Raw genomic sequence first — 126,770 nt, 5'->3', positions numbered from 1 at the left:
TGATGTGCAAAATCCCTACCAGCTTCTAGAAGAGATGGAAATTTATTTCATGGACAAATGCATGAAATAGGGGCTGGATGTAGGGTCAGCTCCCTTTCTATACATGCTGCCAATGCATTAGCAATGGGAATATATGAAGGCCATAGTGCAAGTGACTCTCTCACAATCAGACACCACATTTCTTGCTAGAGCCACACATCTTGGCAATGATAAAATCACTAACTTGAGGATGTTATTTGCTCAGATGCATAACTTGCATATGCTCCTGTCTCCATTTTGCTATACTTTATGGTATGAATTGCATTTTAAATAACTTAGTTAATTGTCTTCTAGGAGTAATTAAAATGAAATTATCGGCATTGTAAGCTGCATGCAGCACTTTCATTAAGACAGTAATTATGAGGGGAAGGGCTCTTAAACAGGGAGGGAAAGGAGCACTTTTTTTTTTTTTTAAATGCGTTGTGCGTGCATCTGAGAAAAATACCCCTCCTACAAGATTGTCTTTCCAGGCTGAATACTCCAGGACCAGAGCAATGGCTTTCTCTTTCAATTCTAAAGAAACCCAGCACTGAGGATGTTTTTATGAAGACTATCATAAGAATACAGAAAAGAAAACCCTTTGGGAAGAACCACACAACTGAAAAGAAGGGTGGCTGAAAAGGCCAAAATGTTTGACACTTGTGTGGTTATCAGTCCTCTCTAGTGTCAAAAGATGAATTTTCAGTCTAGCACAGGGTAAGAGTAGGGCAGAAAACTTCTGGCTATGTTGTATTGTTTCAGACCTGCTGATCTGGCTGAAATTCCTCTGGTTTCCAAAGGGATTAGCAGAAGCAATCTCAGCTCCATTCATGCTTATCTGTGACTATTCAGAGGCTGCTGTATGAAATGGGAGCACTTGTCTGACTCGACAGAGTAGGAGTCAACATGGCCTTGTCATGGCTTTTTGTTTTTGTCTTTCTGTATGGCAGTAGTTCTTTTAAGTGGAGAAGATACCATAAATATCATGCATCTGGAGCTTAAGAAGGTTTTGACATTGCCTCAGCTGACATTCTTGTTAGCAAACTAAGAAAATGTTGTCTACATTCAAGTAAAGACTGGGCACAAAGCTTTATTTAAAGACATAATAATTACCATGTACATCCCTAGGAGCTTCTGAGTGTAGTTCCACCGTGACCTGGGTCTAGCCTTACTCAGTATTTTAACTAGTAGCCTAGGTGATGGACTGAAATATATGCTTATTAATTCTGCAAGCCTTAGCGTGCTATGAGAGGCTGCAAGTGTGCTGCAGGATGGAATTACAAGTCAAATTGTTCTTGACAGATTGACTAAATGTTTTGAAAAATCCTGATCCTCTTTCGTGGGGACACTTAAACAGGAGTAATTAAATGTACAGCTGTGTAATGGGGAAAAGCCATGTAGAGCAGTTAGCCAAAGGTGCTCTAGTGGTCAGAGTGGATCACAAGCCTAGGAAGAGTCAACAGAGGTAGGCAAACATTGTATTGTGATGTATAGACAGCATTGGTGGCTGAGAGCGAGACAAAACCATCTTGCCTCTCTTTGAAACCCTGGTAAGGTTTCAGAGGACTGCTCTGGCTTTTGGGGCAGCAGAGTAACCGGAAGACTTTCAAACGTGGCCTCTGAGAAAACATGGAAAGAATGTCTGTCGTTCAGGACTAGAAAAGATGATGATGAATGAACTGTAAGACAATAAACTTTGAACACACAGAAGTTGCAAAAAGAAAAAATATGTCTTGTTTCAGGAGTCGTTGTCTCTAATGATGGTGGACAGGGAGAGTACAGATTTAGAATTAGCCATTAAGATAACCTCACGGGAAGGCTGCAGAGTGTCCAGAATTTGAGACCATGAATTTCAGGCTATGCAAAGGTTAAACATTAGTTCTCTGGTATCACGGATCCTATCTGGTATCACTGATCCTATCTCAGGACTGAGGGCATAGCGTCTTGATGACATCCTGAGATCCTTCCCTGCCATAGCAGCTGCAGCTATGTGTTTGGTCTCTGGTTCCAAGGGTCTTACTTCAGGGCAGCCAAGAAGCCAAGAAAAAAAAACGAAGAAAAAAAGAAGAAAAAAAGAAGAAAAAAAGAAAAAAAGAAAAAAAAAGATATTTCGCTTGCTTCAGACGAAATCAAGTCTGGAAACTCATCATTCTAATGCCATGCATCTTAAATGTGGCTTGCAGGCTCCTGAATCCATTTTCAGTCTTGGTATACAGCAAGTGTCAGGACTCGCTGCTCAGCTGAGGGGCTGAAGGTCTCAGGGCATTTGAGCGCTCTGTTGCTCAGACAAAACCCTGGATACCCAAGCACACCAGTGTCATCATGGGTTACACGCCAAGGAAACACATTCCCATCGCTATGTAGGCTTGACGAAAGGATCACCACAGGTTTCCAGTGACACTCTGCATGTATTCCTTGCCATCCATTGAAATCCAGTGTTTACATGGGACACTTTGACTAGAGTAAAGCAATATTTTTCCGACATCTGCCACATATGCCATGTCCAAGAGTGTTCTTTGGAAGAGAGAGCATTTGTATGTCAAAAGTTTGTTACCAGAGGAAACACCAGTAGATGGAGCACAAGACTAGACAGTGCTGCTCTTTGGTGCTGTAAAAACAATTAATATAATCACCCTTCACTCCACACAGCCTGTGATAATAGAGCTGGGGGCTGTAGGCCAGGAATGGCCACCAGCTCTGTCCCCAGCTGGAGGTTTCTTGCTGCCATGCTCCAGATGAGGGGTTATTTCTGCTTTGATATTTACGACCTCATTTCTTGTCTGACTTTATTAGTATTGCACTTTAGGCTTAGCTCATACGCTATTTCTGCTGTCATTATATCTATCCCCACAATTTTCTGTTTCTCGAGTGTTTAATACGTTACCACTTAGCAAAATGTTTTTGTAGCTTTTTGCAAGTCCCTGAGGAGTTTGCACTGTTTGACCACGTTCCACCACCACCAGCTCTGAAAATCACCTAGTTCTCTATGAATGTCAAACTCTAAAACTTCTAACTTAGCTTCATCAGCAAACTTCATGGACATATATTTATTTTTTGTGAAAGAGTTAGCAATGACTGTATGAAACTAGATTAGCTGTGAATCAATACCATTACCTGAGTGGTTGCCTTCCTCTCTTTATTAGCTATTTTCAGCTCTCATTAGATATTTGTAACCACCTCACATTTTCTGTCCTCCTTCCCATCTTATGTAGGTTCTCCCGAATGTCCAATCTAGCCAATGATTTTTTCTCCCAGGAAACTATCTGGTTAGCCTAGCACCATGTCGCTCTCTGTTCCTATTGCACTATATCCCATTTTTTACTCAGCACTATGTCTTTTACTGACACCTTCAACAATTTATCCAAAGCTACAGTGCAAGTTTTAGCAAAAATGGAAGTTTTAACTTGCTTGTCCGTCATTCTTCTATAAAACAGAACAACTAACATTTCTTTCTGCCACTCTTTATCTTAGTTTCCCAAGGCCAAATTGGCCTCCACTATTGTGCAATGCATAGTAAAGCCCTGATCTTGCTGACAATCACCCGAGCAGTGAGAAAACGCCATGTGTGAGACAGAGAAGGCAAAACACCACTCCAGGATACAACCCTGACCATTGCTTTTCATTCAGCTTTCAATCTTTTCCCTTCTGCTATTCTGACATTTTTCCTATAGTGCCAAATATGGGAAAAAGTCCCATATTTATCCCTCTAAAAATAATGTACAAGAGAGGGTACAGAAACAGAGCAAGGGTTAAAAAAAAAAAAAAATCCCTATCAGACAGAATAAAAGCAGCAGCATGGATAAAGCTGTAGTTTCCAGTATCAGTGCCTGCCAGCTTCAAGGACTCACTTCCCAGAATGACAAGCTGGGTGAAAGTTTATTGGAAGAGCAGCTTTGTGCAGAGGACAATGCAGAGCACATAGTCCCAAAGACAGATGTTATTTTCCATGGGCCTCTGCTCTTTGATGGCAAGTGTTTTCTTCATACTTTCCATTTTTTAAATAGCTTTGTAGAAATTAATGCTCTCCAAGTTCCTCACAAGAAAGAAATTACTTCATCAGAACAGCTGTGTTTGACTGAATATTAAGGGCCCATGTCCGCCACTTTCTATTATTTGCCTTATCTTTCATAAAACAAAGATTTTACCATATTGTATTTTTTTAATTAATCCAAAAACGCGATCACTTCTTTTTCAAATGTACATGAGCTACTATGACATAAAATGGTCATCTCTGTGGGACTTCTTCAAGATTGCCCTTTCAGTTTCACCTTTAGTATTAAGAATGCTCTAAAACAAACTTAACCCTGATATACACAAGGTCATTATTATACTACAAAGTGTGCTGCCTTCTTTAAGGGCTTCTCTAGGATCAGTGGATGGACTGTGATATTTTGGGGCAGACTGCTGCAATGTTTGGGTGTATGCAAGTTCTTTGGTGATTCTGTAATGGGTGTTATTTCACCATGCCACTTCTGCAGCACAGCTTTGCAATGCATTCATGTAAATCAGATTTTAGCAAAGGTTAATTGTTCCCATAACCATTGTTTCCTTTTGTGGGTTTGCCTTTAAACCTTTGACGTTCTCTTTATTGTACCTCTTGCTGTGCAAATTTCCTTGTTTTGTTTTGCTTCTCAAAGTAATTTTTAGTTGATTATTGTGTAGTTACAGAATTAGAGTAATAACATCTAATTGTACATCTGAAGCAAAAGCATGTAATTGTGGGAAACTAGATTCAATTTAAAGGAAGAAAACCCCTTCACCAGGGTTTCTCATGGTTTGCAGTGTGCATTTGCCAGGCAGTGTTGCTTTGATTGCATCTAACCTGCAATTAGCATGTGCAATTAAGACATAATGAATGTGTGCAATTGCATTATTTCAGTATGTAACAGTAGCAATATTTAGCAGTTACTGTACAAGATATAGTGCCTATAAGCTCAAATGACTCATCAGCATTTACCAATTATGCCATAAGAAGAAGGGCAGGCACGTGAGTGGGCCTTACGTATAACCAATTTCCAGGATGAGCACACTTTACTCTCCTGTTGATGGCCCACAGAAGTAGCCACCAGGGAAGAGAAGCTATGCAGATTTGGAGCTGTTGAAAACTGAGGACTAAAATGACACTTTTAGTGTACCATTGACTTTTCATAGAGCTCATGTGATATAAAAAGAGACAGCATACTTAGCCTTTAATATTTCTGAGTTGTTCTCCTCCTCTGCAGTTAACATTTCATATCAATTTCTTAAGTCTGATCATGCTACCAAAGGATTTAGAAATAAAAATTATTTGAGCATGACTTATTGCTATGATCTGTGTGTATGAGGAAGCCTTGGACACAGAACAGGTTTTTACACACTCTTACCTGGCATTCTAGAAATGCAACTCTCCTGTTCTACTAAGATTTTCTGAAAGCACATTTCTTGTCCTTTAAGGGTAAAATGATATTTGAAGAGCATCTTAATGCATCATTGAATGATACAAATGAAAATACATCTCAATTCAGTCTTACAGAAATAAAGATAAATCTGAATCTTCAGGCACGAGCCTTGAGTAGATAAACTGAGATGTTCTGAGTGCCAAACTGCTAGTATTGAAATGAAAGATCCCAGTGATAAAACTCAGGGCCCAATCCAGCAATGGTTTCCCTTTAAATCAGTCAGAGACAGAGGAACTAAAATCATACATAACCAGACTCTATTGATTAGTATTAATCTATCACAGAAAATCGTATTAGAAGCCCCGAGACCGGGACAGCTTGCTTTAGGCATGATGATTTGTGTATGTGATGTTGCGCACTGGATCCAGCACAAAATGCCCAAAGTTCTCACGAGATGCATCCACATAACTGACAGCAAAAACTACCTCAGCATCCCTTCTGTCTAAATATTTCCTCTCTTCCTAAAGCTCCATATTGAAAAAAGATTATTAAAAGTAGACGCAAGAAATTACAAACAGTGAATCTGCCAGTGGATCGGTTTCTACGCTGATTTATAGCTGCACTTCACCACTTTCAGAACTTGGCTTAGCATGCTGAGAAATGGCACTTCTTGTAACTAAGAGTTGGGAACTCATTAGCCAATCCCATATACTTAAATAGAAAAGAAAAGAAAAGAAAAAAAGGCAGCTATTTCTGCAAAAATAATTTAAGTTCTGCATTTGAAAGCAAGAGCAAGATGAATTGTGACACATTTTCATCCAAGATGTTTATTAAAGATGATATGGGCACAACACACAGATAAACCACATCCTGAAGCAGGGTTAAACTAGATTTCACATTTTAAAGCTATGCATGCAGCTTGCTGTTTCTCCATCTGGAGAGCTCATCGGTACCTTTTTTATACATATCCCTGCAGTTTTAAATCGACAAATGACAAACACAGCCTCTATTTATATGGGTATCATTTACTTCACTTTTTATTAAAATCATTAGCTACAAAATACACGTTTTGTACATACCAGTTCTAAATAAGCAACTATGAAAAAATTACAGTAGTCCTGAAATGAGACCACCATATCGTGCATGTTGGATGTGATAAAGGGTCAGAAACAATAGAAAATATATAGAGATCAGATAAGGTACTCACATCACACTGGAAGGCTAAACTACACCTTTGAAGACACCAGTCCACATGTTGGCCTGAGACACACTTTCTGCAAACATTGAAAAAGTTCTTTTTCTCTCATTTAAAAAAAGAACTACAGCCACTACAGTATCTGCACAGAGAAATGCACTAACAACATGAAGAGAAACAACACTTTTTTGACAGTAGTGCCATCAAAAAAACACCACAGGTCAAATTCTTAGCTGATGGAAGGTGACAGCTTCCCCTGAATCAAAAATTAAGTACTCACCAAGAATCTGGATCATAATCAAAAAATCCTGACACTATCATGTCTTTCACTTCAAGGACGAAAAAGAAAAGGAGGAGGGTTAGCAGTCCTATCCACCTCAAGAAGTAAAAGCCAAGTCATTGCATCCATTCAGCACCCCTTGCCACACTCTGCAACTGGCTGGGAGGCTAAATAAGCTTTATGGGCCCTGAATTTAGTTAAATGCTTTCCGAAATCATGATAACTGATAAACCCAGAAGCACAAGGTAATAAAAAAGCATTCTGCACATCTTACAGTGCAGAATCCAGGGGCCACATTCTGCCATTTATTTTCATGTTAATATCAACACAAGGTTTGGCTTGAAATGCAATGACTCCCTATAGTAGCACAAGAAAATTCACTTCCAGGACACTGTTAAAGACATCTGTCAAGTTCTGCAGATTTGATTCTTCCTCCTATCTACTGCTTTGATAGTGTGACCTCCTCGGTTATCATGACCTTGTTAAACTTTCTATACCATCATCCTGGAGACTGGAAGTAGGAATGTCACGCAATTTTGGATCCTAGTACAATGTAGGAACTGAAAACATAAAAGCATTGTGTTTAAAGACACTTTTCAGCAATACAGAAAATGTTATAGCAGAAAGGTTCGTATTGGTCAGTGTTACTTCGAATACAGGATAGGGAACAAACATTAAAACACTAAGGTAAGTAGGTGTTGATTACAGTGTGAAAGACAGTGTTATTTCCATTAATCTGCTGCAAGAACTTCACCCCAAGAAATACATTTCTGTCTTCACAAAATTCATCATTTTATAGCTAGAACGAAAACAAATCAAACGTATACTATAATTCTTAACATGAAGACAAAATTTAGAACATCATTTTGCATCTTAAGGTTGACCAGAAATACTTTGATAGTTCCCATCCTAAAAACAATCAGGCTTTCACTGATCACTGCCACCTTAATTTCAGTGCCAAAATACAAATTATACACTCATAACATAAAACCAAGTCATCTAAAATCTGTAGGCAAGTATAGACAGACAATGACAAATACATATTTTTCCTACATTCTTAACATATAGTCACCATGCTTAAAAATACACATCTTTCAGGTAAATACGCTTTTTTTTCCTCTGCTATAATTTTAAAGTGCATCTAAATCTGTTAAATAAATATTTATGCTTTAAAAATAGAGGAAGATGAACAACGGTTCCAAGATTGCAGGTAACTCCTGTTACCAAAGAGTTAAGTATTTCTAAGACACTTTTCCAATATTCTCAGCACTGCTGTACCACTGATGTTTTGTGTGGGCAATGTTGGCAAACACTGACCAGGCCTAATCATTTGACTTCACAGAATCACAAAATCATTTAGGTTGGAAGGGACCTTAGAAGGTCATCTAGTTCTACCTGCTAAAAGCAGGGTCAAGATTGACTACCTGGGGCTTTGTCCAGCCAGGCCCTGCAAACCTCCAAGGATGGTGACTGCACAACCCTGTTAGGCCCTTGTTCTATTGTCTGATGGTGCTCACAGTGGAAAATCCGGGCAACTCACCTAATTAGGGGCCTTGAGGAACTCCTTAAGTTCATGATTTCCAGTCTTACTGTAAATACCAAGTAGGCCTCTACCCCTAAACACATACCAAAATACAATATTGACAGAGTAGACAGAGTACTAACTAGCATTTTAAAGCTCAGTGAGCTAAATTCACTACTACCAGCAACTCAAGAGGAGTATTGCCTGTATATATCAGCGATCACTTTGAGCTACACTGTGCACAGGCACCCCATAAACAGCTGCCCTCCTTGGGACACAGACACCATTTTCAGAAGTGCTCCCCCTCAAGGAAACACTTCCCAGAATGGCGGTGGTGCTGCAAGCACTGGCCTGTCTCAGCCCCCATCAGCAAATACTTTTGTGTGAAGAGGTATTCTACCTGCAAAGCTCTGAACATCACTATGTTAAACAACAGTTTCCAACCTATATGTCAAGCTTTTTACTACCTTTCACAAAATAGCACCAGAATGCTGCTGCCATTCTCTGTCCATAAATATCACACATGAGCAGTGCCTGGTGCTGAAGAGCTACAGCTACAAGTCCTTAGCAAGCAGTTCAATTTCATCCAGCAAGAAGTCCATGTCCTCTCGACTCACTTGTGGGCTGATCACCACCTGGCGGAAGAAGTTGACTTTGCCCCGGTGAGGCTGGTACCCAAGCATCATGCTGCCTTTCTTCATCATTCTTTCTTTAATTATAGGAGCAACCTGAAAGCAGAGACAGAAAAGGCTTATTGTCACCCTCAGAAACACAGATTTGGACAGAAACTGTTTTTTGCTTTATGAAGCTTTTTTGAAGTGTCTGAGTTTTGCACCCCTTGCCTGCCTTCCAGTTGCCTGCCCCAAGAAACATTAAGTCTCAAACCTGAGGCAGACTGTGCACTGAGACCCTCAGGTTCTGGGACTCCCGAGGGAATCAGAGCAATATCTAAATCACTCAAAAGCCTACTGCTTGCGGCATTCATCTGCCACATGGGAAAGCTTGGGTTAAGGTTCCTAAGCCCTAGATTTAGAAAGGTTTGAACTCAGGCAGAACATCAGCTGCAGCCGGTTAAGGGTACGGTTTATCTCCTTGTGCTAACTAGGCTAAGCGTGATTACTTGTACTTCATGGCCCTTGTCCCGCCACATCTGCAAAGCAGCTCTCCCTAGAGGACACTCTCTGTTAAAACCCTGCGAACCTTGAGCTGCCAGAGAAGTCAGGGTGATGCAATATTAAGGGAGAAGTCCTGATCCTGGAGGTTAAGATTTCGTCTCTTAGATTTACGATGCAAGTAGCATTTGGCTACTCCGCTCTTGTATTGAACAGGATGAAATCTCATAGGTGTCTCAGTGCAGGACAAACCATAAGTAAGATTGGCAGAGTCAGGTCCTTATAGCTGAACACTTGATCTCATCCCAGCAGGGCTATTAACCTTGTCCAATTAATCTTGTGCTTAACTTTAAGCATGCGAGCAGTTCTTCTGTGTCCTCATGCTTGAAATAAGTCATAAGCTTAAATGCATTGCTGGATTAAGTACTCTGTTCCTTGGAAGACAGAATTCAACACACATAAGTATTTTGACAGAAGTAATATTTTAAAGACATGTTGCATTTTAATATATTACTAATAACACTAATGTATTTCAGAACCGTGCACTCCTTTGCAGCCTTTTGTGATGGTTTGACTTGGAACAAAGCAAATACGTGTATGACCTAACCTTGGTTTCTGCATTAATTTATTTCAGCTCTAAAAGTTAGCGCTGGAAACTACCACCTGATCTGCAAAAGAAAAATGATGATGCCAGCCTTGCCTTAATAGCTTTATTTTCACATGGCACATTTTAGTAGGCAACTCCCATACAGTTTGCTTAGATAGAAACACCTACAGTTTTCAACACTAACAGCCTAGCTTTTCCATATTTGCTCAGTGGTAGATGTTGAAATTACCATTGTTTCAAAATGTATATTGAATTCAGAGGAGGAATGTGTATGGTTCTAACTTAATTTGCCTCTCTGAATTTGGTTTATCTTTGTGACAAAGCTACGTGTTTTATTTAGTGTTTGTTTTTTAAACTATGAGAGTGATGGAGTAAGCATTCTAATTAAAGTCCAGAGTGTGACATCGGTATGAATTATACACCTGAGAGCAATGAATATCCTTTCAGAATGCAATCTGTAAACAGAAGTTTGTTTTTTGCATAATGCTGCAAGTAAAAATTGAGCAAAAAGTTATGAAAGTAGCTCTGATAAACATTTGAGAAACAAGAAGATAACAAGGACAGGAAGACTAAGAATTATAGCAGAAATGTTGGAGGCATACCGTGATACCTTCACTCACGTTCAACAGCACCTATTACCATAAAATCTAATGTAGAGCTCCGGGTGTGCCTCCTGCAAAAAGATCCTAATGAAAGCTAGCAACAAAATCACAGTTCTACTGTATACGTGCAACACGTGCATCATTTAGAAATAGAATTCATCAAATCTATCCCTATACCATGGAAAGAAAAACATCTCCCACCTGGGTTTCTGTCTGCTTGGCAAATGATTCAAGATTTCCTCAGTTTTGTTGTTCTATGGCTCAGAATCACATCAGACTAACCTCATTTAGCCCATACTCAAGCAAAAAGAAAAATGCACTGGAGTTCTGCTTGGATGGAGATGGCAGCTATTTTGCATGAGACAGCCTCCTTTGTCCTGAAAAGTATGTTTCTTGGCAAACGGTCCTCTCTATTTCAGATCAAATATTCCAAACTGTGTCCCAACAAATCACTGAATGCCGTACAGTACAGTGCTAGCACGAGGGCAAAATCTGGACTCCAATTGTTCTTGCACAAGTTGCCAGCAGTGGAGTCAAATGGAAAGACTCTTAGTTGGGATCACTCTTGGTTATTCATGCCAGTGTATGGACCTGCAACACACATTCTCTTAAACACCAAGTAAGTTTGGCATGATACATATTCTCCTACGTCTCCTGTGGTTTGCTGCGTTAAACCCTTTAACAGTGTATAAGGCTACTAAGAGCTCTACTCTTCCATTTTTATTCATGCCAGCTGTGGGCTGAGATTGCAACAATGCTGTGACAGTGCTCAGAAGACATCACACCAGCAGATACCGTACTGAGCACCTACCGATACAGAAAAAAACAAACACCTCCATCCCTGTCCTTGACAAGAACCCCCATGCGGCCTCTACTCAGGGAACAAAAGCAGTACAAGTGCAAGGGGAGAAGTGAATGCTTTTTAATATACTTTCTTAAGCTCTTCTTTAAGATTCAAATCCCTATGGCAACTTTTAGCCTTTATTGATGTTCTATCAAGAATTATTTCGGTTTTTTTTTTTGTATCATATTATTGATTCTCTTCATCTCAACACCCCGTGCTCCACAATCCATCATTCCAAAATGTGCAGCAGCAGAAATGGGGACCATGAAAGCAAACGGATTTAGAACTTTAGCAATAGAAGGTCTGTAAATATACTGCATTTCAGTAGGTCTTCTCACAGAAAGGAAAAGTAGGAAATCTCTTTCATTATCTCAGTCATTATCTCATTCATCCTCCATGCTAATGAAGTTGTGCTCTTAATATGTTTGAAGTGCATCCTTCCTTTTTTGAAGACAAAACAAACACTTCCTACTTATAAAGAAAACAAACCTAAGCTAAACTAAAAACTGTCTTGCAGGCTTTTGACAAGATTATTTTTGGAAAGGTTTTCCATCATGTATTTTGCATGTTCTATTTGCTAATGTGATGCAGTCAGTGTATCAAAACTATTATGGATCCTATCCACGGCAAACAGTAAGGAACAGAACATTTGCGCAAATGCTTGAGTACATGTCTCACAGAAAAGCCATTAAATGATGCATGGGATGCTAAGGCATGGACTTGAGGAGCACTTGGTATGACTGCTAACTGAAAGTTAAGGCAACTGCCGATTGGCAGCAGAAAAATCAGCCCTATAAGGAACTAATTACCTAGTGAGGAGTTCAATGAGTTCAATTCCCACTGAAGTCAATGAGAACTGAGGATGTTCAAATATCAGAAAGAGCTGCATAGCCCCATTCAGGATAAGTTCATAGGAAAGCAATTTAGTGAGAGCAAGATTGCTTCAACAGTCCAATTATTTTACTATGGAACTTACTTCATATTGTAAACCTAATTCTTTATGTTGCCCGTCAGTGGAACAGTCTCAGAATTTTAAGTGAAATGTATCCCGAAACCTAAGTTCTCTTCTCTCCTTCCCTCTCCTCACCACTGCCTTTCCACCATTGCCCTCCCCTGCCAGCCCACCCTGGAGATTATTATTTAAAATGCTCAATTCAGCACGTATTAGGTATCAGACTCACTAGGAAGGCAGGGAGGGAGTGCAGTGAGTGTAAGGCCCTCCTCCAGCAGAGCTGCACACATGGCACACAACTGGAGGCCCAGGGAATGGCTTTGCCTGGGGATTGATCCGCACATCACGGTCTCCCCATGCTGTAACAGAGGGGCTGTAACATCTCATGCCACCTGGATTCTTCCCTTACTTTTAATAGCAGAGGTTTTTAAAATTAGAGCAGCAATGACATAGGAGTTTAGATCCTTCTCCATTTAGCTGGGCAACGGGATAATCTTTTCTCCTACTCCCTGCCAGCACTCAGACACACTATAAACAACAGAAAATTTTAGCCTAAAATTTAAGCTGTTTCTGTCAAGAGCCTAGACTGCAGCTGACCATTATATACATTCATGTGAAAGATGACAATGTTCCTTCCCAGCGCATACACAGACACAGAGCTATGTGGTAAGTAGAAAGGGCCAACATGGACACTGCAGCTGGAGTATCGACATGCACGAGGAGGACCAGGAAAGTATCATGTTTCCCTCTCCATATCTCAAGTATCCCTGAGAAGAGGGGTTCTGCACAATCCTGCTACAGGCCAATACCTTAAAAACCACTGTGTTTCCCACAATTGACTCCTCAGTGGTAATTAATGGAGGTTTCTCTAACACTTGAGGAATTTCCACCAAGCTCAGGCCGTGACCGCATAACATGCTTCAGCAGCTATCAAGGACTGATTCATCAACAGAGTCGAGCACTTTCTCAGCAGGAAAAGCATACGCCTAGTGTCTCCAAGAGCTAGTTCCCAAGTCTGAATTCTTAAAATCCTTTTAGAGGACTTGATGGAACACCTATTTGAGATCATTTATTCTCCTACCAGATAGAAAGACCTCCAAAACCATTCTCAAAGTGGCCATGCTATGTAAACATGGCTCTTAAGATATGATAATTTCCTAGCACATGGATTTATTGCATCAAGTGAAATCTCCAGAGCAGCTCTGTTGTATAGGTGATACTCCTGCCCCACTACTCATGTCACAGTATAATGCTTTTGATTTTACCCACTGTAAGGTGCCTCCCGTGTGAATGTTTGTATTTAAAATTGATTTGTAAAAGTTTATTCTAACTTAAAAAAAAAAAAAAAACTTTTAAAATCACACAATCCCATTAACTTCTAAAATACATAGCCACTATTACCAGCATATGGTTTAATTCCTATATTTAGTCAAAACCAGCTTATGGTTTCTGGGGACAGAAAGGAGTAATGTATCTCTTTTGTTCATGAATTAAATCCACTGGGCCCTCAACCCCACCCGCACTAATGCTACTGGGAGTGGATAGCCAGATAAGATGTCCTAAGGAGAACAAGAATTTCCCAACAGATAGGCTAGCTCATTCATCTTGCTTAAATAAAGTAATACGCACATACTGGTTTTAATTAGCTTCTTATTCTTCTGCTCTAGTGTTGTCTCTGACAATTGCAATTAACAGATACCCTGACACGGCAAGGAAGCTCGGGTTCGACCTCTACAGAACAGCTTGCTGATAATGGAAGATTGTCCTACCTTGAGTATGAATTTCTTTCTCAAAGCCTTGCGTTAATCTGCAATGAATCTCTTTTTAGACCTAATCCAGTATTTTCAAACTGCCCCACCACAAATGATTTTCTATGCCGCTAACTGTACCTCCATTACCTGAACGCTACCAGCACTGCTGTAATTCTCAAGGACTCTGGCTGTGTTAGTCTAGTCATATCAGATGATAACATACCACAACAGCTTTCTAAAGTGTGGGTAACATTTTGTAAATTTTGTATTTTCCTTATTTACATACTAAGCCAACAGGAATGAGTTACAAATTGATAACAGTGCTAGCTAAAAGCAAATCCACTAAGCAATGAATTTGCAAAAATACATTGCTTGAAGGAAGAAAGATTGTCAATTTGACAACTAGCACAAATGAAAAAATAGCATTAGTCAGAAGAATACAGAAACCAGAGAAGTCTAAAGTAAAACAAAATTATTTTGAATAGTTGTTTCAAAACAATGTTTTCAATTAAAACTTAAATTAAATTGGAAATTGACCCATTTTTTATTGCAGGAAGTAGAAAAGGACTAAGGAAACTGAAACCAAGCAAACTGATTCATCTTAGTTCATCTGAAAACAAAAATTATTTCTGGTCAACTAAAACCAAGAATTCTATTAAGTTTCTTAATTCAGTGGCCAAACCAAAAAAATAAAAAATAAAATCCATTATTTGTACAGCCATAAATACTTGGGATGAAAAGTGCTGACAACACTTAACTGAAACGTCTGTAGAATTTCTGCCCCCCAGAAAAGACAGAAAGTATGAGAAAATCTGTGGGACTGCCTGTTCTGTCGGCAAAAATTGGCTGGGAATCTCATGTGAACAGCTTTTAGTAGTATAGCTGACTCTAATCTTGCTAGCCCAGCAAGTACTACAAAGTCAGAAAGTGTCTATAAAAACTAGTGTTAGTACTGGCGACTTCTATCAGCAACATTTTTCCGACAGCTCCCAGTTCCCCAAGCACCTATGCAAAGTAAAGCTGATGAGCTCCTCCAGCTCCTGGCAGCGGGGACTCAGTCACCAGACCCATTCTGCTCCTCCTGAAAATCATTTCAAAATTGCCGCAGACTCCAATGGAAGCAGAATGCAATTATCTAAATTTCCTCCTTATGCATCCGCTTCAGGTGGCAGTTTGCAAACAGCCTTCGGCCTTTACTAGAGAAAACCACACTTGCAATAAATCAATAACCTTTCTAGGGATCCACAAAAGCAGGCTAGACACTGTTGGAAGGACAGCAGCATATTCGCAGATCAAACTATTTTTCTTCCTCAAACACAGCCTTTAAGAAACTTTCCGAGGTACTGAATGCTGTGCTAGAAATTGGCAGAGGGCTGTAGCTAGAAGACAAAAAAAAAGTCACCCTTTTGACAAAATGGAAAGATCACATTCTCATGATTTCACAAAAATGGAAAACACATTTTGTGTTCTCGCCTCAATTCTTTCTTGCAATGGAAGACAAGTTTATGCAGAACAGTCTCTCTCATCCAACCACAAAAGTCCATTTTGGCCTCCCTAGAAGGGGCAAATTTGCATTTGGAGGTTCATGATTTTTACTTAAAAGGTGAATTATTGGCTATTCAAATTCTGATAAGTTATACTTCCTGCAAGAAATGATTCAGATTCATGTATATTCACAAGAGAACAACTGTTGTACAGTAATTGCAACCAAAAAGTAAACAAAACCCCAATTCAATTAAGCATTTGTGCACAACTTTAAACTTTTATATATGGCCTTCTAATTTCAGTGGATTTTCTCAACATTTTTCTTATCTCACTTAAACGATAATGAAGTGGTTGAAATAAGGGATACAGACTCAACAAATAGGATTGGTCCCTTCCCCTACCAGAGACTGTTTGGGTTGTCTTGGACAAATGACTCAATCTCTTTTGGGTAACATGCTTCTTCTTCCCTTCACAGGGGGCCTATAACCCTTCCGGGCAGTGAAGTCTCTGTGTGTTCATATATCTATTGTAATTGACCCTGATACCTCACGGGTGCTCTGTACACTAGTATGATATACATTAAGTAATTTTTGTGCCAAATAGGTCTCACAAGCATCTGTCACCGCATATCTGCTGCCCTTTTCAGTGTGTGCAGAAGATAACATTGATACCAATGATACCAGTTAGTATTAAGTGAGAATGGTAGCTGGCATTTTAGTATTGATCATTGGATGCAATACAAGTGAAGAAAACAATTTTCTTGGTTGGTTATAATCACAAAACTAGTTAAATACTACAAATATTTGGAAGTAATAGTGCTTTCAGCATATTGTAACATTGAGAAAGTATATCCTCCACTGTTAAATATCTTTTGTTGCCTTGTGCTGCAAAATCAGTTGCTGGCTTTAAAACAACAGGCAGGTTTTTTTTTTGTTTTTTTTGTTTTTTTTCTTTTGGTGATAATTAAAAACAAACTCAGACCATTTGTCAGCTGTCACCCCAACTGGGACAATCGAAATACCAAATATTTGCACACCCAATCATGGCTTTGTTCCTGTAGCCAAGGCGCTCTGTAAAACCCAAACATGTTTTTCTTTTGTCTAGAATTTGTTCTGGGCCCACATCCCTAAACCACTAATAAATTATTGCTGTACACTATTGCGCCAGTGTTCCCCTTGTGCCACACCAGGCAACAAAAGGAGAAATAAGTGCATTTGTCAAAATAGCAGTAACCACTTCCACATTCTTTGGAACAACTAGCATATCAAAGGAGACCAGATGCAGCTGTATTTCTGTCTTGATACAGACATTCTTCATGCACCTTCAACGCAGGGCTGAGCAGCATGTCTACGCTATCATATTTTGCACATCATCTTCTCACCAGTTACTTTTTGCCAGAAGACCCACTAATGAACCCCACAAATCATTGCAAACAACCTGACTAATAGGAGATGACAGGTTGGCTTCAGATTTTCATTGCCTTGAATGACTTCTTTAGCTGGTCATTTATGCAACAAAAAAGTGTTCAGATCAAGGCTTTTACATTAACAGTATTTGCCTCTGAGAAGGAGGCAGAACAGACAGCAGCCACGAGTCAGCATTTGAAGATGTTTGGGTATGTTTTCACTTACAGACAAAACTTTAGTTGAACACCACTGTTTTCCAGGTACGCAGTCCCATGCTGTCTTCTCTCTGAGTACACCTATCTTTTCAAGACAATTCACATGGATTCCTTATTATTATGAATAATGTTCCTTGTTATTTCTCACATTTCTGTGCTGCTTTACCAAGGTTTTATTGACAAGTCATGTGCAAAGTCTAGGCATTGAGAAACCTCCAAAGGCAAGAGTACTCGGAACTGCTTAAACAGTAGCAATAGAGTCAAGTGCTACAGTTTTTTATAAAAACAATTGTTTTAAAAGCTTTCATAGTGTACACAAGGTTCTTCTGCAGAACACTTTGCTAAGTTTCCATTTTAGTGACTAGGTTTTCCAGTCTTTTCAACACTGCCAAAGACAAGCTCTCTCTTCTCCATGCAGGATGAAAGGGCAGCTTGTCATCTTGAAAGCAAGAGTAACTAACAGGAAAAAATAACCTTTTTAGTGTGTATGCATAGGGATGAGCTTCTGTTCTCCTTCTCCACTGGGGAAAAAAAATAACAGTGCAACATGAATGTCTGGGGCTGGGAGGAGCACTTTACAATAGGAAGATTACATTATTTGATGACACAAGTTCAAAAACTCAATACACTTCTTGAGTAGAAGAACGAACGTTGCTTCAGAAAGTTGGAATGATTCCCAGCTGGTAACACCTTATTTTCTACTTGCACAAGTCAGCTGCTGGCATAAAGTAGCACCTTATGTATTTGCATTAGAGTAAGGATTAAAGAACAGGAAGGAGTCTTTTTTCATATTCTTTATACAGTTCTAAAGAAAAACGAGTATTACAACAAAACTAGATTTTCCCCTCCTTAAAACCAGCATAATGGCCTTCACAGAGGCTGCTTCTAATCTGTTTGGGAGAGGTGGGGCTGTTCTACCATGACCCACACTGCTACCACAGAAGCAGGGCTGCTGTCTGATCGGATCACCCAATTTAACAAAGAAAAGGACCTCTTCTCCCCTCCATCCAGTGAAATATAGGACCAATAACTGTCATTTATTATAACTGTTTTGCTTGTCCAAGATTGATTTACTTAAAGCCTAATCTGGACATGAAATAAAAGCTATCAAACCCTTCCACATGGAGTCCTACCAAAATCAACAACACTTCATCCATATAGATCTTGTCCCAGGACAATGCTCATTCCAGCTCAGCCTTCCTCATCAATTCATCCCCAGTGAGCATATTTTTTTCCTTTTTCTCCACAAGTGAAAAGCAACATATGTTACAAATCTTTGTCCTTAAACCCACATACAGACATTGAACTGAAAGAGCAAAGTAGGGTCCTTAGGGTTTTAGAATTTGCAAAGTTTCTTGCAGTATGAAAGGGTGAAAAGTGAGGGGAAAATAATGGTTTGCACCCACAATTGCTTGCAGTTAAAGAACTAAATTATATATGATTATGACTAAAAGGAGCTAGATTGCAGTTGATCCTTAGAAAATTTGAAAGCAGTTGGAGGGGGAAAGGCTCAAAATTTAGCATCTGTCCTGCAGAGACTTGTAACAATATACTTACCTCAAAAGGAACATATGGAATAAAAAAAATCGCTAACATTGGGCCTAATCTACATCCCTATAGCTATGGCTCAACATTCAGAAGCACAGATCAAATCCTCTAATCCTGTACACCAAACTGATCCAAGAACCTTTTTCTTTCTCCAGCCTGGCCTACGGTATTCACTATGGATCATGGTAAATTCCACAATTTCCCTTAGTGTCACAGCAACCTCTAAATCACACCAAAAAGGTAAAGGTCTGTCATACAATTAGAAATAAAATAATAGAAGGGTGAAAAAAGGTGAAAAACTGAAACATTTTTGCTAGGTTTCTGCACAGCATACATATTTTTACAAGAGAGAGAGAGCATGCGTAAGAAAAACCTTTTGATCTTTGAAAGCAGTTATGCTGTACTGTATAAAACTCATCCATTAAAGTCTGCCAGATTTCACCTCCTTAACTGAAAAGTTTCCAGAGAATTCAATAAATACAAATAACCTTCCTACAAAATTTATAAAGTCTCCCATTCATCAGTGTCTCTGCTAAAAAGATCCTCTACATTAATCAACATTCACCTACCGAATTCTGCTGTTAGAGATCCTAGCAGTTTTATAGCTGACTTCACCTGGAGTAGAGTTAGACTAACAAACGTTCCCTTATAACTCTATTAAATTTGAAAGGAAGGTCTAAATATTCTGCTGAAAGAATATCAGTCTCAAGTATTTTCTACTGTTTTAAAAGGAACTCTTCTTGGTTATAAAAAATGTTGTAAGACTTGAAGATATTTCTGACCACAGTGATCCCTTTTGAGATTATCAAGAAGTTCCTACCCTGTAGGCATGAAAAAGAAACATGTTCCATCTCAATCCTCTTGAGATGCCTACAGCTAGAAAGGAATATGCGCTTAAATATCTGAAGCACAAAATGAAATCTGAAGTATCTTGGTATCTCAGTACACATCAAGGAGGAGGAATTCCTCCAACTCATCCCCACAGATCTTCCCAACACCACTCACAATGCTACTCAAAATACAAAGACTGCTTAATTGAGGAGATGATACAAGCTACACAGTTTTTCTGTGGCATTACTATTGATATTTTCTGGACATTTCTGAAATTTCTACTTAGCAAGCAACAACAAGGAAGAGCAGTTTTATAAGAAGAAAAGACAAAGGGTATAGGCTCCAACCCTTTTTGTCTTCAATTTGCAAATTCAGTGCTTTCTTGCTACTCCTTAAAGAAGTGTTTTACACAGCAGGAGGGAAGTGCAGCTCTCCTCTCCTCATACTGAAGTTGCTGATAGGAAACAAAAGAGTGCTAACATAATAAGTAGATACTCATTTAAGTGCAGGCAAGCTTAAGATTTATTGACCTGAGAGCACGAGGTCAATATTTATTCAGAGAACAATAAATCTTGATACTTGGTTCTAACAGATGTTAATCCAATGTATTATTAAATCCATCTCATTAAAGCTAATTAGATTGTGTGTCCTCGTGAGTCTTGTTGCCAATAGTCATTAGTACTGCATGGGTCATAATTACTGTGCTTTTGATAATTGAATCAAATAATTTCCAATAAAACTAAATACCTGAGGATGGAAATATTTTTTTCTCTACCATGACTGCATTATTGTACATTTTATTGGTTCTTCCTTCACGCTGCTGAAGACCTTCCTTCCATTCTTCTACCAGGATCAGCATAGCTAAGAATTCAGAAACTCTGTTTGAGCTATACCATTTTTTGAACTTTCTCATTTGTCTTAAAACCTGGTACTTCTAAAGTCACATCCATCCATTAGGCAGGTAAGAAGCAAGGACACAAATCAATAAGCAGCTGCTGTCAGGAAAAAAAAAAAAAGAAAAAAAAGAAAGAAAAAAAGGGGGAAAAAACACCACCATCAAAAAAATATATATATAAAAACAGAAGTCATAATCCTAAGTGAAAAATTACTCTTATTTTGCAGTTTTACAGTGCTTTCCATCCCTACCTTTGAACGTGCAAGAGGAAGTACTATCATCGCTATCGAAGTAACTGAGGCACACAAAAAGGAAATAATAACCAAGATCTTAACCACAAGTCTATGCCAAAGCTAGACACCTCTCAGGTACGTTAGTGATTTAGTGAGCAGGATGGGATATTTTTAGTGCATATTTGCCTTGTAAGTAGTCTTGCAAAATCGAAACAAATTTGCTGCCATTTGGCTCAAAGTGGTTTCCTTCAGAAAACTTGCAGCGCAGATGACAACTCCTCCAGTGGTCAACACTCCGTGCACGCACAGCACATACCTACGGTTGGCAACTGGTGTGAACTTCATGGATTGTGAAAATTTAGTATGGACATCATGGACTACACAAAATCAAATCCTGGTCATTCCATTCTTATACTACACACATCAGTAATACAGACCCCTAGTTCCTAATTTCAACTTCATGTAATATTGATCCTGGATGGTATTTTTCCATCAGAACCTGCATTGTATACAGAAGGCAGTTGCTTAATTCTGTAAGAGCCTCACACATAGGGGGAGCAATAACTTGAGAAGTGTCAGGTTCACTGAACTGTACATCATGTGTTACCCAGAAAAATGGCCTCCAGCACTGAAGGTAAAATGCGGAAGGTAGGATTCAACTCCCATCATATTGGCAGTCTGAAAGTTAGACATCTAGCCTAAATATTTAGGCTTTGCTTTTAAGGAAGGAAAAGATGCACCTCTAGAGAGTGATTTATCTCATCCTAGAGCAGGCATCTAAGATATATGGGATCAATTTAGAAAAGCCTTTCTCCCTGTCTATGGGCCTCAGGGAACACCTCTGCCCAGCTTTTAGGTGACTAAAGCATGGTAAAATGAAACTTATCTTGACAGTTTATCTATAATCAAAGATATGTAAAATCTTACTTCTTGCATAGGCCTAAGATCTGCATTGGTCACAGTGCAGAGGGCGCATATCCAGAGCACAAGAAGAATCATGCATAGCCATGTGCTCCCCAGTTACTGACACGGTAGATATGTGTTAGGTGATGTGATTAAAGGCTAACCACAGAGAACACAAAGACTCAGCAAGGATCAGAGAAACAATGACAGGCAGAGGAACCCTAGTAACCTGATCAGTGAAAATGGAGCACACCACATTGACTACTCCTCCGACTATCAAAGGAGAGCACTTGCCCCTGGTGTGAAACCCACAAAGAGCAATGAATGAAAAACTTTCACAGGAATGCCAGGAGAGGGGTACAGTACTTCTTACGGGATGCAGAGGAAGAAAAGTCTGGGACTGTAAAAATGTATTCTGCAATGCTTAGGTGAAAGGACCAAAGGTGTGGACAGGGAAGGGTCAAGGTGAATTGGGGAGAAACAACTAGGAGAAATCAGAAGAAAAACACAGACAGTACCATCAGATACAAAAACTGTTGGTCAGTACACTCACATGGCCGAACCCTGTTCTTGATCACCACAGTCTATCCTATATTCCCATTAAATATTATTTCTATCTTCTGTTGGATGTGTAAACACTAGTGAACTTCAAGATGGACAAGTCAACTAGGAAAATAAGAGGTCTGAGTACCTGCAACCTGCGGGGTTTGCAGATCCAGGTAACAGCAACTGGATAGACTCACGACCTAAGACCAGTGACCAGAGAGACCATAATATGCATGTATTTATCCCACTAGATTTGAGTCCTGATCAGCTAAAGAGAATTGGGTGGTTCATACTGTTCATGTTTGTATGATTGTTATAAATGTTTGGGTGCCGGTAAAGACGCTGCTCTTTGTCTTTATCTGTGTGGCCAGCTGTGTATTTTGTGTGTGTGCACCCCGAAAGTCAGAAGGATTGTGAGGTCCTGCTTTCACAGTCTGTATTCATACTGAAACGAGTATGTGAGTATGTGTACTCTAAGGACCTGGGGACAGGGAACCACAGTGGCCTCATACCTATCAGGCTAGAAAAGGAGAAATCCCCCTGGGTTCCCAGGGCACCTGGACTCAGCCATTTTCTGACACTGTACCGCATTGCTACTGCTCCGAAGTCTTTTCTGTCATTGGCAATTGACGGTTGACAATTTTCACTGAAACTGCAGGGACATGTGCTTTGAATCATTTCCTATAAAAAAGAACTCATTTGCATTTGATCCCAGAAGTGTCCCATTGGTCCCACACATGCATACTGATCATTAGAGAACTCTGCTTTTTAAATGTATGTGAGGATTTTCATCTGCCACAAACGAAATGGAGAACTTCAGACTAGGATAAAATTCACATACGCTTTTACCTCATTATCATATTGTATGATAAGGTCACTGAGCTCAGAAACTTAAAATATACAGAATGAGACAATATGAGATTTGCAGTTCTGATTCTGTTTGAGGGAGAACCATCTTTAACCAAGAACAGTTGTGAGAATACGTGCTAATACCATACTAAGGGTGTGCCTCGACTCTCTTGACGTTACTTCCCTTCGTACATTCAGAGCCAGTTTTTATAAGTTAAGTGCATACAAATCCCTTTGGTGCACAGCTGCCAAGCTGGCTGTGTGTACATGCAATGATCCAGTTTTCATGTATACACAGACTATCTGCTTGCATATATTACATGCATGCAAGTACATCCATGCAGCCATGGAGGACCCATTTAGAACAAAAGTCAGACTTACAGAGGACTCCTCGAAAAAAAACACAAACACAAAAACACAAGGCAAAGAAAAAACTCCATCTAGTTCACAGCATAACCTCCATTTCTCCAACATGCTGCAGAGCAATTGACATGGTCCTCTGCATCTAGCATGGCTACAAGCTACTGCCCTCCTACAAGCTTCAAACTGTTGTTATTTTACTTCCCTCAGATGATTCTCATTATAATCAGGCTGAGTGCTGAGTTAAAAAGTAAGTGTATGAATCATATCATCAACTCAGTTGTCTGGAATCTGGCTTTGCCATGCGTTTCCTCATTGCTACACACATCACCAGTGTAAAACATGTTGTAGCTGCATCAAATTTCCTTTTGCTCTTTTTTAACCCTACAATCGCCTGAGAGTAGATACTTATTTATTGCTCTCCAGCTTCCTATCGGCTGATCACCTGTGTCTTCACTGCCTAGTAGCAGTCACAAAGAGTTGCAAATGTTTAACTTGAGGTTATTGACCATGGGAGATCTCTTTATCCAGCTCCTGGGACAAGACCTCAGGATTGAGTGTGTGTGTCCTGCTCAGTAAGAGAAACAGAGGATTCTCAATGCCTAATTTAAGCCATACACTGTGCACCCAACAGATCTCCTCCACCTTTCCACAGCACTGTGTCTTTTGCCATAGCCACCCCCCATGGGACTGTCTCCCAGCTGGAGCAGAAGAGGGCTGGTTCAACCAGCTTTAACCCCACCAGAGGAAGGATGCATGCATGAGAGTAACTAACCCTGAGTCATGCTTTTGCTGCTTTACTTAGAGAGGTAAACACAGGACAAAAAAACCCTCCCAGCTATTAAGACTTATTTTAATCTGATGCCCTCCTTCTTTCAACTGTTTATTTTTCTATTGTACAGATCACAGAAGTCCAGTGCATTGCACATTCTCCTACTATCTAAACACTGCACCTTTGATATTTTCTACCAACCACCACTCTACACATTATTGTACTGGCCTTTCCCATGTCTCTAATCTGTCTAAATCCATCTACCAGACTCCAATACCTGAAAATTACTCTTCAATTTTTTTTATTTTTTTTTAAATGAGCATTTTTGGACTGATTTTCTTCAGAGGACTTCATTTTTCCAGTTACATAATGCAAAATACATCTTGCATTTTTTCCCTTTGAAGCCAGCACTATTCCCAAGGTACAGGACTAGAGCAGTTTTTATAATTTTGGAGTGGGAAGTACAGAGATGGATTCTCCTTAGTTTGTTTTTAATCTTATAAAAATCTGTAAGCATATTTTCAGAGCAGTGCTCCCCCTTCCTTGTTACTACCTTGTACTAAGCACCAGTACTCAATTTTTACATTCAGCAACTGGGTTTTGGTCTGCAGCAACTATTCTGAAAACTGGCATATTTGACTTTCTGCATTATGTAAATACCAGTAATCCTAGCTTGAAGTTACGGGATATTTTATGAATATTTGGTGATGACAATGGCAAAAAATGCTTCCTATGTGTTTATCAAATAAGTAATTTAAAAATCACAGGTTCAATATGATATTAGAACTTAGCAATGCCACTAAAGACTTTCACTTCTACTTTAAGAGGATTCTGCCAAAAAGATTAATTACTCGGGGACAGAGAAAAACTTTAAAAGCTGGCAGGAAAAATGGTCAGTCTCATGTCCTTTCATTATCCGCTGTCAACTGACAGGAGGCCAAGACAGAATCCTGCATGGGTTGCTTTTGATCACCATCTAGTGCAGAAAGTAAGGAACTGCACAAATTTAGGGAGAGACTTTCTGACTTCAAGGTAAGCAGCAGCGGGATTAACAGTTCTTTTCATCATTTTTAGAAGACCTCAGATAGGCTTAGTGAGCTTGAGAAAGCAGGAATTTCCAGGCATCCCGAGCTGCCTGATGAAAGCCAGATTTTGCATAATGACACTGTTTTCTACACAGTAGTGCTGTGACTGTGATGGTCAAGGGATATAAAAGCAAGATCTGCATAGTGAAATAATATTTTTCTTCAAGCCAAACTACTTAGTGAGAAAAAGTGACATGGTTTCAGGCCAGGAACCCTTTCAAGTCTCAGTGTCCAAACGTTATATTCATGTCATGGTTGTCTGTTTTTTTGTCAAGACTGTCAGAAATATTATTTGCAAATTTTTTCACCTATAAAAACAGACTGTGTGTGTTGTTATAGATAAAACCCACATTGTGAGTAATTGTGGACTAAACACTGAGTCATGCAAAGGGGACACTACCTCAAGACTGGTAAATCTGTAGGGCAACTGGACAGTGAGGAAAACCTGGACAATTTTTCCAATAGCACCAGCCAAGCAAGGTCAGATCTTGGCTAGTAGTCTTGGCTTTCAGAAAGCATGCTCTGAATCAACACACAGGAACTTGGTACCTTCACTGAGGAACTTTAAAATCAAAACAAAACAAAAAAGCAAGGTCTTTATTGAAACAGGGTCACACCTTCAGAATTAAATAATAATAATGTAATATTTCATCAAAGATTAGCAGGAGGAATCTCAGGATGTTACAGAAGACACACTTGCAAGAAGTCTTTGCCTACAGAACAGCCTTCTTTTTTCAAAGGAAAAGTACTGCTCTTCCCCACACCAAAAGGCAGGCATGCTCCTCATCGTCCTTGTGAGGTCAGGTTAAGGAGCAGGCAAAGACACCTTGACACCGTGACTTCCCTGCAGCCTCCAGCCACTGCTACACAATATCTGTCCATGCTAAAATCCATACAGATGGAGTCTCAAGTTCAGAGCATCAGCTGAACTGTCACTCAGCACTCAGCTGCTGTTAAAGCTGTATACATTGTGGGATTCAGACCTCACATAGCACAATCCAAATGCCTGGGAAGCAGAGAACTGTAAAATCTTTACAAACACTGTTTCATGTTTTTATTAGACATTGACCTCTCAGAGATAATTATTCAAAATATCTACTTTCTAAGTCTAAACCTTGTAAGCAATATGTATTTTTATACAAAGGATTAAAAGAAAGAAAAAGAAAGAAAGAGGGCAGGAAAGAAAGGAGGGAGGGAGAATGAGAGAAGGATAGAAAGAAGAAAAAGCTCATGCTGCCTGAAAAGCAGGAGATAATTCATGCTTGCTGTAGTTTACTCTAACAGTCCGTGCCTTCAAAGCAGAGCTGGCAGTATCACTATGGAAATTATGTTGATTTAATAACTGGAAGATATTTCCTCCTCTCCTCAAACACAGTTGTTGTTTTTTCTTTCCTGAGAGCACCAAACACACATTAGCAGTGTGTGCACTAATTAGCAGTTCAAACATATTACTGTTGTTCTGGTGCCCCCCGATGGTCACCTTGGCTTACTGCTAGCTGTGGCTTAAAACTAGCTATTGGAAATAAGTGTTCCAGATGCAACCCCCAAATGCATGTGTAGCTCCCCACTCAGCTGGGTCAGAAAGCTTGAGCTCTGAGCCCAGGCACAGCTACCTGCACTATATATTTTCATTGTACGGGTTCCAGAGCAGGGTACACAGTATAGGTCCTACAGCCAGGTCCTAACCACCAACCCCAAAACAATTCCTGCAGAGTGCTTTGGCAGCTTGGGCAACAAACCCTCCAGGTCAACACAACTACTTTGTAGCTACCAATGATTGTGAAAATGAACCCGATTCATGAAGATGGACACTACTTACTGAGTCTCTGTAGAAAACTGCATGTCATTAAATGAGAACCCTGGCATCATTCAAGTGTCTAAGATACGCAATACCCAGCGCTGACCGTGCCTTCCCTCGGTTCCCCAGTCCCCACATCCCACTGTCACTCACGCTGACCCAGCACAACCAGACTGTCCCCAGTCAAGGTCCACAAGCAAGTTTTACACAGCATTGCATCCTGTCCCAACTCACCAGCAAGGGTGTGGAGTGCACCCAGTATGTTACATCTTCGTTTTCAACCATGCTGGGGCACAGAGATACAGTCACTGGTCTAAAAATCAGCCTCTGTGAACTGATCACAACCTGATGCAGTGCAGGCAAAAGAAAAGGATGCTCCCAATCAAAAAGGGCCTTTCAAAAGTCTTAATTTCCAGAGAATTTCAGGTAGAAAATAGATGAAAGCTTACAGCTCTTTTAAAAGAGATTAGAAGGCCAAAAGCTGCAATCTTTCAATCAAGAAAGAAGACAGCTTTATCTAAAAGTCCATCCTGGTTCATTGGCAAAGCAAAGACAGAAAAGCAATATTTAACAAGTTGAAAAGGGGAAACGGATCAGATAGCAATCAATACAAATGTGACATGGAGAAAATTTATCAGAAGAAAAAGGAATCTTTGATTGACGGGATTAAGAAAAGAAGAAACATTTTAAGTAGGTAAGTATGTATGTTAGGGATGAGTAAAGCCCAAGCTATGGTTAATCGTTAAAACTAGATGAGGCAGAAGTGTTCAAAAAGCTTTTCATTTCTGCAGGGAGGGAGCAGGATGAAGGATTCCCACAAAGCTGATGAACTTTCCAAGCTATTAGCAGCTACTGGGATGTTAAGCAACTATGAGGGCAAATTTTCAGATCCACAGGCCTGGATGGCTTGTACCCAAGAACTGAAAAAAATTGACTGAATCTTTGCATACATTTTGGGATACTAAGGAAATTGCAGAATACAAGCACCAGGATTAGAAGTGACAAAGATGGACAAAGTAAAACAAAGGAAACACTCATCCCTGATTTAATTTATAATGAACTAAAGGGTAAGAATATATTGTTATTTTAAAATTGACATGAACAAATTTTAAACTCAGTCTTTTGTGTTTAGTTACATTTATATCTTTGCTGAACACCATTTTTTTGGGTCAGCCTGCCTTCACTATTTTGCTGATATTACAAGTTTTCTCAATGAGTTACTCACACAAAGCACTAATAAGAAAGCCTTACAAAAGCCATTTAGATGAAAAATAGCAGGAAAAATTCACACAGCAACAGCACCCAGGAAACAAAAAAAAAAAAAAAAAAAAGGACTACATTACAGTAATAAAGTAAAACTAAGCAAGATTTGAATAACTAGTGGATCTCCACATGCAGCAAATAGAGCATTAATCAAACGCAGTTGCTAGTGAGGCTCCGCAGAGATCAGGAATAGTCTTGATGCTAATCCGTACTGTTAATTTTCTGGAAGTCAATAAATGACAGCTGATACCATTTGTGAGTGAGAGACTCATAAATGAAGAAAATAGAGGCAGACAGGCAATTGCACTGCCCTGGTGTGCTCAAACCCACTCTAACAATGGCTTTTTAATATAGCCAAGAGGTAAGCTATGTATTATGGAAAAAAAAAAAGACTCAGCTAAGAACAGACGACTATCTTAAAGATAATTACTCCGAAAACTGTAGTAGTCAACAAAAAAAATATATCAAAATTTATATGGACTTCCAGGTCACCTATCAGAAACCAAGAATCCTTCCTGGCAAGAAACTGAGAACTGAGTTCTCAGCAATTATTTTCATTCTATGTCACACCCCAAATCAGCTCTTAAAATTTCCAAAAGACAAACAATAAAGTTTTGTAATTAGGTCATATATCTGGACGCTTTAAAATGGTTAGGGCTGATCTTAAACATGGATCCCCAGATCCCAGAACCACTCATTACTCTCCCTGACCCAACGGGGGGAAAAAAAGTAAAAAATGTCTACACAAATTCTTTTGTTCCTGAAATAGTCATGAATACAAAAACACACATGCAAAAAAGGTTTCATTTCAGTATTCATCATTACAATATATATATTTTACAAAGCCTCATCAGCTTGAGCTCCCAAAGAAAAACAGAAGAAAGAAGTTAGTATGATCTGTGATTGCTATGAACAAGTACATAAGTATTAAGGAGGCAGTTTTTCCTCCACATGCTGTATCAGAGACTCAGGTACTGGCAACAATACAGAGTTCAGATGTTTACTTTCTTTTTATGATAATGAAAAACTGGAAGGATGTTGATGACATCCACAGAAGTGATTCAATGGCCAATGAAGGCTTAAAGATGTGAATCTATTTAGCTTATAAATAAGAGTGGTGACTTGATGACAGTTTGTGAGTATGTGAGAATGGAAAAATAGATTAGGGAAGGCTATTTCAGTTTGTAAAGCTATTTTTTCATCCCTTCCCAATCTCCTTTTATACAGAAAAGCTAATTGACCATTGAAAGGAGATGCCAAGGAAAATGGCAGTTTTGCCATTCCTTGATATTTTCTAGTCAAGAATAGATGCCCTTCTGGAAGATGTACTTGTAGAAAGTCAAAGGGCTTCCCAGAGAGAAGTCCCCAAAACACAGGAAGCCAAGTAGTTGCTTCTGTCCTTCCATTCTTTTTGACTGTAGGCTTCAGTTTCATGGCTAGGTGCAAATCACCTGTAGCTTTTCATTTAGTTTCATAATTCACATGCTGCAATATAAAGCTCATTAAATAAGGGCTAATACATTCCTGTCCAGCACAAGCAATTCAGTTGAAGTGTACTTTCAAGGGAAAAAGGTAAAGCCAGCTGATGTCTTTCTACAGATCTCTGGACATCCCTTGTCCAGACACGAGTGTCTCCCAGCATAGAAAGAGATGTCCATTCAGACGGCAAGCACACAAACACTGTAGTGGTAAAGAACTGATGCTGCAGAAGGTGCAGGAAAGGGAAGAGAGATGCGAATGGCAGGGAAAGCACAATTTCATTGCTCTTCCTTGGCAGAAAACATGCTTTCCCCTGCAGTACCTGTACTCCTGTTCTCGTGCCCCTCCAAAAATGCATCATCTGGACTAAGAGGGACAAAGCAAGAACTTTTCCATGCGCTACTGCTCTTCCACAAAGTCTACATAAGCTGCCCAGCATGCACTGAAGTGTAAAGCCATAAATGGCCTGTACCCCAAGCCTGTACCCCAAAACAACCACTAGACAATCCTTTGATCAGACATTTGTAACCCTGGTATGTCTGTCATTCTTTTCCAAAAATGCTGCATATGCCCTAGTGCCCATACCCTTTGCAGCTCCATGTGGCACAGGAGCTCCCCGCTTATACCTGATATAACCAATACAATAAAATACTTCTCCAAATAGGTTAAGACAGTGTTGAAATTGCTGCACAGGCTTCAGACTACAGCAGAAGTCTACCTTTAATTCTGAAGTAAAATAAAGGCTTTTACTGTTAAGCAGCTGCTGTTTTCTGGCTGACTAGGCAAAAAGGTATCTTATCTAGTTTTCCATCAAAAACATATCAGGTCATGCTGCAGGGGTCCATTAACTATGGATGGAATTCAGATTATATTTTCCTTCTGTCCAATTCCCTATAAAGTGACCAGAAAAATCACTGTACTATTAATCTTGTGATAACTATTATTGCATTATAGCCAATTCATTGCTGTTATTTATTAAACACGCCAAAAACAACAGAATGCTAGAAAACACTTTGTTCATTCAGATACCACAGCAGGTACCAGCTGTCAGGGCAGAATGGCAACAATGCCACTAGAAAGATTTGTAACTAGAGGAAACTTTATTGTGTAGTGTAGAAAGGGTTTGTCTAAAAAGCCGTGACCAACAGACCACACTGGCAGTCATTATTCATTCATGAGATTGTCATTAGCCCGCCTGCAACTTCTGATATTCAAGGACCTTCATAAAATATTGAAAGCATTCATAGAATCTCCTGTTACCAGGCCCTTGCAGAGGGGGGAGGCTGCACTGACAAGGTGCAAACCAGGAACTGATGACTTCCATTCCATTCTGTAGTTTGCTGTGTGCAAAACCAAGAAATGCATTGGCACTGAAACAATTGCCAAAAATAGTTTTTGCTTAGCTGCCTTCTTTGCTTTCACTCTCAGTGAGATTCTCAGTGAGAGGGCCAGGCATTACTTTTATCCTACATAAATCCTTCAGTGCTGGAATAGCAAGTATTAGCAAGAATAAGGAATATATATAATGATCATGCATCAAACCAGAGGCTCTGCTGGACAATCATCTCATCAATCCCTTGTGTACCCTGAAATGTTCGCTGGAAGTGTTCACCTAAAAATCATCTGTTACTCCCTTATTTGCATTCATTAGTCATCATCCCCCTTGAGTTCAAAGTCCCACCATATATCAGAAAAGACAGAACATTTGGGTCCTCTAAGCAGCACTCCAAATTGCTCACAGGGCTGGGGAACCGCAGAGCAGACAGCTGCAGGAAGGGCAGCTCTAGGAGCAGCTAAAAGGCATAAGGTGAAACAACAGCTCCTTGGGGAGCACTGGTGCCTACAGCAGGATGGGACTGGCCTGGGCTGCACGGCTGTGTCACTACCTCTAAGGGCCCTAGGGCTCAGGACAAACCAGCATACCCTGCACCAGCCCAGATCTGCTACAGTCCTATGGCACAGTCCTGGTACTGGAGCCCTGCGAACGCAGCTCAAGAAAGGCCCAAGGGCCTCAGTTTGGCCAGGCTTTTTACAGTTACATTCCTAATTTTTATGTCAGTAGGATGCTGTGAAATTCAACCTTCCTTCCACCTTTCACATAGGAATGAAATTTATCCCCTATGTAAACCACAGAGTCTATAAAATCTTTCTGTAACTGCTGCTTTCCTGAGACAAACCTATGCGTGCTCCCCTACCCACAGTACCACCTGTGCAGCCCCAGGGTTGCAAATTATTGCGTTCACATCACCAAGGGACCAGTTAGGATGCTTCGGAGAGCCCCCTGAAAGGAGTAAATTCAGAACTGGTGTGAAGATCGGCTTCACAGACCCAGAGCCCATGTTCAGTGCCCTTGTGGGACCGTTCTGCAGACACCTAGCACAGAAAGGAGATAGCTGCAATTCATGTGTACTGAAGACTCAGAAATGGCAATACCTCTGAATGACTGTTTTTCTCATTTCACAGAAAAAAAGGAGAAGGAAGGGGAAGACAAGGGAGTTCATTGTTCCCCAAAATGCCATGTAAAATCATTTAAGTGCATTAAAATATGATTACCATTTGTTATAGAAAGAAAAGATGATGGGGAGAGGGGACAGTCCTTATTCAGGTAAAAACTGAGCACAGAATGAAGCTTCTAGTGACCTCAGGACTCCAGTACTTAGACATTCCTGGGATGCTTCAATTATTGAGTTCCCCTGTGATGTATATTGGGTTTCATTTTGATCCACAGGCTATTAAACGTGATCTATGACACTTTCAGAAAAGCTGTAGTTTGGAGTTCAGCCTGTAACTCAAACTTTTTTTTCTTCCATCATCGGTTATTAATGTGCATATGACACCGAGAGAGCATAATGAAGTGGTGCAGAGATACGTAGGAACACAGTGCTGCTTTATAAGAACATAGTCAATAGGGTTAACCAGAACTAAATTAACTGTGTTAAATGTCTTCAGGTTCAGCTTTCTTATTAAAAGCAGTTCTCTTCACAGGCAAGCACAAAAGGCCATTTAAAATATTAGTCAATATGTTCTAATTCCAAAAGGAAGCAAAGGAAAGGAAGAGTAATTAGTCTTATTAAGCAGAGGAAAATACGTGTTGTTTGGGCAAACAAGTAGCACAGTCCGGAATGTGGATGCACTAGCGGAAGCCAACAAAATACATCAAGAGTAGAGCAGTTTGCCACGGCTATAAGCAAATCTCAGAATGGAAAATATTTGACTGTAAATAGGCTAAAACGTCATACTGCATTTTTCTCAAAGAATAAACCATAGATTTAAAGGTTACCATGTCTCAGAAAGTGTATATTTGCAAGGGATGAGGAGGTATTTGCTTTTGTGTTGGGTTTTCGTTGTTGTTTGTTTTTACAAAGGTAGCCAACAAAGACTGTTAAAAAACGGTCAATGTTTTTGGTATTTAACAGAAATTGGAACATGCAGACAACAGATTTATTTAACCTCAAAAGGCCGGAGAAATTGGCTGACAAGAGCCTCGTGAAGGGAGAGCTGGGACTGTTTAGCCAAAAGAAGAGAAGGCTCAGGGGGGGACCTTACAAGGTATATAAATACCTGAAGGAAGGGTGCAGAGAGGATGGAACCAGGCTCTTTTCAGTGGTGCCCAGTGCCGGGACAAGAGGTAATGGGCACAAACTGCAACACAAGAGGTTCTTTCTGAACATCAGGAAACACTTCATCTCATTTACTGTGAAGGTGATAGCACTGCCACAGGTTGCCCAGAGAGGTTGTGGAGTCTCCCTCCTTAGAGATCTCCAAAATCTTCTTGGCAACTGGCTCTAGGTGTCCCTACTTGAGCAGTGGGGTTGGACCAAATGGCCTCTAAAAGTCCCTTCCTACTTCGACTGTTCTATAACTGTATGATTACATTAACAAGCTTTTCTAAAAATACACTTAATTCAATACTATGCCTTATTTTATCCTTTCCCTTTTCAAGAATAGTTTTTAGATGATCCCAATATGTAAATATATACACAATCATAAACATATATATGCATGAGCGTGCACACACATTTATATTCAAAATGTGCATGTGAATGATTCTGAAAAGTCTCATAGTATTGCATTACGAAATATGTAATTTTTCATTTCTATAGCAGTAATGAACAAAAATGCAATATTGTTCTGTGTGGCAGCGTGACTCAAAATAAAAAGTGTTTATTTTTATTATGCTATTCTGAAATGACAGGAGATACAAATAAGGATGACATGTTGGAGTGCTCTTAGTGCAAAGAAATGCACAGATGCTAGAAATTCTTACATCCATACCTTTTTTTCCCCTTATTTATCTGTACCATATTGATAATTAATCATTAATTTACCTGCCTTTCAAATATGTAACAAGGCTTAACTAGTGGGAGAGATTTAGTCTAAATTCCCTTTGGCTTCCTATCCTCTTAAAATTGTTTAATGTTTGCTTTTAAAAAACATTACAAGGTTGAATTAGTTTTCAGATTAGCTGTTCTGCATACTAGCTTAAGGACCAGCTAGCTTTAATAGAGAATATTAAATTATTCTTTGTTCTTATGTTCACAGGAATGATCATTATTTTTCTTTTCTACCTTGGTCATTCATGATTAGATACACCATTCCAATGCTTCAATTTTACCCTAGTGTAATCATGATGACCATTATCTCCAAATTAGAAGCCCTTAGATATCTTAGATATTTTTTCGATTCTTCACAAATGTGGAAAGAGCAACTTTGAGGTATTTCACCACCTGCCTACATAATTTGTTTGAAATGTGCCAACTTTCATTTAATTCTCCAGGAAAAAAAAAAAAAAAAAAAAAAAAACTTTTTTGGAAGAAATTAAGTTTAGTTTTCCAATCCTGTCCATTCTGTAATCAGCGAGACTTCTAACAAAGGCTGCAAGATTTCCACTACTCCATGTGGTACCTATTTGAAAGTGATATAAATTAAATATTACTGTATTTAATACTACTGTTTCACACAGAAATAGCAAGAAGAGTGTACACTGCTTTAGCACCATTCTACCCATTGAATCTGGCAATCAACTGAAGTGGGGAATGCAGTCCCAGTGAATCCCCTTGCCCTTTGCTTCTGTGATCTCAGTTTGAAAATGAGACTCTTTAGATGTTTTCTATATGTAAACAGAAAGATTTATTGTATGCAAAGCTTTTAACAATGCAGGTGTTTGAAATCTACTTGTTTGTTTTCTGTATCTGAACTGAAAGCTAGAAGACCTCTAGGTTTTAGTAAGACTGTGCAAAATTAGCACAGTGGACAAGTTGAACTTGTGGTTCCTTTGTAAGAAGGGAGTACATCTACACAAAACATGCCCCACTATAGGTGGGGTGATTTGCTTGGGTCCTGAAAGAACAGTCCTGTTAGCTAACTACTCCTAGTGAGATAGTTTTTAACCTGAAGTAGGCACCATACTTACACGGCTATACTGCTCCTAGCGTCTGAGTTAGCTACACAGCCTTACATACTGCAATCAAAATACATCCTGCATTGATCTCCTTGAAAGATTTGGTCCTTTGCTTTGAATCTGTCAGTCTCACGATTTTATTTCCTCACAATATTTTTCTCCACTTTGTCTATCCCCCCCCCCCCCCCAGCCCCGCTTCATTTCATGTCATTATGTGTATTATCACACAGAGAAATGATCGGACCCTCCATTATCCTTTAAAGAATTTCAAGCAAGAAAACGACGAGTGTGAAATCTACTTCACCTCTGGAGATCTGAGCAATCTTGCTCTGCAGGTGGCTTGGGGAAGAGGAAATCCTTGTTCAGCCTGAATGCAACAGATGGAGCTGCAGCAGACTCCCTCCCCACAGCTTCAATCGTTTTCGTAGGCTGAGCACTAGGGATCAATAGACTTCAGTCCCCAGTGGGCCTTGAACATGCACAGCTCAACGTTAAGTCTCTGACAAAAGTTACCCTGAACTCTCATCTGGTAAACAGTACAGCAGCAAAGCCATTTGGGTTTCTTTTCTTTGTTCTGAGAACCGAGGGGTAGTTTTAGAAGATGTGTAACAGTCTTCTTACAGTAGAAATGCTTTGTTGCCAGATATGTTATTGTTGCTGGATAGAATGTAAATATCATCAGTTCCAGCTATAACCTGATATTACAAGTCTAGGAAGGGACTGAGGGGATAGAAAAGAAATAGCCAACTATCCAAAGGACAGAAATTGGATGGCTGAAATGAATTGGAAGGTAGTTATCAACTCTTTTACTGATATTGATTCTTGCCTATTTATATCAATGAAAACAGTTTCTCTGACCTTAAAAAAAAAAAAAAAAAGGTAAAGATTTCTGCAGGAGCAAGACTGCTTTTAACTAGAGCCAAACTGGTACTACCCATTCCTGAAAAAACAGTCAGGAAGAGGGGCAATGCAGAAAGCTATAACAGAACTCTCTACAAATGCCATATCATGAATTACTAAAATACCACTTAGGACTACTGTAGAAAGCACAGGCTGGAAGCAATTCACATCTTTGCCTTGTCTTATTACCTCTACTGTAGGATACAATGCATTCATACAAATATACCTTCTTTCTATTTCCCATACACACATTTTGATATGCCAGCCAACACCACGAAGAGCAAGTTTGAGAGCTGGTCAACAGTCTCACAAACCATTGCATACAGGCTGAAAGTTAAGCAGGTGTACAATTCCACCAAAGTAATGTACATACTGGAGTGCTGCAAGCATCCAGGTCTAACACGAGATGGGCACTGTTAATTTTAAAAGCATTGATCCCTAATTCTACAGATAAGAGACTTTAGCAGTGAATCTGGCCCCTTAGTCTAGTGCTACTACTTCAGTACTCAAGCATGAATAAATATAACATAGAGCAAAGCCATAAACTCCAGGTATGTGCAGATTGCCAGTCAGAAAACAAAGTATTATATTTTGAATTAATTATTTTTTTAAAGGTATATGATTTTTATGTTCTTGCAATTCATATCTACAGATGAGACACTTAAAACAAAGTCATGCTAAATCTCTTTTTTAATTAACAGCTGCAAATACTCTTGTACTGCTGAGTTATATAAAACTGCAGAAAATATATATGAAAAGGGAAGTGTGCAAATCCCTCATTAACAAGGTACTAATATAGTGCTATAATTTGCCTGTACTATTTCAGTCCATTGTATTGTTTCTTCTCATTTATCAGAGCCTAAATCTCTCTGCTTAACAATAACAATAATTTATATGCAGCTAAACTACAAAGATTTTATTCTTCTACTACTGTATATTATGTACGATTAGTTGCAAAATAAGAGATGTTGTTACTTTAACAAGTGACATTTTATTATTGATTTTCTGAGCACCATTCTCTCCTGAGAAATAGTCATACTAAAATATAAGTCCTGCTTATTACTGTATTACTCAATTTGTGGTTTCAGGGCTTACTGCACCTCTCTCCCTGAGGTCCTTGCCTGCAGCCCTGACTCAGTTGGGACTCCTGCTCTCACCTCTCCAAGAATGCTGCCGTTCTGCCTCCCCTGAACATAAAATAGAGAATTCAGCTGGGCCTATTGAATCAGGAAATTTTGCAGCTCTTCTCTTCAAGAGCTGGTGAAATGGAGGCCTAAAACAGCATACCACATACTCACGACTTAGTACTGCATTCTTCTTATTTGTGTCTATGAACTAAGGCATCCATTCTGGGATCCCCGCATTTCCTCTCTCGAATAACAAATTTCCTCTTTTGAATAATGAAGAGAGAGAACTCTTTCCAAAGGGTGGATTTGACTTTAGGTTGCTTAAGCCATGATCTGGGACTTCCCCTTCTCTGTGTTGAAGTTGGAGGGAAGCTGTGCCACCTCCTCGTTGAGTATCTGCCTCAAGTCACAGAGGATGAAGCTGGAATTTTTGACTATGAGGATTTCCCTTACTGAGATTCCTCAGACAACCTCTCTGGAAGACCCCCATCTGCTTCTTTGAAATGATCATCCAACCCTCTGGAGGGTATTTCTTTTTAGACCTTTAAACCTGCCAAAGCAATCTCTTCTACTTGTAGAGTCTTTTTTCTTGAAGTCCACAACAGATTTGTGGGTGGCTTTGAGAGAAGGCAAAAAAGTCATGGTACCATCCCTTAACATACGTTTGAAAAAAAAAAAAAAAAAGAAAAAAAAACCTTGACCCATTCTTTTTCTCTCTATTCTTGTCCAAATGCATCATTTCTATATGACTACATTAGTTCAATGCAACAAGAAAACACAAGGGATCAGAAACAATTAGATCAGCATACAGTGTTCACAAATGACTGATAAACATCTCCAGAGCTGTCAGTCACAATGATTTAGCCAATTTAACTCCCATATACTTCTGTGTAAATTTTACCATTGATTTCCCTGTCATTTGAAGCGGCTCTCCAAAGAAACTTGTGTCAAAGAGAGCTAGAAGCTAGAGTCAGTAAGGATACTTGTTACCATAAAAATTACTCATGTGAGAATAATTCATAGCAACAGGTTTCAAATACTACACTTTTATCACACACATTAAAATATTTAAGTACTTTGTTGTTCAAATGTAAGAATAACTCAAAGTATTGTATGCAAGGATGCCAGGCATTTTACTGACAACATCTTGCATACAAATTGTAAGTGGAAATATAGCTGCAGTGACATTTTAGGAACCTTTCTTGTGCATCAAACTGGGCCCCCTGCATTTAATGCCATGGTTATAATCTATGCCATTTTTCTCTAGTTGTTTCAATATATAGAGGGCAAACTTTATTAATGCAATTTGTTGAAGGTGCTGTTTTCCCTTCCCATTCAAACCTATTACCATAGTCAATAGATATTTTGAATATATAGAGAATATTGAATCAGGTCCTTGATTAGTGTTTGATTTATACCACAAAGACCACAAGATTCAGAGGTTGCCAAGGCAACATCACTTCAACCTCCTTATATTACTGCTTTGATATGAAACCTCTCATTACATAAATGTATCAAAACACCAGTCAGCATGACAGGCTATTTTACAAATATAACTTCAGTTAGCAGACATCATATTCTTAAGTGGGGGGAAAGGTAGGGATAACATTACCTTTTACTAAGTGGGAGAGGGGAGGGGCCAAAATGATGTTCCAAGCTATAGAGGTTTTATTATGAAATTGTATCCTGAGTCTTCTAACATTACCAATAAGTTTTGCATTCTTTGGCCAAAAATCCACAAAAGGGCAAAAAAATAAAAAAATAAAAAAAAACAAGACTGAGATGCTATAATTTTCAGTAATTGAAATTAACAACAATGTACAAAAGCTTTCCTGAACCATTGGAAAACCAATATTCCAATATATGTTGTTTAGAACTACAGAGCAGGTAAAGTTTAGTAAAGTGTAAAAGATGGACCAGGAACCTACTGAAAGTTTTTTAACCCCCATTTTGAGAACTTCAATACTTTGCAATAAGTACCGCTCGCCTTCTTTACTGAGCAATATTCAACATGCAGCAGTCTACCTACTTTTATGTTCCAGACTTTTTGGCAAGGCCAGGCTCCAGTAGACTCAGTAGAAGAGGGCTCTGTTAAAGAGAGCTACTTATGCATCTCCTTCTTAATCCTCTAGACCACAATGAGTCTGAGCAGACTACAAGTTGATCCAGAACATGTAAGGCACGGCTGGCTGGCTGGGTTAGCAATAGGATGGTAATAGTTCCAGACTTATCCCTCCAAACTCTTCCTTGTGCCCTAGCACACCCCATGCCTCCAGAAAGCCTTTCAGAGACAGTATTACTAACGATCAGCTGGTTCTGCATCACCTGGAGACATTCCAGCATGAGATGAATTTCTGAACCTTTGAATTTTTGAAGAGAAAATTGTTACAAGTAGGAATATGCAAAGGTACTTGCAATTATGGATAAAACATGAGTATTGGAATTGTCTTTGCTGAAAATTTTTACTTCTCTCACTTCCACTTCTGGTTTGTAATTTCCAGTCATGCTTATCTCACTGCGACTAAGTGACACGTTCATTGACCCTAGCAGTAAACAAAATAATCTCACCGCGTTTCATAAAGGAGAAAGGAGCAAAAAACACCACTAGGGGGCACATAGAGCACTAACAAAGCAATTCCAAGTCTGGCTCCTTCATCCCATGAATTTATGTCGTTCCAGGTCAGCAGTAACTGCCTCGATTTTGCAACGACAAAACAACCACACTTACAAATGTCTAGTTGAATTGAACAGTAGCTCCCCAATTACCACAGAGTGTCATTCATATGGTTTCTACAAGAAGAAATCCCTCTTCACTTAAACAATGACATTGAAAGCCACTTTGCATTGCAAGGGTTACATCGAGCTACATACTGAGTACTGCAAAATATTCAGGGTATGAACTACCTTGGACCACCCACCTGCATCCAGTGCCTTCGTGTACTGTAAAAAAGAACCAGCTTCACTGTACTGCTAACTCCTGCTGTAATTCCAAGTGATGAAAATGCTGTAAGACCACGGGTGTGCACAGAATTCCCTATTTCATTGCGTAACAGGATAATGTACCATTTGTACTGGTTGTTACTTTCCTAACACCATATTGCTTCTCGTACTCTCAAGTGTTTAGGTGGTGACTGACATGATCAGCTCGTGGCTGTTGCAAATCATCCATGCCACTCTTGCCCACCACCTTTCCATTTTACATGATGGAGACTCTGAAGAGGGCAGACCTAAAGTCCAAGGCCCCCTCATTTAAGACAAAGAAAAAACCTACCAAAAACAAAAAATCACCTTCAGATAGACACAGTCTATGTAGGACAGCTAAAAGACTTGACATTAGAATCAGGTGTCACACTGTGATCCAGTCATCCAGTCAGCCCTGACATTTCCACATAAAGTGGGCCATGAAATCTGGAGAAGAGCCAGGACAGCAGAAAACCTTTGTGGTTACTTTGCATAGGACTGTGCAAATTCTTCAGAAAGCTGAGGACTCAAGATCAGGGATATTGGCTTATCAACTTACACCAGCACTAAAGCTCACATAACTAACCTTAGGTGACAGCATGTTATTCTAAAAAAATATTGTTGAACAAGCAGTTTAATAAAATCAATCACTTGCTCAAGGGAGTTTTAAGACATACGTTTCCTTAATTATTGTCAGATATACAGGTCAACAAAAAGGAAGATTGATTTCTGGATAAACAAAAATTGTGATGTTAAAATGTTGTGTGGAAAGAAAGGTTGCGAACTAAAGCATTTTAATGCTATTTTTTGTGAAAGTGGGAAGATTCAGGAAGCACTTGCAGTCAGGAAACTGTACACAACCTCATCTGCCTGCTGATGGCACGATGCAAAAGTATCTCCAGGCTGCATCTTCTAATCACTTACACATTGCTAGTAAGGGTGCATTCCTTCATGCCTATGTATCTGTACTGATTAATGTAATATTAATATAATGACTATGGTGTTTGCAACAGCAATCTTACAGAATAAATTGACATTAGCTAGAAAAGTCAAGTCAGCTTTATTTTGTGTGACCCAGTGCTGTCATCTTCTCTGCTCACTGATGCACGTTGTGCCCCAAACTGGACCCTAGCATCCAAAAATCAAAGCAACACCAGACCTGTCTCTGCCAAGTATCAGGGAGGTGAGAAAACATCCTCTAGTTCTGTAACAAGCTCAGTTCTGTGATGTCCAACAAATTCCTAGCAGTGCCTAAATCAATGCAACTAGCACTCTTCATTTATTTCCTCTCTTCCCCTCTCATCATCCTGGGAGAGAAATTTATGCCATTCAGTGTCTCGCTTTGCTAAGGAGTTCTGGTCTGTTTTGTTTTGGTTGACTGGGTTTTGTTCATTTGTTTTATTTTTGTTTGTTTGTTTTTGTGCGGTAGTTTGAGGAGGGAGAGAGAAATAGGTTATAATTTAGGATTTTGGTTTTCTTAGTGCTTCATCAGAGGCACTAAGAATCAAGAATATATCACATTGCCAATGAAAAGAATGTTTGAGGTCTGCAGTGGTGCTCAGTTCTTGGGAGAATCTGCACACAAGCTCTCCCTCACAAAACACCTGCTAGGAATCTGTCGGTATCAGTACATACAATAAAGCTAGGCATCTATTCCCCACCCTCTGACTGGAAGCACCAGCAAGGAACCAGGAACTCAAAAATCCACTCACTCACACACAATGTATGTGTTCAAAGACATTCATTGTGCTTTACCCATTCCCTCCTCAGTCCTCTCACTTGTATACATAAATCAAAGGTGGTAGGTGCAGCATTATTTCTTCTATGCCTTCCCATTGCAACCTTTTCCAATCCTCAGTCCTCCATGGGTACAGGAGCTATGTATATGTATGCCTTCCACTTTAACAAGAGGAAGGCAAGCCTCATAAAAAAGGATCACAATCCATTCATGTTTTGTGAAAATATGGTGAATGTACACTGTGGTTATGTATAACTTTGTACTGCAAGGGCTAAATATACTTTCCAAAACAACACAGACAGGTTTAAGGAAGACCTTACCCCAAAAAGACAACAGCATCCACTATAAATTGAAAGCAATTCCTGTGAAGGAAAAGCTGCTGGAAGAAAAGCAGCCTCTATAGGAAGTATGCATGTTTATCTGTCTATGGTATACACATCTATGTTCTAGTTTAAATTTCTAGTAAGAAATTCTAGGGAAAAAAATAAATGCAGAATATTGAAGTTGCTACAGGGAGGAGCGAGCAATTAGCTTTATTAATACCAGTGTCTATTGTTTCCTAATTAATTCTTAACAACTGATTCCCAGTTAGTTACTTCAAAATTTCACGGCTACTTTTTTCAAGATGTTTATGAATGGCAGAGTTACCAAAATCTCATCACTGAAGTTTTTCCGATTGCATTTCTGTTTTCATTTATAGGTTGTTTAACATCAGAAATGTATTCTTAAGCACTTCCTCACCTGCCTTTTCTACAGTAATGCCAGACAAGTTCCAAGGACAATGTTAAGTGTCTGAAATAGGTAATGAATACTCTGTCTAGACAAGAGATGCAGACAAGACTGTTCATCTTCTCTCAGTTCTGCCATCTGGTAACAGCTTTGATAGTAAGCTGAATACTTGGAAATGTCTGCATCTTTTTGCGTTTAGAAAAAAAAAATTGCTTTGTCTAAATAGAGAACACACTTAAAAATCCTAGTAACATCTATTTGAGGATTAAATCACCATTCCACTGATGGGTTAATGTCTGGAAAAGCCAGGGGCTATTTCACATTCGTATATAGATACATCAGTAAGCTACAGATAACACCGTTCATGTGACACTCACCTCGTGTAGCTTCTGCCAAAATTCAGGTCCGTCCTCCATTTTTCTTAAACTCGGTGGAATGTACCAAAAGCAAATATTTGCATACTCCGGCTAAACGAGAAAACAAGTGATTGCTTATGAAATATAACAAATGAGAGAGGGATATATATTGCAGCTCATCAACAAGTTGTGCTTTATTTGGGGGATCGGGGGGGCAGAAGGAGTTTACACCTTTTTAATCAAGACTTCCTTCTCCAACGCACATTTTGTTTCCCTTTTCTGAAACAAGAAATAGTTTTAACATTGTCCACTTGTCTCCCTCCTGCCAGAAAAAAAGGAAGCCTGCTGGGGTTCCTTCTTTATTTCTTCTTTTGCTTTGGTTAATAAAAAATTTGGTTTGGAAAAAAAAAAAAAAAAAAGTGTAAGAGAGGCATAGAGAGCTAACACAGATTCAAAACTGAAGGAAGTTTAAAGAGAAAAATACATTTTCTTTTTAATATTCTTTTCAAAATGGAAATTTCCTGTGATGCATTTTACACAAAACATACAAACTCATTATTTTTGGTACTATTTAACATTTGCACACCTAGTCATTTTTTCTACTGAATGACTACTCTCCTTTTATATCATATAGCCCACTATGTAGTTCTGGAGTTAGTGCTGGCCTTCTCAGATCTCACGTTTTATAAGAATCTCAGGATGCTTTGTATGATACATGCCTGAAAATATCTTGTCCAATATCTAAGCAGGCTTTTTGAGCAAAGACTCCACATCTCTGCTTCCCTCCTGAGCAATTTTGCCTTTAAACTCAGTGGAGAGTTAGCTGCAAGCCTCCTGACAAGAAGAATGGATGTTCATCATGCATTATAAAATAAAGCATTTTGTTTTATGAAGTTTCTATTTTGTACATGATTGAGAAAATGTTCCAGCAGACCAACCCAGGATCCACCTACATTTCCTGCTAATTTGGAATAAATTATATTTTATTTTTTACCTGTACAGATAGCAATAGCATGATGAATAGATGTGTTTTCCAGTCCCACCCAATACTACCCATAACAACACTCAGTTAATATTGACCTACCTTGTTTTCAATGCAGTATATTTACGTGGGGTCTAAATTACAACACAGATTATAAACTAACACGCCCCCCCCCCCCCCCCCCCCCAACACACACACCGTCCTCATTAGTATGGCTGAACAAAAAAAAAAGAAGTTAAAAGGCAGCTTGATAGCTGGGTCACACCATCTCTTTGCCCCACTGTGAATGCGGCTGCTCTTCCAATTGAGGCAGTTCCTGAATGAGGAGAGCCCACCAGCTGAGACACGTTCTTTCATGAAAGGGCACTGAGAACTGCTCATATCATTTTCCGCCTCACTTCAAAGAATGCATTAAATACAATTTAATCATCAAGGAGAATATCGTTGTCAGCTGGAACAGAACTGCAAACCTGCCACCTGCTGTCATTGAATGAAATAAAGCTCAGTGCTTAAAGTCCCATTTCTTTCCCCAAAGAGCATGCATTGAGTACACACAAACATGGACCCTGAAAAGGCAGCGATTTCCTCATGAATGCAAGCACTAGTTGACTGTTGGAGGGTTTATTTTAAAGCTGTTTAAAATCAGATGGCAGGACTAAGCAGATGGCGTATATTATCATATTGCCACTGCCTATATTGCCTCCTTGATTGTCTCAGTTTCCTTTCACACATCAGATAACTTCATCCCCCTCTGAAAATACCATTCATCCTAGAAAGAAATAACTACCCCCAGCCACGCTTCGCTATTACTTGTCATCTTCTCACAGCTCTCATCCAAGCAGGTAAGCAATTATACCACAGAGTTCAAGACGACACACGCACAAGTGGCATTTCTAGGCTGTAGAGTAGTTCTCATTACAGGACTTTCACTGCATGTATCTGAGGATCATCTTCCAAGCTTCTTGTCCGAAGTCCAACTTCCTTTCATAAAGGACTCATTTAACGGGGCCTAGCTGCCTACCAGCAGTCTTTCTTTAAATTCTCACTGCTTGTCCTCCTGTGCTCCTGAAATATTTTTTTTAACCCTTGCTCAACATCCTTCTCATAGCTCATACTATAGCGCTCCTTCCAATCCTATTCTCAGTCCAAGTGCCCTTTTCCTGCAGGAACCAAACAACAGTCTCTGCTCTCACCAACATCTTTCACACCTACGGTGGATCTACACTCTATGCTAAGCTCTACACGATAGAGAAGGGTTATCTTTTTAATGAACTTGCCACTTTAGGAAGCCCATCATATGCTGCTACCCAGCACTCTTCATGTAAAGTTTCCCAGTACCCACTTTCAAATTAGCAGGTTTCAAAGGTAAACAGAAAAGTTTTACAAGTGGTATAAAAGAGTTTTTAAATTTCATATTAATTCCAGCCTAACCTGGTATGCTTATTGGATCAATAAATGTAAACCAAATCTGCATCATTACATTTGTTGTTCTCCATGTGCTCTCTTCCCCCCTGTGGTACTCACCCAGCTATCTTTCACACACTTACACGTTCTAAAAACGACAGATCTTTTCAATGCCTCCCGAGATATTAACCTCACTTACCAAAGATTGCTGGGGATAGGAGCAAAAATTGAGATCTTTAGCCCTGCTCACACTCTCCTAAGCAAGACCATCATAAGAGAATAAGCTGACAGGTTTAGCAAAGATGGATGAAAACCACAACTTTTTGGTAGTTTTTAGGAAGATGGATATAGAAATAGAATTAAGGAAAAAACATGGACTTGAATGATGAAAAGTTCGTTTTAGGATCAAGGTATTCTGATTCTTCTTTCAGCACTCAGTCTTATCTGTAAGTCTGGCAGGCACTGCCTTTTTGCAATCAGACTCTTCTCTTTCACAGGAAAATGCTCCATTTATACACCCTAAGGCAATACAGGCCCAGAAGCTATGAAAATGGGTAGACTGGTGGTAGGGAATACAGAACATACTATGTGTTCAAGCACATCTGTGCATCACAACTTATTAAGTTATACACTTCAAATACAAAATGGCATTTGGCTAAAAAGAAAAAAGCCAAACAACAGAAAGAAAAAAAAAAGTTAAATTCCATTTTCACTTACCTCCAGAAGAAGCTGAAATCCCTCTCTTTTCTTAATTTCCTCCACTAGATATCTGTAATTAAAAACACAGGGTTTTATAACATTGAACAATACAATACTTAGAAGCAACAACAAAATAGGCCTTGAACACTTAAACATTTTTTTTTTAATATTTTATTTCCCCACCCCACTTGAAGAAACCACACAGTTAAACCTCATTTCCACCTGTTGTGAAAATACAGTAGCTATCAGCTCCTGGAAACAAATGAAGGCTACAGCCAGCCAAGGAGTACTGAGAAGAAGCCAAATTCTGTCCTCAGGCACAGATTTTCAGTGGAGCCACATGGCACAAATTGATCCTATTTACATCAGGCTGTGAACTTTCCTGATGCAAATTTCTATTGATGTTGTTCTCTACAAATTAATGCCTCAATCTCTTTTCCTCAAGTTCTGATGCTGTGCTGCCATCTTATTTCATGGTCACCCTGACATTTCTTACACTATTACCATTGTCACCAGGATCCTACAATTTGGCCCAGAACTTAAGTTTCCACGTACTTCAAAAGACCATCAGTTTTCCTGCTACTGTCCTTGTCCCATATTTTACAAAACAGTGCACATTTCCCTTCAGTGAACCTCTGCTGATGCACAATAATCCCTGGGCATCCTATGCTAACAATGCACTAAAATAAATATTTCTTTTATCATTCACCTGTCAATATGGAGAAGAAAAAAAAAAAAAAAGCCTTCAATAGGAAGATGGATTTGAATCCAAACTTTGGATCCAAACAGCACCAATTTATATAAATTATTTAAAACATGACCTCAACTTTGCCACTAGCAGATGTCACTCCAGAATTTTGAAGCAAAGAGGACAGTCTTTCATAGCTATGGCTCTTCTCATTACTTGCCCTCTCAAAGCCTGCCCAATGAAAACTCCAAAGAAATTACCTCAAACTCATACAGCATTCCCATGTCAACAGAATTTTAGTCTTCTACACAAAGGTATTGCTGTCTAACAGTAATAAAACAGAGGCAGTTAAACTACAGATTTTGTATAAATATGCTCTTTTGTTTCATTAATTTAGCACTTTCCTGCCTGCAGCTGCCTTATTGGTCATCACACAAATAATTCTTTTATTCACTCCTAGAGGAAGAAATATACTGTTAGAATAACCCCCCTTGGTCCTATTCATATGCCTGAAATCTGCCTTCACAGGGACACCACTAGCACAGCTGTATCCACAAAGCCTGAGATTCAGCAGACATGCTGCAGAAACTGGTTGGCTAGGGAGGCAGTAAACAATACCCTAGATGGTCTAATTTTTTCAAAACAGAGCATGGGGAGTTGCCATGTTGTTTATCATTAACAAGTATTGTGCATGTGACTCATTACCTCTTAGCACACGTCCCCATAAAATGATTGCTGTGATGAAGTGCCAGTTCCCAACAGCACAGCTCTATGAGTTGCACCAAACTGCGCACTGCTGAGGTGTTCCTCTTTACTGCAATAAGTCAAGGATCTGGATCTTGTCTGCCATGACCATTTAAATCCTACTGTGTGTTGTTGTTTGTTACCTGGCTGTTAATTCCCAGGCTACTGTTTAGGTTGAAAGCAAGGCATACTGAAAGGCATGCAGGAGGATAGATGTAACTGGGGAGGGAACCTGTTTCTATAGGTGAATTTAAGCAAAAACAAGTTCAGTGCTTCCATTCTGTTGATTAGGAGATTCTTGTCTGTGTCATAAAACTAACATCTATCATAATCAGCAGGCCATTCACAAAACAGTGGCCCTCAAGCCATTTTTTAATTAAACCCTGAAGAAAAAAAAAAAAGAAAAAAGAAAAGAAAAAAAAACTCTTTGAAGGGATCTAAGTATGAACACTTATTTTTTTTGAGGTCTTAAAGTGTGTTAGAGCTAATTTTCATTTCATAATAGCCTGCTCTCTTACCACAAGCACCTTTTTTCTTATACCACTGTCTGACATAGGATATCTGATGCTGGTCAAGCTCACAACACCGTTAATCATGTTCCTAACTACACTGCCAATGGTCTAAGAAGGCAGCCATTAGAAAAATCCATCACCCATGATTTATCTTGCCAGGACCATTTGATGGCAGTGGAGTAATTTACTCTGTGCATCTTCCCACAGTTGACAGAGGAGTTTTATTATCATGTCACGTTTGCAGAATGTCAGAAGGGCTCGAGTCTTAGTGAGGACTGGAGCGCACAGAGAAGTGCTATTTGCTACGATTAAGCCTTGCAGAAAGTGAGGGGTGGGGAACTGCAGCAAACGTGGATGTATGTCTGTTAAAAGTAGGTGTTGTCAACAGAGCGATCAGGCATAAAAACTGCAAAGATACTGAAGCATAAAGTGAAGAGGTGGATAATTATATCTAATATATTAGGGCTATCTACCATGTCGAAAACATGATTCACCTCTAAACCAAGAAGAAATTGATGGAATAGCCAATAAGCAAAGTTTGATGCAACAGAAATGCATGACTGCAATTACCCTAAAGCCTTTGCAGCTCTGCCTATCCATGGAAAAAAATCTTGCTCTCAAATTGTATAGCCAAATCACCAGTTCCAGAATTAACCCAGGTCTGTGCTCAGGAACACTGAAATACTATCTTCACAACATCAAAGGAAAACCTACTGTAACAAAAGAGGGGAAAGGCTGCACAGCTGTTGAGTAGTTAAGAGACCTGGCATAGTGCCCAGTAAACCTGATGTCTCAGCTGCAAAGTGCCCATGTCCACACAAATTCAAGATAGCAATGCAGCTACTGTAAAGAATACACTTCATCAGATAATGACACAGAATTAATCTTCTTCTTCAAACAAGGAAAAAAAAAACGGTCAGTCCTGAGAAACAAATTCAGCTTAGAAGCTGAATCCTAACATTCAAAGAAAATATCGATCCCAGAAAGGTCATTAATCACTACGTTCAGTTAGATGACCTTGGCCAGTGACCTTGATAAGGCTGAATTCTCCTACTGATAGTGGAATGAATTACATAGTCTGTACAGACACAGACCAGTAAAATGCTCAGGAACAAAAACAAGGTGCAATCTAACCAGAAGATTTTAAGAACACATAATCTGTCGAATAATGAGTGGCTTTGAAGAAATAGAGAATAAGGCCAGAGCTCATTTGGGATTTTCTGGGTTTGCTTCTTTCTTTTTTTTTTTTTCCATTTTTAATCCACTCTGGTTTTATGTCATAGATGTTTCAACTTTTTCTTTAAAGTGACTTTGTTAAAGTGAGACCATTCCTTTAATTTTCAGTAAACATTCAGTTCTTTCAAACTTGGTAGTTCATATCAAAAATATAATGCCAATATGATACGGGTGACTGTTTTTAAATATTATTGATTTGCATTATAGTAGTGTGCAGCTAGCCCAGGAATGAGTGAAGATGTCAATGCAGTTTTATCTTGAATAAATTCTGAACAACCGTGATACTTCAATTGAATTGTTTCTAATGGGACATTATCTTATTTCAAGATCATCTTTTCTATTAGAAAACAAAACTTGTGTATGGAAGTTTATTTCCAGAAACTGAGACATCATCATCACTTTAGAAACACCTTCTAGCAAGAATTTTCTGGAATTCACTTGTGAAACCATGTGCTGCAAGACCAAAAAGACAGTAAAAATTGAAAAAGGAGAAAAAACACCAGAAAAAAGACATGCTTCAGTCCCTAACGAAACATACTATAAGCATTAAGAATTTCAGCAAACCTGTGAAGAAAAAATATACATACATTACCTCCGAGCAACCTGCCTTTATCTTCTTATAGCTCTACTACACCCTAACATTAACAGAGTGTCCTTGTATGAGTTTCCCCACAACAATGCCTTTCTGCGTTTTCTCAGTCATGAGGAATGAAGTGGACACAAGAATGGAAAATTCACTTCTTGCTAGACACAGCTCAGAACCTGGCACATGGTGCCTGTTTTACATTAATACCAGAACATACATTTAAGAGTTAGAAGAGGGAGGGGATGCTGGTAGATGCTGTCCTACATATGGTTCAGATAACATGAGTGTTAAACAAACTATATCAATAGTTGAATTCAGACTTTTTTTTTAACCGACATCTATGCTTATTGCTACAAGTAGTAATTACTATTAAATATTGCAGCAAATTTAATAACACTAGTTATTATTGCTATTGCTAATAGTTTTTGTCTTGTTTTATACAGAAAGAAAAGGGGGGAAAAAGTAACAGTTTGGTCTGTTCCAAGATAAAAGTGTGAGCACTGTCAACTTTTCAGACAGTCAATGACACAGACTAGACATCTTCAAAATTGTGAGGAGGTACCTAGCCAAAGCCAGTGCCCTGTTCACTCTCTCCTCGAGGCCTGTGGTTCCCAGTGCCTTCCACATCAGCCAGAATTTGAATGCATCCGGACGCCTGCTGCACTGAATGGACTTGTCACCAGTGTCATAGCTGACATCGTAGAACTTGTCCTGCTGGAACAGGTACGCAGCCTTGGCAGAGTAACACTTCTTCAGGAGGCCCTATCAGAAACACAACAGAAGCTTAGATCGCTGATAGCCATTATTAAACCTTTTTATCTTCAGAAGCCAAAGCCTTTTTTCCTGTCTGTACCAACCATTTAGTAAAAGAGAACTGGATGTGCAGGACACCATTCACAGCTTACAGTGTTGTTTGAGAACCCTAGAAGAACCCAGTAAAGTCAGCACTGACCATGCAGAATTTTTTTTTTATTTTCTGATGATTTACTTCATAGTGTCACTGAAGAGCTGCAGGTTGAAGAGCAATTCTGCCTCAAATCTCAAGAAACTATGTGAGTGGTTACTACAGGACCATGTGAGTGGTTACTAAGGAGGAGAAGGGGAAGCCTGTGTTCACTGCTACAGTCTGTAGGTTGGAAGAACAGCCTGTGAAGTTCCCAGGAAGTTCACAAACACCTCAGTCTATTTCTTCTTTCCTCTGACAAAAGACTTCACACATGGCACAGTTAGTTGTGGGTAAAGAATATTTCAGCCCAAAAACCCAAGTGTTTTGCTTTTACCAGTAGAGAGCTTCTGAAGATTTAGCATGTGTTATCTGACTGTTTTAGTGGAAACACCACTAACAGGTTGACATAACCCCATGTTTTGTCTCCATTCACAGTTCTGACAATTTTAACATTTGAAAACAAACCTCAGAAAAATACTTTAGTGCACCCTAACTATGATTTTTTAATGAAATTATTTTTATTCAGCAATCTCCAGCCTCCAACTTCTAAGAGATTGTCTGGGCAGAAATGACCAGGAGAAAACAGAAAAAAATCAATGAGTACAGTGGCATGTTCCAGCAAAGAACAAAGCTGGGAAATAGAAAGCAGAGAGGCTGTTAAAGGTTTAAAGGTGCAGTGGAGGAAAAGAGACACAGGACTGGACATTGGCTGAAGAATAAGAAGTAGAGAGAAGGGCAAGCAGAAAGGAAGTTATGAGAGCAGAGATGAGGGTGGTCCTTCAAGGGGCCCAGGAGACAGGACAGGTTGTGGATTTGTCAGGGATATTAAAAGAGGGTGAGAAAAGAAAATCTGTAAGGCAATACTAGAATAGAAATTCAGATGAGTTTCAAAACATGGCTACAGCATCTGATTCAGATCTGCAAATATATATTTAAGTGACAATTGAACCAGAAGTCTTCCATACAGCAAAGACCAAGGAACAGAAGCACACAACATGGTGAAAGATGCTAAACTACTCTAGCAAATAACAATTTATTTCTTCAGTTTAGACCCAACCGAACATGTTTTTCACGTCAGCCATTTTTCTGCATCTGCTGCAACTTTGACCTTGAAATGGCAGACAGGATCTGACATCTCTCTTAGTGAAAGTATGATATTCCTGCAACAGAGGTACAGTTTTTAATCGATGTTATAGTACGCTGCTGGTAACTTTAGAACTGGCAGTAAAAGAGAGAAAAAGACTTCAAGACAAGTAATCCAAAGAACACATGAAAATGAGAAACAGTCCACTGGCATGCACAGGATAAAGTTTTCCTCTCTCCTAACCTTTTCAATTCCCTCTGTCAATATTTTAAAAAAGAAAATGAAAAAAAAAATGGAAAGAAAAGATACCATGAACACCTATTTGTAAAGCACAAAAGGAGAAAAACAACCTTAAAGAAAGCTTCTCCACTACTTCTGCAGGGATTTGTCAATCCTATTGTAATACCCCTGGTTTGCAAAAAGGACAGCAAATTCAGTATGAACTCTCTAGCCCCAGGACCAGCACATTCAGCCTTGTGAGAGGACAGTTTGTGTGACAGCTTGGGAAAAAAGGAACAGTGGCTGCTCAGAATTATAATGTGCTGCTGCAGCTCACTGTAGCATTAGCTGGAAAGACAGGGCTGGGCCTAGTATTTTTGCAGCACCTCAGATTCTCACAACATTTTCTAGCTTTTTCAGAGGAAAAAAAAAAAAAGGCAAAAAGATGACACTGGAAACTGAAGAAAAGTCAAGCACTGACACATCCATCCTTCACTGCTTTTGTACAGCTTTGTGTTCTCTGGCTAACCAGTCGCCCAACAGGAGAGGGAATCTATTTGTCAAGACATTGTGCCATGCTTATTTAGATCTCTGTACCTCAATCTTTAAATGAAAAAATAAAATTTAAAATTAAAGAAAAAAAAAGAGAGAAAGAAAAGAAAGCAAACAAAAAAGAAAGCAACACCCCCAAATTGAAGTTAATTGCTCTGTTTATCACTGACTTTAAAGTTTTGCATCATGTTTCTGCAGTGAGTTTATAGCAGGGCCAGTCAACGTGGGATTATCTTCTGCATTATCAGAATGTGATACAGCTGCATGGTAGTGGACACCACAGGATATTAGTTCCTCCAATGTCTGTCATCTGAGAAATAACTTTTGTTTGTCACAAGAAATCTTAACTCAGTATTATTACAGAAAGAGTCAGACAAATGTTCTAGAGTGAAACCCAGCAAGAACAAATAGTTCAATATCTGAGTGAATTCAAATTCCTGAGAAGATCTTTCATCTGAAAAACAAACAAACAAAAGCACAAGTACTTTCCTACTCTCCTGGTGCATCCAAAGCTGACAAAATATGCTGCTTTGATGATCCTTTTCCATCTGTTCATCTTACCAATAACGCAACATGCTCAAGAAATCCTGTTGAAGATATTGCCTACTGTCAATCTCCAGAGGCAAGTACAGCAATGTCCCCCAGCACATCACTAGAGCAAACAGGAGAAGAAATGAAAATCATGTGTTGCGCAAGGGAAAGGAAATATTCCAGAACAGTGCAAAAAGCAAGGTGGAGAACAAAGGGGGGAAGGAAAAGGGAAAAGTTGCAGGATAGGCTGTGGAGCTGAGGAAAACAAGAAGAAAAAATCCAAGATAAATTTTCTGCTCAAGAAAGCAATTACTCCTTGATCTCTAGTGTCTTGAAAGTAATAGACTCAAACAAGCTGAGAACATAAGATGTCATCTCAGTTTTCCCAGTGAAATGAAGTAGAAAAAAAATGAAAGAAAAATATGCTTTCTAACTCAATATTATTAGTCCCAAGATGATCCTGATGACTGTCCACACAGTAACTGAACTGCTCCAGCAACTCAGAAAAATTGCAAACATTTCATTAGAACTGTCTCATTTGCAAATTTGTGATTCTTCCTTTGGTATCTTTTATCTGTTTCCGTCCTTTGATCAGAAGCTAACGGTAATGCTCTGCCTTATATTGAGGCTGTTAAAGTTTCAGAAAATGGAAATACATATTTTCATAAAGGCCCTGGTCCACTATGAAGTTTCAAACAACTTTTGGTTTTGATTAAGTCTACAGATAGTTGTTATGTGTAATAATTAATGGCAAATAAATGAATAATTATTGATACTAAAACAAATATAGACAAGCTGCAGTTTCTTGCAGTGCATAATTCAAAACACCTTTTTTCTCATTGAACAGACTTATCTACAGCAAGTCTTCTGATCTCCTTCCATTTCCATTACTAAGTGAATTTGAATTTTGTTAACAAAACATGAACAGCTTTTTCCTCCCAAGACAAACGACTTCTTGATTTGTTTCATCTGAAGCAAAAAGGATGATCTTTTGAATGGCATACTTGAAAATTCTCAAAAGCAGTGTATTACAAAAGGCCATCCCCATAATTCATTTCAAGAGGTGAGAAGGAGCTCTCAGTAGTACTAACCCCAAATAGAAAGCAAGTTTGTTTCCTGCAGCTGCTCTGGAAAGAAATTAGTGAAGTAGATATCTTTGTGACACTGCTAATGATGAGGAAGAGATTACACTGTAGGTATGTTTACAGTGATCAATCAATAATGCTCTGTGCTAAACTAGGAATTAATTAGCTACATTCTTTTAGATTTTATTTTTAACTTTATTAGTTAAAATTCTGTTGGTTTCCTAGAACAGATTTCTAATTACCTAACCTAGCGCTGCACTTAAAGATCTGAAGAATCATAGAACTTTCGCATGTGATAAATATTAGTTCCCCATGTATATGGTGACAGTAATCATGTTTACACAGATTACAGAAGGGACAAATTGGAACAGGTCTGTGGTTTTAAGAGAAAATGTACACCCTGAAACTGATTCATAGCATTTTAAGAACATTCAAGAACAAACTTACTTACTAAAAACTTCACTTACTAAAGTTTTGAGAGTATCAGTCCCTCTAGCTGTGTGTTTAAACTGTCATTGCAATTCACATCAGAGCAATATAGGTATGTTCTGAGTAAGTCTCTCATCACAAAAGTGATGAAAGTTACTCAGTGCATGGCAGTGAATAAGGGATAGCTGTGCATTTCTTGAGTGATTTAAGCACTGAAAAGCTATTGTCATTGATCTGAGCTTTTTCAGAGGATTAACCAATCTCTCTTTCCCTTTTGTGAAAACATTTCTCCCTTCTAATCAAGTCAAACACATATTTCTCTCTTCTGTCTCTACCTTCTTCGGAAACCATTCCGATTTAGTTTCATCAAGGCGAGAAGATTGTCTTTTATCAGCATTTCCCTGCAGTTTAAATATTTTCCTATACAGATTTGAAAAATAATAGATAAATACACCGTTTCATTCTAAAAATGTAGCTGCAATGTCTTAAGACTATTGGCAATGCCAAACCAAATGGCTTCACCCTGCAGAGGGACCTGGATAGGTTGGATCAATGGGCAGAGGCCAATGGGATGAGGTTCAACATGGCTAAGTGCCTGGTCCTGCACTTTGGTCACAGCAACCCCATGCAGCAATACAAGCTTGGGGCAGTGACTGGAAAGCTGTGTAGAGGAGAAGGATCTGGGGATCAAAGTAAAGCAAGGCTCTCCCAGTAAAGTGTCATAAATATTTATTTGATTTTTTTTTTCCTTAAAGACTTATATTCTACCTTTTTCAAAAAGCTAAAGAAAGTACCCAAGTTTGGACATGTTTCTGTTTGCATAAGGTCTGCACTGACACAATCACAAAATGTGTAACTGCCAGTTTTCTAGGAACTAAACCCTGACTAAAACACCCTCTCCTCCCCATGCAGAAAAGTGTTCTATTTTCTAGAACATGTCTCACTGTACAACTGGATCTGGTTGTATGAGAGGTGAAAACACAAAAATATTACTGATCAACTTCCTAGAATTGTTCTCTACAAGTATTTCTGGCACAACATTGCATAGCTGTGATCTGGAAGTGGAATAGGATTGCTCTACCAGCCATCACTCTCCATGGAAGGAGCGAGAGCCCTGAAGTTGGAACAGTGTTTGTAAAGTGACTCTAAATGCCAAGGCAGCTAGAATATTTCATTCCTCTCTGTTTCTTTCCTATCTCTTCCGGAGCAGTTTCCAGTATGCAGCAAAAGTAGTCTAATCATTACCTGAGGCTACATCTACGTACTGGGCCCAATTAGTTACAAACACAGCACTGAATTCTTCCCAAGCCTGCAATTTAGAGACTACATTAACCTTAGTCAATAACTTAATTCTGCTTGTTTTTCATCCTGGAATAAAGGTAAAATGATGGACAGGTAGTTCTGGAATCTGTAATCCTCTTTAATCCCACAGACTCTAGTCTAAGGAAACGAGGAAGCACACTTCTCCTTGCTACCCTGCCACATCTCACCCATGATTTGGAGTGATCTGCTCCAAGGGAGCACTGATTAGCATCTATGCTCTTCAGTCCTCATTAGTTCTTACTACCAGGAGTTAGTAACCAGCTACACGGACAGCTAACCACTAGCAGCTGAATGGAATCCATCAGCTGTTTTGACAGAGACTTATAAAAGTGATTTACAATCCATGGCCACAAAACAGTGATGCAAACCTCAGGGACTCCATATCCTCACAATGTTCAGTCATTGATGAACTAAGATAAAACTCACCCTGACGCTAGATAATGGACATCAGCTTTTGCAGGGCTGAGTCTGCAATGGTGCTTTAAATAATTAACCTCTTACTAGATCCTTTATTAAGATAGAAGAATTCCATAAAGATATAAACAGGGACTTCAATCACAATGCAGACTCAAGCCTCTTTTGTGCCACTTGACATCAGAGCTTTGTTGTTTGCTTGCTAGATTTTTTCACTACCCATGTTTTTTGGAAAGTCCCAATCATCCCAGTAATGAGGAAAAAATTAGTACAGTGAGGAAAGAAGGCTCAGCATCTTTGGCTGCATGCACTTCAACTCCTTTCTCACCTTGGTACACCCATGCAAGGTGATGTAAAAAGTAGCTCTGCCTACATGGCATTCTTTAAACAGAGATGCAGTGCTGCTGCAGTCCCAGTGGATGGCAGCTATTCTGGGGACTTGGATGATCTTAGTGTATAAACTGCTAGAGACCCAGGTGACAAAATACTCAACTCTGAATGTAAATCATATACAGAAGCAAACTAGGAAGGGTACCAGCTGCAGACTTTGACCAATGATGTGTATAGTGACTTGGATCAGTTTGGCCCTACTCTTAGTCATCCTTTACTAATTTCTTGGTGAAATTCAAAACAGTGTCATACAGCTTTTGCACCACAGTGTAGTAAAACTGACTCAGCTGTTTTCTTATCGCCACTTCCCCATTACAGCAACGACAGTCTACCGCATTAAAAAAACGAGACAGAAAAAAAAAAAAAGACAGAAGGACTTACAGAGTTGTCTTTCACCAGAAGAGCACAGCACTGGATTCCAGCCAACAGCATTTTATGGGGATTCCAAGCAACAGAATCAGCCCTACAAAATTCATAAAAGGAGAAAAGGGAGAGGGCATAGGAATTGCACCTATAATCATTGGTACGAGAGGCAAAAATGCCCAAATGCAATCCAAGCAGATAAATCAGTTTTTCCAATTTTTCCACATACCCATTAGATTAGCAATCTCTCCAATTAATGACAATATGCATTCTACAAAATACAGCTCTCATGGAGGTTTGTCCATCTCAGTCCCTGTAAGTTTGCCCGTAAACTAAAACTGACTTACCTGTGGATGCCATGAAGAAGTCTGCAATGCTTCCTTGATATCAAAGCCGAGCCACCCCAAGAAGCCTATTGGAAAAATTACAAAACCAAGACAGTGTTATTTGTATAAAGTTTTTGGTGCTCTCTGATAATGCTTCAATCAATGATTACCGACACTGTTTTTATCTCATTAGAAATTTAGTTTACTACATGGTCAGTGGACTAAATTTTGCTTTTAGCATCATCTACCAAAACAAAGGTGGTTGCCTGAGACCATGCCTAAAATAGAGGAGCCAAGGGTTTGTGTCATTATGTGAACCACAAGCTACATTTTCACTTCTGTGTAAGCAATGGTATGAATTGAAGGGCTTCTGCATAACCAGGCCATAAAAGGTGGTTCCGTTCCTCCAGTCTAAATCTAAGCAATGAGAGTCAAAAGACCCACTTTGTACACATTCCTCCTCCTAACTGTTTGCTTTGTGAGAAATTCTCACAAAGGAAGAGAAAATGATAATCTCTGGCAATTACAAAGCCCAGGCTCAGATACTCCGTGGAGTTTTGATACAAAAAGTGAAGTCAGTGAGTAGGTAATAGCAGCATTTCTGTGACCAGCAATCTCACTGATGTTAAAATGGTGTAGCATTCACCACATCCATCTCAGGTCATCTAAGAGCTAGCTGTGTGGTCTAAGCATCAGTGATGCATTCTCTGTAGTAAGCAGCTCTCCACTGACATTCTTTATCAAGTATCCTCTTATCTATTTTAGATACCTGTCTCTGAGTGACACCTTCTGCAGATGTCTCTCTCCATGCACTACAAAAGGAGAGCAGACAATAAGCATAAATTACACAAGTTTGATTTCTGGTCGCCTTAAGTTAGGGAAGGTGACTCGTCTATGAATTCAGCAAGGACCAGACATCACCCACTAGCTGCAGTAAATCTTCATTTCTCAAGCAATGTTTATCCATGGGGTCAGGGTGGTGCGGCGAGAGCACACAACAAGAACAGAATACATGTCACACATTGCATTTGAGAAAATATTATTAAATATGAAAAAAGGTTTTTCAGCATTCATACAGACAGAATCTACAAAAGAAAGTTCCCTGTGAAATGAGCAAGGCTCCTCAGAGATGCAGAAGAGGCATCAGTCCAAAAACACCTGGACTCAGCATATCATAGAAAAGGTTCATATATTTTGGATTACTGAGGAAGAAATCACTGCTGTGAAGATTCCTGATCTAAGGACAGTGAGATCATGCTTGCTTGCCTTTGGGGTTTAGGTGTTCTGGTTGTTGGTTGTGGGTTTTTTTGTTGTTGTTGTTTTGGTTTGGTTTGGGGGGGGAGGGGGAAGGTGGGGGGAGTTGTTTATGTTTTTTTCTTGAAAACAAACAAAACAGCTGTGAGAGCTGATCTATGAATTTAGCATCAGTTTTTGCTTCATAGGCCATATATTAGGAAAAAAATCTGCTATTTCTGGGAGACAGGAATAGTAAAAGCTCACAATGGAAATGAACTGTTAAAAACTTGTCCTAACACTTATCATTCTCATTAATGCAGTACACAAACACCACATCATATTTTATGTTGTCATGCTCAAAACATTCGTGCTGAGAAAAAGGCTGCTGCTCAATCTACATCTGGAACCTAAGAAAGGAAATTATTTGCCTCAAATTTCACAGTAAGCCTGTGGCAGAACCATGACTTGAAACTGGATTCCCCAGCTAGCCCAAACTAGCCATGTTACTGAAGGACAATCAACTTGATCTTCCTCTTTATAGCCAGATTTTGCTCTTCTCATTCTATAATATAGTCAAAGTAGTCATTAAATTATTCCCCAATTTTTACAATTCATAAGCAATGCACTGGCAGACAATAAATCTTGTAAAAACTTGCATCCAAAGCTGTCAGTATTGGAATAATTGACATTTCACACTATTCTGAAAAAATAGGACTAGAAAGGCACTCAAGCGTTCATCTCACCTGCGTGCGACCCCCAAAGGCAGGATCAGCCATACCTATATCATTCTTGTCAAACATTTGTAGAGATTATTAACCAATGAACACACACATTTTGGGATTAATATCAAAGTGAAAGATAAGGTGCAATTGCTGCCTACACAGCACTATTGGTACTTCTGTCTGCCTTCATTTTAAAAACTATTGCTAGGTATCTTGAAGAGAGGTACAATAGGTCCAGGCATCTCTACCACCTCCCAATCTCTCCTGGAGCCACAGTACCACAAGATGAATTTGTGCTCCGTGCTTCTTTACTCAGTTCACAGACCAAGTGCTTAGAGATCCAGGGCTGGCAAAAACCAAATGTGAATGAGAAGGCACCTAAGGATACCAAGAATCGCTGGCTTTGTCTGTTTTTAAATAGCTCTAATGATGGAGGCTGCAAAACTTAGCCACCTAATTTGTGTTTAACAATAACAACCCTACAGATTGAAATGTCAGTCCTAGACAGTGTTACCCCTTGTCGTATCTGCAATGGCCATAGAAAACACATTCTTTCTTTTCTCCTTGTAGCAGCTTTTAAAGTATCTGTAGAACATTGCATATAGTCTCTTTATCTTTTCTAGTTTAAGTAACATCACTGCTTTTAATCTTTCTTCATTGGTCATAACTTCTAGATATGATTCCATTTATCTTCACTGCTCTATTCCTTTCTAAACTTTATCCTGTAGGTCCCTAACCTCCTTGATATGCAGCTTTTTATTTGGACACAGTCTGGATAAGGCAGATGAAGCACCACGCAGAAAGAATTATTTTATGTATCTTTAGTCAAAGAAGCTGTCAAGATGCTTATCCCAACTGCAAAGGCTTAAGACTGATGATCTGTGATGCACTGCAAAGCCCGCATCTTTTTCTGGGGATCTGCTATCTAGCCAACATTTCCCAGATGTTTGTGCAGCTGATTATTGGAGCTTAAACCTAGAGCACTATCTTTATTGAACTACAGCCTAGTTTTTCCACTTTTTTCTTTAAACTGTCAAGATCTCCATCTTCTAATCCTGTCCTCCCACTAATTCTTGCAGTTGTGTGTCATCTTCATGTCATCTTCAAATTTAGTCAGTGGACTTTTTTTCATCCAAGTTATTAATGAAGATACTGGGTAACTTCTAACCTAGGATAGACCTCTCCTGATTTCTACTCAAAATATTCTCCCCTTTCAGCAGTGGACCATTGATAACTGCTCTCCAAGTATGATTTTCCAGCCAGGTTTTCACTCACTGCCACTGTTGCAGCTTGGCAGGCTTTCTGATGAGAATTTCCTATGAGTTATTGGCAAGACACAGTAAAGTGAACTGCTTCTCCTCCTTGCACAAGACTAGAGAAAGAAGGTTTGATTGCCATAACCAGTGTAGGAATACTGTAATGTGCACAAAATATGGTTACTGCACCGGCTGTTGAGTGGCTTGACTGCTGAGATAGTTTCATCTTATTGGTATTGTCTTGAAGCAACTTTTTCCTTAAGTCCCTTTTCCTCTTCAGCTTTGTCTCCATGTGAGAACTTATCTGCAATTTCTGACTCCAATGAAATTTAACTTCCTGAAGCCTGCTAATTTTATGTTGATGTTCTCACATTCACCCTTCCTACAAATCATGAGCTTTATCATTTCACACTTAATGAAAAGCCTCCCTAAGGCAAACATATCAATTTTTGGTATCAGAAAATATTCTGAAATGAGATACATCAGTGTAAAACTGGAAGTAACATCACAGACTTTCATGTAATAACTGTATAAACTGTTCTTGAGATCATTTGCAGTAGATAATACTGATTCCCACCAATGTTAGTCCTAAATTACAGCTTTCCACGTTTTTAAATGATTGTTTTAATAGTACTGTTTTTTTTTTTTTTCCTCCTAAGCTACAGCAGGCCCAAAAAGTAGTACTCACTTGCTGTAATAATCATTCAGCTGGAAATCAGACCTTTCAGAGGAATGCAGATCCTCAAAGATTTCAAACACTGTTATTGCCTACAAGGCTAGAAGTAAGTAGGCATGCTCGAAGGCAAAGAAAAAAAAATCTCAAACTCTTCACTGTTTCTTATACACTATTTCTGATCTCACTGTACTTTTCCCATTATTATTCCAGTAAACCTATTTTTAATGGTGCAGTGAGATAAAAAGGTCACATTATGAATTACAGTCTGCTCATTTTACCATATCACATTTTTATATATACATATGCCTGATATCACTTACACGCAAAGGTTCCAGTCTCTTCCGCATACCCTGCTCCCATATAAATAGTCAGAAACTTTAAACGAAAATAAAACATCCATGCACTCAACTTTTGACAGTTCAACAGAGGGTGAAAGAAAAAAATGGAAAATGTACTGATAGAACTCCTAAGAACCAATCAAGGTTGAGAATTCATTGAGAGGTTCATAACATGAACCACATCTTAATAGAAAGATTAGTCTTCTAGACCAAAAACTACCCAATTTATGATTGTACATTTGTTATTCTACCAGCAATCAATTAATATCTGACAGCTACAGTCACTGTGAAAACAGAAAATTAACTTTAAGATATTCACTGACATTTTTACCCTAGCTTAACATGAGGTAAAGTTGGAAGAAGAAATGTAATTATTTACAAAACACTAGCAACTGCTTATGAAATATAGTTCAGAGCACTGCCCAGGTTCATCCCACCTAACCGAAGTTATTCAGCTGCAGGGAGTGGGTTAGGAGACTACTCATCATCCTCCTACAGTTGTTGGAGATGGCTCCAGCAGTGTCTATTCAGCAAACCTCAGATCCAACACAGACTTTAAATACACTGCAAACAGATGTACAAGACACTAGCACCTAATGTGAATGTTACACTCCTACTGAACATCTGCTGGGTCATCCTCACCAGCATAAAACCACGAGGAAGTTCTGCAGGCACTTTAAATACTAGGGCTGAATTTTGCATTTTTGCCTCCAAGAAAATGAAATTTTGAATCACACATGCAGAAACTTTATTTATTAGTGTCTGAGCCATTTTTATTTGAAACACACATCCTTGTCTATGTGATTTTTCTTTAAATACTCAACATTAAACAAACACTTTAAAAATTTAAAGCAGGTCTAAAAATCTCTATTAATGTTGCTCCAGATTCTCTCATTGTTCCATGGATTTTTGCACAGCCATTCTGGGTTTGTGGCATTATCACTATAAAGAGAATCTAGTTTTAGAAAATATGAAGAGACCTAGTTTTAGAAAAATACATTTACAGCTAACTAGTCCAGGTAATAAAAGGACTCAGTGATTATTCCAAAAAGGCTCATGAGTGGATTTTTAAAGCTAAAGCTAAAATTATAAAGAAAATAAAAGTCAAGAAAAATTTTTGAACCATTTAGGAAAACTTCAGGGGACCTACAGGAAACTAACCTGTAAATATGAAACGGAATAATTTATTGTTGGTTGAGCCAGAAGCATACCTTTATTTTAACCCCTATGAACCATGCACCACAATTCTAACATGTCCATTCTCCAATAGACTGTGGAAATAATCTGAAATTCTAGTTGTATATAATCATCCTTGAAGCACTTTTGCAGTAGCAAGAAGGAACAGGAAATTGATTTTAAAATCATTTTGAAATATAACCTGACAATGACAAGAAAGTTTTGACTGCTTGTCACAAGCAAATTATTTGCTGTTTTTCAACCCATGAAACAGAGAAAATCAGGAAGTATTTCTGCTCTCTATGCGAAAAGTATATATATATTAAAGCGCAACTTATTATTACACAGAAACATTAACAGTCAAAGAAAAATATCAATTATTAAGAAAAAAAAACAACAATGCTAACGAAAACTACACAGTATACAAACTCACGTCTACATGAAGCCAGAGGCCATGCTTTTCACAGATATCAGCAATTTCATCCAGAGGATCAAATGCTCCCAGCACTGTTGTGCCTGCAGTAGCACAGACAAGAAATGGTGCTGACCCCTGCAATAGGATTCAAAACAAAAAATTGTCATTCACACTGCTCATTTCCTCCAGTATATTTGGAGAGTTGAAGTATAACAAGGTCTTGGAAAGTAGGACAGAAATGTGACAGTCTACATTTTAGTTTCCCAGCACTGAGAGCCTCACGTAGAAGATACTGCATTTAAAAGTGCTGACTATTAAAAAAAAAAAAAAAAGGCATTTCCAGCTAACACCATCACAGAGCAGACTTCACCAGCTTCAGACTGTTTTGACAGATGCTAGTTTTGCCAAGATGAAAGCACTCTGGATATTTGACATCTCTTTGTATACTGATTTTCATTTCTCAGTCTTCCCCATTTTACTACTATATTTGCTGCCATTCTGCCAAACACAAATCAAGCTATTAGTTCAGCCAGCAGGCTACCCGTCAGGGACATGACTCACCCCTCTAGGGACTCCACCTTCATTCCCTCTACAATGCCTATGGCTCTTTGCTGAGGGAAGAGGAACCTTCAGTTAGGGAACATGATTTGCCTTGGGCAGCACTGGCATACACCACAACTGGGACAGTTATCGCTACCTGACCCAAATGCCTGGTCTACAGCCAAGTGCAATTCTGACTGTTGTCAGGTTGCAGCCTCAGACAATTACCACAAGACATCCATTTTGGCTTTAATGGCTTTGCTCATTGCATTCCCATTCAACCAATACCAGGTGTGCAACTCCAATAGCAGAGCAGGTCAAATATACCAGCTTGCACCTACCCTTGCACATGTATATGCCTGAGTGTACACATGAGCAGAAACCAAAGTAATGAAAAGAATTGGTAGGGTTTGGAGTGACTTTATGACATTGACAGTGTCAGCCCTAGCAATGACTGACCAATCTCACGTGCTGGTAAACACATGCTGAAGTTACTGTTCTGCTTGTTTCAGCATTCGGTCTGCAGCATGACAATGCCGCTACTGAAGAGGCACTAAAGTTGTTACTAAATTGAATAATCTTGGATCCCTGGATTCATTTGCAGTGAATTAAATCTCTCAACATAAGTCTCTATGCTGATGTAACATACTGTAGCTTCACTGAAATCAGACACCAGCTGAAAAATCAAACTCTACGTGCAAGTCTTTTATAGTGCTTCAGTTCAGCTGAAATCTGATCTCCTTAGCTGTCCTCTTTTTTAAGTGTTGCTACTTTTAAAATCTACTACAGAGACAGGCAGGCTTGATTCACTTCTGCATTCTGATGGTTTTATATTTCTTTAACAGTGTAGAGGACTGTTAGGATGGTGCACAATTATGATTTTTTTTTTTTTTAATTTCCTTACAAATTGCTAAAGCAGTGAAAAGTAGACTTGGAATAAATTTAAATTCATACCATACATTCAGAAAGAATTACCAGCCTGTAATTCACTGCATGGTCATTCTTACTACAAACTACAAAAAAAAAAGTCAATCAAACTTACAAACCAGCCTGAAGCTCAAGTACGAAACACTTCTGAGTGAAGCAAAGACTTATCTGCTACACTTAACAGTTTCTGTTAGTATTCTCACCATTTTTCTCCCACAGCTACATCACAATGGCAAAGCTTCCTCAGCTGCCAGAAGGTAACATGACTGAATAGGGGGACAAGTCTAGGATCTCTACAAATTCAAAAGATTATTGTTACCATTACACCTTTCTGCAAAGAAGAGAATCACGTTTTTATTCTTTTTGCCAATAAAATTAAATAGATTTTCTTGACTAGATCCTCAAAAAACAAGTCTAAGACTCTTGCCGTTCACAGTCAGTGAACATTTTGTGCTCCTATCACTAGTGAATACTATCATTCTATGGTTCTGTGATTCTACGAATGCATCCTCTGTTGTTTAAGAGTCATTAGAATAACACTGTAATTCACTGAAGTGTCCTTCTGTAAAAAGTTATAAAATAGCACTTTATCAAGGACACAGTTACTGAAGCTCAGGTGAGATGGAAAACTTCCAGGATGCCTTTAACTTCATTAAAAGGCAAGTGAAATAGTAAGTGTTTCTCAAAGGTAACACTCCTGTAAGTGGAGCATTTTAATACAGAACATTGGTTTTAAATTGCAGAGTACTGTACTGAGGCTGACTTTTTTATTGTTAACATAAATGACAGGTAATCTTTTTTAAATAACAACCAAATTTATTACACCAACAAACAAAAAATCTGTTTTTGCAGAGCACAGATCTCATTCTCCTGCTTGCTTTCTCTTGCTTCATATTTCAGTTCTTTTTTTTTTCCCGTGGATCACTCCAATGAGTGAAGTACAGATTGTCTTCCATGGATAAGTCAAAGTACAAAGAGAGGTAAGCAAGAGTTTCCTAAGTAATTAGGGACACCATATATCATTAGCTATTATACCTAACATGAAACTCCAAGGGGAGATGGTTGTTTGGCAGATGTATCTAAGGAGCGTTTTAGTGAAAGCTACTGTGACCACGCCAGTGCATAACACAACAGCACTGCCATGCCTTTTCTGTCAGCCACAATAGTTCCCAAAGTAGGACCTCATGGTAGTCAATGTCCACACTATGGACGTTGCACTAGCTGATTAGTATTCCCAGATCATGGACTAAGGGCTGAGCTCTGAATCCTACTGTTGTCATGCAAAAACTGGAAATGAGGTGACCTAATCAAGTCAAAAGAAGATGCAATGTGCCTTTTAAGTCACATTTAGTCCTCCAAGTTCTCTAAAGTAAATTGTATTGACTATAGTAAGTCCTATCTTACAGAACGTCGGAATGTACGTTAATGTTGTCCAAATACACACATCAGTACATTTCCAAACGGTGCTCTTTCACTTTCTGCTTGGCCAAGTCCCTGTGGGAAAAGAGGCAGAATGGAATCTCTACACTCTTCCTGCAGAACTAGAAAGGATGAAATTTAGCATTTTCAGCATGTGTGATAGTTTCAGAGACTAAAAGCCTTATCTTATAGCTCTTGCTTACTGCAGAGACTAAAGCAATAGCTGCTGTAATAACAGAAAAAACTACAGTTTTCATTTGCCTTTTAAGGAAAGCAGATACTGCATTCATTTCATTTGAAAAAGGATTAAAGGCAAAATAAATCCTAGGTATAGAAGAAATGTGCTAAATACTTCAGAGCAGCATTGTACTCAGGGTTTTCATTAATAGTAAACACCCTGTGGAATTTTACTCCCCAGAACAGTGTAACACCTAAGAGCCTTGGCTTGCTCCACAAGTTTGGGGCAGCTGGATTACACCTGCAAGAAAAACACTGGTACATCAACTGTCCTATTTTTAAGATTTCACTCACTCTTAGTTTTCCTTCCTTTCACTCAGACACAAGCACACAGTCTGCATGCACTCCTCCTCTCTCCTTCATGCTTTCTCTCCCCCTCTCACCTCTTTCCTGGCCCGCTGGACTTGTTTCTCCAGTTCCTCAGGTATCATCTTACCTCTAAGGGACACAGATTTAAAACTTTTTCAGTTACATTCAAATAGGTTGGTTAGTACAGCACTACTGCATTTTAAAAGACTCAGAGATCACAGCCATGGCTTTTGCTTGCTTACCTTTCATCTGTTTTGATGAAGTAAACATTCTCTGTACCAATACCCAGAAAAGAGGCTGCCTTCTTCATGGAGTAATGACACTGTAAAAGAAAGAGCACGCAAAAGAGAGTGAGTAAACAAGTAAAAAGAATGAAAAATTCCTTAGTATAGGAATCGGCGACACTGAAATTAATTTAATATCAGCATATAACAGTCATGACAATAGTATAATCTAACACAAAAAGCAAATTGACAAAGCTATGCAGCAAAAAGACATATACTTCACAATTAATGTCACACTAAAGAGCAGGAAAATAAATAATCTGTGTTTCAAATGCGAGCTTAAAAATAAAAAGCTCTATTACATACACATTTTTTTAAGCTGATTCTCCATTAGAATGAAAAATAAAAAGGTTGTAATGTCATCAGGAAAGAATTATTGTTTTAATTGAACAGAATTAAGAGTATCAATAGGTATAAAAGGCAAATGCACAAGAAGAAAGGTCCAAAGGCTATTGAACTCAACAGCCTAGAGGCAACCTATAGGTCTGAAAGTCCAAAAGCACCACTCCTTGTAAACTGTACTCTTAATTAGGATGTATACAGCAATGCCTAAAGCCTATACCACTTCATAATTCCAATTTTTCAATATATTTTCTCAGCATCAGCTGTTGGCCACTGCCAGAGACAGGATGCTATGCTAAACTGACCTTTGGTCTGATCCAGCAATTCTGTTCTCATAGACTCAAGGAGTTCAAGTCCCAGGACCTACCAACTTTTTAGAGCTGGTACAGTCAGGACTTGCAAAGCTTTCAAATTCCTATCTCTGGAAAAAGAACTGAGAATCTTGGTGTTTAGACCAAGGTTGTCCACATAAATTTGGATCTTGGAAGCCATTATGAAAGCAAGCAGAATCTACATGCAACTTGGCACATAAATCAACATGGATTTTGCAAGAAGTTCCAGTTTGGACCTATCTATGTTTCCACTAATTATTATTTCAGCAAAGAATTTTAGCTAGGTCTCATCACAGAAATGTCTGTAAATGAATGCAGATGAGTACACAAACACACAGTGCACTTCTCACTTTGCACTGAATAAAGGGCATTAGTGTATGAAGCCTGTAACGTGACAGTAAAAGACGTCCCTTCACCTGACCAAAGGATGTTAGAAATTGGTTTTTATTCAATCAGAAAGAGGTAAAATGACTCATGTGAAAAGGATACTTGTGCTCACTGTCCACCCTGTACTTTGTACATTTTTTTTCTGTTTAACAAATAGTCAAGCTTTTATGTTACCATCTTTCCAACATTCACCCTTATAAGCTAAGACCTGCTCTGTTGTGTATACTGCTGTTCCAGCATAAGAGTATTTTGTCTTATTCCAAAATAACAGTATGCTGATCTCACACAGCTTAATCCATCTTCAAGAGTTGCCTGGGAATTCAAAATGCAATAACCTTCTTAATCTGAACTCATTATTAAATATCAAAACTACTCTGAACAACCTGCAGCATGACAAATGCCTACCCACTCATGTCAGTGGAGCCAGTTTTGAGAATATCAGCATCTCATAGGACTATACAGTTCTCTTCTCAGAATAAAGATCACCCAAGCCTTGGATTATCACTTCTCAAAAAAAAAAAAGGTGTTTTTTTCTTTTTTTAACACTATTACTGAAGAGTTAAATAACCCATAGACCAGCAACTGTGAAGATGTCTAGAATTGTTGCTTTTCATACAGGAGGTGAAGCCAGGTGGATAATTAATTCCATTTTCTTCCAGAGAGTTCACATAAATGCAGTTACTGCAGAACATAATTATGAAAAATGTACAACATTTTAATGTGTGGGTATGAATATATTAGGGGTATTAAAGCCTGTCATGCTGATTTTGATGAGACAGATGATCTCAAAGGCCTCTTTTTCTTTTTGACAAAAAGGTTTTCCCCCATCATCGCCCACTTTTTAAATACAGGCATACAAAAATACTACCTGATACTATCTGGTAGTTCTAAGAACTCCTGGTTTTGTAACATGACACATCCACAAAGCCTTTAGGACTCATTTATTTAGACTTTCACAAGAATAACAAGATACATAGGAAGATGATTAGTCTTAAATTATATCGATAATGGCAATAATGATTGTAGCTGTGTGTTGCTCAGTAGAAGTTTGGAGATGCTTTCAACAACTTAGTGAATAATTTAAAATACAAGCCTCTATCACTGATTTCTGTCCATTTGGTTCAAATGAAAGGTATGAACCACTTGGTATAATAAGACTGCTTCACATTCAGAAAGCTATAGGTCTGCAAAATCAGTGTACTAGTAAAGAAGCAATCATTAAATCAAGTATTTTAATATAAAAAATGGTATGGGAGAAAGATAAGAGGCTTGAGCACATCAGAGATTATACCAAAGAGCAGAAGGATGGAGCAGAATAAAGGGAATACCAAAACAAAACAGGTTGCAAGATACACTGTTTCTCAAATGCTTCTGTTCCTCCTTTTGTCCTACTGAAGACCTGAAAAAATTTGGTAGGTCTACAGTAGGACAGAAAAGGGACAAGACATATTACAACGTAGAGTTGGAATATACTTCCTTTGATGAATAATCTTTCAGTTATATTGTTTGAATACATACAAGAATTTCCTTTTTTCACTACCATAACCAGATACTACCACACTAAATTATTCCACGTCAATATATATATATATATACACACACACACACACCAGAGAACATTTAGCAGCTCTAGTCACAGCATCAACTAGTTCATTTGTTCGTAGTGCCCTCTCCAAAGAGAAAGGAATACCCAGATAAAAGATATTTTTTGTACCTAGATTATATACATAATATCAAGTAATAATTTTTAATACCGTGAGTTCAGATTTCTCTTGCCGTGTCTTCTGTGGTTTTGTTTGGACATATTCAATTGGTAGCCATCAGGAGTGAGAAGTGAATGCCTTTAGGCACAAGATCAAACCAAAACAGTGCATTTAAGATGTGCTCCTGTAGTCTTTTAACTACAGCTAGACAGTTTTCTTTTCCTAATAACATTTACAAAGATAAGGTACTTAGCCACTGTGTTCATTAAAACAGAAAATAGATTTGGATTTTCTTGATTTTGAAGAGTTTCCTAGAAACATGATTGCATAAAGCAATTACATTTTTATGAGACTATTTTATTACTCATTTTTGCCTGTTGTAATTTCAACAGGGGACAACATGGTGTGTTAATGTTGTGTTCTCCCACTTTATTACTTTCATGATCAAGTTGCATTGGGGAGGAATTTGGTTTCATTACATCCAAAAAATTGCTCATATCAGCATGTATGTTTCAACTGTTTACACATACACTTGTAGCCTCAATTGCCTCAAAGTTTGCAAATTCCTACCTTTCAGATCAATGTAAAAAGTTCTTGGGTTAGAAAAAAAGTCGAAATGGAATTCAAATAGTGAAAAATAATCAAAATGTGGGCTGTGTTCTACAACTACAGCTGTGTTCAGGTGTTACAGAAACACTAATCATGCCTCAAGAAAGTGGGAATTAATTTCTCTACTGCTAACGCTATCTCAAGAGGAATCGCTGTAATTGTCCAGCAAAAGAACTATGGAGTAGTAGCATGGTCACATTATTTGGCCCCAATTTTAAGTAGCTTAGCATTTTACTTGCAGGAATGAGCAACATTGTTGTTGAAGGCCAAACAGAGCTTTTGAGGACCTTCAGTGGGCCACACATCAAACATACACCTTCAGATTATCCACAAACATACACAGAATACATAGCCCCAGGTCACATAAATTAACTCAGTGACAAATCCATGCATTCCCCTGCTCTACAGCAAGGCAACTCTTTCAGTCTGCCAAGTGCCAGACTGGAACTGTGGGACTTGGCAACTCAAGGCAAAAATCATTTCATTTCAACACAGTGTTGAAGCCAAGCCCTGAAACAACATGAGTGCCTTGAGTTGACAGTGTGTTTGTGTTTTAACTCCTTATCAATACTCTGTTTATTACAGCCTCATGGCTTCCCCATGTCAACACTATTTGCCTTACCCACTTTTAAAGCTAAACACCGGATGTAACTTTTCCAGAATCTTTTTTATAACCACTTGCTTGCACAGTGAAAAATAGGTCTATACCCTCCAGGTACTTCTGAAGAACAACCGTAAAATGCTAAACAAAAGAAACCTCAAGATAAAAGCAAATAATAATTGAAGAGTGTGATATGAGCACTTGCGTACTTTTCAGTGTTGGCCATTTATTAAATATAATTGCAATAATACAACGTATCTGAACTAAGCTAACTTCCAAAAGGTAACATAACTTGGACTCAGTACAGATGAATCTAAAATAAGGATACATGAATATGTACATCTCCTCCCTCATAATGAAGAATAAATACTAGAGATCTTAGACAACAGTCATAATATCTAGCTGCTTAAAACGGTAGTGTTATAGCAAACGATTACTGAGTACTAAAGACAACATGCTTTTGTGAATCAAGCAAAGTATAGCAGATCAAGACCGTTGCCTCACAAGTAACTTAATTTATTTTTTCTGGTCAATTCTGTGTTTTATGGTTTTCATCTTCCTGGTAAAGCAAAAATACCCAAGTAAATTAAATTTGTTTGTAGAGTGTACTTTTATTTAAATTTTGCAATTAAATCAAATGTTAGTTCATGATGAAAATTCTCCATGCTTCATTTCAGAAGCATTAAAATAAAGGGTTTCAACCCCAACTTCATTTTTTCCTCTTGAGCTATTTTGAAGATGAAATGTGATGAATTAAGCATGAACTGGCATGTCATTTTCATATACACATTTTTCAGAAAGAAAAAAATGACAAAAAATACAACTTTAAGACATTTTTATTTAGGACATTTGGATTCATTTTCAAAATGTGTTGTCTTGGGCAGCTTACACAATGCTTGTGTCCCTCAGGTCTCTTCAATATAAGCATCTCTTGCCTACTTACCCTGCAAACTGTTTGGGGCATAAAAAACTTAAGAGCTAAAATTTTGCCAGTAACTATATACTTCCTAATACAACAAGGTCCTCACTACCACTGGGAATTTTATACAGTGGAGTCTGTAATAATACTTCTGCACTAATCCAATCATAAACTTAAAAATGGAGGGACAGGTGAGAGAAAAGAACCTTTAAAAAAAATTACCTTCAGAATAAATGTATGAACATAACCCTATTTCCCAAGGGCAGATATTACTCAAAACCCTTTAGACTTGCCACATTTTTTCATTATTTAAAAAAGAGCTGTCTAAAGATCCAGCAGGGTTTGCCAAAATACTTTATGGTAGGTTTGGTTTTCTACCACAAAGAATCTGTGTTCAGATACAGGGTATAGTGGGAGCTGCAGAGAGCCATTTCACAGGTTCATGAGAGCTCAGCTCAGTACAAATTAAACTTGCAAGAAAAAGCTTTGACGTTTGAAACCTACACATGGTTCCTGCCAGACTTTATGCTGTGGGAAATCAAAAGCTGCAGACCTCCATAACATCCCACATGCATTCATCTTCAGGTTTGCCCCAGGTACAACCTTTTCTTTTATCAGCTGTTCCCAAGAACACAAGCATTTGTTGTTGTGGTCTGACAAGAGAGCTTCTGCAGGGAAATTTATCATCCCACTTCTCCATATAGCTTCAATATTTCATATCATTCGCTGATAACAAGCTCATTGCACCAGGGCTCCATCAGATAGGCAAATATAATTTTGCAGCCATTGAAAAATAAAGTTCATTGTTAGAAGCTCTAAAATGAATACAAAAGCTTTTTTGTTTGTTTTTACCTCTTCCGAAGTGAACAGGACTAGTCTTGGCAAACCTGAAAGCCCTTTTTCTTTTATCTCAGGACAAAATTTGTATCTTGCTAAGTTCATAGCATACATATTAGAAACAGAGCCACCTGCCGAAAGAGAAATACAAGTATCATATTGTTGTGGTTTAACCCGGCTGGCAGCTAAACACCACACAGCCGTTCGCTCACCCTCCCCCCTCCCTCTCTGGGATGGGGGGAGAGAAACGGGAAAGTGAAGCCTGTGAGTTGAGATAAAGACGGTTTATTAAGACAGGAAAATAATAATAACAATAATAATAATAATAGTGATAATGGTAATAGTATTAACAATAATAATGTGTAAGAAAACAAGTGATGCACAATGCAATTGCTCACCACCCGCTGACCGATGCCCAGCCTATTCCCGAGCAGCCGGCCCCCCCACCCCGGCCAGCCACCCCTATATATTGTTTAGCATGACGTCAGATGGTATGGAATACCCCTTTGGCCAGTTTGGGTCAGCTGTCCTGGGTCTGTCCCCTCCCAGCTCCTGCTGCACCCCCAGCCTGCTCGCTGGCAGGACAGAGCAAGAAGCCGAAAAGTCCTTGGCCTGGTGTAAACACTGCTCTGCAACAATTAAAACATCAGCATGTTATCAGCGCTCTTCTCATCCTAATCCAAAACATAGCACCCTACCAGCTACTATGAGCTACTTAACTCTGTCCTAACTGGAACCAGGACAGATATTAACCATAATTCTAGCACATTTCCAGTGTCTCAGTGCTTGACCTATTAGGCAGAAAATAAACCAGAGTTAGTATGCACCCATAATAACTTAATTCCTCCCCAAAAACCTACAGATATAAGAACTGTGGGCTCTTCAGCATGAATGGAAACAGCTGGTTTGAATACTCATTGGAGTTATTTCCTAAAGAAGTAAGAACTGTACTTAAACAGCCCTCCCTGGCAGAGAATACCCTGCAACAGGGCCTTCTGATATACACCAAAGCAGCACCAACTCAGCTGCCTATACTGAGCTCAACTGTGGCTGTACTTAACAGAGCCTAGATCTGTCAGGCAGCCAGAGTATTATGAGGAGAAAAAGGAGAAAAAATAAAATCCACAGTGAGTCGGATCTGAAAGATCTGCAAGGTATGATTTGGACAGGTTTTATTTACTTAAAAGAACAAATACAAAATAAGAAAAACCTTACATAAAACTAGCATTAAAAAGTATGATTTGTTTAGCTATTGGTAGTATCTTGGTAAGTTTGAATTAAGCAATTCTGCATTAAAAGCAAGGATTCTACTGAAAGTACACATCAAATGTAACAAAAAAAACATATTAATACATTTTTTCCACAGATATTCCAGGGGATTTTATTTTATTTATTTTTCTACTACTTGCACGTAGGACAGAATTCCTGGCCTTGTTGTTTTGTTTTTGAAGGGTTGACACTAAATTCATTTCCTCATTTAATTTATTTTCCCACCCCCAACTTAGATGTGAAACCTTCACATCCAACATAACTTAGTATTTGAATAACCTGTAGAATAATCATTACACTTAATTATTTCCATATATTGGATTGGAATGCTGCTTTTCAGAACATTTGAAAACTGTGGCCTATCAAGAAGCGTAAGAAATATTTGTTTGATTGGCCTATTTGTAACGTTTCAAAAAACTACCAAAACTCAAAGAAATTGAACTCATGACAAACCCACTAAAACAAACTCTGGCTCCCACATGTGATACCCAGGATACACACACTTAGTGCCTCCAGGCACCACTGGTTGGTGTCTAGCAACTACATCAGCTCCGTCTGTCAACCAGTGACTCAGTCCAATTAAGCTGTTGGTATTGTTGTTATGAAGTTCAGGAAGGGCTTCAGTTGCAAGCAATTCATTTCCACACAATTATATTTAGAACAGTTTTCATTTAGATGCTGATCAGATTCACATATTAGTAGAAACACCTAAAATGAGCCTGGATGTAATAGTTTCATCTGCGTACCACTGAATTTTGCACATGTTTTCAAATATCCTACACAAATCAAACGTCCACTGAATTACTGTAGTAGATGATTTATCATTGCTCATCCTGAAAATCTGAATTGTTCTTACCTGGATTAAATATGCCATCACCTTCTTCCCAGCCTATGAATTCAATCATTTTCTTGATGACTGTCTCTTCCACTAACAGAAACACAGGGGATACTTCATATGTGTATCTGAACAAAAATAAAAGCATAATGATTGGTGTTAAGATTACACAACTCATGCTACAGAATCTTGCTAAAATTAGAGGTTTCTTTTATCAGAAGATGACCACCATCAGCAGTAAAACTCTAAACTAAAAACACTATGGATCTGACACAGCAGAGCAATTGTTTAGTTCCTGACAGCACCACATTGACAGTTCCACTCTCAAATACAACAGTTTGATTTTAACATAGGTCACAATGCTTAAACTTCAGCTATAATGATCTATTGCAAGCAGCAATCACATTTTTGTTTAGGCTTTATATCTGCAAGTAAATAGTAGACAGGTAATCATCTGCATTCAGCTCTGTGCAGTGTGCTTCAAAGGAAGCAAACAACTGAGTAAGTTTGATTAATTCATTTTTATATTTTTATGCACTAAGTAAGAAAAAAAAAGTCTAGGTTTAAAAGTGTTGGAAAAAAGATCTCTCTTCTTATGCCCCAATTCACAAACTAGGAAAATCATCAGCTCAGCCAACTTTCTGGTGAGCTATTCAGCCAATCCAGACTGTATTCTTTCCCAAATTCCTGCACAATTCCTACCTCCTCCTCTGTAACACTGAAAAACACTGAAAACAGAAAATGACACGCAGGTGGGGGAGGAAGCTGTTACTTCAAGAAGCATGCTAGATTCATCATAAAGAGTACAAAAAGCTACACTTACACACTTGGGTTCAATGCTTCGGTAATGAAACGAGCCACTAATGAGTAATAATCTATTCCAGCATACAGCTGATTGAAAAATCTTGGATGACCTGAAAATATAGATGAAAAGCAAGCAGTGACAGAATGTACATGAAAAGAGAATATATCACAGGCTCTCTCAGCTGAATGCTGATCACTGCAAACCACAGTTCTTTCCATCATTCTCAGTATTTTATGGACATACTGTCCTTTTTTCAGTTTAGACAAACCTTGAAAGTAAAATTCACAAGCCTTTTCAGGTCCCAAAACAAGGTTTGAGGGACGTAAATAGTGCGCAGAATGAATGTGGGTTATTCACAAGTTTTATAAATCAAAAAAGAAGGGACTGACAACAGAGTGTGCACAGTGGTCTTTAACAGCGGTCTCTAGAGGCTACGATGGACATTCAGAGACGTTTTGCTAAGCAGTAGAATACAGGAGCCTGCCGATCCCAGGCAGCTGTGCCTGTGCTCCCACCAGAGAGTCAGTGTTGATATAGGGAGGCAGTGTAACAGTCTGGAAAACCTTGCTGCAGACTTAGAATGAGAAGTTGAGAGAAATTGTTTACCTGCCTCAAAACACTGAGACATAACTAAATTATGAGAAAAAAATACTACATTATTGCTGAATATATTAGCAAGTCATTTTGGCAATGGAGTCACCACCTAAATTTTAATCCACTGCATAGTACTTCTACATGCAAAATCAGGTAAACTGTATGGCTCTACACATATTAGAGCTGAGGCTTCAATAAATGTTTATACTTAGATTAAAAACTATTTGCACAGCAATTTTTTCATATTTAATATTCTTTCCAAAGTGACAGTGCAACAAATGAAAATTTGAAGTCAATTTACAAAAGTGAGATAAACAGAATGCCTTCCATTAACTCGGTAATGATATCTGCATATTATTAGTGCACTGTCCCTTTAGATCAGTACTAGTATTTTTCTATGGTTTTCAAAGGCATAGGTTCACCTTCAACATTATTTTATGGTTTTATTTACTGTAGCAATAGTGACTGTAGCAGGGAACGTGCCCTGGAAATGCACAGCTATTATATCATACATCCTTCTCACTTTCCAATATACATTCCAAGATGTGCCACACCTGAAATTCTGAGCTTCTGATACAGCGCACTATTTCCTGAACAGATGTTATTCATCCCTTTTTTGCTAAGATTGAATTGTACTTCACATGCTGCCGAAAGGTTAGCTGTAGAGAACTAATCTTGCAGAGATGTCATGCACTGTCTCTAAAACACTGCAGGCTCTTCTTCTCACAGCATCTGGAACAGGAATTACTGCCTATCGGCAAATTAACATCCTATAAGACTATTGCTCCATAGAAAGCAATAGTAAATGCAGGATAATCATCACTAAGAATGCATCCTTATTTGTGCAAGGGTGACTCCACTCATCATGAAATTACATACAAAGGTTTTTCTCCTATCTACTTTGTTAGACTGTTATATCATACCTGTCTAGGCAATTTTCACAAGACTTCAAAAGGACAGAATCTACCATGAACAACAACAGCATTACAGGAATTAGCTTTTGATTAGCTTCCTTTGATTATACCTTTTAGTAAATCATAGACACCTATGGTGACTAGCATTCAGTCAAATGACTGAAACCCAACCAAATATTTGCATGCTTGTAGAGACAAGTAGAAAGCAAACATTTAAATCCCTAGTTTTTCTGGAAGATAACAGAACTTTATAAGCATTATCCTGTCTTCCTAGGTTAGCATACAACAAAACTAGACAACACTAGAAATTGCATTCCTACTGGTTTTGACGCTGTATTGTATAACATCCTGGCAGAGCTGCAAGAGTTTCTGATGAGATTCTCCAGTGTCTCTCATTTCCAGATCAAGAATCTTCTTCAGTGTTTCCGGGGACCGCCATTCACAAACCTAATGATAGGTAGGAGGGAGACACCAGCAGTGAACGGGTTAGCTAAAAGGAACTCATAAAGGTACCAGGTAAGCACCGTGTTCAGCACTGTTTTCCAGAACTGCCCATTGGAGTGCAGCACACCACCAGATAGTATGTCTGCTAAGCTGGTCTCATGGGATCTCAGGATTTTTTGTGACTCAGACATATCTTGACCATAAAAATTAGAGTGAGGAAAGCTGGAAGGAGGAAAAGGTGTGCCTCCTGGAATGCTGGGATGCGAAAAGTCATCCACAAGTCTAAAAACCCACCTCTCTTGTTCATGGATCATGTATCCTCACTAGGAACAAGAGGCCTACAGGTAAAATTCTGCCTTTAGCTGGGGATTTGCAATCATAGCTCTTTCAGATGCTGTTCTGCTGAGGGGTGAGAGCAGTCAGTGCATGCCCAAAGGCAAGCATGCTTCACTTGCAGCTTCTCTTCCAATACACCCTCTTAAAGGATGGGTCCTGTGAAACCCAGAGCAACTTGATAACGTTGCCCTTCCACAGTGATACAGCATCCATTATTCCTTCTTCTCTAACACCAGTGCCCCTGAGGTGCAAATAAATAACTCCCTGTACCCCAAACAGGGAAAACACTGCACCCATTTGTCCTGTCAAAGAAAGTGACCATTGCACTCTGAGATAAAAAATATATATATATATATCATTTTCTGGCGAATACATACGTTAGCTATGTTATTGAAAGGTTTTATACTATGAATTTTTTTTTTTTAATTTGGAAGGCTATCTTTTTATTTCTGACTTTAAAGGCATAACATAGAAGCAAGTTTGAGGCTCCTTAAAGTGCAGTAAAATGCAGCTTAGAAAAAAAATGATTTATTATTCATTACTGCTGCTACAACTTTTCAACAACCCAGTAAAGGCTTTACCTTTTCTGTGACATCATTAGCTTTCTGGATCACTTCTTCCATTATAATCTTACAGGCCTCTTCCACAAACTTCTCTCCTGCTTTTGAGTCCATTATTGGACCATTTAGGATGACCCCATCCACCAAGACAGCATTCTTTTTCTTCTGGAGCACATCCTGTTTGCAAATACCAACTGTACGACAAAAAGCTCTGTATTAGACAAGGCCTGGGCAACTAAATCATAAACTACAAAATATTTGTTCATTGTTGATTATTTAGTGAATGTAAGAAAAAAATCACGTGTCCTTTCCACATGTACAAAAATCCTAGATTTTGGTGGAAACATCTTTGGAAACATCACAAGCAAATTGCTTGTGTTACTTTACACCTAGACTGGTACTGCATACCATACAGCTGGCTATTACTGTGTATCTGCTGCTTTCTGTAGCATACAAAAGCATGCAAGGCACTTTCCAAACTGGGAGGAAAATACAGTTCTGTCCGAGAACATGATACAGCTGGATAAACAGAAATAAAGTGAGATAATAAGCACTTTTCTTAGCTGAAAACATCTCCCTGCACATCAGCGCTCAAGCTCCCCCTTTTTTCCATAATGTAATTTCCCACATTTTTATGCTGACCCTTCCCACCAGCCAGTTCTATCACAGTCCTCCATGTCTTTTGCAAAGTTTCACTGACCCCACCTCCACAAAGACAAAACCTTTTGAGATTCTTATCAATATCACACACCTGCTCTTCTCTTTTCTGTCCTTATCTTATTAAGTGACCTCAGCCACCTGTTAACTTGCTGTATTATCCTGTGTATTCACTTCTCCAATGGTGATCGCCTCCCTCACCTTATCCATGAGACGTACTCTCCTGATGTGTTGCATAAACACATGACTACTCGCTCCTTTACATTACTTCTGAAAGCACTTTCAAGATGCTTATACAACACTGGACAACAGAGGCAACCGCGTATCTATTTCATGTATAGATTTCATACGCTGAGATCAGGACTCCACTTTTAATCAACGTGAGGATAAAGATGAAAGTGAGACATTAGGAGATACCAAGAGAACAGACCTTTGAAACAGTATAGCGCTGAAAGGAGAAGTGGTAACTACCACATCTGAATTACCTGGGTTACAGACAGAATCTGTATGAGCTTGCCATAGAATAGCTACAATCTATGAAGCCAGGCAGCATTGCCTTGGATGGTCTTTTTGAGCCAAAGCTCCAGTGAAGATGTTGGATGGGTAAGGATGTATGTAAGAGAAAATTTTATGCCCAAAACAACTTTACCATCTGCTTTGCTTTTTTCTCCAGTTGCAAAGCGCAGATGGAAGGGAGCTTTTTCACAGGTCTAAACAAACAACCAAGTTTCCAGAAGATTTCAGGACAGTCTGACACTCATCATGCTTATCATCACTACAGTGTCTCATCTCCAGGAGGATATAGAAGAACAATGTTGCCTGGAAAGGTGGAGATCTTCAGGGCCCGTTGGCTGAAAGAAACCCTGTCACTCCCATGATAACTCAGAGTAGCTATTCAGTTGACTTTCACTTGTTAGGACAGATATTACTGTTGTGGTTTAACCCAGTGGTTTTCCTAACTGAAACCAGGACAATTACAAATGAAATCAAATTCTAGCATAAGATGAAACCTCAGGCTTCCCATAACTGATGACATAAATGATACACCAAATTATTTCCAAAGTTGCTTCTATTTTTAATCCAAAGGAGCAGTATTTTGATGAACAGAACTTTTGCACATTGTTCTAGAAGAGGCACATATGTTCTTGTGGGAAAGATACAGAACTAGCAGGTAAACAATATTCCATCTTCATCAAGCAAAGAGGGAAAATCCTCTACATCAGAAAGCTCAGTTCTGAACCTCATGATTCCCAGCATACCACAGCAGGAGCATTGCATAGAAATTGCAGCTTTAAAGTCTTAGAGGTCCCTCTCTGAAAACACAAGCTAGTAGGCCAACTTTACAAGAGCCAAAAAATCATGTATTAAGGAATGGGAAGAGACCAGGTCTTCAGGCATACAGAACAGGGACTATTTTTGGATTAAAATTCCAATCTTTTATGTACAAACAGCTCCATACAGTACTAACCAGAACTTAATATAAACACAGAAAAACTCAGTCTCCCCATCTCCTGGAGATCACAGAAGCATTTAGGTTGGAAAAAACCTCCAAGATCATCAAGTTCAACCATCAACCTGCCCTACCAATTCCCATCACTAAACTACATCCCTTCGTGTCACATCCACAAGTATCTTAAATATCTCCAGGGACAAGGACCCGACCCCACCACTGCCCTGGGAAGTCCATTCTAATGGCTGACCACCCTTTCCATGAAGAAATTATTCCCCGTGTCCAGTCTAAACCTTCCCTGGTGCAACTTGAGACTGCTTCCTCATGTTCCATCACTGGTCACCTGAGAAAAGAGCTTGACACCCTCCTCACTGCAGCCTAGTTGTAGAAAGCGATGAGATCTCCCCTCAGCCTCCTCTTCTCCAGACTAAACAACCCCAGTTCCCTCAGTCACTCCTTGTAATGCTTGGTTTCTAGTCACTTCACCAGCTTCATTGCTCTTTGCACACACTCAAACAACTCGATATCCTTCTTTATAGTGAGTGGCCCAAAACTGAACACATTACTGGAGGTGCAGTCTCACCAGTGCTGTGTACCAAGGGATGATCACTTCCCTGGTCCTGCTGACTACACGATTTCTGATGCAGACCAGTATGCCATTGGTCCTTTTGGCCACCCAGGCACACTGCTGGCTCATGTTCAGATGCTACCATCTCCATGTATGTCAATGGTGTTTTGTTTCTATGAAAAAGAGGATAAGATCTGAAAAAAACTATATGGGAGATTATCATCTCTTGCAGAGCACAGATACTAGTACTTTTTTTTTTCTCCAGAAATCTCCCAAAGATGTTGGAGCAAGAGAGCTCACTAACTCCTCTTTTTCCTCAGGTGCACTCTCCAGTCTCTGCTAAAACCAGAGCTGTGTAAAGGCTTATTTTTTGGTAACTCCATCAGCACCAGTTTTGACTCGTTTGCACAGACAAGCAATTACCAGTGCTTCCATGACTTTTCATAGAATTCCTCAAAGATCATTGCAAAGGAAACACTGAACTTTAGGTTACTTTTTTTTCTGCCAGGTCCTTAGGATGATGGGTCTAACAACAGCTCTGTATGTTAAGCAAGTCTATTAACTTTTACACACAGTTTTAGTCTCCAAAAGATACTCTGTGGAGCCTGAGGAGGAAGACATCCTCTGGAAAGTGGGTGAAAGCCCACTCCTAACTCCCAACACATCTGTGTTGGGCCTCAGGCACAGTCTTTGAAAGAGAAAGGCAAAGCAGAGGGGTCAGAAAGAAGGAAGGGAAAAGAGCCTTGATTTCAACAGCAATTTACCTGTGTAAGGCTCTAGTAAAGAGCTGGGGACTTAGCCCACATTATAGTACATGAAATAATACACTTTGCAGCTATTAAACAAAAAATAGTGAGAAAACGGTAATCACCATTTCAATCTGAATTTGCTGAGCTAAATTGTGCCCTACAACATAGTATAAGATTACTAATGGAATGTAATAGAAACAACTGTTTCACAAATCAGCAGCTAAATGGGGTGCAAGCATACACATTTTCTGAGCTAAAGGTATTCAGGTTCTGCAAACTACTGTTGGATATATATACTCATGATTTTACTGCAAATCCTATGATACTTAATCCTCGACTTATAACCGTCTGATTTCCAGAGTTCTAATGAGAATTTTAAACTCCTCTTTGCTCAAAAATGAACTTGTCTCCTCTTAGTCACAGCAAAGACCTTGAAGAGGCAAACCAAGTGGATGATACAAGTCCAAATTTCCAGAACAGAGCCTATTGTTTACATTGCTTTTCTTTTTAACTGCATTTTTAAATGGATCCCATGACCAATTTATGGTTACCAAGAAACATTCAAGTTTCACTTTTCATGTCACATTACTCAAGTGAAATGACACGCGTTCTACAAGTATAGCATCCAGTCTAAGAAACATTCACACTATCCTTCTGAGCTGATAATTTATGGTGTCTCTTTTTCAAATAAAAAGAAAATGCTTTAAAAAAAAGAATTGAAATATTTTAGTCCATTTGCATATCTTCGTCTCAAACACACCTTATTGCATTAAAGGAATGCAGCCAGTCATCTGTTCCATGTGGAGCCCATATGTACCTTTTTTGTTGTTTATGAACAACATGGTATGCAAACAATCTATATTGCTTGTGGCAGCAACAAATATATCTTTTTCATTTAAGATTACAGAAACAGACTCCTAAGCAGACTCAGAAAACAGACTTCCAGGAAGTGTATCAAATGCAATTTCTGCCAAATGGCTCCAGGCTTGAAAGAGATCAAAAACTTTACCAAATGGAAGTGTCTTAAATCAGAAATTAAGGATTATTGACTGTTCGAGATATCCTCCTGCACAAAAGACGACTTGACACTGCTCCAATTTACGGTAATTGGTGATTTAACCACTGGCTTCACCAAAAGCAGAATCAAGCTCATAATTCTGATTTTTCATCCTGAATGAAATATTCTATTACAGAAGCTTAAGGATTTCCCACTAACATTTCATTTTTATGATCAATATTATTTTCCCAGCAGAACATAAATTAATTGGAGCTGAAATAAGGCACAGAAAAGTAAATATTTTTCAGATGTTGCCCTATCAATATGTAAGAACCACCAAGTACTTAAAAAGCTGCCTGTGTTTCTGTAAACATATAGAAACTTTCTCTGCTACATTCTTGCACTGCAAAAAGGAATTGTAGCCCTGCAGTTGGCACATTCTGACAACATTTGGGGGAGTAATACAAAATGCTCAGAAAGCTTTACTGCTCACAAGGAGGAGACACAACAGAAGGGGGTGGTTGTGAACGACTGGCTTGTGCTTGAATGCAAGAGCCAAATCCTATTCATTTTACACTACTGGTACCACTGGCTGTTCAAGTGAATGAAAAAGGCTTACTTTGACCAAAGACTGGCTTCTGCTTTGTAACAAATGCAGTAACAACTGCCAGCATCAGTCAGAAACAGATGTTACATTTTTCATCCTGCATCATCTAGCCGTGGTTCTTCACTCAAAAGAAGTCAGTCTTTTCTTTCAGTGTGTCAAGCAAAAGAAAACAAGTGAACTTCACCATTGGGACTCCATACCACCACATTTAATATATTATTACGGTGCTGTATCATGTATCAGAATATTAAAATGCAAATTTGTCTCATTATGCAACTACTAGAATCCCTCGGCATATGTAATCTATACAGATACTTCTTTAATCACTGCTATGGATATCTCTAGGACTGAAATAAAGTCATTCCAGTTTTAAGGCAGATGCATTGTTTCTTAGCAAACTGATTTCTCGGGTCTGCTGGCACATAAGACAGATGCAGCTTTCTAGAATCCAGTATACAAGTTGACTTGGTGCCCTGGGAAAGACCCACATGAAAACGCATGTATGCACAGGTACAACAGGGCTCATTGCCCCAGCATGGTGTCTTCCTGTATGGTAGGTTTACAGACACAGCCTGTGGACAGGGAACAATTTGGGTGTTTCCATCTTGAGGATCTGCAACAGCCGCTTGCACAGGAATCCTCTAACCATGAACGTGCAGAAATGACCTGAGCTAGAGCAGGGCCTAGACCTAGAGCAGGGCCCAAGGAAGACAAAAGCACCTGTGTCTGGACTCAAAGGCTGCTCAGCAGACTCTTTGAGCACACTGCTAGCACTGAATGGCACCACCACAACAAATGAGTCTTATTCTCCACCCCATGCCTGAACTTCCCATCGCTAAAGGAAAGGCTGGGAGATTAGAGGGAATCCTGGAGAGGAGCACCAGCAATGGATGTCTCACCAGGAACGCAGGTCCAAGCTAGAAGCCAGGTCCTGCTTTCAGAGATGCTTCCAGGGCCCTGAGTGGGCACTGCTATTACGTGAACGCTCATAACATTGCACCCAGCTGCTGCATGCCCAGTGCTTGTTGTACACAGCAGTACCGCAAGGACACACTACAACAAAAATTAAAAGAAGCAGACAAAAGAAACAAGAATTGGGAATCTTTATGCAGGCAAACCTCAGGAAGAAATGTTAATATTAAATAATGACATTTCAATGCCTCAACCAAGTAACTGAAGGAATGATTCATGCTGTAATATTTCCAATTAGGAAAAAAAGGCAGCATCTAGTTGGAATTCACCTTGATCCAAGCTGGGGAATGGCAGATGCCAGCCATGAAATAGAAATCCTAACTCCCTGACCCCAACAAAATTCTCTCAGCTCACATTTTCAAAATTCTAACACCTGTCAACAGAGTAGAGAGCATCCAATACATTAAACAGCCTTTATTTTAATTAGAAGTTGTTTATTAATAAGGAACTTTTCATGCCCTTTCCTTTTTCTGTGGGGAAGTGGCTATTTTTGCAACATCCAAGTCAGACCCGGGCACCGTGCATGGGATACAGGGTTAGCAATGTCAGCTAGATGAGTATGAATGCAAATGACTAATGTGTGTGTGACCCACACTGAATGTAAAGAATCCAGGAGATTTCTTTGCTTCCCACTGGAAAAGATTGAAGTGAAAATAGAAGGGTTATTTTTTTTTTTCCTCAAATGGAAGTCCTGCAACTTGATTTAAAAGAGCGTATGACAGCCTGTAATTTCATGCAAGAACTATATTTTTAGTCATAACATAAACAATTTTTAATGCCAGTCTTTGAAAATTCAACTAAGAAAGCAGTAATTTACTAAAAACTGAGTTGTCTGGGATTCAATGCAAGTTAAATGTAAAAACTGATGAAGAGTAAGTTTATTTTTAGGAAGTTTTACCTCCACATTCAACTTGCAGTCAAAACTTTTTTTCCCCCTCTCGCTTTTTTTTAATATCATAAACACTTCCACATTTTGTTACCTACCAAAAAAATAAATCAATAACTGTTCACTAATTTATGTCTACAACATTGCTCTGAGATACACCCTTATTTACTAACATGGGGAAGCTAATGCATTGTAAATCAGGATGTAACTTTCCAGCCCACCAGGCCCTCTGAACCAGCTCCTATGTAGACCTTCATATTTAGTCTCTTATGTATAGCAAAGTAGTCCAAGCCTCTTTCAAAACAGAGCAAGCTGCTTCGTGTAGACCTGTTCTTTCAGCAGAGTACTTACTGTGCTATAAATTTACATTTTAGTTCGCTACTCTTTCCCTGTTCAGACCAACCCAAGGTACTCCAGGTCACAGACCCACTGGTCCTGCTTATGCAAGTTGGTGATAATATTTACTTTCTCTTTAACTTTCCATTGTATATGCCGACAATTCCCTAAAGGCAAATGCGGTACAGAAGAAAAACATACAGCAACAGCACGATAGTAATTTCTGACTTTCAGACAAGCATCACAGCTTTTTAACATGATATCTCGGCATCAAAGTGGGCTCAATAGTCCCCAGACAGTAGAGTACATGTTGTGACCATATGCCGGGATCGTTCTGGGTAACAACATACACCAGTCAGGTCAGGTCAGCAGAGCTACTTTATTAGAGAAATCTATTAAGGCGTCAATTCAATTGTTTAGCGACAAGCATTACACTGTAGTTACTAATCTGCGAAGATTAATCACTATTCCACGCTAATGCTAATTTTATCCTTGGCTTACCTTCCAAACTCCAGAGAGCCACTCAGTGCCAGGGAAGTTTCCTTAGTTGGCAACCCCAGCGAAGGGGAGATCACCACCTCTGCAAGCCAGCTGCCCCAGCCTGGTTATATGCTGTGCCTGTTATCATACGTGGTCACGTGCTTCACAACAGTTTGGTGGCAGTTTTAGATTTTCTAAAACTGATTTGAGTGCATCTTGTGCAAAAACGAAAGTAGTTTTCACCACACGTGTTGCAAGGCCAGCTCAGCATTGACTGTAGGCTAGGTTACTACCAAGTTAAGCCTCTGGCAGTTCTACTGTCACAGGATGTCTTGTCCTTCCACTTTAGGTCAGCTTGAGAAAAATAAGTTTAAGAAGCTCAATAGACACAAGCTGTCTTGCAGCGTAACTAGGGGAGCAATGCCGAGCAGCTTAAGAGACAACCTTTCTTGTTGAGACCCTGACATTTGCCAATGGATAAGATCATATTTGTGAGGCTTTTCAGCTTGCATAAGGTGAGATGTGACAAAGGACCAGGGAATCCAAGCCTTAGAGCTGAAAATTGTTCCAAACGATCTAGATTTAACCAACTAGAATTGTTGCTACTTCCCTGACAAAAGAGCTTGGTCTCTAAGAACTGCTTTCCTCATCATATTTGTGGCACTGAAAAAAAAAAACCTCTGGTCCAGTGACTTATTCTTTAAAGACACCTCTATTTGCCAACGCTCAACAAGCTCTTCATTAGGAAAAATCAAGACCACATATACTAAAGAAATAGCAATAGAGATGGACATACATACAATTGAACCAGGTGAAAATCACTGCTTAACATCCTTTGACTAATCCTATGCTTTTCAACAATAACCATCAACAGAAGGAACCTCCACTGACATGTCACAAAACAACCATTTGCATTTTAAATTTATTATTCCCTCATTGCCTGTGTATAAACCCCATAAAATGACTTGTGTGCATAGAGGGAAGAGGAAAAAAAAAGAGGGGGAATGGCCTCAATTTATCCATGGCCTGGTGGGTCTCCTCGAGTCACCAACGCTTTACAATTACCTCCAATAACCCCTACAGTTTGTGACAAGGCAAAGTGAAAAGAGCTGGAAGAAAGTTAGCTTTTGAGTTTTGCTAAGCCTAAAGAGGTGATTTCTGTACGCATTTGGGATGAACATCAGGACTGATTAGCCTGAATCTGACCACATGGGGGGGGGGGGGGGGGGGGGGGGATAGAAAAGAGAAATACAGAGGGATGTATTTCCACATGTCCATTTTTCACATTTGCACATGTGGTAAATGCTTATGGAAATACAAATGGCCTTGACAGAAGCAGGCCGCTTGAAACAATTAATGCCAGGGAAATTAAGGCACATGAAATCTAAACTGTCTAATAGGCAATAATAGCCAAATCAGTATGAATAAGATTCCTCCAATGCATTAAGAAGTGATTATTTTTGTTTGTATAAATAACAACTTAAAAGATGCCTTAATGACGAAAGAAAAACTATTTTTGGAACTTCTCAAATATCAATTTAAGCTTCTTTGCTAAACATTAACTGCCAATAACATTCTTACTAATTTTACTCACGCAGAATTGCTTTACTTGATACTAACTTTATTTCTTGCAAACTTATGTTTCCCTTCATCTCACAAAGTGACATTCACAAAGATCCTAGTATCTTTTTTACCAGAGCAGATCTCCAGGGCCAGGAGAGACCCTATCCCTCTGCTCTGACTAAAATACTACCTCTAGTGTCACATTACCAGAGCCTTAAAGTCACCCTAGCATTCTACCATGCTTCACATTACACCTGCTTGAGATGGCAACGTCTTACATGAAATAAATGTTTGCTGACGCATCTCCCCATTCTGCTGGCAGACTCAAATCATGTAACACCCCAAACATACCATATACACACTGAGAAGCCAGCAATTCAGAAGTTAAAAGGCAGCATATTGCACAAATGCTGTCTGCTCCCTTCCTCTTGTGGTTTCCAGCTCTGACTATTTGCTGTACTTGATGAACTAGTAACAACTTGCTTGAGACTCTGTTTAATAGACTCAGCCTTTATGCCCCACAAGGGAACATCTCATGGTTGTTTTGTGATTTTTTTTTCTCCTCCCCAAATACAGAATGCTCCAGGCTTTCTAAGGCTGTTTTGTCATGAAGAAAGCTACACTGATGCCAAATGACTGCAGGATACATGCAGTCAGGATCTGCTTCTGCAGCTAGCTAGGAGTGGGGATCTGCAGCTTGGTCCCTGCTTAAACAAGGGGCTTTGCCATTTTGTGTGTTAGGGGAGGCATAGCCTAGAGTCCTCTAACTCATCCCTGTGCAGTCAGTAAGGCTGCCCTTGTGGATAGTGCTGATAAAGTCAGAGAGAAATGAGGCTCAATCAGCAACATCCAAGACAAACCTCACAAGCACACAATTTCAGATACATTAAGGGTGTTAAAATCAATGTCACTCCCCAAGAGCAGTCCCACTACATTCACAACCAGAGCAAGGATAACTCTGTGCAGGGGGAAAATCCCTGCCATCCATGTCTCATGGCTCCAGTGCAACTGTGTCCCTTTGCCACCTGCTCTAGTAGCACAAAACAAACCCAGCACTGCTGCTGCAACAGGCATGTGCCCTTCAGTCTTTTTATCCCAGATGTTTTTCCATGCAGATTTAGTGAGATCCAGCTAACAGTACATAAATTAGTACCAAAAGAAGAACAACTGCACATAAACCACAGATCTTGCTGGGCAGTTAAGTGCAGGTTCATGCTTGCTAGAAAAAAAGCAAGCAACAGACTTTAGCATCACAAGAACCAAAGATCCTCACTTCTCCAACAGCTCAGGATAACAGGAGCAAAACCTTTTCCCAGATCGCCTGAGTTCAGGAACAAGGGTACAGGAAACATCCCCAGCAGTGGCCGCAGACCAGCCCAACTTCCTTCACCACCCCACCGACATGGGTTTTATTGACAAGACCAAGCCTGGCACAAAACACAGCAAGTCACCAAGGCAAAGGGGAGAATAAAGCATTTCTGATGAGGGAGAGCATGCAGCAGTTATAGGTACTACTAACAAGGAAGGTAATAAAAGACTGAAAAACCTGCAGTAAGGGTGGGGATTTGATTATCGCTACACTCTTACCAACATAAGCCATTTGTTCTGGAAGGAAATTAAGATTTTTGGTAGCTTACTTTGGGCAATATTTGCACTGTTACTGAACTGAAAGGCATACTGGGATCTCTGACCACCAGAAGCTTATCTTTGGTGTTGTGTCATCAGAGGATATTAATATGAATGGTACTGGAAGGCACTTTTGGAGCTGCTGCCATTCACACAGCACTGCTACGTGCACAGTACAGGCTTACATTACTGTGCACTCTAGCACATACCTTAGTGCATAAGAAAATCGTCATGCAATGTTACAAAGCTCATTCACTTACAGCAAATTAAGCAAAAGGAAATTATCACTCTTAAATACTAAGTTTCTGTAGTTTTCTTTCAAATATATTATTTTATTTGGAGATTTTCCACCAATAGAGTTCTGGCGATTTGCATCGACCATAAATGCAAGACACTAAACTTTTCAGAATTATACTAGGAAACTATTTCAACTTGGGAGTTATTTTTTTTGTTGTTGTTCTTTTAAAGTCTCATCCATGCTTAACATAAAACTAAAAGAAACATAGTATATCCCGAGCTTTCTTGACTGTTTTCATAGGAGATTCCCAATTTGCAATAGATGCACAAGCTCTTAAGAGCATTGATCTTGCAGGAGAGGACACAGCCACCTACACACACTTGTACTGTTTTCTGCCTTAGCAACAAGTTTCTATGCTACCAAGGAATTCCTTGTGTTTTAACCTTGCAAATAATGGCATATCTGCAGCTGAGGTGTACCATAGTTTAGCCACTTATTTTCCAAGCTCTTCCAGAAATCTCATTATTGCGGTAGCCATAGGTCATTCCCAACTTCCATTAACATACAGCCAACTTTTATTTTTCGTTACATAATAACGTTAGATCTTCCTGCTAATACAGGCAAGCAATTTAACTTGCTAATACATTTATAAAATGGGATTAACTTCTCCCTTCCTGAGACCATTTGCTCCAAAGCAAATCACCGTATCGCCATGCCTGTTTTATTCTGGTGCCTAAAAAAAAAAAAAAAATAATAACAATAATAAAAAAAGCACAACTCTTTAAAAGACAATTTATTTCAACAAACATACTGTAACGCAACACTTTTACGGCAATCGTTGCAAGCATTATACCTTCCTAAAGCATTTGGATGCATCTCTGCAGCACCTCAACAAGGGGAGCTTAGAGGGAGAGACGCAACAGGCAGGCAGGCTGGCTGCTCTTCCCCACACACCCCGGGGAAGCTCCTGGCCCCTCGGGAGCCGTGCACGAAGCCCCGACCCCCTCGCACCTTGCAGCCCCCCGGCCGAGGCCGGGAGGGCGCAGCGAGCCCGGCTCGCCCCCGCCGCCCCCACCGAAGCGAAAGGAGAGGGGAGGGGGAGACAGGGCGGCTGCGGCCCCGCGGCGTTTACCCTCCATCTCGCCGGGAGCCGCCGCCTCCGCGCCGAGCCCTCCTGCGCCTCGCTGCAGCCGGGAGCGGAGCTTCGCCCCGCACTCACCCTGACCGCCCAGCCCAGCCCTGCCCCGGCCGGCCTGGGTGCCTGCGGGCCGCCTATTAATACCCGCAGCGCCGCTGGCCCGCCGCCAGCCGCCGCCTTCGCCGGGAGGGGGGGGGGGCAGGTGATGGCGGCGGGGTAACGGCCCCCGGGGGCAGCTGCGGCCCTCAGGGGATCGGTGCCGAGCTCCCGTTTGGTGCCTGGAAGGGGAGCGGTGGCGCAGAGCCGCCTGCGCCTCAACCTGAGCCCACCCCGGTGCCCAGCGGGGCTTCGTCGTGTGTTATTTTGGTTCTTAGTAAAGTGAGAATGGGTGTTTTGGGGGTGTCAGGGGACTCGACCCGAAACGTGGTGGGCTGAGTCCCTGCGTGGCAGTGAGAAAGGGGAATTGAAGTTAGTTTCGGTTGGTTTGACCTTTCTGGCTGAGGTAAAAAAGCTCTGCTGAAACACTGGCATCGACCTCTACTTGAGTCAACCTGAGAAATGCTTGAATTAAATTTTAAGAGTTACAATACAATTAAAACGTACTAATACCAGTCTCAGGCCCTGGCTGACTCCTCTATGACAGCTTGCACTAGAGAAGCTGCAATAGGTAGAATGGAGGAGCTTTTAATGTCCATGAGCTGTTCTTCCTGAAGGAAGGAGATTGCTGCTGCTTGTGACTGAATTCCTTGCAGAGAGCCTGGCCCCCAGAGGAGAAACCATCCGGGTGGGTGAGCGGTGGTGCTGGCACAGTCAGGCCCTCCCAGGGAAGCTGGCTTTGCTGCCAAGCCTGCACAATTGTGCTTACGCACCGTGGCTAATCAAAGCCCTGGCGTGGCATCGACAGCCATCAAAAGCTATTTTCAGGCCTCCGTGTGAATTGTGGCTGACCTCATTATTCCAGTTTATTCCAGGGCACGAACCCTATTCAACGCTATACATGCATTCCTAATTCTAATCCCTTTAGTTCCTGATAACTACTACCATTATATATAATATATGCAAAAAAACTTCGTTTTTGACAAAAGGTGTTAGCGCTGTAGTCACAAGAAGGTCTGAAAATGTCAAAAAATTAACTACCAGAGCCCCCAAAAGCCCATTTTTCATTAAAATTCAGGCCTGATTCAAGTTTGGCAAAGATTTTTGGAAGCTACTGAAATATTCAGGCGTGAATTAAACATTTATTCACTTGTAGTATCCTTGTTTTCCTTCTCTGTGAGAAAACAAATGTACCCCTTGTCTAGATTCAACTGCAGCCCGTACGAAGTCATTAATAACTTCTACAAGTTGTAGAAGGTAATTTTGTAGCCCTATGGATATCCTACACTGCAAGAGATAAGTATTTGAATCTCATTGTGATAGATAGAAATGGTAGATATCACTAAATTAAAAGTTAGTAGTTGCCTGGGAACAAGTGATCTTGGCCTGATTACATTCACTGTGGGTAAGTGAAGGACAACCCCAATCAAAACTGTGTATTTCTGCTGCTTCAAAAGAGCTAATTTCCTCTAGCTGAGAAGAACAGTGAGGGGAACTGACATGGCAAAAAAAAATATTTAGTGAGAACACCAAGAGAGGGACTCTTAAAGTCTCTATTAAATGGCCAAAACACTATGATTTTGTAATCACAGAAGGCAGTAACTTTCCCTTACAAGCTCAAAGGTGGCAGTCAGAAATAAAATGAAAAACAAAGAGAAATTATATAAATTATAGTTGATATAAAATACAAGTTACAATATCAAAAATTGATAAGGGAAGTTAATAGGAAGAATTTGTGGTTGTAAGAGCTAAAGACAAATGAAACATTTTAAGTGCATTAGAAATAAGAAAAATGGTGATATTGGCCCATCAGTAAATGTTCCTAAGTGGTTTGTTTTTGTTTTTTGTTTGTTTGTTTGTTTTTGTTTTTGTTTTGTTTTGTTTTATTTTGCTGATGCAGGAAATTATGTTTAGAAAATACTTTGGTACTACAACAGAAACAAGTACATGGATCTCCTAGGGATGATGAAGAACTGCTCAAGCCTGCTAGTAATTAAGAAAGATAGGAGCCATGACCACTCCCTTACCACCAAACTTGGATAATTTTTACTCCCCTGCTGGTGTTTTAATAGACTTTGGAATACTTGGGAAGTTCCAAAGGGGTGCTAATGTTATACCAGTAGTCAGAAAAGGACAAGTGACAAGAAAATACAGGCCAACATCAGAACCCTCAATAGTAATATGAATAACAGATTTAATTTTAAAAGGTCTCAGAGAAAGGAACAGAAATAAATCCAGTCTTTTTCATGAAGACCAGGTCTCATCAAACTTTTCTAAATTATTCTTTGATGAGATTGCTCATTTGGGTGAGTGCATATTGATGATTTTAGGCTTTTATGACAGTATGAAAGAAAATATAGTACCCCATGATATCATTAAAGTACACGGTAAATTGACTAAGACTTGCCTAAAAGACTGATTACAAAAAGTAGCTGACAGTAAGGAACCTTCATCAAATGGGAATGTTTCTGTGAAAAGGTGGTCACATCAGAAAATAGCGTAAAGATGAGAGAAATTGTAAGGGTAATAAGGACTATGTAGCCAGGTGAAATAATCTGAATTAAATGGCAAACTGGGCCTAATCCAATAAAGTACACTTATATAGTTAGTAAATCCCTATAATAAACGTGAAGGATTATAGGTGCTGTGTGTTGAAGGGAGACTGCACTTGCTGAAAATGATTTAGGGCTTGTAGTCACCAACTCATCATAAATCCTCACTCTGACAGTGTAACGAAGGATTAATCTGCATCAGGGGAGTAGGAAGTAAGGAGATAGTTTTATCTCTGGATATATCACTGATGAGACCAATCTTGTATGCTGTGTTCCTGTCCATGTTTTGGAAAAAAAAATACTGAAAAATTACAGAGGAGGCAGATTAAGTGCTGAAAATGGGATCTGAGAATTGAAGAAAAATGCTGTTAAGTCAAACTTAAACAGCTCAATCTGTTTATCAGATCAAAAAGATTGACTTGATTACAGCATATAAGTACCTCTATGGAGAAAAAATACAGGAGTCTGAAGGGCTCTTTAATCTAGTGGAGAATGGCATAACAAGAAGCTGCGATAGAAGCTGAAGTCAGATAAATTCAAATGAAGCACTCTATTTTTCTTCTTAAATTGACAGTATGTCACTGGAACAAGCTAACGAGGGCAACAAGAATTTTTTAATGTTTTTATGTCTTCCAACCAGGACAAGATGCCTTTCTGGAAGACAGGTTTTAGCCAAGTGCAGGTTACTGCCCTCAGTGCTTGTATGTTTATGAAATTTAATGACATAGGAGACAGAGGAGATTAGACCATATAACTAAGTGGTCCTTTGTGGTCTTCATTGTTTCTTGTTATACTAAGTAAATATAAGAAGAGGTGGCTACCGGTGAGCATCTGCTCAAGATGATATTCTTTATCAACTGACTGCAATCAGTCTGTGTGAAAAACAGTGTGTAGGTTTAAAAATGATCACAGGACTTGAGGCATTCTTGGCAAGCAGAGTATGAAATATCAAAAGACAATCAACGTTAGTCACCTATTTTCATTTGTCAGTGCACTAAGCTGACAAGGTTTCAATTCATCTGGGTCACAAAGGAGCTCAGAAGAGCTTAAGGAGAAGCTGAAGGGACAGAAGAATGAATCCATTAAAAACAGGCCGTCAGATTAAGATAGCATGACAATTAAACTGCAAGCTTTGAAACTCTGGCAGACAAACCAGACAACTAATTCTATATGCAATATTACACTAGTAAATATACATCAGTTTTAAATATTTATGTTTCTTGCCCAGCTTGTGCATAAATGACTCAAGTTACTTCACCTGAAGCTATGATCCACCATAATGAGCTGTGGTATGCAATGAAGACTAAAAGGTTTGACACTGACAAGTAATACCTAGCTCTCTGAAAGCAGCCAGGACCACACAACTGAATTGTGTTGCACATAAACTATTGAGAACTATGCTTAAACATTAATGAACTAACATTCTTCTTAAATTGTTGTATTTGCTAGGATGTGAACCTGCATCTTCTCTCTTCTGTTCACAAAGTTGATATGGCAACATTTACCTCAATGCCCTTTCTGTTCTCATCATCTTCCCCTCTCCCTGAAGTTTGTTACGTGGAGACACAACCTTTTCATCAAGTACAGAACCTCCTCTAACCTACACAGAAATCTGAAAGCCCTGAACAGATAGTTAAAACAAAACAGTGGAACAACAATACATTCCTTACTGATGGAAGAAAGAATAAAGTGGGAGAGAGAGAATTCATTTTGGACTTACCATGTACATTTTTTTTCAGTTCTGCTACCCTAAAATCCAAAACACAGTTTTTCCAAACAAGAAAACAATATTGTTCAAAAAGGTCTCAAAGATGTTTAAATGCCTAATTTTGGTATGCAAACCTTAGGACTCTATGGATATTTCCAACTTCTGTATATTCTTTAGAAAAATGCAGGCCCTTTAGAAAGTGTTAAAGATAGAAGCTTTCAAAATAACCAGATACTTTTGCAAGTCTAGCCTGGAAGCTACATAAAGTAGCATCTTACCTCTTTTTCTGTCTTTTCACCAGGAGAAAATGTGGACTCCATTTTTAGAATTACAAAGTATTCCCAACTCTAAATGAAGTAAACAAAAGCTGCAGGATCACTGAGCTTCCGAAAATCAGATCCTAGGGCATTAATAATTGAAGTGTCATGGCTACCTCTACTGGTATCCACATCACCTATGGAACTCAAACATTAGTAGTCCGGTGCAGGTAACTGAGACGGGAAAGAAAAAGGATTAAGAGGTTGAAGGGCATTCATTACCTTTTCGATGCCTAGAGGCATAATGTTGCTGTGCTACTGGAGGCCAGCCGAAGGTGAAGACTGATCATTCTATGCAGTAAAGTGAAGAAGTAGTTAGACTCTCAAGTTGCAGCATCTGATGCCTTCAAAGGAGCACTATTACATTAGCTGGCTGGCAAAACACATTGTTCAGAACAGCAAGACTTGAAACAACAAAACATCGATAGGTGAGGCTTGGACCCTAAAGGCATCAGCAAAGACAACAGAGCCAGCAGTAGGAATAGTGAATTCAAGCAGCAAAATATCACTACAGGACACTTTCTGGAGATTTTACTTGGCATAACAGAGGTGATCAAATGTCATTCTCTTGAGACACATAGGTCACATCTTCTTTCAGATATAGCATGCATCTTCAGCTATCCAAAGGTCACACATACTATGAAGAGTCCAGGTGGAGGAAAGCACAGGGAACACTTCTCAAACAGCAATAGCCTCTATGTTCTTAGGAAGCAGGGCAAGGAGCTATCAAATGGCAGAACTAGCTGCTGTCTCTGCAGTTGGTGCCAGGGGCAGGGTGAGAAAGAGACAATAGCAGCCTAAAAGAATCGGAGGCACTGAGAGGACAGCCCATCATTCCACCGCAGGCCTGGGCTGGACTATGGCAACCCCATGTCACCAGCTTTACCCTCACTTGCTGCTCAGGTGGAAGCTCACTCAAACTGGTGGAAGTCTTTTGTGGTTTCTTAGACCCAGTTTAGATATCCATGTTGTGTATTTAAATTTAATAAATCACGTCTATATTTTCTTGGAAAAAAAAATGTAGTGAAATCTAAATGCGGCTATTTATAATCCTTGAACATGCAAACTTTCAGGACTGGCTTTTGTTGATTCAACACAATAACGATTACAGATCTAACTGTTATTATTCCCATGTTTAATAAAAGAAGCCTTGCACCATACATTATTAAAGTGTAGGCTACCTAAGATGCTTGATCTTAAAATTGTAATATTATTTTTGAAGAACTTGTGCATCTTGTACATTCTCCTTTAATCAGTGATGGCAAACCAGGTCATCCCATATCCCTTTGCTAATGCTGACTTTGGTGGGAGGCAAAGGAATGTAACACCTCATAGCAGGAGGAACCTTGCAGGACTTGGGAATCAACACAATGCTTCATCCACTGTGTTTTAATTAGATATTTTCCTGGGGTAGATATGTTCTCTAGCAAAGATCCTCATGATAAAATAATGCTTAACAAATCTCATTACTCAGGTTTATGAAGTCACTTGCCCCTTCTGTAATTCAGAGGGATTAAATAACTCCTGCAAATTAAAAATAGGACGATCAACCGATTAGAGCAGGGCTTCTGTGTGCTATTTGAATCAGGCAGACAAAAGAGTGAGCAGAAGCAATAAGGAAATCACGTTCAAGTATTGTAACAAATAAATGAGGTTATTTCAAATTTCAGGCTCTAATTTCATCTCAAGATCTCATTGATTACAAAGAAAAAGAACCTATAAGCTTCATTCGTATTGTTTATAGCATTATCAAAATCTTTGATAGCCATATAATTTGTATTTGCCTGTTTCATTGTGTTCCAGGCAGAGAAGCCTAGGGAAAAAAGACTAATAAAAGAAAGGTGTTTTCATCCTTATGTATTTGTACTTGTTGTGTTTAATAAACAAAGGTACTAGAATACACATAGCTACCTTTTTTTTTTTTTTTTTTGACGTGCAAGTGTGTTAACATGCTTCTTCAAGCATCAAAAGAGAAACAGGATCAAAAAGGAGGGAGAGAGAAAAATTAAAGAAACACCAGATACAGCTCTACTGCAGTCCCTGCAGCTAGTGTGGGCACGTATGAGCTATCTTTAAACTAGCGAGCCTGGATATTGCTAATGGAGTAGCAAAAGTAGCACAATGCAAGCTGCAGACTCTTCCTGAAGGCTGGGTATTTTGCACTTGGCCCACGTGGAGCTACGCACTGCTGTAGCCAGAGTGCTACCACACACAAGGCTGTCACAGGGTATTATATGTGCTGGCAGAACAGATCCTTGGTTTATCTTGGAAGTCAGCAGATAAAATTCATGTATGAAGATAACAAAAGTTGAAGGTGCAATTAGCAAAAATACAAGGTTTGACTCATGAGAGTCAGCTGCATCAGTTAGACTCTTCCATGGTGGCTCTTTTCCAAGATATTTTATAAATACGTTTAAATCAAGCTTGATTCACTAGACAGTCCTGAGAGAATGAACTCTGCAGAGTACAACAGTAGGGGAGATGAGGTGGAGAAGGGACAAACGCTCCACCCTTACATTTTGAAGTATCGGAAAACTTTTTTCTTCAAAATATCCTATATACTTGATTTTCCACATAAATTAGCTTGCATGTTTTTTACTTCAACAACAACAAAAACTCGTGTATTTTTCTAAAAGAACAACTAGGAAATTTTGAGCTAGGTTAAGTATATGCCATCCTGAAATACATCTGTGGAAAAAGCTGCCATTTTCACATTAGCAACGCATAAAATGAGAGGCATTAATATTGTTTCTATAATCAGGATGTATGTCCTTTGTAAGCTGCAGCCACCAAAAAGTAACATAAGCTGAAGAAATGCACACCATCATGTCTAACACTCCATACAGTGCAGGGCACTGTGTGGAAACACTTGTAATTATATACAGATACCTTGAAGTAGAAGTGGAACACGTCTACAACGCCTTCCAGAGCATGTAACCACATCTAGTAAGGAGGGCTAACGCATGAGTTTCCTGTCTCTGTAAACTTCAGAAAAAGAATGAAGCTTATATTGATTCCAGACAGATTTTACACGAATTACTTTTGTTTGCAAAACAAGAGTCACGGACCACATAAGACTGAGAAAGATGCAAAGCAGCAGGCAATTTCTGAACCATACTGAGCAGTGTTATTTAGAGGGGAAAAAAAAAAAAAGGAGCCTGTGGGTTCTGCAAATGAAATGACTCCAACATTCACTTGTACACAGCAAATGTAGAATTCTACATACAAACACTGAGCATCATGAAACTGCATTAGGAAAGAAAACAAACAAACAAACAAAAAAATAAAAACACTTCTTTGAACCATCCTAAGATCTGATGTTACCTGGTACAATTTCTTGTAATTGTACTAAGACCTGTTATGGCCAAAAATCTAGGGTGGAAGGAAATCTGCTGTATGTAGGCACAGTAATAGTGGCTGGGATATAGAGACTAGGCAAAGGCAAGAAGGAAACAGATGTCGCCAGCCCACACGAAGAACAAAGTATTACTTTTTTAATGGTAACATGTTTTAAATAATGCAAATATCACATGTAGATTAGAGAACTAGTTTCAGTCAGGTGGTTTAATACTTCTCTGTCTTTTAGCAGAAAAGAAGCAGCAATAAGGAGAGGACTAACTTCATCAGGACAATGTTTGCTACATGAAATGAGAAGGCCCTTCTGGCCTGTGTCATCTCTCTCATGATAGCATAGTCAGGATTGAGGGAGTTAAATGGCCCTTTTGGCTCCCTGTATGCTGTTGGTTAAAAAGCACAGCTATGCCAAAGACTGTTATTGTGTAATTGTAAAGAGTTTTAATATCTAGGGCTCCATGTAGAACATAAAGTAACCCATTACTTTCAATGGACACACATTCAACTGCAATGAGAATCTGTCATGATCCATGAGGTTTTCATGTAGCTTTCAGAGCACTGAACTACATTACCATCTACAAATAGGCAACGTATGCAACAAGCTGGCCCTGCAAATTCAAGTTAAACATCAAGAAACAGAGATGACTGGGAGTTGGGCACAATACGGTGCGTATCTGGAATGTCTGTAACTTCTTTTTTTCAGTTGTTTCCCCGAACAACTATTTTCTAGTGAGGAAAAATAAAAAAAAAAATAAAAAAAGTTAGGTTGTGACAAAGTACCTTTTCTAAGATCAAAGGAGATAAACAAGAAATATAAGTACCTCTCAGGACAAGAATTTTATGCTAAGCAGCTCACTCCTCTTAGCATATTTCCCTTTTAAATATTCAAAAGTCCCTGTTAGATTAAAGACAACAGCTTGCATCCAGACAATATGGTGTACAGAAAGGTCAGGATACTTCCAATGACTTTCTGAAAGTAAGTTAGCTTGTGCACTACTGAGAGAGCTTGGGTCTGTATTCTCATCTCCTGTGTCCTGTGTAGTGCCCTGTATCTGGAGTACATTTTGTTCTGAGACTGAGCCAGTGTTATAAAATTGTTACACACACACACACAAAGTGGAAATCCCAGGCCTTGAGTAGGAGAAAAGCATATTCTTTTTTAGTGAAAGACTGCAACTCCTGTTTCTGCTTCTTAAGGGCTAGAAAGACCACTTCCCCCAAAGAAGACACCCATTGAAAGCACCAGCTGTTTCTGCTGATAGGGCTGAAGCAAAGCTAGTTCAGGCTTACCTGAGAAAGGTGCTGATATAACATAAACAACAATTCACACCATATTTTTAAGACCTCTTTCTAGAAAGAAAATCAGAGAAAAAATTACAGTCAGCTGCAAAACAGAAGTTGCAGCTTGAAGAAATGGTTCCGAGTCCTGGATCTGTCAGTTATGTGGACCCTTTTTCATAGGGTGTGCTGGTCTCAGACAGCCCAAGCAGGAAGAAGGATTCATTATTTCCAAGATTATTTTTGTTTATTATTTCATCATTCAGAACTGACTTTCTTCATAGACATCCTCCATTCAAACCTTTCAGGCATTCTTTGCTAAGGCATCATTTCTCTTGAGCTCTCTTTGGATTGTACTGGTAAACAAATGCAGACTGTGATTGCTCACTCAGCCGGTTGTACTCAAAACAGTAGAGATGACAACACTGCATAGTCTTCTGTGCTTGACAACACAGAAGGATACAGCTACAAAAATCTATTCTACAGCCATATCAGAAAGAGCAGAGCCAAATGAGTCACAAAGTACAAGCAGTGCAACTGAAAGAAATCAAAATGACCTTCCACCTTTGTTTTAGGAAAGAAGCCAGTACTGTTTTACAAATAAACTGAACTATAGGGAATATTTGACAAGTATATAACTCTAAAATGTATAAACATACATACTGATAAAAATTAAACAAAGAGCAAATGCATCATTTTAACACGTTCTTTTAGTGCCTACTTATGTAAAGTAATACAGAGTGGTATATAACACATTTAGGCATAAAGATGCCATTAAATTACATACGCCTCAACCAACTGTGTTCCATTAAAACCAGTTACATTCCCTCCTGAATCATAACTGCCTTCAAACATTTAATGTCAACAGCAACATAAAACCAAAACATGTCATTTTGCATCATCTGTGTCGCATCCTTCACACAAGCAATCCACCTCTAAAGGCTTGAATTTTAGTGTCAGTGTAGCAGTTGAGACATAGAAAAACTAACAAAATCACTGAAACAGATTCTGTTACGACTGGCATTTAGAAGTGCTAAATCAGTAGCTCAAATCAGCATGCTTAATTGCCTTTTAAGATAGGGCTACTTATATTGATATAGATAATTCTTCTTAATCATGTAGCTATTTGATTCCTCTTCAAAGGTCAATCCCTGCAGTTCAGATTTTTTCAGTTAATAGTTTTAGTCCACTAATATAAATTGACCCACTGCAGAAAAAATAGGTGTCTGAGACTACTTCCAATTATGCAAAATAACCTGCTAGGGCCTGCCTTTTTTTTTTTTTTTTTTTTACAGTATCTGGACAATGGACACAATTATTATTATTTTTTACCCTTCTCTGTTAATCCATTAATATATTTTTCAATCCTGGTCCCTTGTTACTCACTTCATTCACAGTGACGGAACGGCAATAAGGGCTTTTGGTCCTTTCTGGGTGCTTCAGTTTCATTTCAGATGTCTAACAAATTCATGAATATCCTCGGTACTAGAATGAATGGCACTAATTGTGCCATTATTTTTCAAGCAAAAACCTCTATCGATAGCAAACAGAATTTTTACTTAACAAGTCTAGCTCTGGATATCTTCTACACTTTACTGCTCCCATTTTTTCAGAGGCTAGTGTTAAGAAACGGTGCAGTAATGGAACTTCACGTGTCCCAAAGCGTATACTCTTTTTGTTTCACAAAGAAAATGAAAGTTTATTGGAAGAAATACATTAAGTGTCTGACCAGGCACAGAATCATTAGAAAAATATCACATTTTTAATTTTGTTACTCTGAGGCTTTTTTCAGTATTCTAATACTCACAACAATAAAAGCCAGGCACTAATTAGTTTTATAATAAGGCAGGCTATCAAAAAAGGAGAGAGCTAATTAGTATTTTCTCCCTTACCAGTCCAAAAATTCAATTCAATAGAAAGGTTACAGCAAAATGGTAAAAACATAACTGCATTCAGGGGGTTTCCAGAATCTACTTGGCACTAAAAAGAATATGGAACTCTTCTTACATTAAAGCATTAGAAACCAAGTATTTCCCACCTAATAGGAACAAGTCATCCATTTATATGTGAGACTTTAAAAGGGTTGCAACTCAGAGTTCAGACTGATGGGTGATTTGTGTGCTGAAATGCCATGGACACTTTCACAACCCCTTCTTCGCGGCGTCCCACTCCAGAATGCTATATATAACTTCTTGGTGTAAAGAATGGACTGAATCTTTCACTTGATTTCTCTTACATCTACCCATCTGCATGCTTTTGTTTTACTGAAAGGCCAGAAGCATATGGTCCTTAGTGGCCTTGAAACCCCACGAGGTAATTTAAGAGACATTGTCTATGATACAGAGTCTAAAAGTTAGCCTAGTTTGACAGCAGTCCCACCTAGAGGGTTTGAATTTATAAAAAATGCACAGGAGAGCACAGATTTTCTATCTGTTTACTATACTATCTTGTTACTATAGACAGCAACCATGAAAAAGAAGGTAGACACATATGGTGGCACAGAAGCAAGCCAACAGACCAGACTCTTGTGCTAATCTCTAATGAGCCCTTTCTCCTTCCTCTCAAAGCAAGGACTAACTGGAAAACACACTAACATAAAAAGTTAGCTTATTTTCAGATTTTTTTTTAATTTTTTTTTCAGTCAGTCACAGTATGTCTCAATATCACTGTGTCCATAGCTGCTACTGCCAGACAACTTTATTACCTGTCTCAGAGGACAGAGGACAGTGAGAAATCTGAACAGGCATGTAGGATAAATCCAAATCATGTTGCATCTTGCTCAGGCATCAAGTTAAGCTTGTCTCCATGTATGGAACCCAAAAATTCTTTCAGGGGAGATTGGCAGGGAAGGCTTGGAAGGTTTTGGTCTGCTTCAAAAGCACGAGGGATTGCTTACTCTGCAGGACCTTCCAGATTTCTTTAGCAGACAAATTCCCTGATACTTTAGAGTCTGAACACACTTGTAATGCCCCCAGTCTCTTCTGCTCTCGTCCTGTGGCATGGTGTGCTTTTTTGTTTCAGCCTTTTGTATTATGGACTTTTATGTTACCACAGATCTGTCAGAAGTGTTCTGTGGCTCCTGGGATACACACAGAGCAGCATTTCTGTCGGTTTGTCTGTACTAAACATTTATCACAGGGCTGCCTGCTACTGCAAAGGACTAAATTTGATGGCTCGTGTGCTTCCATCCAGATCCCTGCTCCCTCCAGTTGGCCCTTCCAGTTTATGCATTAGCCAGCTTCAAGGATAGCTCCCAGGAAATGTGCTCCAAATCTGTCCTGCCCAGCCACTGAAAGTAAAACTAGAAAGTCTCCAGAGCCATCAACACAGCATAAGCACAATATTGCTGTTAAAATAAACAATAAAAGCAGAGATTTCTCAGTCTGACTGCAGCTGCTGCTGCTTCCACCATCTCCTTTCTCACCCCAGGGAATCAAACTTCACACTGCAGATGTTTTCACAATACATCCCCCCACCCAGTTGCCTGATATATTAACACCAGACTGAAAAAAACACATTTTTTCCATCTACCCTTTCCTCTAGCTGATCGTAGTCCTTGGTTTGCAGGTTTTAGTCCTTTCCCTCATGTAATTTCATCTCATTTCAGACATTTTAAGCCTCAAACAACCTACCGTCATCGCCACGTGTGCAATTCCAAAGACAATAGTAAAGAGTGGTATTGAGGATAAACGGCATAATTAATGTGCTACCTAGCTCCTGCCCTGAACTAGTTTAGGAATTATAAGGAGAAATGCTGTCCCATACAACTCAAGAAAACGAATCACTATTAACTGCAAAAGAGTTGGATTTTCTGCTGTGGTGACTAAAGCTCTGAGTAAAGTACTTTATGCTGAAAGCTCCCTCTATGACCACCGTCAGAGGACCTGAATCAATTAGTGAGGTATTTGGAGGAAAATATGAAGGCATAAGTAGATCCACATTTATACACATACTCACACGCACCCTCCTTTACACATTCGCTTTCTCCAATCCATCAATATACCTGACCCACTTTCTAAATCCCCGTTGTTGCAGATGTTGCTGATGCAAAACCTATTTCAGCTTATCGAGAATATACATTCATCAGAAAAATAATGCAGTGCAGCAGTGTCTTCTTCTGTCAGGAGCAGCTGGAATTATTGCTTACTTGGTCACCCGAAGGCATTCATAATTGGGAGGCAGGAGAGTCGTGCGCCAAGATAGGTTGTAAAAGACTCGTTTTATGCCAAAAGCAGGTTGGGAATGTCTTTGTAAGTACAGCAAATGGTTTCATTTATACCTTAATGAAGGCAATTTTCTTGGATTTCATTTTTGTGGTTTGCATTGAAGCATTTGATCTGGTGCAATAAAGATTCAAGTAACATACATTTATGATGGCGCAGTACCAAAAACTGTTACTCCTGTCTGAAACAAAAATCATAATTCCATGCTAAGGAAAAAAAAAAATCTCCACAAAAGCTCACATTTCTGAGAAGTCAGATATGAATCAGAGGATTTAACTTCACAATGAAGTAATGTTAGTTTAACCAAAACTGATTTTCAACTCATTTAAAGTCATTTAAAATTTAAGTTAATTTAAATTAATTCAAACACAGTGTGTTAGTTTAAATCCTGCTTACCAAGTTTCAAACAAAATCACATTATCTCCCAATGTGCCTGATAGTTTGCAACACCAAAGAAGGTGTGTTTCCAAGAAGATGCCAGACTGTGAATGGGAATGGCTGAGGCATGAGTACACATTTCTTCCTGCCATGTCTCCTACAGGAATAGTAACTGCTGGCAGAGGAAGGGTAGCAAACAGCAAAGGGACTGTAAGACTTTAAAACAATGCAGCTGTTTTCTTAGCAAATGCTTAGCTTGAACAACAAACACAGAGTTCTAGCAGCTTCACCAAATGCATGATAAGTTGTTTTCTCCTGCCACTTTCCTTTGCTTGACCACAGTCTCAATAGAGCTACCAGTGACGAAAGTAAATTAGCAGCCTAGCTTGAGATGAAGAAGGCTTGTAGGCAAGGTTGCCCCTCCTTACTCCTTCAGTGACGTTGCTCGCTGCATCCAGCCCAGGTTCACCACCAGGGCTGTGCTCTGCAGTTTCCTAGTGGAGCTCCTTCCTTTCCTCATCTGCCTTCATGGGGTGACTGAACAGATAGATGTTTCCATCTCTGAACAAGCCTGACAGGAGCCTTCCCCTTGTCAGATGGAATTATTACTGATTGCTTACTACTTAATAATACTTAATACCAATTACTAAGCTGTACAGGCTCTGTTCATGGACTCTCCCCTTGCCTCTGACAACACCATGGCCATTTCTGTGAACAACTGGCCTAGGAATCAAAAGTGTTCAAAGTCTTCAGTGTGGTGCACTGTAGACTACTGACTCCCAAACTTTTTAGACTACACCCCACTTCAGTGACCTAGTAACCGTCTTGCAGTTGATGATAACACGTGGCTCTTAGGCAGTATTGCTTGACAGAGGACTCTGCAGAGCACGGGGCTAGCATCTCCCCATCTACACATGTGAGTGCAGGCCAACGGTACCCCAGAGGTCCATGTGTTGAGTTTTACTGCATAATGCAGAAACATCCTCCAAGATCTCAAATGCCTCTGTAGAGCATTCAGAGAAGTCTCTCTGCAAAGATCAAGGTGCAGGACTGGGGGCAAAGACAGTCATATGCAAAACTGCACCATAATAAGCTCTTTCCTCAAACCTTTTCCTAGATAAATAAAACCTATCTCCAAATGATCAAATGCTACTTTAAAAAATAATAATAACAATAATATTCAAAGACATTATCAACTTATCAGCTTATCAGAAAACATGTTAACCGGAATTTTCAAGGAAAAAAAATAGGACCTGGAATTCCCAGAGGCCTTTATATTTTAACCAAGTGACTGGATTATCATTATTCTCCTAAAAGCAGAAAAAATAAATTAAGATAATAGTCATGCCATAGGGGAAGAGAACACTGATCCATTTTGACACTTATGACTTTCAGATCATAGACCTATGAAAACAGTACTGTCCTGCCAAGCTATAAAAAATGAACTGGATGAAAATCACCTAGGGAATGCTAATTAGCACTATGCTTCTCTGTCCACCTCTGACCTACCACGTGTAGAACTGCTGCTTCTTTTCACTGCAACAGAAAGTGAAAGAGTGAAATTTTCTGACATTTGTTGCTGGGTTGCATTGACCATTCCAACAACAGATGAGGTTATAGGAGATACATTTGTTAGGTCGTCTTATAACTGAGCTGAAAAACACGCATTTTTAGGAATGAGAAAGAAGGCTTGTACCAAAGCACAGGATTATGGCTACATGATTGGAATTGTACAGGACAGAGTACCTCAAGGCAAAAGCCTGAAAATACTTGGCTCAGAGTAGCAACATGCAAATGCACATTTTCCATAGGAAGAAACTATTTCAGTCCAAAAAGAAATTATTTAATATTCTAACTGGGGCAACACTTCCAAGTCAAAGGTGCCATCTGGTCTTTTTTTTTAATTTAATTTTATTTTTTCCTTGAGGGAGCAAAGGTTTCTTACCCCACTTACACATTCATAGTCACAGAATATGAAATCCATCCAAAGCGAATGAAGTAAGGAGAGAAGGAGTATCATCACATCTTTTCTAAGTTTATTTAATTTTGATGGAAATTGTTAGCTATTAATAGCAGATGTTCTTTGCCTTGCTGGTCAGTGTTGTTGATAATCATTATCATTATGATCCTACCATCACAGTAATCATCGTCTAATGTGCAGCAGGGGAACTTAAAATACCAAGAAGTTCAATCTTAATCTGTGAGACTCACTCTGATTCAGTCAGTCTCCTCACTGAGACTGAAGCAATTTTAATAATTAGCTCTCCAGAGGAGGGCTACAAAGATGATCAGAGGGCTGGGGCTCTTCTCCTATGAAGAATGGCAGAGAGAGCTGGGAATGTTCAGCCTGGAGAAGAGAAGACTCTGGGAAGAGCTTATTGCGACCTTTCAGTTCTTAAAGGGGTCTTATAAAAAGGATGGAGAAGGTTTCTTTACTCAGGTAGATAATGATAGTACAAGGGAGAATGGACTTAACCTAAAAGAGGATAGATTTAGGTTAGATGTTAGGAGGAAATTCTTCACACAGAGGGTGGTGAGGCACTGGCACAGGCTGCCCAGTGAAGCTGTGGATGCCCCATCCCTGGAGGTGTTCAAGGCCAGGCTGGGTGGGGCCTTGGCCAACCTGATCTAGTGGGAGATGTCCCCTAGGGGACACCCTATGGCAGGGGGGGTGAAGTTAGATGATCTTTAAGGACCCTTCCAACCCAAGTCATTCTATGACTTTATGAATTAAAACTTGGTCAAGAGAAATTATTTTTAAAAGGTTCTCTGAAAGAAAATAGATATGTACGTAGGTGTGACAGAACAACAACTTTTTCCAACAATGAAAATCATCTAACACTCAGGAAATCTGTAAAACTTTTACTGAGAGTTCACATCATCACAGATTAGATCACCAAATTACGTACGTGTTTTTTTTTCAAGAGGAAGGGAAATGAAAATTAACTGTTCTATTTTGAAGTCATTAATGACCTCAGGCCAAATTTTTCCACAATTTTTAATCTAACAAGGACCTTTTCACCTTCAGCAGTCTATACCCAAGTACAACAGATGTACTTTTTTTTGGTTGTTTTTTAAACAATAATAGGACAATAATAGGGCATTTTTTTTATTTTGATCTCCTTTGAGAAGTGTTCCCTATAATGATATTCTTAAAATACTATATCTGAATCAGCAATCTGCTAAACATTTTGAATTAGTTTAACATCATCATCAGGTAGATAAAATGCTATGAAGTGGACAAAGTGCATGAAGTATGGAATAGAGACCAAGTGAAAAGCAAAAGTGTTAAGATAGGTACTTGTAAAAGGAAACAGAAAAAAAGAACACCAGGAGCAAGATTTCTCAGAAATCCCATTCCTCGCAATATCAGTGACCTGTGCAGATCCCAATCAGATCAGACTCTCTGCAGACTCAGAGGGCAAAGGATGAGAAAAGTCACAGAGTTCTCCCAAGCAGCTGAGATGAAGACAGGTCTCAGGAAAGAAGAACATACCACTGCGAAGGCTAAAGGTCAAAGGAAGCAGGCAGAGGACCAAGCTCAGGTCTTTCTGCCAAGAGAATCCAAAAGAGCAAATTCCAACTTCTAGAAATATCAGACAAGAATCCCTAAACAGAGATAGCAATTGAGAGCATATAAGGACATGGTACCCACTGGGTATGTGCACACAGATGGAGAGGCCAAGACTGTTAAGTTCAGAATCAATTTCCCAGAAATCAATATTTAGGATATCAGTGCTCAGGCATAATGGAAAAGAAACATGGTCATGAATCAAAGAGCCTGGATTTAAGTTCTGGCAGCTAATTGGAGGAACTTGGGGTGCCAGCAAATGTAAAGCTACAGACTCTGCACCTGAAAAAAAAAAAATCAAAACCTTTTTTTTTTTTAAGTTTGCATGTCAGACAAGTATATGCAAGATTAATTTGCAGGTCAGGTGGGAAATAAAAACTATATTCTCTACAACACAGATACTAACAGGGATCTGCAGAGGGGACATCAGTAATATTCTCAAATTCTGTGATTTACGCAGTGCCTTTATTCTGTATATTGGTCTTTCAGATTCCTTAGAATAGCAAACATTTTGTTTATTTGTACCAGTCATGAAGGAGATCATTTTGACTTGTTTTGCTTTGTTTTTTCTTCCTGATATCAGTATTTGCAAGCTGTTTCTTTCCCAATATTCAAGTGCCAAAGCCTCCAGTGTGTGTTAGAGCAGTGGATCTGGCTCCTGCTGAAGAAGTTCTGGAAATCTCTTTCATATACTGGATCTCATGAGAAGGTGTGTCTGTGCTTCATGGCAGCACTGTGTCCTTGATCCTTCACAGCCCATGCACCAGGTCCAACAACAGGCAGATTGCAGATCACATCAGTCATATACATCCTCCTCCACAAAGCAGGAGAAAGGGAAGGTTGTTATACAGTGGATGGCTAAGACAAAGGAAAGGCAGGTGAAGAAACAGGATGGGACTCCATGGCAGGAACCTCTTGAGCAATCATGAGATTTGACAGATCTGTGATGTCCTTAATCTAAAATAAAAGAAATATGTTATCTTTTCTGGATTAAAAAAGCTTGGACCCCCTAATCCTAATGACAATCATCATAATAACATCCTAAAAATAATTCTAATATCAACCCATGATAACTGAAAGGTCAAACAAGAATTGCTATTAACTTTAGCTAAGCTAGTTCATTTATGATTTTAATGATATTCAACCACCTTAAAGGCTGTTCTTTGGGCCCTCTTGAGCATGTCTGAGGAAGGGGTGTCCTCATCCTAACCTGCAGGGAGGGAATTAGTGATAGTCACCACGGTGCCAAAGTGCAGACACCAACATAAATAGTCAGCCTGAGCTGCCTAAACTTGATTGCACCCTTCATGTATTTGCAGCTATGAATACTCAGGGAGCTCGTTCTCAGTTTCCCAGACCACTTGCCAAGCAGGAGACACTCACAATGAAACAAAGAGGGGAAAACAGGACAAGCAGCTTACTGGATGGAAAACATCTGATCAGATTTCTCCTGTATCGAAAGGATTAAACAAGCAGATCTTTCCGTATTCATCCTGTCAATAATTTACAATAAAATTAGCATATACTTAAAATCTCCTACACAGAGATGGACTAGAAAACTTCCACGAGGAAGAGCACATTACACAATCACGAGGGCAAGCAGATGTTAGATGCAGGAGAGCAGGGATCAAGAGCAGGAGCTGCAGCCAGTACAGACAGAAGTCTAATAACCAACTCACACTGACATTGACTGAAGATTCATCTAGCAGCAGGGAGCAGCATGAAGCCACCATTGAACAGCACTTGCTTTCTGATGTTCAGCTAAGATGGGAAGACAGCTGACAGGACTGAAATGGGCTCTGTCACAGTTAAGAGACCAACTTTATTCTCTCACTGGTGCTATAAATATTCCCTCGATTTAACTGGTTTCCAGCAGTAAGTGCACAGACACATCAGGAGAGCGACGTGTTTTTTGAGAAGGATTTCAAAATTGCTGTCTCAATGACTTGCTTTTAGGGGGCATGTACATGCCAATCCAGATTGGAAAATTATTATTTTAAAATGGCCTCCTTTGAAGCCCCACACTCGTGGGTAGTACATCTTGACAAGCAGAAGAGAATTATGGTATTTACCAATGTGCAAAAATGTGCTGTTGACTAGAAATACGTACAATAACATTTTTGCTTCATCGTTTATTGATAGAAAGTGGGGAAAAAAAGTACCTAAGTGCTCAGCTAGTCCTATGCAGTGTGAAATGCACTGGGCTCTGTTCTGCTTTCTTTTGCATCGTACGCTAACAGCTCCCCAGGCAAAGCACAGAGATGTTCTGCACTTCATGTGACATTCTCACCTGCCTTGTACATTTGAACATACATTGTACTGAGCCTGCTACAACTACCTAAGATTATAGTAAAGGTCATGTAGATTTCCACAGTGACAAATCCAAAAATAAAACTGTTGCAAGGACTATACAAAGAAAAAGGAGTCAAAGTGGCCCACAAAAAAAAAAAAAAAAAAAGTGTTCTGACATCCAAAGCAGTGTGCATGGGCTGGAGCTGTCTGAGTAAATGCTGCTAGGTTTTTCAACAACTTTACTATATCATTAAAACTTGCATATGAAAGCATCCCATAAAATGCATGTCAATCCAACACGTTTTCAAGCACCGCGCTGTTACAATCTGGAGTCTTGCTAATTAAGCCTTGCAGGTGAAAAAAAAAAAGAATCCCCTGCAGGAAACATTCAGATTTTCTAAACTTTTCTCCATCTAGATTTCTTTGTGTAACTTTTGCAGCTGGCACCAAACATGCATTGCTGTGGTTTTCTTGGCATGAGGTTGCTATGGCACAAATCCATGTTGTTCAAGTAATAAAGCTGCTAAGTACCAGATGCACAAAAAGGGTAGGGCATCTACATTGCACTTGTCTCTGCATATACCACCCAACCCTGTAGCTCAGATACATAAAATTTCTGCTGGCTGCTTCCTTCCTCAGCTGGCACATAAATCCCCAAATCCCCCAAGGGACTCAAGTGTAAACATGAGTGTTTCCCAAGTATCTAAAGTACTTCTGGCCGTGGACACAGATACTTAAATCCTAACATGACTTGGCAATCAAGTGGCAAGCCCTGCTGGGTCCCACCAGTTGGTGTTCCAGCTGGTGGGTGATCCAGCTGGTGGTCTACCAGCATGTCTAAAGGAAGAGTGTCACTTCTGCCTTTTGAAGCACAGCTAACAGATGAAGTACTGCTCCCCCTTATCTACAACAATCTAGTGGTGAATTCAGCAAATGAGGCAACAGAAAACACACGTTCAAAGCCATGTTCTGCCTGGTGGCATGCAAATTTGCCTCTCCAGAAAACTGCTCTTATCATAAGGGTCTGGCTATTTTATAAGGCAGACGTCTTCACCATCTCTCTGGCTGAGCCTGCTTCACTTTGTATAAAAAATTTAGAGTGCATTGGGTGAAGGAAAGAAACCTGACTCTGTCACCTAGTTGTCAGGATTCTCCCCAGGGAGTTCTCATTCCCAGGTCTATAGAAGTGACTACACATTTTGCAATAAAAATTTACAAAAAACAGTGAAAGCAATGATGGAGAAGGGCTGGTGTCCCAGGACCTTCCACAGAGGAATCACTGCTTACAAGGTATATCCTTCCCCCAGGTCTTTAATTATTTATGCAAACCAGAATGAGAATGAGGAGGTGCAAAAGAACTACCATCCTTTACCCTCAGATCAGGGCAGTTTCATGAGGAAAGATGGGTTAAATCATGTCAGGCAGAGCACAGCACTGTGTCCCAGTATGTCTGCACGCTGGTCCTAGCCCCTGAGCTGCTGTTCTGCTGCATCATTCTTTAAACAAAAAAGGACCAACATAAATTTAGTCTTAAAAAAAATGCATACTGCAAGCTGAAGGGTGACCGATAGATAAACCTCACACTCTTACAATATATAGATTTGTATTCAAGCACTTGTACCCAGGGACACCATGAGCCTCTGAGTTCGGTTAGCTTGCCATCCAGCAACCATTTTACAGGTGAAAAGGACACCTGGAGAGTCACTGCACTGCACTGTTTAGACAATCAGCTTCTGCTTGTTTTCTTTCACAGAGAAATCTCTGAGTCATCAACATCATTACCGCCTCCTTTTTGCTTACCTAGCCTCATTAAAAGGATTAGACTGATCAGCAAGGGGCAGCAATTTAACCGCTACATACTTTATAAACAAAGCTTCATCAATTTCCTTCCATTTCCTCTGATATTTTTTGCCTTTGCTGCTACATGAAGAACACTGTGGCCTGATCTACGCCACACAGGACTTCTGTTCTTAAAGTGGCAGTAGTTGTTATTTGCTATCTCAAATACAAAACACGTACACATTTTAATCCTTCCCATCAGCCTAACATCTCTATCTATAGTAGGTCTAAGATGCTTATCAATCTCTTGGCTGAGTGGCTGCCCTGTACATGGCAGAGAACATTAAATGCTCCTTAAATCCCATTACAGTTAGAGGAAGATGAGTCACTGAGTGCCGACTAAAAGAACAGTGGCATTGAACTTGTTTTCGGTGACTATTGCACAAAGCCTATGGGAAAAGTCAGGATGAGTGACGCCAAACAAGAGTCTATTGGCAAAATCTGTCTCTTTTGAAAGTAAGGTATCAATGAGATCAATATTAAGAGATTAATGATCTAAAGATCACAAAGTATATATAGACTTAAACTGAAATAATCTGCAAGCAATTCTGAAATGCAACAAAAGCCACGTTGAAAAGCTGTCATATGGCACAGAGCAATGTTAGGGGACAAAGGAGTCAACTTTTCTCATCCATCTGAAGGACAGATTTGGCCATGGGACATGAAGGGTGAGGCCTGTTCTACCTCAACAATAAAACTAATAAACATAAACCATGCAATGGCTATGGGCAGTAACAGCCACTCCCTTTAGAAGGGAATTAGTCTAATTCTCTTTCCTACTCTCTAGGCCTTGTTTGGTGCTGACCTGCAATGGGGAGCACAACCTATTGCCATGAAAAGCATTTCTTCATTTCAGGAGAAAATTTTCTTGCTAGTTTGCTATGTGAGCAGGCACCCTGCCTGGCCTGCCAATCTATGTGTAAATAGCTTGTAAGTCAAATGTGGTACTGCTGTTTTATAGTAGAGCACAGCAGCAGAGAATTCTTTATCTGTGTGCTTGACTATAGCTGGATACTTGCATCTCGCAAATGAATGCCGAGTTCTTGTTCCCCTCATCTCAGTGGGATCTCTGCCAGAGAGGTATCAAGGCATAAGGATGCAGCTCTCAGGATTTCTGCTCTTATAAACAGCATCTTAAAATTCAACAGCTATTGTTAAAGAAAACCTAATGAATAAGATTTGGCATGAAGTAACAGGGTAAGCTTTAGATCTTTGGTTTATTGCATTTCATTTACTGAATTTCTTTGCATGGGTCTTAAGATGCTGCTTTCTACAGCAGCAGCAAATATTTTGATTTCTAATAAAAAAAAATGTTGATTATGCAGGTCAATGGATCCACAGCAACCGTGACATTACTTGTGACAGGCGATGGGAACGGTGGATATTTTTCGCTAGAGATAGTAAACAGAGAGACAGCTGAAAATTGGAGCCAACACTGGAAGAGATTAATGAGAAACTAAATGATTTACAAGTACCATGTCCTCATTTGACTGGGTATTAGATAAATTAACCTAAAAAAAAACAATGCTCTAATGAAGCAGAAGAACAACTCCACAAGCACATCACAAATGGACTTGGTGGGGGAGGGAAGGAAAAGAGAAGGGAGTAAGAAGTGAAAAAAGAAATCACAGGCTACGTTTAAAATGTGTTAGTCAACCAAATGGCAGTGGTAACAATTCAAGTAGAAGGCCTTAAAGTTGTTTCTTGAGGGTGAGAGGCCAGGAGGGTGTATCTGGTATATAGTAACCTTCATCTAAGATAGCTGGTACAACCTTTAAAAAGAGAATACCTCGTATGGGAGAGAGCCTTACAAGACAACTGGGAAATGCTACCCAAAATGCTAACAGAAGTTTAATTTTAAACATAATAGACTTGCCAGACAGAGGAGAGTTGTAAATGCTGGGGGCAGAGGCTGGGCAAGGGGGAAATTAGCCTGTATTAAGGAACAGATTTTTTGGAGACCTTCCCAGAACAAAAGAAATGCAAAAGCTGTGCAATTTTTCCTACTTCAGCAAATTTTCAGAGACACAACATGAAAAGTATTAGTTCTACACCGAAGTTAAAAGTGTGTATGAAAAGGAATACTTCTTGGGAATTTGCAGAAAGTTACTATGTAATAGAAGTTGAACAAAGGAAATAGCACAGCTGGATTTCAATAATTATCTTCACCAGATCCATTTTGCAGGCACTGAGTTTTTTCTTCTTATTGCCATAGTCAAAAAAGGGGCTAGAGCTGCAGCAGAGGAGAACCGGCTATTTAGATGTTCGTGGTTCTCCCTCCAGCCTGTTGCTTTAATGATAGAATTTCCACTGAACCCAGAGCTGAGGGCTACTCAGAGCTTGGTTTATCTTAATTATTTTAACATGCCCAGTTCTTGGCTAGTTTATTGTGCCCAGGTTCCTGGAAAACTGGAAATGATTTACCAAATATTTTTTTGCTGGACATTTCTATTATCCCTACAATCTATTAAGGTGATTCAGCTATATCTTGTTAATGGAAAGTCTGTATGGTTTTACATTGTTTTTTACCTTCGGTGGGAGTTTGCTGCTGAAATAGCTATGTCTGCATAATATACTCTATTTAAACTATTATTTAACCTGCTCAAAGCTTCCTGCTCTAGCACTTACTAGTGCATATCATAATTAATATGTACATTGCTAAAAGCATAATATTCTGAAGCTCTTCTCAGTCTTGAGTCATGAATAAAATTCAAAAAAAATCAATTTTTTTTCTGGTTCAGCCACCAAACCAAACAATGGAAAAAAATATTGACTCAACATTTAACTATTTTTATTTCAATTTGAAAATTAAATTTAATATGGAGCATATTCAAATTATTGTTTAACAAGAGAAGAACAGTAAGAATCACTCTGGATGGACCCAGCTCTCTTGTAAAGAATGCTATCTGGCCTCGCTTTGCTGCTGTGATGTATGTTTCTGTATTACTGCACAGAAAGATGATCCCACAGGAGGTAGCCAGCACAGTGTCCTAGAGATGAGCAACAAAGGCTGTTCCAAGACATGAGAACCACTGTTGTGTTTTAGCTTTGGTTTGGATTTGAAACATCCTTATCTAAACTCCCAGCAAGAACCACTGGAATATGGGATATTAATGGAGAAAAGAAAGGCACACACCTTCCCTTCCTCCCCTCCCCCCCCCTTCTTTTTTGTTATTGCAAGTGGTATCCAATTTCCTTTCTGAATCAAATTTCTAATGCTGAAGTACTCATGTTTGGACAATATCAGAACCATTCATGTCATTTCCATTATCTTTTTCATTTGTTTTCTTGCCTTAGCCAACATAATTGTGGAATTCCTCTCAAGTTTAAGAATTGTTCTGACCAACTGAATATGGTCTATTTATTATTAAAGGAGGGAAGGAAGAAAGATGCAATTTTGTTCCAGGTTTTAGAGGTATTGTACATGTAGAACAGGTAAAGGAACTTAACAGGGACCATGAGATGAGCTGTCCCTTCAGTGTGACATATAGCCAATTTTAACAGCACTCTTAGAACTACTGGAGAATCAAATTCATCTCCGTATAGAAAATTGCACTAAAACCTTCAAAACAAGGATCTAAGTGAGACATAAATGGTTGTCTGTACCTTTTCTTGACTCCTGAATGGAGCTGAATTTCCTCCCAAGCGGTTAGGATAAATATGAATACTCTTCTGAAAACCGGCAGAGATGTCACAGGTAAGCAGACTAATATTTGTTTTAATAAAGACTTTTAAACAGAGGGGTGTTTTGAATTCCTCTTAAACCTGCCTATTTGCACAAGCATTCTTAGGATTATTTCTGGTAAGGGTATTCATGCTGTGCCTCTTCACTCTTTGGTACAGCCACAGCCATAAAAGCAACGTGCATGTTTTTTATGTGTTCCAGAGGATTTTGTTTTCAATTCTGTTTGACTGCTTAGGTGGAACAGAGCAGAAACATCGTATCCAAAAAACATGGAGTGCACCTGTGCTCCATAAAATGCCTGTAATTCAAGCGAGACTCGTACTTTGCATTAATTTGAATAGGTGTGCTAACCTTGCTGGACATACGGCCGTCATCAATGCCTTCAGTAGGGCATTTTTAAAAGAATCAGAGATCTTCTTAAAGTGTGATCCAGTTTTTGGCCCAGTCAGCATGCAAGAACATTTTTCAAGGATTTGAATGTGAAAATAATGCTGTCATGGAGGAGCACAAAGTAATGTTAACCCTCCATTCTATATAGCACCCATTAAAATCCAGTCTTGCTAAGCGCTGAGTAATCTGATGAGAGCTGAAGTTGCCTCTGTGCCTGGCACAAAGGCCCTCCGTCTAAAGAAGCAGGATCAAATAGAAGAGAAAACAATCTGAAGATAAGAAAAAAAGAACAAATGCATTTCTCTTCTGTCTGCCTTAAAGATATTTGCTATCAATGTTGGTAATGCTGCAATGAAATTAAATCTATTCCACAATGTTGTATTCTCAAAACAAACACATACTGATTTATTTTCTTCATATAAAAGGTCTATGTCTATCTAGCAGAGAAAGTGTCATAAAACGAGTAACTTCCAAGGCACAGGGAACCTGTTATGTGCTTCCTAGCTCCCTCTGAACGTACACAATAATCTGAACTGTCAGTCTCAGTAGGCAGGCAATGAATGAGCTCTAAAGCCACTGCTCTACTGGCAAGGCAATGACTGATCTCTGCATGCAAGGCCAGCAGTGCTTCTTCACCTCTCTCTAAAGGACACCCCTCCTGCCAGGACAGGTTGGGTAGCGAGCAAGCTGCCCCAGCATAAAACACCACCAAGTGGTCCCACCTGTTGAGGGAGGGCAGAGCACGTAAAGTGTTTGTGGGACTGCTGAGGGAAAGAAATATCCGCAAGAAAATGTGAGTGTATTTGAAAAGAAGGCAGGAGAAGGAAGAAGGGAAAGGATAAGAGTGTCTATGCAATCAGGGGTGCAAGAGGAGAGATGTTTGTAGCTCCACTTGGGGTACAATTGAGATTTTTCCTACCAAATTTAGTGGGACAAATTTTTTTCCAGGGTATTTTAAAGATATTTTGGTATAAATCAGAAACCTTGAGCCCTCAACACTCTGATAGACCAGGAAACCCTAAAAGGAGGAAAATCAGTTTCCAAATGAATGAAAAGCTCTGTGTGCCCTGCCATAAATACACAAAATTAGCCATCGTTTCTCTTTATTGACCCTGGTAAAAGTGGCAGAGGTGCTGGCAGATTCAGAGGAGTTCCAGCCACATGTAATGTACAACTTGGACTCCTCATCCTGTAGATGACTCAGGACTAATATCTGAGCTACCAGATAACACTGCCGGAACTTCATAAAACATTGCACCACAGGAAAGCAATTTTTTAAAACAAAAACGGAGATCAAGTGCGGAAAACCCTGAGGGCAAATTATTAGAAGTATTCCAGCACCCCACTGTATTCATTTCATTATGAAGATCACAAACAATATTTGATGGAGCAGCCAAAGGTTCCAAAGTGTAAGAGATTGCCCTCGCTTTTAAAATTTAAATCTTTAATTATAAAAATATCTGACCAAATCTAACAGGCACCTGTACCTTTATGGTAATGAGAACAAGAAGCAAGGGGACTTAGAGCCTGAACTACTCTTTCATTCCTTCAGATCAGCCCTTTGGATAAAGGCAAAGGCATAAATCTTGTAATTAGGACAGAGTTTGAACAGCCAGTGTTTGAGCTAGATGAGCTAGATTTGTCTTGTGCATAAGCAGTAGCTTATAACCTTGATATGATAGTTAGGGCACATGCTCATTAATGTCTGTCTAGATCTATAATACTGCAATTTCTTTGTACATCTATGTCTTTCATTTTCCAGTCAGAGGCTTTGAAAACTAGCTTTTTTTTTTTGGCTTGCCTTCTGCCTTCTCATCCATTCAGGAAGCCAGCTCACACTCTGTGGACCCAATGCCAACTTCACGTAGAGGGCTGGCACACTGTCTATGGACTGCTTGAAGCAGAAAGGAAACTCAGATGATATGCAGTCCTTGTACTATTCCTCCAGACACACACAACGTCTATTCCTTGTGACTGCACCTGAGTGAACACTAAGGAAGAATCAATGTAGGTGGAATTCAGGAACAGGATAGCAGTCACAGCAGGTGTAACCAGACGTCTTTCCTGCCAGAATCTTCTCTCTGACAAGGGCCAGGATTGGGAGTTTTGGGAAGAAAACAAGAACAAAATTAACATGTAGAGACCGCCCCAAAGTACCATGACTGCCAACAGCAATTTGCAGCTTCTTGAACCATTAACAATGTACTTTTACTTCCAAGTCCATGAATTCGTACTATCACTTTTGGAACCTGGATAAAGTTGTCGGGTACAGAACTACACTTCCTTCTGACAGGTTTAATTTTACCCAACTTCTGCTGGTTAGATCTTAAAGGTCTATTTTAAGTCATTTCTCTGTTTCCTTCACTAGCTGGAAGAGGCAGTCTTTTCTAAGGGAAATTCCACTCATCCTAAGATCAGGCATCATAGGTGTGTGGGTGCATCCAAGAGATGCCTGTTTCTTCCTTCATTAACTTCAGAGGGAGCCTGATGAATGCCAAGTGTCTGACAGCTATAGTTAGGTGTCACAGATTCACTGGCAAAAACATGCCTCTGGAATGCAAAGATACCATTGCATAAATGCCTGATCCAGGAATCCAAGAAAATAAGGCTACAAGGGACCTTAAGATGAGTTTCTAACTATACAGAGATTCTCCAGCCTCTTACCCAAGTGATCCCATTGCCCTTTAGGATGGAGCTGGTAGCTGGAACAAGCTACTTACAGTATGCAGTTTCTTAATAAAGTTCAGGGCTGTTACAAAGGAGGCTGAAATTAGTACAATATTTGACAACATACTTGACATTTCCAAGAGAATGCACTATCTAATAACTGCAATAATAATAAAATGTTTCCAAAGAGCTGAACGTGATTATGTGGTGAACTGTTAAACTAGACTGAACAGAACTTGTAAAGTGGAGAGATCATTAGGCAAATGTTCAAGAAATAGTCTCTTATGAACATCAAATGTCACAATTATCCATTTACTTGATAAAACAAATGCTCTTGGTTGAACTTTATTGTCCTCGCTGCTCCCTTCTTTAAAGAATAAAACATCAGAATCGATTCTAAGACACTACGTTTGTTAGAAAGTGAGGACAAAGTGCCTCTGCTAGGAGAAGTTCTCAGACATATTCAGAGCTACTTTGAAGAGTCTGTAACATTTGCTGTCTGTCACAGGTCTTAGTTCTGCTGCTGGCACTGAAGGGTTGGGTACAGACCACAGCATGGCTTTCATCAGACTTTCTTTTGGGAAATCTGGTCATTCTGGCCCCCCTGGCCAGCTATTCAATGCATGCAGTTCTCACTGGCTGCAGAAGTTGGCCACTGCACAGAGCAAGATGAAGAAGACTTTATTACACTCTGCTTTTGTGTAGAACGTGCTATGACCTGGCTTTAAGCAAACATGCAGCAAGGCATTAGCATTTGCACTCCAATCTGATTCACCGCAGCATTTTTATCCCAGTGTAACTTTATCATGTGTCAGCAGAAACCTGGGGTGACACGGGAGCTGTTCCAGCCCTGGCTATTTAGAGATCTCCAGAGATGAGCCGTGTGTGTTACAGTAGGACTGCTTATGTAAGAGGGGGACCTTGTGATTTGCAGCTTGTGCCAGGATTCGGAAGGGCCAGCTGGCCTGCTGCTTTTAGTCTGTGCTGCACTAGTGCTGGCTCTAACGTGAAACTGCCCCATTGGTTTTGGAAATCCTTCTGTTTCTACATGGAGCTATTGCCACCTCTTGCTAATCAAGTGCTCATTTCCAGCAACAACAGTTAGTGCCTCCACCACCAAATCCAGCAAGCACTGACTCCAGTTTTCTGACCTGCTTATTCAGTGCCACCGTTGAGCTATGCCCTATGTGATATGTAATGTTGCTGCCTTGCTGCATTGTCTGCTGACTTCTTAGCCCAAGCTTTCAGTGGACTAAGAGAAACCTTAATCCTATCAAATATCTTCTTGCATCATCTCTACAGCGGGAAAGAAGAATGTGTGGAACAGAGACTGCAGCAATACTGGCTAAACAGCAGCAGCTGCATTGCTAATACCTGTGGGGATACTTGGAGAGAGAAAGGAAGTGTAAGGGGACGAAGAAAGCAGGAGATCCTTCAATCACATCTTCTTTTGATAGATACAAATGTACAGGAACAGGAGTTGAAGGATGCTCAGACTGACACACTGGTATTATAAGCCATCTGCCAAAGGACAGTGAATACAATTATCTCTTTTCTTCTACACATTTTGTCCCTTGCAGCACAATTTAAAAATCCCTGACGACTTGGGCCAGAGTTTTCAGAAATAGAAGCCTAGAGTTAGAGCTACATTTAGACACTAGCATAAAATGGTTCCTGAAGGCTGCTGCATGCTCAGAAGCTTTCAAAGGTAGCCCACCTGTGTCTCAGCACAGACTTGGCTGCTCAGGTCTGTGCTTCTATTTCTGAAACCCTTGTGTAGTGAACCCGCTTCCATCGTGCGCCAAATCCCAGTCCTGCCTGCTCATTAGTTTGTGATTCAGTAGCCAGCCAACTAGCTGTACGTCCAGATGAACGGCACACAAAACTTTTACAGCCAGTTCTCACCTTTCACTGTTTTCAACAGCTGGGTAGATTAACATTCAGAGGGCACAAACAACTACATTTTGCTTCATTACTTTTAAGTAATAAATACAATGGATTCTGAGAGTTCTCCAACCTGTTCCTCACTTTGTTTTGATATACTGAACTTCGGTGTCCTAGCCAAGGTATATTTCTCTTGGATTCAGCTTGCTTCACCGTGAAATGACTCAATTCAGCAAGTGGGTTTGAAATACACACCAAATGCACTGTAAAACGGCACCATTACCAAGTGTGGAAAAAGAAATGTAGTTCATAAACAGAATAGAAACTGTATTTAAAACAACATCTAATGAACTCAAGAGACAGCAGAGCTTGAACCAGGCAATATACCCCTCACTTCAGCATCAGCTTTCAAAAAATCACATTGTCCGTGGGTCATATATTTCATTAAGTCTCTGAAGAAATGTTAAATCGATAAAATACCTAAAGGTTGCCAACAAATCAGACAATGTTCTATAAAAAGCCAACCATTATTGCTGATGGGCAACATAAGAGCAGAAGAAATATTTGCAAGTAAAAGGCCATCCCTCCCACCGGAGCCCATTCATATTCGGTCACCTGGCATGCGTCAGCGGCCACCAGCAAGCAGCAGCAGGAGCTGGGATCATACTGGCCTGCTCTCTTTGCTCCGGCAGCTCTCCTTGATGATGTAGGATACCTCGCACGCTGACAAGTTGATTTCCAGGGCGCTTCCCTTCACAGACTCTGGTTTTTAGCAACATAATGAAAACTCAAGCTCGCGCTGATGAAGCATTCACCAATTAATGTCTGTGGCACATCAGCAGCCATTTTTCCAGATTGCACATTCTGCACTCAGCCTTCAAAAGGCCACGAAATTATCCATACCTTGTAAGTGTGAAATCAGATCTAGGCACTTTTTAAAGACCCATTGTAGATCTTTGTTTTAGTTGTTTATGTACGTACCACAGGGTTGCAATCTTCTTGCTGAGGAAAATATACAGGGGAAAATAAAATACGCTGTGAAAGCAAGCTTTGGTATTCTGCTCTGAGTCCAGAAAATGAACTTATTGGTGTCATAAAAGACATTTACCTAGTGTTTCTTTCACATGCTGACATCCCTCTTGCTAGACACATTAAAGTCAGTGGACTCCTTAGAAAAATCAGACTACCATGCTCTTCTACCTCAGCTTTCACTGCAGCAAAAATAAATGTAGGTGTCTACTTCCTGAAGTCCTGCAAAGCTCTTTGATCTTTTCAGGCTGGCAATTTTAAAAGAGGGCAAAGCGGTCAAAAAGCCAATCCAGTGTTGATGGTGAGGCTAAACCCTACTGGAATTAGACTCATTTTTTAATTTCTCGCAGAGGCTGAAACCAGAACCTTTATCTCCTGATGTTAACATTATACAAAACTCTTTTCAGTCACAGTAGCATACAACTGCAGTAGTTTCAGAAAATAATAATTAGTACCAGAAGAAATGTATATTACATATATTATGTCTTGGCAACAGAGTTTTCCATCCTTCTTTCCTGTTGCTAAAAATACAGATTGTTCACGACTGTGCTTTCAATATCCATTTAATTGTTTTGCAAACAGGGTGTCTTTGACAAACAGTGTTTTTGGCTAGGCTTCAATGAGCACTGTGTTCAGCTCCATTACCCACAATGTCAAAGCCCCCTGAAGATATATCCTCCCACCATTGTCACCACCGTAGATACAAAAAATGAAATAAAAAGGGGGGGAGTTATCTCCTCAAAGTCACTCTCGTGCAGGTTTGTAAAAGCCGATCTCACCTACGTTTCGTTCGTCACCTCAAAAAATTTGCCAGTTCAGGAGTGTCAAACAATCTGTGTGCTTTTTGTTCATCTTAAAAATGTAGTTCAAGTTTCACCCCAGATCTTTGCTTCTCTTCCCCTAAATACTTCTGTGCTGGACTGACTTCTAATAAGAGCTTGTTTAGAAATATAGGCACTTAGTAATACCAAAGACACTGCTTTCAAGCAGATGACTTCGTGGGTGGCCAAATGCTCACCAGCCAGACATACATCAAAATTGTTTCCATTAATTTACAGGAATGCAGCCCAGAAAGACTTATGGATTCCCAAATGTTTACCACCACATGTATTCCAACATTGTGCTTGCTGGCAGATGTTTATTAAAAGCTTACTTTTACCTACACCAGTCCTGTAGAGCACTTAGTTGCAATACATCAGATTTTTCTCTCTCCTCTGGTAAACCCGCTAGATCCTCAAAATTTATGGGTTACTAATCTCTTTGATTTCTTCATATCTTTCCTATGTTAGACTTTGAGATACTGGGCGATGAGAAGCAGTGTTAGAAAGCATAGTGCTAATGCCTTTCCTTGTAAATACACCAGATATTTCCATTTAACATTGCAGTGATTTTTATTCCCTTGCAAGTATCCTTTCAGTTCCAATTGCATTCCATCATTTTGCCAAGTAGAGCATTTATTTTATAAGCATTTTTAAACAACTTTCTGGAAAACAGTCATCATTTCATCTCTAATATTAAAAAGGAAAAAAACAAATCCTCTGCAACACAGTATTTTTGTCATTACCCTTTTTTTGTCATTATCCCTTTAGAACACTGATTTCTTGTTCATGTTCAAATCTGACATAAGAGGCACAAGAAGGATGATGAACCAAGATCAGCCCATGGATCTTTTCAACCACAGAGAGATTAATCCAATAACAAATTAGGCCTAAATAAGTAAGGCTGTACTGCAGGAATGACAAAACAGAGCATCTCAAATACCAAATGTGTTGTTTAGGAGGGAATATTTACAAAAGACCAACAGAGAGCCATTCTCCTTTTTACAAATTCCGATTTCTAGATTGACATTAACAGCAGCTGCTCACACAGTTTAACAAAAACTGATATTCTTATCTGATCCTCATCAAATGTAATGTTATGTTATCATATGTAATGTTATATTCTGCACCTCTCAGGGTCATTCATGTTGACTCAATATCACAGTCTCAAGAAAACCATGATAGGTTAGGTTGGCTTTCTTGTTTGGCATCTTACAGGTTCTAAACTGAGCTCTGATCAGAACTGGAGTGCGCTCTTCTCCCACAAATTTCTGTGGAGTGAATCTTGTGGGTTTTGTTGTGGTTAAAGGAGAAAGCTATGGGTAACACCTTAACAATTGCCTTTTAGATGAGCAACATCTGTATGTACAAGCTCCTAGCATCAGAGTGAATTTTGCCAATAATTTCCAAAGCTGCCAGGCAATCCCTAAAATGTATGCTGAACAGACTCCCATTTCTTCCTTGTGAACCCTGACAATGCTGGACACGACATGACTCCTGCTCAAGTGTTAAATTGAAACTGGCAAAAGCAGCTGGCTCTTTGTTACCAGGATGCCAAGGGTACTACAGGGAAAAGACAGTTAAGGATCTAACTAAATCAACATTCCAGCAATAAAATACAATAAAAATAGAAATAAAAAAGAGAGACTGTGGTAAAATGTATGCCACTTTTATAGCATTATTTGTGTTTCTTCAGGCTTGGGAAATGGTGCTGTAGTGATATCATCTCTCTTCCTGAAGTGTGTCAAATACAAATGTGCAGGCATGTCTTTTCATTTTAAAGGAAACTGACCATTAAAAAAGATATATGAATGGTGAAATCTTTAAACAACTGGCTACTATACCTATAAGACCTTTTCAAATAAAATATTATGGAAAATATCTCCATCTTTCTCTCCCCATACTATTCAAAATTTTAAAATTGTCTCCATTTGATTATGATTTGAATCTGAGCTAATAATACAGAGTCAGAACAGCCATAACTGCTTTAGCCAGCTTCTTAATAGGTGTAAACTACTGCAACTCTATTGTATTTTTCAGGCTGTTTGCTTTCTATCTCTAGAAGATGTTGCTCTTGCAGGTGAGGGCTTGGAAAGTTGCTCTGGTAGTAGGATCAAGGAAAATAAAACTAGGCAGAGCTCACAATTGCCAATTGCCAAGGATAGTCAAATTTTCGACTATACTCCAGGAATGAACTGCCTGAGCTCATACTGTGTTACTGGACAGGCCACTGCTGGACTCTCACCTTAGATCCTTCAGATGGGAGTGTGAAGAATTAAGTGCTCCAGAGCATTCAGTCAAGCAAGGTCAGAAAGAGGAAAATTCATGTCATGTTACACTTGGTCTTTTCTGCTAAGTCCAGTTCACAGTGTCATTCAACTTCAGTTTCAAATGAAGTTGTGTCAGTAGGGTCCAGGTCATCGAACTCTACCAACCACTCTTCTTGTCTGATTAACTTTGCTTTACTTATTTGGCAGCTTTCAGGTGTGGTGGAGTCTGCTGAAAAACTCTGGTCACTGTAGAATAGAATAATGCATTGTGATTTTGTCATTTCATTTTAAATCTCAGCTGAAAACAGCTGTTCCTCGAGCCTATAACTTGCTGTGACTGTCTACTTCTGCTGTTATTTATCTCAGTAGCTGTATTATTTAACTTTGTGAAACATATTGGAATACAGTTTATCTGGAGAACACAGTTAAGTGCAGGATGAAGTGGTACTCTTAAATCAGATTTCACTGATTGCTTTGAAAAGCTTCTAAAAATTCTCACCTGGTGCTTCCCTTACAATCATTCTTTACACGTCTCTTCCACAACACAACATGGAAGGAATTATAGGCTTCAACCTTTCTCTTTCCTGACTCTGGCAACTTCTGGAGATCTTTCAGATCAAAGAATACATGACAGTTTGTCATCTTTGTAATTATGCATTTTTAAAAGGTATAGCTAGTGCAAGAAGTTACATGTACTTTTTCTGCATCGGTGCACCTTTCCAATTAAGTAAGATTCCCTGTTGCTGCAGGCTCGGCTGGTCAGATAATGGACTGCAGTGAGATATGCCCTGAGCTGAAGGCTGCAACATGGTCAAAATTAATGCTGGGAGAAAATTGACATGAAAAGTAAAATTAAGTGGAATGACTGTAATGCAACAATGTAATGAACTTCTAAATTGTGAGAAAAATGAGAAAAGTATTAATCTTTTAATGTTTAATGGGCCAAATTAATTCCTAGTTTATATAGCTCCTGTTAGGAGCTAATAAAAGCATGGGGGACGGGGACAGAGCAGGGAGGGACAACTTAAAAGGCCATTTGAGCAAGCTGCAGAACTTGGTTGAAAATTATATCCTTACTCCAGAATACTACAGGATTTTATTTTTCCAAGGTATAAAGGATACATTTTACAAAGGTAATCTGTTGTTGCAAGGCTTTCACACTTCAGGAATTCAAGCCAGTCCATTTCTGCCTGGTGGAGACAGGATCTCTGTTTGGTCCCTGACTGCCAGTTAACATACAACCAATTTTGTCACTCGTCTGTGATAGTTTCTCTTCCTATTCTTCAAGTGCCTGGTCTATTTAAATTGAAAGTTTCCTGAGCCCAGAACTGTCACTTACTGCATGTATTTACATTAACTAGTCTACCAGTTTGCTCACTGTGACTTGATCCTTATTTGATTTTCAGCAAGAAAAATAAAACAGGAGAAGTAAAGGAAATGATATTGTTTTTTGTTGCCTTTTTCTTCAGCAATGTG

At 39.3% G+C, this 126,770-nt stretch overlaps 1 protein-coding gene across 2 annotated transcripts; it reads right to left on the bottom strand.

The window, feature by feature from the left end:
- Positions 1–6,403: 6,403 nt before the first annotated feature.
- On the bottom strand, positions 6,404–91,693 carry GADL1 (glutamate decarboxylase like 1). Of its 2 annotated transcripts, none has more exons than XM_083826863.1 (15): positions 90,938–91,673; positions 78,698–78,870; positions 77,657–77,783; positions 75,847–75,937; positions 75,045–75,151; positions 72,935–73,050; positions 67,148–67,227; positions 66,980–67,034; positions 63,492–63,608; positions 57,676–57,740; positions 57,347–57,428; positions 50,555–50,754; positions 46,245–46,296; positions 43,163–43,252; positions 6,404–9,121 (listed from the first exon to the last, which is right to left on the bottom strand). In XM_083826863.1, exons 1-15 carry the CDS (start codon positions 90,942–90,944, stop codon positions 8,948–8,950), a joined length of 1,536 nt encoding a protein of 511 aa, XP_083682989.1. In that variant the 5' UTR covers positions 90,945–91,673; the 3' UTR covers positions 6,404–8,947. The 2 variants fall into 2 exon arrangements, with proteins under 2 accessions (XP_083682989.1, XP_083682990.1); XM_083826864.1 differs by lacking the exon at positions 6,404–9,121 and adding an exon at positions 32,067–32,302 and having other exon boundaries at positions 90,938–91,693.
- Between the last annotated feature and the right edge of the window lie 35,077 nt (positions 91,694–126,770).

The sequence above is a fragment of the Anser anser genome (assembly GCF_964211835.1).
Source record: "Anser anser genome assembly, chromosome: 2".
NCBI classification, from domain to species: domain Eukaryota; kingdom Metazoa; phylum Chordata; class Aves; order Anseriformes; family Anatidae; genus Anser; species Anser anser.
This window is presented reverse-complemented; position numbering and strand designations above follow the sequence as displayed.

Bases quoted from the DNA above. Each gene is read 5' to 3' on its own strand.
- GADL1 (XM_083826863.1), bottom strand. The intron at 63,609-66,979 runs GTGAGAGGGGGA...ATCCTATTGCAG, and splicing joins TCCAGCGGGCCAGGAAAGAG to GGGTCAGCACCATTTCTTGT. The intron at 46,297-50,554 runs GTACCTCCTCAC...TTTTAATTACAG, and splicing joins AGGGCACTGGCTTTGGCTAG to ATATCTAGTGGAGGAAATTA.